The 144,179-nt window shown below is 41.1% G+C and overlaps 5 protein-coding genes across 10 annotated transcripts; 3 read left to right on the top strand and 2 right to left on the bottom strand.

The window, feature by feature from the left end:
• Positions 1 to 1,605: 1,605 nt before the first annotated feature.
• On the top strand, positions 1,606 to 12,971 carry LOC124111701. 2 transcript variants are annotated; one of them, XM_046471474.2, is made up of 4 exons: positions 1,606 to 1,705; positions 2,357 to 2,433; positions 5,789 to 7,104; positions 7,554 to 12,971. In XM_046471474.2, exons 3-4 carry the CDS (start codon positions 5,841 to 5,843, stop codon positions 8,630 to 8,632), a joined length of 2,343 nt encoding a protein of 780 aa, XP_046327430.1. In that variant the 5' UTR covers positions 1,606 to 1,705; positions 2,357 to 2,433; positions 5,789 to 5,840; the 3' UTR covers positions 8,633 to 12,971. The 2 variants fall into 2 exon arrangements, with proteins under 2 accessions (XP_046327430.1, XP_046327431.1); XM_046471475.2 differs by lacking the exon at positions 2,357 to 2,433.
• Positions 12,972 to 23,981: 11,010 nt separating this feature from the next.
• On the bottom strand, positions 23,982 to 28,411 carry LOC124111702. Of its 2 annotated transcripts, none has more exons than XM_046471477.2 (4): positions 28,260 to 28,411; positions 27,299 to 27,456; positions 26,144 to 26,329; positions 23,982 to 24,724 (listed from the first exon to the last, which is right to left on the bottom strand). In XM_046471477.2, exons 1-4 carry the CDS (start codon positions 28,273 to 28,275, stop codon positions 24,704 to 24,706), a joined length of 381 nt encoding a protein of 126 aa, XP_046327433.2. In that variant the 5' UTR covers positions 28,276 to 28,411; the 3' UTR covers positions 23,982 to 24,703. The 2 variants fall into 2 exon arrangements, with proteins under 2 accessions (XP_046327433.2, XP_046327434.2); XM_046471478.2 differs by lacking the exon at positions 28,260 to 28,411 and adding an exon at positions 27,951 to 28,193.
• A 4,266-nt stretch (positions 28,412 to 32,677) lies between these two features.
• LOC124111704 lies at positions 32,678 to 48,749 on the top strand. Its single transcript, XM_046471479.2, has 3 exons — positions 32,678 to 32,833; positions 33,935 to 34,852; positions 41,232 to 48,749. The coding sequence occupies exons 2-3, from the start codon at positions 33,985 to 33,987 to the stop codon at positions 42,599 to 42,601; spliced, it is 2,238 nt and encodes a 745-aa protein (XP_046327435.1). The 5' UTR covers positions 32,678 to 32,833; positions 33,935 to 33,984; the 3' UTR covers positions 42,602 to 48,749.
• Positions 48,750 to 59,801: 11,052 nt separating this feature from the next.
• On the top strand, positions 59,802 to 91,663 carry LOC124111705 (phospholipase DDHD2-like). 4 transcript variants are annotated; one of them, XM_046471480.2, is made up of 21 exons: positions 59,802 to 59,969; positions 63,000 to 63,299; positions 66,024 to 66,404; positions 67,653 to 67,849; positions 68,493 to 68,636; positions 69,823 to 69,831; positions 71,255 to 71,272; positions 73,184 to 73,247; positions 73,392 to 73,481; positions 74,103 to 74,244; positions 75,564 to 75,666; positions 78,545 to 78,650; positions 79,770 to 79,891; positions 81,097 to 81,225; positions 82,838 to 82,933; positions 83,409 to 83,521; positions 83,955 to 84,174; positions 86,862 to 86,967; positions 88,366 to 88,578; positions 88,962 to 89,100; positions 89,732 to 91,663. In XM_046471480.2, exons 1-21 carry the CDS (start codon positions 59,828 to 59,830, stop codon positions 90,135 to 90,137), a joined length of 3,240 nt encoding a protein of 1,079 aa, XP_046327436.2. In that variant the 5' UTR covers positions 59,802 to 59,827; the 3' UTR covers positions 90,138 to 91,663. The 4 variants fall into 4 exon arrangements, with proteins under 4 accessions (XP_046327436.2, XP_046327437.2, XP_046327438.2 ...); XM_046471481.2 differs by lacking the exon at positions 69,823 to 69,831; XM_046471482.2 differs by lacking the exon at positions 71,255 to 71,272.
• A 7,164-nt stretch (positions 91,664 to 98,827) lies between these two features.
• Positions 98,828 to 137,033, bottom strand: LOC124111706 (casein kinase I). The gene is made up of 8 exons (XM_046471485.2): positions 136,758 to 137,033; positions 130,997 to 131,103; positions 117,040 to 117,166; positions 104,111 to 104,209; positions 103,473 to 103,691; positions 102,464 to 102,538; positions 101,811 to 102,012; positions 98,828 to 101,300 (listed from the first exon to the last, which is right to left on the bottom strand). Exons 1-8 carry the CDS (start codon positions 136,869 to 136,871, stop codon positions 101,293 to 101,295), a joined length of 951 nt encoding a protein of 316 aa, XP_046327441.1. The 5' UTR covers positions 136,872 to 137,033; the 3' UTR covers positions 98,828 to 101,292.
• Positions 137,034 to 144,179: the final 7,146 nt, after the last annotated feature.

The following is a 144,179-nucleotide window of genomic DNA, read 5'->3' as shown; positions in this document are numbered from 1 at the left end:
TCGGAAGTGAAGTCACGTCTATGTTGGCTGTTTTGTTACACGCCTGTGCCCTTAAACCTACAATGGTCTCTCCCCCTGAAGGGGCACGGGTGGCCCAGTCGTCAGAGGCGCCGCGATTAGCTGTGCAGAGTTGCTTCCCTTGGGCACGCCAGAAACCTTTGATTGTGGGTTCGAATCCCGGTTCGAGACCTGCATCACTTCGGGCTTTCTTCCAATATTAGGCAGACACGCCGTGATATAGCTGGAATAATGTGGAGTTTATGTGACCACGTCACCACACGCCAACGGTAAAGATCCCATCCTGTCCACCCCAGCCCCGGAGGATGTGTGTATGAGATATCATGCAACTGTGGACACAAGTACATCGGAGCTAGAGTCTTCACCACCAGAATAAAAAAATAGAAGAAAGATCTGACATGCTCTTTCGGAACATCTCTTAAATAATCCTGACCTCATTTCCTTGCCACAAACCAAGATATTCAATATCAATCATGTGAAAAGAGGAAACTTCAAGAAAACATCGAAATCCAAAGGAAGAAGCCAGCCAGTAACAGAGACCAGGGTATCTACCTGTACCCAGTGTGTACTCCACTGTGCTATGACCACATCATCTACCACAATGAACATCGTGATTACCTTATTCCTTGTGTCACAATAGCCAGATCCTTGTCACCACTACACCTCCAGTGTACTTAATTAATACTCTAATGTTAATCTCAATGGCTTCGTCATTATATTGTTATCTTTGTACATTTATCCCACCTTGTGTTGTGTAAATATATATATATATATATATATATATATATATATATATATATATATATATATATATATATATATATATATATATATAGTTTCTCCTGCATTTACTAAGCATTCACCTGATAAAGATACAAGAAGTAGCTCCGATCGAAACATTGTATAAAGAATATAAGAATATAAGAAGTTGCTACCATGAAAAAGTGTCATGAATTCATGTTCTCCCAACTTCCAAATGCCTATCAAAGTCTTCATACTGTGTGTGTGTGTGTGTGTGTGTGCGTGCGCGCGCGCATGTGTTGTCTTGTGTTGTGTGCCGCCATTATGTTGAATTTCCTGCATTGAACAAACCTCAGATAATGTATAAATGTGAACATGTTTCTAGAATCTATAGCTTATCTGAACTGTGCTAATAAGTTTTGACTCAACGAAATTAAAGTTAAAAAACAAAAACGCCTATTGTTTATATTTTACTGCAACCCCAAACAAACCTGTTCAAAATATCGGATCATCCCCGGAATACACATACTGGTTCTAGACTCCCTGATATAGCCTACTTGAAAAAATGAAAGCTGTCATACACGGTGTTGTCGGTTTTGTAATAAAAAAAACCCAACCCAAAACAAACAAATCTTCAAAAACGCATTTGTGTAAGAAATCTAAAAAAATAACTGATATATCTACCTTTCTATCTTTCATAACACTTGTTTAAGTTTTCATATACTTCATATCAAAATTGATCATTATCTTGAGCGCCATCGAAGTCATACAAGTTAATGGTGCTCATCTTATTTGTTTGGTTCTACCCGGGCACTGTGTCCGCATGCTTTTGTTATTTCCGGGTCACGCGGAGGTCACGAATATGCTAATGAGCATTCCGAGGTTGTCAGTTTCACGTGCGGCGACAACCAAGGGAATATGCTGATAAAAGATGGTTGTACTGCAGGTATTTGCATATACTGTTGCACAATATATTTCGAATTAACTTGCACATCGTAAAATAGTTGCTTGTAAATGTCACCAGTACGGTAACAGTAAATTTCGGCAGTTTACGTGCGCTTCTAACACTTTCGTGTACAATGAGATTATAGCTGTCAAAGCCACTACCACAAATACTTTTGAATCAGGTAATCAATTATCTCGAAGAAATACTTATACATGTCATTCGTTGATATTACAATATTCAATTTTACTGAATAGGTTTCTTTACAAAATATATATGCAGGTTTTGAACACTTGTTAGAATTTAATATTATTGAATTTGATTAGGGCTAGATCTATGGGATTGATCTAGACAAGTAAGATAGTAGTCTAAGTGGCCATTTAATACACTACTGTGATGCATGAGGTCCGGTTGAGAAGTAAGTTCACATTGGGATCTTTCTTTGTGCCTGAGACATGTTTTGCTGTTTATGATGATATGCAATGGTATGGATGACAGCTTCTTTTGGGACATGATCACAGTGTTTAAGACAGCACCTGTTTGACATTTTTCGTCTTATACTGCAGTGATGATGAATGGTGGTGCTAGCACATGCAGTTCACAAGTTTAGTTTAGATATGGAAGTCGTCATACATATCTCTGCATTTCTTACAGGATCGGAACTAAAATAATTTCTTGGGCAGTCAGGAGGACTGATTTGACAAAATGGAACTAAAATACAAACCATCTGAGTAAGTTTCAGCATTGTTAGGCCTATATGGTCACTATTCTGCCAGTTTGTACCCATTGTTAAAACTATGGTGACAATCGATGTGAGGTTTGTAACTGAACCAACTTACAGAAACAATCATTTGTAATACACTGTAATTTCTTGCTGAGAAACGACAGTATTGTCGACAGGTTGATGGGAAGGACGGGTAGCCTACTACATGGGGGGTATCCTAGGTATGTGTCGTGTATAGAGGCTGGTACCCAGCTGGTATGTGAAGGCATCCATATTTCCAATGGGGGGAGGGACTAAATGGAGTTTTTGTGAGGTTGTGTGGCTGTGTGTTTATTGACAGCTTGTTTCTTGTAGTGTTTTAGATGTGGCCGGGTAGGCCTGTTTTGATTAGATAGATGCTGAGTGCTTTATAAGTTTGTAAGTCATTTAGGGGGTTTAGTAGCGTTGCTATTGTCATTTGATTGTTGTCGTTTAGTGTGGATTGGAGTGTTGTTCTGTGTTGCTGGTAATGTGTGCAATATAGTATAACGTGTCCAGGAGTTTCTTTTTAGTTGCACTGGGGGCATTTACCGGTTTTGTGTTTTTTAATTTGGTCTAGGTGGGAGTTTAACTCAGTGTGGCCTGTTTGTAGTTTGGTTATTACTCTGTCAATTTTTTTTGTTTTATGATGGATTTTTGTTTTTTTTGACTGGCTTTTGTAGCAGGTGTTTTAGTTTGCAGTCCAATTTCTGATAGTTATTTTGTCACTTTTGGAAGATTTTCTCCTTTGTGATACTTTTAATTTCGTTTTTTGATATTGGTAGGTTCATGCTTACTTCTTCTAATTTTAGTGCTGATTTGGCTGCTTTGTCTCTGTGTTCATTGCCAAACACTCCAACATGAGCGGGCATCCAAACTATTTCTATGTCTTTACCTAGTTTACGTAGATTGTTTGAGCTTTTAAGTACCTGTAGTATTAGTTTTGGGCGTGTTTTTGTGTTTATCGCCTGGAGCCCACTTAATGAGTCTGAAAGGATTAGGGTTTTTTGGTGTCTTTTTATTTGAGCGCTGTGCAGGGCTGTTACTATCCCAATTAATTCGGCTGTGACTATTGTTTGATTATTTGGGAGCCTATAGGATTTTGTTTCTTTTTGGGGTTTGTTGATATGGATGCTGATTCCTGTGCGTTTTGAACCCGGGTCAGAGGATCCACAATATGACTGCTGACCCCTAGCCATAAATGCGACTCAATAACAATGCGACTCCCCCCACCCCATCCCCAGTGGAATGATACATATCCTTACCTTAATTCAATCAAACAGCAACTAGCACTGCCTATTAGCACTGAGTAGAGCACTTACATAAAAACAACACACAGTTTATATGTTTACTCTGAAGTTCAGATGGGGGCACGGGTGGCCCAGTCATCTAAGGCGCCGCAATTCGCTGTGCAGAGTTGCGTCCCTTGGCCACGCCAGAAACCTATGATTGTGGGTTCGAATCCCGGTTCGCCCCGATTATGTTTCTAGGTTTGTCAGCACCATACCCGTGCTCGTGGGTTTCACCGAAGACCTGCATCACTTCAGGCTTTCCTCCCACATTAAGCTGACAGGCCGCGATATAACTGGAATACTGTTAAAAGTGGCGTTAAACCCAACTCACTCACTGAAGTTCAGAGGCAATATAATAATTGAACAAACAACAGTTCACTGATTGGTATGCAGAGAAGGTGTCAACAGAATTTCATTATTGTGTCAGAATTTATGTTTTCAATGATGCATTAATGCTTAATTATCCCCCGCCACGAAGTGGAATGGGGATATAGGAATGGGTGCCGTCCGTCCGTCCGTCCTTCCGTCACATTTCGTTTCCGGAGCAGATCTTGAAAACCGTACCATATTTCTTCACCAAACTTGGCACATAGATAGATCTAGTGGTGAACTGGTTCCTTTTGATAGTTTGGGATTTAAAAAAAGTTATTTTTCGAGTTTCCATGGCAACGACTTTGATTTAGACTGAAAATGGAGGTAGTCCTCGTTTCCGGAGCAGGTCTTGAAAACCGTACCATATTTCTTCACCAAACGTGGCACATAGATAGATCTAGTGGTGAACTGGTGCCTTTTGATAGTTTGGGATTTAAAAAAAAGTTATTTTTCGAGTTTCCATGGCAACGACTTTGATTTAGACTGAAAATGGCAGTAGTCCTCGTTTCTGGAGCAGATCTTGAAAACCGTACCATATTTCTTCACCAAACTTGGCACATAGATAGATCCAGTGGTGAACTGGTGCCTTTTGATAATTTGGGATTTTTAAAAAAGTTATTTTTCCAGTTTCCATGGCACCGACTTTGATTTAGACTGAAAATGGCGGTAGTCCTCGTTTCCCGAGCAGATCTTGAAAACCGTACAATATTTCTTCACCAAACTTGGCACATAGATAGATCTAGTGGTGAACTGGTGCCTTTTGATAGTTTGGGATTTAAAAAAAAGTTTTTTTTCGAGTTTCCATGGCACTGACTTTGATTTAGACTGAAAATGGCAGTAGTCCTCGTTTCCCGAGCAGATCTTGAAAAATGTACCATATTTCTTCACCAAACTTGGCACATAGATAGATCTAGTGATAAACTGGTGCCTTTGGATAGTTTGGGATTTTAAAAAAAGTTATTTTTCGAGTTTCCATGGCAACAACTTTGATTTAGACTGAAAATGGCAGTAGTCCTCGTTTCCGGAGCAGATCTTGAAAAATGTACCATATTTCTTAACCATACTTGGCACATAGATAGGTCTAGTGGTGAACTGGTGCCTTTTGATAGTTTGGGATTTTTAAAAAAGTTATTTTTCGAGTTTCCATGGCAACAACTTTGATTTAGACTGAAAATGGCGGTAGTCCTCGTTTCTGGAGCAGATCTTGAAAACCGTACCATATTTCTTAACCATACTTGGCACATAGATAGGTCTAGTGGTGAACTGGTGCCTTTTGATAGTTTGGGTATTTAAAAAAAAAATATTTTTCGAGTTTCCATGGCAACGACTTTGATTTAGACTGAAAATGGCGGTAGTCCTCGTTTCCGGAGCAGATCTTGAAAACCGTACCATATTTCTTCACCAAACTTGGCACATAGATAGATCTAGTGGTGAACTGGTTCCTTTGATAGTTTGGCATGTTTAAAAACAATATTTTTTTAGTTTCCATGGCACTGACTTTGATTTAGACTGAAAATGGAGGTAGTCCTTGTTTCCGGAGCAGATCTTGAAAAATGTACTATATTTCTTTACAAAAAGGCCCAGTGAACATAGTTCACAGGAGCTGATGCATTGCGCACACCCGACATGTCATATTGGCGGGGGATGTGAGTATTTCATGCTTGTTGTTATTCTTTTCAGATGATATATCTGACATAGCAAACCATAGTAGCCATAGTAACCGCAAGACAGCATGGAGAAGCATTACTCAGTTAAATTCTTTTCCTCCTTCCTGGAAAGTCTGCAGAATTTGTGCCAAGAACACTTAAACTTTGACCAGATTGTGGAAGTAAGTGGCTATGTGTGTGTGGAGATTGACAATGCCAAGAAGGAACGTTATGTTCTCAGTGAACTGCTGCAGCAATGTGGTAATGTCATTAGCGAGAGCTACTGTACAAAAGCTTACAAGAACTTGCCCATATCTGTGAGAGGAAAGGAAAAGGTCAGCTCTTCTGAAAAAACTAAGTCAGATATAATAGAGGATAAGGAGAACAGGACACAATGTCAACCAATGAGAGACTCGGACGACGAAGTTATTATAGCGCTAGATACCCCACCCCAGCCAAAAAGAAGGAAGTCAAATTCAACCACTGTACCAAAATCAGCCAAAACCTCTATTGCAGTTACTAATACTGGAAAAAGTCCAGCTAAAAGTATCAATAAAAAAATAGAAGATTCAGCCAATAGGTGCATTCTTGGAAGGGTTGCAACGATGACAGAAGACTATACACAAAGAGACTCTGGTGGTATAGGAATTGAGTCCAGAAGTAGCTCATTCCTTGAGTCGGCAGCCAAGTTACATTCATCCAGCACACCACATTCTCCAGACAAGGAGTCCTTTCATGACTTCGTCAGCAGTGTAGTGGAGTCACTTGGTACACCCACCAAGAGTCCGCCATCTGGTAGTTCAAATGAGAACAGCTATGGCGGGGAAGACAGCGAGGACACATTTCCGGATCTTTCTCTTGTCCCAAAGAAAATCTCAAGATCTGCCTCATCGAAGTCTTCTTCTGTGACAGGTCAGCCTGTTGTAGATATTCAGTCAAGTCTTGCCTCAACTTTGTCTCCATCAACTCCGGAGCCATCTTTGTCTCTAACAGGCCTCTACATGAAGTCAAAGACATTGGGCCTGTCTTCTAAGAAATCACCAAAGACATCATCAGATTCTTCTTCTCCACCATCCTTGGAACAGCCAGAGAGGATGAACGTCTCCAGCCTGCGTCATCTTGTTTCCAAGTCAAATGAAGACCAGGCCCTACTGCAGCACCGCAGGGCGGGGACGGAGATGGACATCCCTCCTGGGCAGCCCTACATAGAGCTGCTGGATGAAGCCAAGGAGGAGGAGGATGGAGATGGAGGAACAGCTGGCCTACAGATTCACACGAACGACCATGGCAACACAGGAATCCAACACTCCACCAGCACAGACCACAGTGAACCCTCCACCTCCTACTCAGGTGAGGTCTTGCAATGGTCAGTCTGGCAGTCAGTCTGGACAAAACATATGTTTCTTTTACCGATCAGCCTGTCTCATGTTTTACAAAGTAAAATGAAATATTAACAGTATTGTGTTTCATTGAAAATATCTTTATTTTGAGCAATGTTCTGTTTGTATTTTTGTCAGAACTCTGATTTCCAGAGTTATATTTTAGGAAGTTAACCTTATTCAACACTGTAAACATTTCTTTTGCTGCATGCACCTTAACAGCAGTTCCATGAAACATTTGATATTTTTTATATATGTAACATGCTCGGTATAGATGGTTAAAAAATATTAACTGTCTTCATAGTGAATAGATTATTGATAATCTTGGAAAAAACAGTTTCTATGTAAGTAGTGGTGGTACTTATAGTATCAGATTAGAGTCTGTGCAGGAGTAGTAGTTTTTAGCGTTATTTGTTTCAGGTGTTGAAGTACCCTGCACAGTTTCCTCCTCCCTGATGCTGGAGGTCGGCAGCATCTCCGCAGTGACGTCAATAGACGATGTGGACTCTGCTAATTCCCAAGTCTCGGATGACACCAACAATCAGGAGGACAACATTGATGATAACATGGACAGTCCGATCATCATCGACCTTGATTCTGAGGACGAAGACGAAGAGGACTTTGTGCCTGGCGGGGATGCTGACCCTTTCTCAAGCACAGAGATAAGGAAGCTGGACTCATTCAAAGATTATGTCAGATTTGCAGTAAAACGATTTCAGAGTTTCATCAAGGAGAAGGGTGTTAATGATCCAATGTTTAGGATTCCTCCTGACAAGTTAGATCCACTCCTGGCTGAATTTTATGTTACTGTTCGTAATCTTCGTGGACAAGAGTTTGGTGTAAGTACACTGAAAAGTATCCAGTCATATCTAGAATTGTATTTGAGGGAAAATGGCTATCCTGTGTCCATCACAAGGGATACAGAGTTCCTAAACTGTCGTTCGCTGCTGCAGACCAAAATTCAACAACTTCGTCAGCTTCAACAGCCTGACCCTGACCCTGCACTGACCATAAGCCCACTGACGAGACGAGATGTTGATAAGTTGTTCCGGACAGGGCAGTTAGGCGGTAGTTCGGCTGAGTCACTGAGCAACTCGGTGTGGTTCATGAACTCTGTGATGTTCAAACTGAACCAGACCAGCTCTCATACCTCCCTCAAGTGGGGAGACATTGTTATAAAAGTGGATGAATATAAGAACGAATATTTACAACTGGTGTCTTCCAATAGCTCCAGTTGGGAAAATGTGAATGACAAAGTGTATCCCAATAATGCGAATCCAGATCGTTGCTTTGTTTCGATGTTTATGAAGTACCAAAGAATGCGACCACCGTCTATGCTGGCAAAGAAATCCCCATTCTATTTGATGGTGGACAGAGAAATGGACTGCTTAAAGAAAGAAAAGATGAGTTTCCAGATGTTGAGCAGTATCCTGAGAACCATGCTCATTCAGGCTTTCATAAAGTCCGACAAGAAGATACTGACCTATGACATCCTGTGATGAAAATATGTCCGAGTTGGTTTATCTTATGATAAAATGGTCATCCGATAGGAAATGGCAATCTCATCTAAATTGGCATCTAATTGTTAATAATATCAACACATCATCCATCCTTCAGTACGATATATGTATATTCATTGAGTCTGAACAGTTACCATGGCAACAATGATTTCATTTTTGTACTTAAACTAAATGTTGTACTTGATCACCTACAAAAAGTGCAATGGCCACTGCCACTGGTGAAATGGGAAGAATGGTTGTATGGTGTAGCAGAGGCCATGCTTCATTATAAACTGCCCCGGGATGCAATGTTCCAAATATGTTGGCTCGTGGCAGGTAGATATCATATAGGGCCCATTGTATCCTTTTTGTAGTGCTCCTAATAGCCTGCAGTAAATGTATGTTTCAATTTATGTGTCACAATAAGCTGCATTTTTGTAAGTGAAGGCCTGAATTGTTTAGTGAGGACCTGCAGTTTGTGTGGGTCTGTGGGTCCTGATGGCATGAGCTCCCTCTGACACCCGAGTGGAAGGTTGTCATGGGTGCGGTGTTATTATCAACAGATTGTAACTCTTCCAATACTAAAGTTGTGGAGAAACTTGACATCCAGCATCCATTCTAATGGATGTACATGTATCTTCTCAATTAGTGGCAAACACTCATGGGCTATCTGTATTATTTTTGTGTTTCCCATTTTTTCTTCAGAGTGAGAGGTTGGTAGGAAGAAAAACCAAAAACAGAGAAAAAGACCTGCCTTTGGTTTACAATACAATTGATGTATTGCCTATTTTGTAAGAAATGTGAGAAATAGTATCCCAATTTGAAGTATTGACCACAAGAGATACAACTGGCTGTGAAGTTTGAATATTTTCTAAATGCACATGTACTCACTAACTCACAGCACCAGTTTTGGGGTACCACTATTTATGTGTTGTGTAATGGTTTCCGCACAGTGTTGACAGCTGAAAGGAACAGAGTATAGGCAGAGTTACTTCCCTTCTTTATTTTTCCTTCCGACATCAACAATATTACAGATGGCCTTAGTTTGAATACCACATTCAACCCAATAACAATCCCATACAATTAGGTTAGTTACAAGTCAAATCAGGCATTAATATGGATACCACTGGTGAGGTTAGTTACAAAACAAATCAGGCATTAATATGGATACCACTGGCAAGGTTAGTTACAAGTCAAATCAGGCATTAATATGGATACCACTGGTGAGGTTAGTTACAAGTCAAATCAGGCATTAATATGGATACCACTGGTGAGGTTAGTTACAAAACAAATCAGGCATTAATATGGATACCACTGGCAAGGTTAGTTACAAGTCAAATCAGGCATTAATATGGATACCACTGGTGAGGTTAGTTACAAGTCAAATCAGGCATTAATATGGATACCACTGGCGAGGTTAGTTACAAAACAAATCAGGCATTAATATGGATACCACTGGCGAGGTTAGTTCTGATATTGTTACCATCAGTTCTTTGTCTATGCATTCTTTCCATTCTTTTGTTTTAAGTGCAGCAATAGCATATTTTGGCAGTATGTATGTATGTAAAATGACCTTGGCCAGACCACGTGTACAGTATTGTGTACAGGTCAGACTACATGTTGTACATCCATCCTCACTGATTGATTGATCCAGGCATTTGAATATGTTAAAGGAAACAGTAAATAAATCCTACTTTTCATAGTTATTTAATAAGATAAGAGTTAAACGTAGAACATTCATTTTTATAATGTTTTCAGTTACTCCCTATCTCAGGTGTTAATGTCCAGGAGAGACCGCCTCTGTGGTCTAGTTGTAGAGCGTCCGCCCCAAGAGAAGAAGGTCCGAGGTTTGATTCCTGGCTGCGTCATACCAAAAGACTCGTCATTAAGGGGCTAAAACAAGGATTGATCAGCTCGGACTCAGTATACTGTTTCTGAGTGGGGTACTCATCTTAAACTGCGGCATGGTATCCCAGTGTGCTACCAATAAAAATCATCATCACTCCAGACTAGTACAAGCAGACGTTAAACCCCATTGCACCTCACCTAATGTCCTGGATGCTTTGTAACACTACACAGAATGCAGAATGGTTTAGTTCCTGGTTGTGGCGGACCAGAGAAGTCTTAAAATCATTAAATTTGGGCAAATTAATTTTATTGTGGGCAAGTGAAGAGTCAATATATACTTGCACTGTGTAAAATATGTTTTGGGGCAATTGTTTAACTCTATCGAGCCAGGGTGGGGTGCCTGTCACTACACTTGAGATTGGGATTTCTTATACAGAGAAGGGGGCTTATTAGGTAGAATACAGTATGATGATGTTTACACATTGTTTAATATATATCTCGTAATATATATGTCTGCATGGAGGCTGATCGTGCAGTGAAAGAACGTGTCCAGATGATCCACATTGTTACCCTCACATCATTATGTGTAATGTGTCATGCCCAGTGACTTTCATCATTGTTACCTTGGGGTGGGAAACAGCACAGCCAGTCTCTGTGTGGGCTTTATGCCTAGTTGCATTTATCTTATAGTACCAATGATTTTCTTCTGAAACACCAACACATGGGGAAACCCCTGTCACAACATTCTGGGAACGTCAATCAAACACACTTTACATCAAGTTATGGAACTTAAAAGTTGTTCCTAATAGGTGACCTCATTTGCATATTTACCGGATCATGATATCAAGTTTTGATATCGGTTAATTAAGTCGATATTACTATCCATTATAGGACAGAAATAGGATTCTGGTGACAACAGAGGGCATGTTGTTGCCCTGTACGTTTCAAGTAAGTATTCATGTGGACAGTACTTGTTAATGTTGTGTCAATTATATATGAGAGTGTGATTGAAGTTGTCATAGCATAAGCTGATGGCTTTTTTATCTGAAGGTACAATACCTCATATGGACTATCATAACTTTGTAGTGAGCTTTGAAATCAAAATCTCTATCTTATTTATTTCAACTAAAAATCTGGTTTGTACTTTTTACTGTAAGATTTTTTTTGTTCCCTTGATGTTTTCGTGGTTTCTCAGTGTAATGATGTTTTTTAAGTCAACACAATATGCCAAGTATCTTCACAGAATCTTCCATTAAAAAGTGTTTTTTCCTGAATTTGTTTCTGTATTTTTACAAAAAATTCAAGTATACAGATTGTTTCATATATGAATTAAATCTACTGGGTAATAACTTTTTAATATATTACCATAATGTAATCTTTGTTTTGATTGGTCAGTTGAACATTCTTATTGTTCATGATGTCATATTGCTGCTGTGTGTAGAACAATGTGGAACTAGAAACTTATGGTAATAGCTTATCTGTCTCTCTTGAGGGAATGTTGAACAGAATCTCGCCAAATGCTTGTGAAATACTTCCCTTAATTTATGGCTGAGAACTAACACCATTCAAAAAGGAGCATGGGGGCCAGCAGTCATCTTAGGTGCAACAATTCACTGTGCAGAGTTGCTTCCCTTGGGCATGCCTGAAACCTATGATCCTGTGTTCAAATCCTGTGTCTTGGTTTGTCACCACCATACCAATGCTCGTGGGTTTCACCAAAGTGATAAACGTCTCAGACCTGCATCACTTTTTGGGCTTTTCTCACACATTAAGCTGATGCAGTGATATAACTGGAATACTGTTTAAGGCGGCATTAAACTCACTCACTCACTGTCTCACTCATTCAACAACCAGGAAAGTTAATCCATAATCCCTTTAATCAGGTATGTGTATATGTGGTGACACCCAATTTTGTGGTTGTGAAGAACTAGGCTGAGTATTGGTGCAGCTGTTGAAAGACATGGAGCCAGTTCTAAACTACTTTCTGACATTCACAGATCTCCATAGACTGCTATCTAGTGGCTCTTTTAGACTGGTTTATCGATTGTGAACTTCAAGATGAATCTGTCATTGCGTCATATCAGAAATAAATGTTTGCGTAAAGCTGAATCATTTACATCACTGACAGCTATATAAACAGATGCATTTTGAGAAAATTTACAATTGTTTGAAGTGATTTCATGTGATTTATATCGAACATGGAATATTTAATCTATTTTAGATAACTTTTAACACGAAGAAAGTTTTTTTGTTTTTTAAATATGTTTCTACGTGTCTTTAGTGCTGGCTTCATTTTGAATGAACTTGTAAACTGTAATTACAGTTTTCAATGTTTGAAGTAAATGTTTATTTATAATACTCAAAACATTGTCTTGTCATAACCAGTATGCTTGGTGGGTTTGTGTGCTAATATGAACAGTTTATTGTTCATGACGCTCGTCTTCCTGTGATTCTCTTGTTTTGACATACATGTATGTCTGAATATAATAAATAATTAAAGAAACCAAAGAAAGAATGATTGCCATAGATTTTTTCATTTATTTGTTATTAATATTTGATAGAGATGAATGCATGATAATTGTTTTGTGAGCTTATTGTCCGACTTGAACTGTAGAATTGTTTATTCAAATAATAAAATTTGAAATGAATCCATGCTTTGTTAATATATCAATTTTATTGTCCTTGCCAAGTCATTTAATTAATTTTGCTCTAACGTATCCCAGTTGTGTGGAACTAATCAAGTCTTCAGTACAAACCATTGACTGATATTGTGAGCAACGTCTCACGCTGGATTAAGATGCCACCCAACTAACAAGCTCAACAACCCTGATCAATTTAGCCCCTAGCGACAAGCATACCTTATTTGGAACCAATCGTAATCTGGAATCACCCCACAGGCTTTATTAGTATTTATATGTCATTATCATTTATATACTCACCGCCAAGAGAACCAGAGAAACAGAGAAGTACATACATTAAGAAGACATGTTTCCAATGTGTACCACTTAAAGGACAATCAGTCAAGTGTTACCACAGAGTGTCTTTAATCTTATCACAATATGCTGCACATGATGTCAAAACTTGACACACTAATCCTGCACGAGACAAATGGCGCATCTCAAGTCATGGGTCTATGATGTCACATGTGATGCGTTCATGAGCATGGGTTCACACAAGACACGAATTTGTTGGTTTGTGCATCAAACCAATCTAATATCTCTCAAATATGAGTAATTCTTCGTACATAAACCAACATTTATGGTATTCGCATTTCTTTTGTCGGTGAACACATATGTGAGGTGGATGTAAAAACCCTCTAACGCCCATAGGCAGCATGGGTTGTATACTCCCCAGGGAGATGAGAATGATAACGAATGCAAACGGATTCACTGGTCGGGTAAAAAATAAAACCCTGCATTTGAGCAGAAATAAGTACCTGGATACCTGATTTAATAATAATAATAATCATAATAATCATAATAATAATAATACTAAATACATGTACGTAAAACATATGCTGACACTCTGAAAGGTCTCTGATGTATTAAATCACCTTTCACCTCATCTTGACACCATCATTTGTAACTGATAGACAAGGCTAAATAATGTGCCCTCACAGCTACGGTATGTAATTGAACTACTACACAGTACACTTGGTTGCTCAAAGCCTTCTATCCTTTGTTCTAAATGTGTTTTGGCCCCCTTATTTAGTACAAATAACCTTGGGACCCTGAAGATGGAAGGTTAACACAACAATAACTCCGCAATAACAATATAATGAACACCAAACAGCTAATATCATTCTTTTGTTGTTCCTGGTAAAACTAAGACAAATACAATCCATTTTCTTTCAGACCCAGCCTCATCTCTTTATGTTTTGTCCAAAATGCAAACTCTTGACAGGATCGCAAAACCCATATACATATATACTTGTCCCTTAGAGGGTATTGTACAGGATGGCATTACAGACACAGCCACCCATTGCTGAAGGCTGCGTGTCCAGATTACGCTGTCATCTTGGCTGCCTGCAATAAAACATGCATGTGATGTACAATGTTTATATTAGAAACATTACCCTTTAACCCTTTAGATTGGTTGAAAACCTGTACACTTGGCTATACTTCAAACTAAGACCTTTCCAGATACCCAGTCATAAATGCCCAATACACTAACAGTTATGCAATGTATACAGTAAACTACGTTTATAATGAACACGATTATAATGAATTGGCGGATATAATGAACTGTGTTTTGGTCCTGTCTGTATGCTGTATATGTGCTTATAATGAACTATGGTTATAATAAATCAAATTTAGTGTTATAACCGTAGATTACTGTATGTTGAAAATATTAACATTCTCTACACAAACGTAAGCTATCACTTTAAACATTAATATTCCATATTCATGTGTCTCACACTCATGTAACATATCCACATGTATAGCACCACATAGACCACACTGTTGAACCAGTCACTTATCCACAAGTATTGCACCACACAGACAACACTGTTGAACTGGTCACTTACCCACAAGTATTGTACCACACAGACCACACTGTTGAACCAGTCACTTACCCACAAGTATTGCACCACACAGACCACACTGTTGAACCAGTCACTTATCCACAAGTATTGCACCACCCTTACCACACTGTTGAACCAGTCACTTATCCACAAGTATTGCACCATTCAGACAACACTGTTGAACAGGTCACTTACCCACAAGTATTGCACCACACAGACCACACTGTTGAACAGGTCACCCACAAGTATTGCACCACACAGACCACACTGTTGAACAGGTCACCCACAAGTATTGCACCACACAGACCACACTGTTGAACCAGTCACTTATCCACAAGTATTGCACCACACAGACAACACTGTTGAACCAGTCACTTATCCACAAGTATAGCACCACCCTGACCAAACTGTTAAACCAGTCACTTATCCAAAAGTATTGCACCACACAGACAACACTATTGAACCAGTCACTTATCCACAAGTATAGCACCACGAAGACCACACTGTTAAACCAGTCACTTATCCACAAGTATTGCACCACAAAGACCACACTGTTGAACCAGTCACTTACCCACAAGTATTGCACCACACAGACAACAGACCACACTGTTGAACCAGTCACTTACCCACAAGTATTGCACCACACAGACCACACTGTTGAACCAGTCACTTACCCACAAGTATTGCACCACACAGACAACAGACCACACTGTTGAACCAGTCACTTACCCACAAGTATTGCACCACCCTGACCACACTGTTGAACCAGTCACTTATCCACAAGTATTGCACCACACAGACAACACTGTTGAACCAGTCACTTATCCACAAGTATTGCACCACACAGACCACACTGTTGAACCAGTCACTTATCCACAAGTATTGCACCACACAGACAACACTGTTGAACCAGTCACTTATCCACAAGTATTGCACCACACAGACAACACTGTTGAACCAGTCACTTATCCACAAGTATAACACCACCCTTACCACACTGTTCAACCAGTCACTTACCCACAAGTATTGCACCACACAGACAACAGACCACACTGTTGAACCAGTCACTTACCCACAAGTATTGCACCACACAGACCACACTGTTCAACCGGTTACTTACCCACGTGTATAAGCCAACTAGTCACTTACCCACGTGTATAGCCAACTGGTCACTTACCCACGTGTATAGTCAACTGGTCACTTACCCACGTGTATAGTCAACTGGTCACTTAACCACGTGTATAGCCAACTAGTCACTTACCCACGTGTATAGCCGACTGGTCACTTACCCATGTGTATAGCCGACTGGTCACTTACCCACGTGTATAGCCGACTGGTCACTTACCCACGTGTATAGCCGACTGGTCACTTACCCACGTGTATAGCCGACTGGTCACTTACCCACGTGTATAGCCAACTGGTCACTTACCCACGTGTATAGCCGACTGGTCACTTACCCACGTGTACAGCCGACTGGTCACTTACTCACGTGTACAGCCGACTGGTCACTTACCCACGTGTATAGCCGACTGGTCACTTACCCACGTGTATAGCCGACTGGTCACTTACCCACGTGTATAGCCGACTGGTCACTTACCCACGTGTATAGTCGACTGGTCACTTACCCACGTGTATAGCCAACTAGTCACTTACCCACGTGTATAGCCGACTGGTCACTTACCCACGTGTATAGCCGACTGGTCACTTACCCACGTGTATAGCCGACTGGTCACTTACCCACGTGTATAGCCGACTGGTCACTTACCCACGTGTATAGCCGACTGGTCACTTACCCACGTGTATAGCCGACTGGTCACTTACCCACGTGTATAGTCAACTGGTCACTTACCCACGTGTATAGCCAACTAGTCTCTTACCCACGTGTATAGCCGACTGGTCACTTACCCATGTGTATAGCCAAATGGTCACTTACCCACGTGTATAGCCGACTGGTCACTTACCCACGTGTATAGCCGACTGGTCACTTACCCACATGTATAGCCGACTGGTCACTTACCCACGTGTATAGCCGACTGGTCACTTACCCACGTGTATAGCCAACTAGTCACTTACCCACGTGTATAGCCGACTGGTCACTTACCCACGTGTATAGCCGACTGGTCACTTACTCACGTGTATAGCCGACTAGTCACTTACCCACGTGTATAGCCGACTGGTCACTTACCCACGTATTAGCCGACTGGTCACTTACCCACGTGTATAGTCAACTGGTCACTTACCCACGTGTATAGCCAACTAGTCACTTACTCACGTGTATAGCCGACTGGTCACTTACCAACGTGTATAGCCGACTGGTCACTTACCCACGTGTATAGCCGACTGGTCACTTACCCACGTGTATAGCCGACTGGTCACTTACCCACGTGTATAGTCAACTGGTCACTTACCCACGTGTATAGCCGACTGGTCACTTACCCACGTGTATAGCCGACTGGTCACTTACCCACGTGTATAGTCAACTGGTCACTTACCCACGTGTATAGCCGACTGGTCACTTACCCACGTGTATAGTCAACTGGTCACTTACCCACGTGTATAGCCAACTGGTCACTTACCCACGTGTATAGCCGACTGGTCACTTACCCACGTGTATAGCCGACTGGTCACTTACCCACGTGTATAGCCGACTGATCACTTACCAACGTGTATAGCCGACTGGTCACTTACCCACGTGTATAGCCGACTGGTCACTTACCCATGTGTATAGCCGACTGGTCACTTACCCACGTGTATAGCCGACTGGTCACTTACCCACATGTATAGCCGACTGGTCACTTACCCACGTGTATAGCCAACTAGTCACTTACCCACGTGTATAGCCAACTAGTCACTTACCCATGTGTATAGCCGACTGGTCACTTACCCATGTGTATAGTCAACTAGTCACTTACCCACGTGTATAGTCAACTAGTCACTTACCCATGTGTATAGTCAACTAGTCACTTACCCACGTGTATAGCCAACTAGTCACTTACCCACGTGTATAGCCAACTAGTCACTTACCCACGTGTATAGTCAACTAGTCACTTACCCATGTGTATAGTCAACTAGTCACCTACCCACGTGTATAGCCAACTAGTCACTTACCCACGTGTATAGCCAACTAGTCACTTACCCACGTGTATAGCCAACTAGTCACTTTCCCACGTGTATAGCCAACTAGTCACTTACCCACGTGTATAGCCGACTGGTCACTTACCCATGTGTATAGCCAACTAGTCACTTACCCACGTGTATAGCCAACTAGTCACTTACCCACGTGTATAGTCAACTAGTCACTTACCCATGTGTATAGCCAACTAGTCACTTACCCACGTGTATAGCCGACTGGTCACTTACCCACGTGTATAGCGAACTAGTCACTTACCCACGTGTATAGCCGACTGGTCACTTACCCACGTGTATAGCCGACTGGTCACTTACCCATGTGTATAGCCAACTAGTCACTTACCGACGTGTATAGCCAACTAGTCACTTACCCACGTGTATAGCCAACTAGTCACTTACCCATGTGTATAGTCAACTAGTCACTTACCCACGTGTATAGCCAGCTGGTCACTTACCCATGTGTATAGCCAGCTGGTCACTTACCCACGTGTATAGTCAACTAGTCACTTACCCATGTGTATAGCCAGCTGGTCACTTACCCACGTGTATAGCCAGCTGGTCACTTACCCACGTGTATAGTCAACTAGTCACTTACCCATGTGTATAGTCCGGCTGAAGCTAAGGACACTTTCTTAGTCCTCTCCACGGAGTACTCTTGCAGCTTAGCCCTGACTTTAGCCACTGTGTCAGGAGGGATGGAGCTGGCGTCCTTGTTCATCATCTGCTGTTGCAGACCATCCTTCCCCGGGGCAGCCAAGACACGACGGCATGTGTTATAGTTCTGGTGTAAAACCAATAACACATAAATCATAATTATAATGACATGGGCAACGGTAAATCATGGGGAGTCGCCACGAAGATAAATATGTGCAGTTTCCTGCAGCCTGCATTATGACATCTTTTACAATTCTTCTCCTGAAAATATTGCCTGTGTGGTGTACCCCTTATTCTGTTTAGAAAGGATACACTCTAGTATCCATCGTGTTTGGGTAAATGCACTTGCATCAGTATTCACATCAGCCATTATCAATGGTGTTTATCTGTACTAACTTGAATCTTTAATATGTACTATTTCAAGAAAGTCCAATCTACCAGTCTTCCTGAATGCAGGGATCTACCATCATTGCTTTGCGCCCAACCCTTCATCATTTCCGAATGTAGATGTCTTCAAATAATGTGACGTCCATTTTCCCATTTGCAGAGTCGTATAATCTGTTCGTTCACTGATACCCATCTCTGGGGCGGTTGATGTGATATTTAGGCGATATATAAGTAGGTGGTTTTATAACAGAACATTTAAAATAGCAGCATACTAAAGCATTTTGAAATAATAAAAGACATATTGTATGGCAAGCACCCAGTGTTCAGTCTTCTTCAGAATGACAGAAAACTGGTCAACGTGACATGATATGTATTCACAACTGATCGAGGAATGAACTTTTCAATTACTAAGATTGTGGATAATGGACATAAATAGCATGACTTTTGATGCAAACTGATGAAGAAACGTTACCAAACTGAAATTTGGACACGTTGGATCCAAAGCCAGAATAGTGATACAAAATGGTAAGAATCAATGGCCCAAACAATTTACTGAGTAATGCACGTGCTACGGTATCCAGATCAAGGGAACGTGAGTTTTTAGTGAAACTTGGCTGCACTAACAGCATGCCAACGTACATAGATATGGATATAAAAATAAAGATGTACTGTTCATTTACAATCAAACTGTTGGACAGGGGCATGGGAAGATTACGCTTTAACAGCAAGAACAAGCTGTTGCTCTGATATAGACATCAAGGAGCAACGCATGACCAGGGAGGTTTGGCTGTTGACGAACGATAGTCACCAGGCCATATTGCTGTCGATACTTTTTTAGATGATGAGATTTATTTTCAAGCAGTTATCAGAAAATTCTACCCCCTACCCCCTACCCCCTACCCCCTCCTCTCCCAAATACACACACATACTTCGCCAGCCGCCAGAAATCCAACTGTCCACCCCCTATAATCAATGTGATTGTCATCTGCAGTGACCCACCATTAGTCGGCCGACCCGCATCTCTGCCTCGCGTATGACCGACCTCACTACCTCACTACAACCGCCCCCCCCCCCCCCCCCCACCTCACTACTACCGCCCCCCCCCCCCCCCCCCCCCCCCCCCGTGATATCATTCTTGTCGATAACTGTATCTCCGCCCTTTGACATGGTGTTGCCTTCTGTATGATCTACAACAAATAGTCGGTCCGTGGTGTACATGTCTCCTTGGTTACAACCAGAAAATCTGCTGCTGGCGATTGCACGGTGCCAACTCAGTGGATAAATTGTTATCATGTAAGACAACGTGAACGTTCCATAATACCAAACGCGATACACAAAGTAGCATTCCGATTGCAACATGTCTATTCAGTCCTTTAAAAAACGAGATAGAATGGCAGAACTAATTTATTTAGTATCGTTTCTTTCCAAGTATATTTCTTCAACCACTGTAGATAATAATGATAGGTTCGGATTATACAAATAGTTGAGACAATGAGACACATGTACATGTATCGGGAAATTGATTGCATCTCACCAGGACTGAAACATTGTCTGTCATACTGCTACAATCCCGAGTCATGTGTCAACTATCTTCAAAACCAGCTAGCTCAACAGTCAATACTCTTAAAGGTAAATTAAACACCTCCACTCAATAAAATCAGAAGAGAGCTATTGAAGCATTACAGCATCGTTAAAGAGAATGTACATGTTAGCGTACTCACCGGTCCTGGTGATGTAAATGTATTTGTTTAGGTCGACGCTGTCCTGCTTTATATACTGACCGAACACTCGAGAACATTCAACACTTATTTAGGTTTGGGCTAGGAGGTAACTCCATGTTATATTATAGGATCCGTAATCCAACTGTGTTGCCTGTGTGTAGTCAAGCACGAACAATGTCATTTACCACGTAGAGCACCATATCGAGTTTAAATAATAATGCAGTGTGCCCTACCCTAACAAGTTGTGACCTCCAGCAAGGCTGCTGATTACAGTATCGTTAAAGAGAATGTACATGTTAGCGTTCTCACCTGTCCTGCCATGCATTCAGTCTTAGTCAAGGCATTCTAGAACAATCAACACTGCTATAGGTACGAGTAAGACGATGACGTCATGTTATATTGCAGGAGCACGTCGCAGTTCTGGAAACCATACAAATTAATCCGAGATTGGCAGCCAGGTGTAGTCAGGCACGAACAATGTCATTTACCACGTACACTTCTAATTATAGAGATTCGTAAACAAAGTTGTGTGCTCGACACGCACACGCTGTGGACCTTCAGTGGGACTGTTAATCTGTTTAGATATTGTTATAGTTCAATACTTCTTTATGGGCGACAAGTCCCTGTCCCCCGTTCACCTGTTCCCCCATTCTCAAGTTGCGTTTGCTTTTGACAAATCATTCGTTTTACCCATTTGTCGGATGTAGACACGTGCTTCGTTTGAGTTGTCTTAAAAGTTACAAGTTGTTTACATGAACCGTTTTGTGCACAAGTTATCACTACTTAGACCGCCCTCAACAACAGACTTACTCTCCTCGTTTGAACCTGTTCTAAATAATCTTGTTTTAATTCTCGATCACCATGTCCTAATGTTGTACGTATCAGTTTATGGGTTTTGAGACATGAGAAATGGGGTTACAAGTTGTCTGAACTCTTAATGTAGCTGCTATTTTTTAAATTAAGTTACTGCATTTACACATGTATGCCTCTTTTGTTACTTTCATCACTGATTTTCAGTGCCCCATTCATATTATTTTGCCGCTATTTCCACTCTCACGTATAAGTCATGAGTTGAAGACATGACTGTTACCAAGATGATCTTGATGTTGCCACACTGTATTTATCTCTTTCAGGAACCCCTTGCTCAGTAACAGACAATGTTCAACACAACATTGTTTGCAAGATGTATAATATTATTTGAAGTGAAGTATGCAATATGACAGACTGACATGTGTAACAATGTAACTGAATACTGTTACCTTGTGTCAAAGCTGTTACTACCAAGATATATGCATATACTTATACACTATATTTTTTATATTTTATTTGTATGATATTGTTTATACGAAACAGCATAATAATGTAAGTTACTTTCATTGTTGAAATAACCAAACATAATGTATTGGTAGTTTTTGTAATGACATTATTTAACTTACTGTTATGTATGTTAAGTGTACAAACAATTTCAGCATAAAATGTTGCATTAGCTAACATTGCGTGCGTCAGATATTGCTACATGTTTGTGAACATGTCATGTTGTCAAAGAACGATCTGCATGTCTCTGGTTGAAACCAAAACCACAGCAGTACCTGCACGTGAAGCATTCAAACTTCAGACAAAACCACAGCAGTACCTGTACGTGAAGAATACAGACTTCACGACAAAACCACAGCAGTAGCTGTTCATGAAGAATAAAAACTTCACAACAAAACCACAGCAGTACCTGTACGTTAAGCATACAGACTTCATGACAAAACCACAGCAGTACCTGTACGTGAGGCATACAAACTTCAAAACAAAACCACAGCAGTACCTCTACGTGAAGCATACAGACTCATCAATGAAACCACAGCAGTACATATACGGGAAGCATACAGACATCACAACAAAACCACAGCAGTACCTCTACGTGAAGCATACAAACTTCAAAACAAAACCACAGCAGTACCTGTACGTGAAGCATACAGACTTCACGACATAACCACAGCAGTACCTGTACGTGAAGCATACAGACTTCACGACAAAACCACAGCAGTACCTGTACGTGAAGCATACAGACTTCATGACAAAACCACAGCAGTACCTGTACATGACGCATACAGACTTCACAACAAAACCACAGCAGTAGCTCTACGTGAAGCATGCAGACTTATCGACGGAACCACAGCAGTACTTCTACATGAAGCATACAGACTTCACGACAAAACCACAGCAGTACCTGTACGTGAAGCATACAAACTTCAAAAACAAAACCACAGCAGTACCTCTATATGAAGCATACAAACTTCACGACAAAACCACAGCAGTACCTGTACGTGAAGCATACAAACTTCAAAACAAAACCACAGCAGTACCTCTTTATGAAGCTTAGAAACTTCAAGACAAAACCACAGCAGTACCTCTACGTGAAGCATACAAACTTCAAGACAAAACCACAGCAGTACCTGTACGTGAAGCATACAAACTTCAAGACAAAACCACAGCAGTACCTCTACGTGAAGCATACAAACTTCAAGACAAAACCACAGCAGTACTTCTACATGAAGCATACAGACTTCACGACAAAACCACAGCAATACCTCTACGTGAAGCATACAGACTTTACGACAAAACCACAGCAGTACCTGTACGTGAAGCATACAGACTTCACGACAAAACCACAGCAGTACCTCTATATGAAGGATACAGACTTCACGACAAAACCACAGCAGTACCTCTACGTGAAGCATACAAACTTCTATCTAGAGTGTAGATATCGCTTGATCTAATCCAAGCGATATCTCCTCTGGGAGCCAGTTTTGGATGATAAATTATATTTTTATATTTAAAAAATGCAAACGATGATTTATATGAGAACTGGGGTGTTCAAAATCATCAACATCAAGGTTTTTATACTAAATGCTCAATGAACGTTTTCACAAGGGTTTCCTCCCCTGAATACTCATTACGTACGTTTAGGCTACCTTGATGACATAAGAACATTGTTTGTCAAGAACACCCCTTCCGTGACTGTCTTCTAAACAATTCAGCATATGATATCCACCTGTCCAGGCATGCACGACTTCATAGACAACCCCAAATTAAATAGGTCAAATTTTATTTATTATATCCGATGGTGGTATCAGATGGTGGTAGGCTGATTGGTTCTGTGTATCAGATGGTGGTCGGCTTATTGGAGCTGTGTATCAGATGGTGGTCGGCTGATTGGTTCTGTGTATCGGATGGTGGTCGTCTGACTGATTCCGTGTATCAGATGGTGGTAGGCTTATTGGTTCTGTGTATCAGATGGTGGTCGGCTGATTGATTCTGTGTATGAGATGGTGGTAGGCTTATTGGAGCTGTGTATCAGATGGTGGTAGGCTGATTGGTTCTGTGTATCAGATGGCGGTCGGTTGCTTTGTTCTGTGTATCAGATGGTGGTAGGCTGATTGGTTCTGTGGATCAGATGGTGGTAGGCCAATTGGTTCTGTGTATCAGATGGTGGTAGACTTATTGGAGCTGTGTATCAGATGGTGGTAGACTTATTGGAGCTGTGTATCAGATGGTGGTAGGCTTATTGGAGCTGTGTATCAGATGGTGGTAGGCTGATTGGTTCTGTGTATAAGATGGTGGTAGGCTGATTGGTTCTGTGTATCAGATGACGGTAGGCTGATTGGTGCTGTGTATCAGATGGTGGTAGACTTATTGGAGCTGTGTATCAGATGGTGGTCGGCTGCTTGGTTCTGTGTATCCGATGCTCGTAAGCTGTTTGGTCTATGCTTCAGGTTCTGGTAGAATTCCGTGTGCTAATGTCCAGTCATTTATAACTTAGGCTGTCATTTTGCTTGCCTGCAATAAAAAGTATAAACATGATGCAAAACACCTCATCATCATGTGAACAGATAATAACAAATGTTATATATGGATTGTCATGATTACAATTGTCAGAGTGTCGTACGCAAACCTCATAAGCTTTGCCATTACTGTGAAATATTGCTTTTGTGACTTGTTGGACGCCTAAAACACCAATGGTCTCCAATGGTCAACTTTTCCTTTATTTCGAGGAATATTCCAGCAGCTCCAGGCTTTTGTGTTTACATTTCATACCTTTGAGGTACAATTGAGCTTGCTCCTGCTATGATGATTTCAAAGAGCGTCATACGACTCTTACGCTAACGTTGTTTGATGGAGGTTACAACATTAAAGGCCTCAGTAAAGCTTTGTGAAGTGAAGTTTTATGGTAGACATGTTGAGATCATTTCGATATTTGACGCATCTGTGACAAAAAACGATGACCGATGCAATTTCCTATTTTAACATGTACCATATGTTCTTGTGTTTTTAGGTGAACAATTGACTTGCCTTTGCATGTGTTTGTGACGGACGCCACCGGTGAGGCATGATACACTCAACCTTTCACGGACACCTGCTATCATCACTATTTGATAAGTGCTTCATAAATACATGCTTATGATATAGTCAGAATCGCACAATCTACCCTGCTTTTAGCCGATATTTCTTATAATTATCAAAAGTGTTTTTTGTAGCTTTTATTTATTTTCAATACTTATGTGAACTTCAGCCTATACATTGTTTGCCAACACAGCTTCAACTGGTCACTTACCCACGTGTACAACCAACTCGTCACTTACCCACGTGTATAGCCAGCTGGTCACTTACTAACGTGTATGGCCAAATGGTCACTTACCCACGTGTATAGCGAGCTGGTCACTTACTAACGTGTATGGCCAGCTGGTCACTTACCCATGTGTATAGCCAACTAGTCACTTACCCACGTGTATAGCCGACTGGTCACTTACTAACGTGTATGGCCAGCTGGTCACTTACCCACGTGTATAGCCAGCTGGTCACTTACCCACGTGTATAGCCAACTAGTCACTTACCCACGTGTATAGCCAGCTGGTCACTTACTAACGTGTATGGCCAGCTGGTCACTTACCCACGTGTATAGCCAACTAGTCACTTACCCACGTGTATAGCCAGCTGGTCACTTACCCACGTGTATGTCCAAATGGTCACTTACCCACGTGTATAGCCAGCTGGTCACTTACTAACGTGTATAGCCAGCTGGTCACTTACCCACGTGTATAGCCAGCTGGTCACTTACTAACGTGTATAGCCAGCTGGTCACTTACCCACGTGTATAGCCAGCTGGTCACTTACTACCGTGTATAGCCAGCTGGTCACTTACCCACGTGTATAGCCAGCTGGTCACTTACCCACGTGTATAGCCAGCCGGTCACTTACCCACGTGTATAGTCCGGCTGAAGCTGAGCACACGCACATTGCCCTCTCCACTGAGTACTCTTGCAGCTTAGCCCTGACTTTAGCCACTGTGTCAGGAGGGATGGAGCTGGCGTCCTTGTTCATCATCTGCTGTTGCAGACCATCCTTCCCCGGGGCAGCCAAGACACGACGGCATGTGTTATAGTTCTGGTGTAAAACCAATAATACATAAATCATAATTATAATGACATGGACAACGGCCAAATATGGGGAGTCGCCACGAAGATAAATATGTGCAGTTTCCTGCAGCCTGCATGATGACAATTCTTCTCTCCGTGTGTCTGTGTGGTGTACCATCATAATTTGTTCAGAAAGGATACTATCCTCTAAAACACTCTAGTATAGTAGGGGGGGGGGGGGGGGGGGAGAGATGGTATAGTCATGTTTTTTCCTTGATTTTCAATTAATTAATTAATTAAAATTATGGCGTGGAGATTAACATTTACTCAATGTACAGAAGTACAACAGTAGATATGTGGGTGATTTTAAAACAGTACATTGAAAACAGCAGCATCAAAGCATTTTAACATAATAAAAGACCATTGTTACATCGCAAGCACCCAGTGTGACAGAAAACTGGTCAACTTGACATGATATGTATTCAACAATGATCGAGGAATGAACTTTTCAATTACTAAGATTGTGGATAATTGACATAAATAGCATAACTTTTGATGTAAACTGATGAAGAAACGTTACCAAACTGAAATTTGGACACGTTGGATCCAAAGCCAGAATAGTGATACAAATGGTTGAGAGTCAATCTCCCAAACACAACCAAAACAATTTGCTGAGTAATGCACGTGCTACGATACCCAGATCAAGGGAACCTGGGTTGTAAGTGAAACTCTGGCTGCACTAACAGCATGCCAAAATAACAAAGATATGGATATACAAAGAACGATGTACCGTTCATTCACACTCAATCTGTTGGACAGGAGCATGGGAAGATTAACGCTTCAACAGCAAGAACAAGCTGTTGGTCTGATACACAAAGGAGCAACGCATGACCACGTCGCAAGGAGGTTTGGCTGTAGACGAATTGTAGTCAACAGGCCATATTGCTGTCGAGACTTTTTTGGGGATGACGAGACACCCCGATGAGACGGAAATTACCTCAGCCTCCTTCTCCGGATAGCCCAGCAGCAGGAGTGTCACTGTCAGGAGCTCTTTAACCAGCTGAGGCGGGTTACTTAGGGATTTTATTTCCGTGATATCACTCTTGTCGATAACTGTATCTCCGCCCTTTGACATGGTGTTGCCTTCTGTATGATCTACAACAAATAGTCGGTCAGTTGTGTACATGTCTCCTTGGTTACAACCAGAAAGTCTGCTGCTGGTGATTGCACGGTGCCAACTCAGTGGATAAATTGTTATCATGTAAGACAACGTGAACGTTCCATAATACCAAACGCGATACACAAAGTAGCATTCCGATTGCAACATGTCTATTCAGTCCATTAAAAAACGAGATATAATGGCAGAACTATTTCATTTAGTATCGTTTCTTTCCAAGTATATTTCTCCAATCACTGTAGATAATAATGATATGTTCGGATTATACAAATAGTTGAGACAATGAGACACGTGAGCTATACACATGTACATGTATCGGGAAACTGATTGCATCTCACCAGGACTGAAACATTGTCTGTCATACTGCTACAATCCCGAGTCATGTGTCAACTATCTACAAAACCAGCTAGCTCAACAGTCAATACTCTGAAAGGTAAATTAAACACCTCCACTCAATAAAGTGCGTACTCACCGGTCCTGGTGATGTAAATGTATTTGTTTAGGTCGCCGCTGTCCTGCTTTATATACTGACCGAACACTCGAGAACATTCAACACTTATTTAGGTTTGGGCTAGGAGGTAACTCCATGTTATATTATAGGATCCGTAATCCAACTGTGTTGCCTGTGTGTAGTCAAGCACGAACAATGTCATTTACCACGTAGAGCACCATATCGAGTTTAAATAATAATGCCGTGTGCCCGACCCTAACAAGTTGTGACCTCCAGCAAGGCTGCTGATTACAGTATCGTTAAAGAGAATGTACATGTTAGCGTTCTCACCTGTCCTGCCTTGCATTCAGTCTTAGTCAAGGCATTCTAGAACAATCAACACTGCTATAGGTACGAGTAAGACGATGACGTCATGTTATATTGCAGGAGCACGTCGCAGTTCTGGAAACCATACAAATTAATCCGAGATTGGCGGCCAGGTGTAGTCAGGCACGAACAATGTCATTTACCACGTACACTTCTAATTATAGAGATTCGTAAACAAAGTTGTGTGCTCGACACGCACACGCTGTGGACCTTCAGTGGGACTGTTAATCTGTTTAGATATTGTTATAGTTCAATACTTCTTTATGGGCGACAAGTCCCTGTCCCCCCTTCACCTGTTCCCCCATTCTCAAGTTGCGTTTGCTTTTGACAAATCATTCGTTTTACCCATTTGTCGGATGTAGACACGTGCTTCGTTTGAGTTGTCTTAAAAGTTACAAGTTGTTTACATGAACCGTTTTGTGCACAAGTTATCACTACTTAGACCGCCCTCAACAACAGACTTACTCTCCTCGTTTGAACCTGTTCTAAATAATCTTGTTTTAATTCTCGATCACCATGTCCTAATGTTGTACGTATCAGTTTATGGGTTTTGAGACATGAGAAATGGGGTTACAAGTTGTCTGAACTCTTAATGTAGCTGCTATTTTTTAAATTAAGTTACTGCATTTACACATGTATGCCTCTTTTGTTACTTTCATCACTGATTTTCAGTGCCCCATTCATATTATTTTGCCGCTATTTCCACTCTCACGTATAAGTCATGAGTTGAAGACATGACTGTTACCAAGATGATCTTGATGTTGCCACACTGTATTTATCTCTTTCAGGAACCCCTTGCTCAGTAACAGACAATGTTCAACACAACATTGTTTGCAAGATGTATAATATTATTTGAAGTGAAGTATGCAATATGACAGACTGACATGTGTAACAATGTAACTGAATACTGTTACCTTGTGTCAAAGCTGTTACTACCAAGATATGTGCATACACTTATACACTATATTTTTTATATTTTATTTGTATGATATTGTTTATACGAAACAGCATAATAATGTAAGTTACGTTCATTGTCGAAACAACCAAACATAATGTATTGGTAGTTTTTGTTATGACAATATTTAACTAATTGTTGAATAAATAAATAAGATAATACGTATGTCAACTATTCAATTAATTTGAGGAGCAAATGTTGCTTAGCTCAAATGGTGTGCGTCAGATATTGCTACATGTTTGTGAACATGTCATGTTGTCAAAGAACGATCTGCATGTCTCTGGTTGAAACTAAAACAACAGCAGTACCTGCACGTGAAGCATACAAACTTCAGACAAAACCACAGCAGTTGCTGTTCATGAAGCATACAGACTTCACGACAAAACCACAGCAGTACCTGTACGTGAAGCATAGACTTCACGACAAAACCACAGCAGTACCTGTACGTGAAGCATACGGACTTTACGACAAAACCGAAACAGTACCTGTACGTGAAACATACGGACTTTACGACAAAACCGAAACAGTACGTGAAGCATCTCGACAAAACCACAGCAGTACCTTTGCGTGAGGCATACAGACCTCAAGACAAAACCACATCAATACTTCTACGTGAAGCATAGAGACTTCACGACAAAACCACAGCAGTACCTCTACGTGAAGCATACATACTTTAAAACAAAACCTTCTCCTGGGAAACTATTTGACATATTGTTTTGAATGTTCAAAATGAGTTACTGTATCATTCTTTCAATGAAATTATATTTCTATTTTCAAAAAACGAAAACGATGATTAATGTGAGAACTAGGATGTTCAAATCATTGGAACATCAAGGTTTGTCTACTAAATGCTCAATGGACGTTTTCACAAGGGTTTCATCACATGAAAACCCATTACATACGTTAAGGCTTGCTTTATGACATAAGAACTTTGTTTGTCAAGAACACCCCTTCCGTGACTGTCTTCTAAACAATTCAGCATATGATATCCACCTGTCCAGGCATGCACGACTTCATAGACAACCCCCATTTAAATAGGTCAAATTTTATTTATTTTATCCGAAGCATGGTGTCTTTTACGGCGGTAGTTTTACTAGAATGTTGTTGTTTCTTCCTTTTTGAAGGGTTTAATTGTCCTTGTTATCCTTGTTGTCACATTCTTATTTAATTATTATTTTTAGTTGATGTAGACGAATGCACGATAATTCTTTTAACTAAGCTATCGCCGTATGTTTGGAAATGTAGAAATGTTTTTTTAATAAACTGAGATCCTTCCATATTTGATCATTTTCTGAAATAGACAGTGAACAAACTTAACAGGTGGACCGTGCTTACTTCATTGAACCCTTGATTGAACACGTGATTGGCAAACTTGTTCCTTGTTGTAGAAGCATTAGGCCGCGCTCTGTATGACCCGTATCACGGACCTTTTTCATACGGGGGCCTTCAGCTGAAGGGGAAACATACGAACAAATGGACACAAGCACGAGTTGTTTTATTTAATTTGGTCTTCCTTATGTTGTAAACAAACAGAAACATTCAGAGCATTCGTTCCTACTTTGTCAAACCAGTAAACTGTTGGCAAACCCAGTACTAGGGCTTACATTAATGTATTACAATCCCTTTGGTTAGAAGGCTGACTCTGTGTATCAGATGGTGGTAGGCTGCTTGGTTCTGTGTATCAGATGGTGGTAGGCTGATTGGTGCTGTGTATCAGATGGTGGTAGGCTTATTGGTTCTGTGTATCAGATGGCGGTAGGCTGCTTGGAGCTGTTTATCAGATGGCGGTAGGTTGATTGGTTTTGTGTATCAGATGGTGGTAGGTTGATTGGTTCTGTGTATCAGATGGTGGTAGGCTGAATGGTTCTGTGTATAAGATGGTGGTAGGCTGATTGGTTCTGTGTATCAGATGACGGTAGGCTTATTGGTGCTGTGTATCAGATGGTGGTAGACTTATTGGAGCTGTGTATCAGATGGTGGTCGGCTGCTTGGTTCTGTGTATCCAGCGTTCGAAATACCTGCCTGCCCGACCGTCCGAGACGGGTTGATTTCAACTCGGGCTGTCAGATTTTCAAATCCCCCTGCCCGACGGTCGGGTTATATTTCATAGGTGAAAATATTCTAAATATTTCCCGATGATAAGCATTAATTCACATGTAAAAATGAATGATAAGATGTTACCAAAAAGAAACCCCGTTAGCTTTTAGACAACCTAACATTTAGCGATGCGCTTATGCTACAAGCAAACTTTTATATTTTAAATTAAATTATCCTGAGAAACATATGATTATACTGGGCAGGCAGGTATTGGTCAGGACTGGCAAGTATTTCAGCTAGCCAGTCCTGTGGTCTGGCTGAATTTTTGGGAGTTTCATACCCTGCCTCCACTCAATAAAATCAGAAGAGAGCTATTGAAGCATTACAGCATCGTTAAAGAGAATGTGCATGTTAGCGTACTCACCGGCCCTGGTGATGTAAATGTATTTGTTTAGGTCGCCGCTGTCCTGCTTTATATACTGACCGAACACTCGAGAACATTCAACACTTATTTAGGTTTGGGCTAGGAAGTAACTCCATGTTATATTATAGGATCCGTAATCCAACTGTGTTGCATGTGTGTAGTCAAGCACGAACAATGTCATTTACCACGTAGAGCACCATATCGAGTTTAAATAATGAATGCCGTGTGCACGACACACACAAGGTGTCACCTCCAGTAAGGCTGCTGATAGGTTCACGGTTTGTTATTGTCAAGTATTTCCTCATAAACACAGATACTGTAAATCTGAAACACAACTACCCAAAGACAAACATTACTTATCGTTCTGTTCCAAATCCTATTTAGTGCCGTTACTTCTTCAGCTACCAAGCCAGCTCTAACTGGAAACCCCTTTGTCTCCAAAAGCTGACACATAATTTACGACAGGTTAAAATATAACTTGCCAAGAAGAGTTCATCGAAGATTCTGATGAATTTTTAAAATATAACAATGTGGTTATGTTTGAGGTAATTATTAAGTTATATATACTAGGCCATATACAGAGAGAAAAAGCACAGCACAAACCCTCAGCCACAATATAACAAACGTCCGTTCATCAGTTATGGCTTGATGAGTCTCGTACGTGGTTCGAGTTGAAAGCGATAGCCAATTAAAACTGCACTTCAGAAACATTTGTCTTGGCGTGAAAGTTACAGTGATGCTGACAGGCACGTTATGATTATTACAGTCCATTTTGACATTCAGTCTTCCCAGTCTTATTAAAATTCTTCGTGAATAAGCTAAGGTGCAGACCTTTACGGCCAGTCAAGTTCAGTCTTGCATAATATTAAAAGTACACAATGACAAATGTAACAACAGACGCCTTTTCAGCTAAATAAACACAATAAGTTTTTCCGGGAATACTTTGTCATTGGGAGTTATGTCCCTTGAAACAGGGGGCTGTTTCCGGTACATAAAGAAGGCTTATGATTGCAGTTATAATTTAGATTAATGCATTCTTTTAGTACATTATTGGCCTAAATGACCATGCCTACAGGGGTCACTGTGTACCATACAACAAATCACTTTGCATAAGAAAAGCATGTAAGTATAAACAGTATGATTTTATTTGGACAAGCACCATCACCCCTACACGATATAGTCGACCGTTCTGCCTGACACTGACAGCAACTCTGACATAATTTCAGTGCTTATTATGCCAGACCTCTTTGTGTAGGTTGAGGATGCAGTGATATTAGAAGTATAGCGAAACTCGAAAGCCTAATTTCAATAGAGAATTATGTATTCAATCAAATCCGCATTTAACTTTAATGACAAAATCAGTGGCAACATATAGTCGTGATCCATGGATCATCAACATCTCTGAATATATCTGAGAAAGTTACATTGATGCTGACTGGCAAGTTACGATTAAACAACCCAAATAATGACAAGCTCTATCCTCAAAATATTTGTTATATCCCTATTACTAGTATTAGTCTACATATTAATCAGTACATTAAGACGACTAACAAATTGTTCATCAACAAATTTGATAATAGCAAACGAGTTCTTTGATTTTGTCAATGAAATTACTGTATATATTGTATTTGTTAAACAACTAGAATTTGGGAACACGACTGGTTAGATAAATTTTACTGATCACAATGAAACTTATTTACAATTTGAACACACTTTTCCATCACAACATCACTTACATGACATATGGGTTTATATGAGCTATTATTGCAAAAAATTTAAATTCATCCATAGAATCTAAACACAATATGCACATATTGCTCCTTGTGTACCTTCTGAAAGAACCAACACAAATAACGTAACCAATGTTGATGGTCTAGCCCGATTATGTGACAATGTTTTAATGAATATATTTCATAATGTTTATCACTCAACACTGAAACAACCAATTAGTCTAAATCCCCACACTGTGTAATAAAATACACATCAGCTTAGATATAAGTAACTTAGTTTTCTAAAGTCATCTTTATAATGCCCTTTACCATGTTTACTCTTAGTGAGGGGAACACAGACCCAACTGTTGTATCAGAAGTAAACTGTTTGTATCAGATCAATACAGTTTTGAGTTTGGTAAGATGCAATGACAAAGTTATCTACCAGTACATATTGATATGAATTAGTATCATTTAGTTGTACATCATTCTAATTGTGATTCTTTTTTTCCAGAAAATGTGCTTCAGCCATTGAGATAATAAGTTTTACGTATCTTCTGAGGAATGTTGAACACTCAAGCAATGGAGAAAGATTATTCTGTTCAGTTCTTCTCAACTTTTATTGCAAATCTTCAGAAACTTTGCCAAGCCTATATTAAGTTTGATAGAAATATTGAAGTTAGTGGCTATGTTTGTGTTGAAATAGACAATTCTAAGAAAGAGCGTTATGTGCTAAGTGAACTTGTCCAAAACTGTGGCAGTGTTGTAAGTGAGAGTTACTGCACAAAGGTTTTCCGCACTTTGCCACCATTAGCACCAACAAGTCAGAAATCAGCATCACAGATTGATCAGGATTCCTGGTCAGTGAATACACCTGCAGACAAACCCAGGCACAAGGTATCTCAGGAACGAAGAGGCAGCATCTCTAGCAATAAATCCATTGAAAGTTTAACAGACATCCGAGAATCAGAAAATGGTTCTGTTTCCAACTATAGCTCAGATGGAGCAGAAAATCTACGAGTCAGTTCAGGGCAGAGATCAAAACGAACATCTTTTGACCAGGACAAAGAAAACAGCATTCGGATGTCCTGGGATGCTGCTCAGAGGCTGTCTCAGGAGATCCAGTCAAGGACATGTTCAGAGTCAAGTCGTAGTTGGCATCAGGTACAGAGACGAGACAGCCTCCCTAGTTTTGCTCACATATCCAACCGAGGCCGGAGCAGCAGCAGTACCAGCCTGGCAAGTCCCTCAGAGACTGTTCTAGATCTAGAGTCCGTCAAGGTGGAGGGCTCCGGCACCAGACAGTCCTGCGTTCAGGCCAAACACCAGCCCTCCAGCCCCATAGAACATGGGGAGGGATTTGGTGGAGTGGTGCCAGTTGGCATCCATGCTAATCTCTCCAATCTCGGTCATATTGTGGAGGCATTTGCAGGTATGAATTTCTCAGAAAATATGTTTATTTATAGACATTTTAAAGTCAGAGTTCGAAGTTAAATGTAGCCTGCTAGCCTTGGGCTAGTACAAATTCCTGTGGGCTAGTACAAATGTCCTAATTCCCCCTTTGTTTTAACATAACAATAGTATTTTATTTTTACCCTGGCTGGTAAAATTTGGAGTTTAGTTCTAACCCTATTATATTTTAGAGTTTGCAATATTGTGGAAACATATTAATCATATGAGTTGTTCAATTAATAGTATTTGTTACAAATTAGTACTTTAGTCATCATGATCATATGGGTTTTGTCTCATCATTGAGCATGTTAAGCTCATATTCAGTACATTTTCAAAATATTTCTTATTTCATGTGTTATCAAGTTTTCAAATTTTTAAACTTTTCCTATCTCACACTTTGCATTTCTCCCTTCTTCTTCGATCCTATGTGGGAACATGCTTGAATCATGTTTCCAGCTTCTGAAAATAAAAATAGCCACCCAAGTCCCCCTGCATCTCCATGGTTACGTCCAAAAGTATGTCAATTATGTGCCTCTCATGCACGCAGTGCCTGCTTGAACTGACAACTTTTGCGCCTCTACCAATTCATTCTCTTTCTTATTGCCACTGTGTGGCGACATGTTTGAAACATCACAAAATTGTTGTCCCTCAATAAGTTGTTGAAGTATCCTAAATAATATGGGAAAGAAGGACAATCAACGTCCTGCTTGTAAAGAATGCAGACGTACCTATTCTCCACTCATTATGTTGCGCCTGTCAGTTACAGTGCATCCTTGGTTCCCGATGTACGGAATGACATTCCCCAACCAACTTGGCTTTTACAGTTCACCTGCAACATTGTCGTCGTCGTATTGCCGATCACTGTTCCAAAGCAGGGGATTCCGAAGCTAGTACCAGCTCATCACGCCTTAAAGACAATCCTGTCGAACCTGTAGTTTCTGTCACAGACGAAACCCTCTCAGACTGCTTCCTTACAGACGATTTGCCCACTCACGACCTGTCTACCACTCACAGTTCACAGGATCGGCCTTCGTTATCATATAAAGAACATGATCATCGAAGTCATTCTCGGAGTCGTTCCAGTTTGGCGCACAGATTGCCCGATCGTTGTCCTTCTAGGTCAGCTCCTCCCAACCCTTTTCCACCTATCCTACCCACGAGTTGGGATCACAGGGATCAATTGTGAAAGCAATATTCACTGTCCTCCTTTACTGTTCGGATCCTTCATTGACTCCTCAACCTACTGATCCTGTTTCGGTTGCCTCCCGCTCGACCCCTCCCGGATCGGGTGGTTCAGCTTCTACTTCGGGCGATCATGGTATCCAGGCTCAACCAACTGACAGTTCACATCCGTCAGGTGTTCTTGACGATCCCTCATCAACGCCTTCCTCGGTTGGGAGTTTTGAACCGGCGGACCCAGAATCGTTCATGCATTGGATAGCTGACGACTTCAGCTGCGGAGAGGTTCTCCGGATTCGCAGTTCCATCGGCTAGTTCGTCCAAGATCACGCTCCCTCCCAGACTGGTCTTACTGGACATTAACTTTAACCTAGATACGGCCTTTTGCGTCCTTTCGTCAATTACGGGATCGTCTCCATATCCCCCGCTTCACTTCATCCTTGAAGACACAGGCACTCATGGCATGTCTACTACGGTCACCTCCCCCGAGATTGACAGTGACGTTTCTACTCTACAACTTGGATACCACAGTCCGCCGTACCCTCCCACTTGTGTCTACTATTTTGTCAGCCATGGACGCACTCTCCGTCTCTCTCTCCGCTCATTCCCAAGAAGATGCCATTACTCGGGGCTTAATCAAAAGACATTTGGAGGATCAACAGAAAAAAGGATTGCCAATATCCCCAGTCTGTTCCTGCCCAGTCGATTTACGTGAGCTTATTTCTTCCCAGCCTAATCCCTTTCGGGGGGGCAGCAGAGGTCGAAGAGGTCAAAGGGGCTCGAAGCCCTCCTCGGGTCGATTTGGCTCCTTTACCGGACCCAAGGGCGCTGGCGAACCTTCCCAAGGGGGAGGTTCGGCAGGAACTTGACTCCTTTTCAAATCGGCACTGGGCACTTCCTCCCCCAGCCGTTCCCTTTACAGCCATACCCGTAGGCGGAAGACTCAAGATCTTTGCAAGCAATTGGACCTTGCTTGCAGACCCCTTCGTGACACAGCCGCTTCAACAAGGGTATCGATTACCGATGATCGCACCGCCACCTACGACGTTCCATCCCCATCAGAGGATATACCCGGCCAGGCAGCTACCAACATTGATCCACACTGTAGGTACGTTACTAGCAAAGAACGCTATCGAATGTCACGGCGCACTTCCCGCGACTCCTGGGTTTTATTATCCCATTTTTCCTGTCCCCCAAAAGGGCAGTTTAAAACTACGGCTCATTTTCAGCATGACGACTTTCAACGCTATGTATGTCGAAACCCCACATCCTTTGTACGCTTATTCGTCCCGGCGATTATATGGTCAGTCTCGATCTCCAAGACGCTTATCTGCACGTTCCCATCCATCGGGAGCACCATCACTTCCTCCGGTTCGTTTTAAAGACCACCATTACCAATGGAAGGTGCTCCTGGTTGGAATTTCTTCGGCCCCGTGGCTTTTTACCCGCCTCACCCGACCCATCACGAAGTTCCTACATCTTCCCGGGATCGTGTTCGATTCTTGTCTAGACGACTGCATTCAAGTTCACGCAGATGCCGTTTTTCCCCGTCTACAACTCGCCTTCGCAATGCGTCTTCTCAGACAACTCAGCTGGCTTATCAACAAACGTCGGAACTCATTCCTACCCAACGTTTCCAATTCATAGGAGTCCTGTTCGACACTCGGCAAGGTCTGATGTTCGTTCCCCACGAGTGGTAGGTGAAGATTCAACGTCTCATACCGTTAGCACTCAAACATCCGCTTCAACTGCGCCAGTGGCAACAACTCCTGGGCCTCCTAACATCGGCGCAGGCGATTGTCACACGTCAATCTCTCTTTCGCTCAATCTCCACCCTCATCTTCAATGGTGGCTGTTCGCGTTGAACATTTGCGACAGGGTCTCCTTGACGCCATTCGTCCCATCCCTCCATCTGTTCATCGACGCTTCAACCATCAGTTGGGGAGCACATTTTCAAGATGTGGCGGTGGTCTGACGTAGAACATTGCCTTCACATCAACAATCTCGAGTTCAAGGCAGAAATTCTCGTGATTTCACATTTGTATAACCTCCTCCGGTCCTCCTCCCTCATGATCCAGTCCGACAACACGGCAGTAGTGTGGTCCATTAATAGGATGGGATCCACGAAGTCGATGTCCCTACTCTCACTTGCTCTCAAGTTCTTTCATCTCATCAACTCCACAATGAACATGTCTGCCCTCGGCACATTCCGGGGATATCCAACGTCATAGCAGACTCCATGTCCCGACCAGACAGACCATCACCAACCGAGTGGTCTCTTCATCCACAATCGTTCCAATGGATTTGCCAACTTTATAGGGCCCCGGAAGTAGACCTCTTCGCCACCCACTTCAATGCTCAACAATCCCAATTCGTATCTCCCATCCCCGACCCTCTGGCTTGGGAGGATGACCATTTGGCAATCTTGTGGGAAGGTCTCAATGCCTACGCCTTTCCCACGACAGGGCTCCTTCCCCGGGTCCTACAGAAGGTAGCAGCCACAAATCACCTGTCTCTGATTTTCGTCGCACCCAATTGGCCAACGCGCAACTGGTTCCCCACCTTGCTACGGCTCACGGACGAATGATTTCATCCTCTTCCGCTCTGCGACGACCTCCTCATTCAACTGCACTTTCGATGGCTCCATCAGTCTCTTACAATGCTCCATCTTTGCGTTTGGCGCATCTGCAGAAGTCCCTCATAGCAAAAGGTTACTCCCAGCAGGTAGCGAACCCCATCTCTGCTGCCCACCGTGCTTCCACCAGGCGCCTTTATGACCACAAGTGGACGGCTTTTGAGACTTATTGTCGCGCTCATGATATTTCCACTCCTACCTCGGTTTCAGCTTAACAAATTGCCGAATACTTACATCACCTGCGTTGGACTCGGAAACTTCAGGGGTCCACGTTGGGAACCTACCTCGCGGCTATTAACTCCGTCATCGCCACCACTTCCGGTGCGAAGGTTTCCACGGTTACAGAGCTACAATCTCTCTTCCGTTCCTACAAATTAGCCGACCAAGCTGCTCATTTTCGGCCTCCTTCGTGGGACCTAAGCGTTATTCTTCAACACCTGGTTTCCGGTGATTACAAACCACCGACGGAGTAGGATTTCGAGACAGTTATGCCGAAGACCGTTTTTTTGTTGACTTTTTCCACCACTGCACGGGTTAGCGAAATTCATGCTTTGGATGTCACAAGGGTCCAATTTGAAGTGGCAGGCGTTCCAGGGGCTTCGTGGCAAAGAACCAACATCCCGGACAACCGGACAGGCTATTTACGATTCCCCCTCTCTCGGTTATTTTGGGATCTAACAACCACGAAGACATGTCTTTGTGCCCAGTTCGGGTGCTTCGAATATACCTCGATGCATTTCGCCAACATAGACGTTCCCAGAAAAGACTTTTCTTCCCATTGTCAACCGCCTCTACATTGGATCACGTTCGACGCTATCCTTCTGGCTCTGCCCCATCATTCTGCAAGCATATACTTTCGCCGGGCTGCCTCCAACTACAACGTCCAATCCTCACGAGACTCATGCGGTTGTTTCTACCATGGCCCTCCACAGTAACTGGGCCCTTTCAACCATCATGGAAGGGTGCTTTTGGAAGTCCGACACTGTTTTCGTGCCTCACTACCTTTGCGACATTTCAGTCACAGATGTACAACATCTTCCCAAAGCAAGGGAGTTAACTGACTATAAAGTTCCAGTTTCCACCCTTGCCGATCTAGGCTGGGATTATGGAGTTAGATTTTGGCTAGACTAATGAGTCTATGCATAGTCCAATCAAAATCGCGAACCGAAATCGAAATCCGAAGTGACCAATCGGTGCGGCCGATCATATACATTCAGTCACAATCGTACAAGGGCTCAACAAGTTTGGTTCGTTGGTGTTGGCACAACAACTGTCTCGCTCCAGTTCACACAGAACATAAACTGTTAATACTACGTAATCCTTGCAGGTTACAATTGTATATACAGAATAAATCGTTAAACATTTACGTGGTGTTACATGTTTTTTATTTTTCGAGTTCCCAGATTGAGTCCCTTTTGGAGGGTGGATTAGCTCATCTGTAGAGACATTTTAGTCATAATTTACGAAGTCACCATTCGGTGCGGCCAATCAAAAACAAAACAAAAACAAAAACAACAACTACAAAAGATCGGTGTCCCGAACCTTTATTCCGCTCACCTCTGCCTCAGGTATCTGTGATGTAGGGTTTTGGTTTGAAGGTCCATTGCTATGGAATATTGTCGATCGTTCCTCTTCTCGTTTTGGTTTGCTTCATACACTTGTATGTGTTTTATAACCATGACAAAGCGTTAAAAGAGTTACCAAACCTTGCACACTCTATGGTCCGTGGGAGAAAGTTGCTGTGTTTTGTTTGAAGAATCGATGCCCATCCAGGATCGATTTTAAGTCGTCTGCTGTTTTACAGCTACGCGGTCGTTCTATATGTATGATGACATACTGGAAAAAATGTTCGGCATGTATACCCGATCTCATGCTCTTTTGTTTGAGTAACGTATCGGGATCGTTAACACCGGTTGATCGTGGGTTTTTTTCCCGCTCACAAGTTCATGTCTTTTAGATGCCAGACAGTTTTCAAAATTCTAAAACAAATTCAAAATTACACTGTCTAGGCCCAGCTTCCTCGTGCATATCTCACGGTTGGAGTCTTGGCTTGGGTATCTGCGGCCCACCATCCAACCATGGGATAAAATGCAAAGTGTGATATAATTTTTGTATAAATTGTATATTTATATACTTATCTACCTGATATAATTTTTGTATAAATTGTATATTTATATACTTACCTACCTTTTGGACGTAACCATGGAGATGCAGGGGGGGCTTGGGTGTCTATTTTTATTTTCAGAAGCTGGAAACATGATTCAAGCATGTTCCCACATAGGATCGAAGAAGAAGGGAGAAATACAAAGTGTGAGATAGGATAAGTATATAAATATACAATTTATACTAAAATTTCCAATATTTCTTTATTGCATTGTTACCTTTAGCATCATCATTTTTCTCTCCTGCAAATTGCTTTTTTAGACTTTGTAAATATGATGAAGAAGACAGAACTTGGTCTGGCCTTACCATTTGTATATTGTCTGTCACAATGTCTCATCATCTTTTATGTATTTGCTTAATTGGTAATATTTCTAATTTCAAGCATCAAGATCAGCAATAGCTCAACCCGCCCACAGTTCTGAAGACAGATTCTCGCGCCCCAGTGTCTCAGTCTCTCAAGCAAGCCACTCTCCTGCTGTTCACTCCCAAGTCCCAACAGACATCTCGTCGGGGAGGAGTCGCGGGCCGTCTCTCGCCGCCAGTCGTAGTCAGCAGGAGGTGTTCATGCAGATGTTGCCTCAAGGCTATGGTCAGTCCAGCAGCAGACACTCGGTACAGATGGTGCAGGCAGCAGACAGGCAGCACAAACTAGAGGCCTCACTTGGGGACTGTCCCGAAGATGTCATAGACCTGGACATCGATGATATGGACACTGACCATACTGATAGCTCTATTGCTGATGTCAATGCAAGTCTCACATTGTCGGGGATTGACCAGAGTGTTTTGTCTGAGTATATGACATCTTCAGTTCAGGTGACAGATATTCAAAGAAAGAGGAACGCTCAGCTGAACTGCCAGAGATACGCTTTGAGGCTGTTCTGTGAATTTCACCAAAGTAAATCAGGTTCTATGTCTTCCTTGGACACCATCCCTCAGGAACAACTCGACGTTATGCTTAGTGACTTCTATGCAACATCTAAGAAAGGAAATGGAGAGGACTTCACTGTCAGTTCCCTTAGAAGTATCCAATACTACCTGGAGTCTCATCTGTTTGAGAACTTCATCTTGTCAGGGTCAAGGGCGGTGGTATTCAAGAACTCACGTCAAGCATTACGGAAAAGATGCGAAGAGTTGCGAGTCAAACAGAAGTCTTCACCTATCAACAAACGTAATATGACTTCTTCGGACATAGACCTCCTGTTTGAAAAAGGGCAGCTAGGAGCAGCCACTCCTGATGTTCTGCTCAACACTCTGTGGTTGATGAATGTCATGTGTTTCGGAATCAAAGGCAGCGAACATTTCTCTCTTCGATGGGGAGACATCATTCTTAACACTGACAAAGAAGGAAGACAGTTCCTGGAATATGCAGGATCTGGAACTTCCGGGCAGCCAATCCATTGTCTCCGAGTGTATTCACTCCCTCATAATCAGTCCCGATGCTGTGTTCACTTTTTCAAGCAATACCTAAGCCATCGTCCTGCAATAGCCCTTCAGCCAGATGACCCATTCTACCTCGCCATCAACAACCAGTATGAGAGGGTCGGGTCTTGGTATGTGAAGGAGAAACTGTCCATGAGCAGACTGTCCTCCACATGGAGGAATATACTGTTTGCAGCAGGACTACCTTCAGAGAGGAAGCCACCGGTTGGCTACCAGACAGGACTCTTCCTCCAGGCAGCACAGATCCCTGTGCCACTCAGTCGGCACATGGACAGAACAGCACCAGAGGGGGCTGCTGCTGCCTCCAAGTAATGATTGCATACTGCTGAACACCTATACGTCTTAGATCAAACGGAGATACAGATACTGAAATAGTGGGGGGTAGAAAGATAACTATTTTTGTAACATGCATCATCAAGACCCAGGGATGACATCCAGCTGCTTCCATGGCAAGTCATGTGAAAAATTGTTTGAAAATGTATTTTGGGCAATATATCATGTTTTTAGTTCACCTGACTGAACATGCTGAAAGTCAAGTGAGCTTATGTCGTGGCATATTGTTCATTCATCTCTCCTTCACTTGGCTATTTCAACATCACCTTGGAAACTGCAAGGCTGAAACTTCACATTGATCAGTAGTTTGTCTGGTCTGGACTGCATTTGGCATCATACTGTAGCTAAGGTCGGTGTTGAACAACAAGCATAAATTTCATATCTGACTTTCAAACATGGCCACCATAGCAGCCATATTGAGAATTTTACTTTTTGCCAATTTCTACGAGTGTTATTGTCTAGATTATAAAATTTGATACATGATTAGCTATGGGTATTTTGATATTTGATTCAGCTACAGGTCATAACAGCCATATTGAACATTTCCTTTTAGTCCATTTCTGAGCCTTTTCTGCATGAAACATTATAACATTTGCAATGGATTAAGTAAGTACTATCCACACTAACATGTTACGTGCATGTGTTAATGTGTAAATTGATTCAGAGAAGATGCTTTTAGGATGTCTGTTGTGAAGAAATATTTATTTCTTTAACTTATTCTTCTTCACCCCTGAAGACTTTTCTGCTTTAATATAATATTCCAGAAGATTACAGGTGAGCTTCAGAGCCTTATGGCTCTAATTTCAATTTTTTATAACATTTTCATGAAAATTGTAGTTCGTCTTCTTCATGTTAATATTTGTATCACTGTTTGCAGTGTTGTAACCAAATGGTTCATATTGCTGTGTTGGCATTTCTACTATCTTATTTGTGTGTAATTGTCATCATGATATGCACAATGATCATATCAAATGTTGTGTTTTCTTTGTTTTGTAACAAGCTCCATCATCATGAATATCATCATCCACATTATCATCAATCATCAACATCATCATCAACATCAACATCAACATCATCAATCGTCATAGGCAACAAGAACATTACACTACCCCTTACTTAGAAATTGGGACATTTTGAGACTGACAATTCACTTACATCTCATATATATATTGTATATTGAAGCACAGGGCTACACTGCAGACATTGTCAGGTTTATAGTTGGTTGAAATGGCCAGCACATGTTGAGATGAGTTGTTTCTCCAGAGTTGTGACTGGACACATCTCTACATGTTGAGTACATGTGTGTAAGTATAACTCACTGTGTACGGGAAATTTGTAAGAGTTTAAGAGTTTGTAGTAATATTGAAAGTGTGCTTCAGGTGACACCGTGAGAGCACAACAAATTCAATCCTTTAGGATTGACTCCACTAAGTGGGAATATTGTTTGATTCGTCTTCGAATAAAATTAAAAAGAAATGTTTCTTTTCAGCTTTTCGTTATGAAGCAATATACTTTTCACTGTAGCAGGTGACTGTATGAGAGTCAAATCCCTTTTATAAAACACAAATTAATAATTCAAAAGGCCTGCAGGATAAATTGTTAAATGTTAATTTTATGTTATTAATGACATGTATGATGTTAGTGATTTCTGTAATGCAACTGTTGTGGTAGTGTGTATTCATGTCCTGTCAAGGGCAGCATCCAGATGGTACAGTTGTAATCATGTGAACACATTCGATGGTATGGGTGTGAAATGTATCCACAAGTTTTGAACACGTTTGGAGGTATTTGTCTTTTTTAACAGCTCACTTTTTTCGATTTGACTAATGTTTTGATGTATTAAGTGCAGTTCGCATAGAATGTTCTGGACAATATGTTTCTTATACGTACAAAAAACAATAGTCAAAAAGATCTTATCTAAATTACAAAAGACTGGTGTAAGTCCTATAATTGAATCAGTCATGATAAGAGTGGTGTCGGTGTTGACAAAGAGGGCCTGACTGATACAGCCACTACAATATGAACTGATGTCCTGGGGCCCAGCTTCCATCTGGCTGCTGTGTGTTGAATGACTGTGAATCTTGTGTCAGCTGAATCAAACCTCACCTGTACTGAATAATGCCTGAGAACCAAGCAGGCTTTCACCTATCTGTAAGATTTGTTGTTCTTTTCACTTAGTACTTTCCACAACAGAATGGACGGCAATCTGTGTAAGAGCCTTTGACACTCCAGATAATTGTTCCTCATATGAAGGTAAAATTTCTTCTTCTTTTGGAGTATATTGTTACTTCAGAGGTGGATCCAGGACGTTAAAACGGAGATGTTCCACTTGGGCTGTTTGTAACTTCTGTGGGGTGTGCGTGTGTGCCACCCACTTTATGTAAACCAATAATAATTATGTTTTAACAACCAAATCAACATGTTATCATGGTAGGCAATGGGCATAGAAAATGTCATCAGATGTTAAAAAAGGGAATGTGCCACTGTACTTCTTAATGCCATGACAGTATATGAGCACATGGAACAGGAGTATACTGGTGTATGAAGTTCAGAAGGTGTTTGGTTTTTCTGAGTTTATGGATCCACCAACATAAACATAAAGGTCTGTTAAAATGGTTAATGATATACAACCAAATGTAAGTGCAGACTGATAGAATGCGACACTCTATACAGCAAGCTTCCTTCACTAGAATTCTTTGATTTGTCATTTTGACCATACTTCAAAAATTATTTTTTACAGTTATGTTTTTATTATATGACCATGCTAATCAAATGATTTTGAAATGTAATTAAGTCTTTATATCTTATTCTTTGGTAAATTCTCCTAATACTTTGCAGAAATGTTCCTATGTACCTCTTGAGCCAGTGACGATTAGACAAAGGTTCTTGTTGGCGCTTAGTTGTATGTAATGCTGATCTGTGATCAATGGAATGCAGATTCAAAGATGTGCAACTGATCATGTACTCTGAACATAGAAATGATGTGTGTATAATCATGCTTCTTGGTCATGATGTAATTCCTTATTTATTCTTTATATCATATATATTATATATTTTTTGTGCTTTATAGATGGGGTCAATCAATTCCCCACGATATGATGTAGAATAAGACATTCTGTATACATGGGTTTCAGACACAAGTTGTATATTGGTAATGCTCAGAGTGTAGGAGCATACACAGATTTTGAATTAAATGATTGGATGGCATGTCTTCATAAGGAAAGACAACTGAATAATTTGGGGCTAAGAAACAAAGATTGTTTGAATATATTGATATATTGTGTTTTGTTATTTCAAGTGCACCCCACTTTAGAAACAGCTGTGTCTGTGTTTGCAGGATAGTGTAAGTGGCCAAGTTGCCTTGGTCACTGAAAGCAAATGTACAGAGTTACATCCCTTAGCTGCCAGGATCTGCTGGTCCAATCCCAGATTCAGCCTGAGGGTCATCCTTGGTCATACTCTCATACTCATTCTACGCAATTCCACTGTGGTAAACATGTGCAGGCTGCATGACACAACAGGCTTTCCTCCCACATGTCTCTCAGTGGTATTAATGCTGGAATATTGCTAAAAGCGGCGTAAAACCATACTCACTCACTCACTCACTAATGCACTGTGACCAAATGCAATAAGAAAAACTCATGTCTGATTTGAAATCCTGAGAAAAACATGTTTTAGATCAATAACTTTGATAACTCTTAAGTTGGGGTTTTAAATATTTTATACAATTTCCAATCTTTCATCAGAAAGTTTTATGCTGATTTGTTACATGCTTTTTTCCTATTCATATAATTTATATGTGTATTAAATGTGTTATACAGTTTGTTAGTTATATCATATCTGTTGCATTTATTATCCTGTACAAGTAGCAAACATTTATATAGTGTCACAGGGAGACATTTACTCCACAATGACAGAGGAAAAAGTTCATAACAAATATATATTGAATATTGAAGAGTTCGTATCCAAATTTGCTGTTTTTGTTTTGCCCATCTTTAATGTTGGTTATTGCACTGTGATGAATTTGTTATGTGTTGCCTTGTGTGCGTTACTTAATACAATGTTGGCCTCTATGTAGAGACATCTGGGGGATCTTCATAAGGCACATATGTATAGAAACATCATTGCAGTGGAGTCCGTCCAAATTGGACTTTTCTCCGGTTCCCTCAGTTCTTAAATAAATTATCATTACTGAAACTGACCTACAACTCTCTAATTCAGACTTTTTATACTTTGGACTAGAATTAAGCCCCCAATAACCAATTTACTATTGAAAAGAAGCTGTCTAAATCAGACTGGACCAGACCAGACTGCATATTCTCTCACTTTGAAGTAAGCTCAATCATTGTCAGCTGAAACAACATTGCTAATTAGCCAAGTCATCCTACTGATCTGAACACTTTGTTGTCCGCTTGGTTAATTAGAATTTACTCACTTGTTAATGAGAAACTCAGTTTAATTAGAGTATCTCAGTGTCATGAGTGTGACAATAAATAACGTTAAACACAGCTTGACATTTTGCTTGCAAGTCTGGCATCAGTAGGCAGATTGTCTCTTCAGTCCAACTTTTGTTCTCTGTGTAATCTGGACCTTGCCTTAAACCGGACTTTTTTACCGGTCCCAGCTGAGTCAAAATTGGACAGATTCCAATGTACTGAAGAAAATAGCGTTCACATAAGAACATGCTCCAAATCCTATTAATCGTACTGATCTCAAGGATAGCAGAGGGTTCTGTAGCTTCAGACAGTGAATGTATCCAATAGTTCTCATAGTAAAGGATTCTATTGGTTCAGATAGTAAAGGATTCTATTTGTTCAGATATTAAAGGATTTTATTGGATCAGATATTAAAGGGTTCAATGTGTTCAGATATACATTTACATTTCTGCCGTGATGTAGACAATCTGTGAGTGATTAGAGACCTGTCATTGAACGAGGTCCTACATATCTTGCATATATTTCTTTTTTCTTGTTTCTTCATGTATGGAGACCAATTTCAGTTGTTTGTGATAAGTGCATGTCTGTTTAAACAATCTGCCTGTAAAAGATGATGAGGATAACGCACAAGCTATTGGACATTCGATACAAATAATGTACGCGCCAGCAAAGCCTTTCTAAGGACACACCATGCTTTGACCTAACAGTGAAAACAACATGGAAATAATCTAGTTGTTTAGGATCCTTAAGAGCAATTCACTTATTACACTAAACTGCCAGGCAAAAGAAAGTGTCCGTGGTTGATCCAGGGGTTCTTGGGAGGGCCACCTCCCCTGTTCACATCTGATGACATTAGTGTGCGCATTGCCCACCATGATAACATGTGGTTGTTAAAGTAAAACTAATAATGGTTTACATACAGTGTGTGTGATGTTTTGGGTAGGCTTCTGGGTGGACTCACACCCCACCCACCCCAAGTTACAAATGGCCCAAGTGGAACAACCCCTATTTTAGAATCCTGGACCCGTTCCTGAAAATAAACCCATCTTTGATGGTGGGTAAAAATAAAACTAAGAAAAAATGTTTTTGATGGTGGTGTATTTGAAACAGCTGTCATAGTTGTGTTTTGGACTGTTTTCAGCCCAGTTATGTTTTGATAATGTTTGTAATTGTTTGGTCAAATTCTGTTTTCAAGGATATACTAACTTCCTTTTGGCCGGCAGCATATGTTTGTCTAGTCCTTCAGCCCAATATTTGTACATTGTACAGTTAACTCTAAACACATTTCATTGCACTTTTATTAAGCTTTACTTATGTTATTAACTAAAATAATTAGTAATATCTATAAGATGCTATCTTGTTCCTTCGTTGAATTCTCTTCTACCTCTGACTCTCATTCATGTCCTATTCTCTGAACAACTATTGATGTATTGTGTGGTTATCACCATGTTTGATCATTATTAGTGTGAACTGTCCCATTGAATGTTGATTCTTTTCATTTCACAAATGTAATTTATTCACCGAAAACATATATCCATTTTCTGCCAGTATACCCTATATTTTAACTAGTCATAGCATTTTCTATGGTAGTTTAATCTGATGAGTTTATTCTCCAACATAATTTACAACCGTGTGAACTGTTAACATCAGTGAATTTGTTTACTTTGATGTAAATAAAAAGAGAGATCAAATTACTTGTAGTTGTGTTGGTTTTAAGATCAGATCAATGACCTAACACATGGGAACATGACACAATCAGCACTCAGTAGCGATTCCAGGACAGACTCGACATCAGTTCATATGTGCCATCACCTGTCTTGGCTTTCCAAAACTACATTCAGTGTAGTATCCCTTCTGATGGTATACCAAGAGATTCACAATGCATCAAAGTGATTAGTAATCACCTATTTCAACACAAATTATTGAATTACCTGTAACATCGCACCAAACCCATGACCTGACTGTCTTAGTTTAGCATCGAGCCTGACCCATAACCTGATAGTCTCAGTGTAACTAAGGTTGACTGTGTTCGTGTTGCATCATACCTGAGCTTTGACCAGGAAGTCCTAATCTAGAGAAGCATCATTCCAGAACCTTGCCCTGTCCTTGAACATCGTACCTAACCTGGCTGTCTTAGTGTAGCATCGTACCTGGACTTTGACCAAGCTCTCCTAATCTAGAGAAGCATCATTCCAGAACCTTGCCAAGTCCCTGAACATCGTACCCGAACCTGACTGTCTTAGTGTAGCGCTGTACTTAAACCATGTCCTGAATGGAATTGTGTGGCATCGTATAGGAAGCATGGGCTGGTTATGTTATTTAAGCATTGTCCTGAACCATGCCTGTCTGTCTTAGTGTATCTCCGTACCCAAACCGTTGTCAAGCTGTCTAAATGCAGCATTGTACCGGAAGCTTTGCCTGAGTGTGCCCATGTACTCAAACCATGTCCTAACTGCACAGGTATCACATTGTACTGGGAAATAATGTGGCTGTCTTAGTGTAGCATCTTACCCGAAGTAGGACCTGTCTGTCTCATTGCAGCATCGTACCTGAAGTAGGACCTGTCTGTCATAGTGTAGCATCTTACCCGAAGTAGGACCTGTCTGTCTCATTGCAGCATCGTACCTGAAGTAGGACCTGTCTGTCATAGTGTAGCATCTTACTCGAAGTAGGACCTGTCTGTCTTAGTGTAGCTGTGTTAGTGCAGCATCGTAATCAGACCATGACCTGGCCGTGCTAGTGCAGCATCACACCTGAAGAGGGGACCTGTCTGTCTTATTGAAGCATCGTACCCGAAGTAGGACCTGTCTGTCTTAGTGTAGCTGTGTTAGTGCAGCATCGTACTCAGACCATGACCTGGCCGTGCTAGTGCAGCATCACACCTGAAGAGGGGACCTGTGTGTCTTAGTGAAGCATCGTACCCAAAGTAGGACCTGTCTGTCTTAGTGCAGCATTGTACCCGAAGTAGGACTTGTCTGTCTTAGTGCAGCATTGTACCCGAAGTAGGACCTGTCTGTCTTAGTGTAGCTGTGTTCGTGCAACATCGTACTCAGACTATGACCTGGCTGTCTAGGTGCAGCATCACACCCAAAGTAGGACCTGTCTGTCTTAGTGCAGCATCGTACCCGAAGTAGGACCTGTCTGTCTTAGTGTAGCTGTGTTCGTGCAACATCGTACTCAGACTATGACCTGGCTGTCTAGGTGCAGCATCACACCCAAAGTAGGACCTGTCTGTCTTAGTGCAGCATCGTACCCGAAGTAGGACCTGTCTGTCTTAGTGTAGCTGTGTTAGTGCAGCATCGTACTCAGACTGTGACCTGTCTGTCTAAGTGCAGCATCGTACCCGAAGTAGGACCTGTCTGTCTTAGTGTAGCTGTTAGTGCAACATCGTACCCGAAGTAGGACCTGTCTGTCTTAGTGTAGCTGTGTTGGTGCAGCATCGTTCTCGGACTATGACCTGGCAATGCTTGTCCAGCAATCGGACCTGACTTTGACAAGAATGTCTAAGTACAGCATCGTACCGCCTTTCCTATTGTGTAATGTATATAATATATCCGACATACATACTCCCTCACCTTCCAATTTAAGTGATGTATATAACATGTCCGAAATATATATTCCCTGGCCTTTCATTCTGAGTGATGTATATAATATATCTGATATATATACTCCCCTCGCCTTTCAATTTAAGTATTTTGTTTCATACAGAGACAACTGTCCTCGGTGACAAAAATTAAATATTTAGGTAACACTTTACTTTACGTCCTGCCAGCAGGGAATTTCAGCTTATTGGAGGCACTGTAGGTGATGCATCATAGTTCAGGCATCTCGAACTAGGCTCGACCATCCACTGTTGATCATTTCTTGTCTAACTCTCTGCATGATTAGCATCACGTGTGAAATTGAGACATTGCCTTTGTGTAATTAGAGCATGGACACTTAATACACCTGGGGTCCATGACTAGAGCAGTCCTTGTGGAAATCATTGAAGCCAGTGAATCCAAGGACTCGTTTGAGTGACACCTATAACACAAGGGTTCCCTCTCATGCATTGCGTCACAGTGCCTTCTGAAACAAGGCGTTATGGTATGACTGCTTCCTGATGGCAAAGATGACCTCACGATTTCATTATCCAAGTCTTTCAATACACCAAAGATGAATATAGATCTATATACGTCTTTGATTACACTGACCAGTGTGAACTGTCTTCATCGTATACTCCTATACCTACTACAAATGGTACGGGAATCATTAAGGGTCGTGATTGCACGGGAAATGTAAGACTGATATGCTGATATGATGGGGTAGATATATGAATAGGAACGCGCTTCTAAAATGATTTATCCTCCAAAACGTAAACCTTCTATATTGTCCATAGCCACATCACAGACAGATCTCTGCACAAACGAATCCTTTGTAGAAACCACTGTTGGGAGATCATCCTGGTGAGGAAAAGGCAAGGAAACAAGGACAATCCCAGAATTAACAGCCAATTGTAAAAAAGCGGTTTCAACCCGGTTGCACAAGTTATAACCTTACTACAGCCTAATGAATGATGAGATCATGGATAACAGTGTCGGTGTCCCTACGTCATAGACACACATTTCTTACACAATTCTCATGAAGCCATTTACTGTGGTATACAAACCATCCTCCCCGTGAACATCCAGGTTAGAAAAGGTCTTCAGCAACCCACTCCTGCTGTAAGAGGCGATTAACGGGATCGGGTGGTCAGGATGGCCGACTTGGTTGATGCATGTCATCGTGTCCCAATTGTGTTGATCGATGCTCATGATGTCAGTTACATGATTGTCTGGTCCATACTATGACCTGGCAATGCTTGTCCAGCATCGTATATGTCGTCATAAAACTGTAATATTGATGGGAGCATATGTCATGCAATCAACCACAAAAACGTATAAATAAAGTAATTTTTTTAGCGCAATCTTCGATCTATTAACTTATTGGAAAGTCAGTTGAAGTCCTGGTTACTATGGAAACACCTCCCAAACTCATTTTGTCCGACACTTGTCATCTTGGTAACATTGGATTTGATAACGTTCTGAACACATCTGTTTGTTGATACACCACAATAAATGAGAACATATTAAACCTTAGTCCAGATTAGCTACAAAATCGATGAATATGACCTTGACCTTGGACCTTGAATATATTTATCCACACAGATTGATGACGTAGAGTGCAGGATAACATGAATACTCCTAATCATCTTTGAAAAACAATGATTAGTTAAAGAATGAGAAGATATACTGCATTTCTTTGCTGCAATTGAAAGTGCATGGTAACCATGGGAACGCCAAAAATGTCACGAGTCCTAATTATCATTTACCCTTAAAAAGATTCCAAGGTTGCCAAGAATACCAAATTCATCTTGCTGTACCTCAGCTGTACCTGTAGACCAGTTCCAAAGTTTGACACCAGAAAGCACGGTCTGCTGGTCGCGTCATGCGAAAAGACGATAACAGATGGAAGTTATCGGCTCGCAGAGAACCCTGGGTAACTAACTCTATAGAGAGATGTGTTATATAAATATGGCTTTGGATACATGTGGATACATGCAAACTCCTACACAACCCTCCACATTACATGCCTCCCCTATGGAAACTCAAACAGGTAAACCTAATCTAACCGATGACGAAGATTTCTCCACTACTTAGGAAACAATAGACACTACTCCAACTAAAACAAACCAAACTTCCCTCTCAGCTCCAAAAAGGAAAAAAAAACTAAACCGCAAAACTCCCCAAAGAGCCAACACCCAAAACCTAAATAACCTCACCTTACTCCTAGCATACATGCATAGTCAAAACTCACCAAAAGCTAGCATGAAATCCTTCCACAAAGTAGCTTTCAATCTAAAATTAACCAATCTTCCCTTCTTCCTCTTTAACCTCCACCTAAAAGAAGTCACCAAATAAAATAAAAACTTAAAACTAAATCACAATGTGACAAACCACCCAAACCCAATAATGGAAGGACTAAATATTTTTCAGCGGAACGCCAACGGACTCACCTCCCACGGCCATGAACTAAAAACTTAATTTAAACTAAATAAAGGCCCTCGCATTGCTTGTATTCAGGAAACCAAATTCTCAAAAAAATCCAAATTCACACTACCTAACTACAACTCAGTTAGAACTGACAGTGAGTGAGTGAGTGAGTGAGTGAGTTTGGTTTTACGCCGCTTTTAGCAATATTCCAGAAATATCACGGCGGGGGACACCAGAAATGGGCTTCACACATTGTACCCATGTCGGGAATCGAACCCGGGTCTTCGGCGTGACGAGCGACCGCTTTAACCACTAGGCTACCCGACCGCCCCTAGAACTGACAGAGCTAAACCAAAAACAAGAAGAGCCGCAGGAGGACCAATCATATTTATCAGGGAAGATATAAATTACGAAGAAATAAAAATAGACACGCCAAACCTAGAAGCCAACGGCATTAAAATCACATTAAATAACCGGAAAAAAACCATCATAAATATATACCACTGGGCGGAACAAAAAGTCCAACCTGAGGATCTAAACAAACTACTCCAAATAAGCGATAAATCTACTATATTCATAGGTGACATTAACGCCCACCATCCTACATGGAGCATAGATGATAAAAATAGATAATCATGGCAAATTAATTTCCGAATGGATAGAAACAAACGACCTAGTACTCCTAAATAACAACCAACCCACGAGGTACGATAAGATAAACCAAAAATGTCGGCTATCGACCTAACCATATGCACCGCAGATCTAGCTCAAAGTACTCAATGGGAAGTGCACGATGTCCCGCTAGGTAGTGACCACTTCCCCATAAACATAACCATAGGAAATACAAACGTACCAATCCAAACAGAAAACCAAGAACCAAAATTCCATTACAATAAAACTAACTGGGGCCAATTCCAAGATATCTGCAACGAAGCTAACTTAAACGAAATAGAAAATAATGATCAAGAAACCTATTTTAAAACCTAACAGACTATATAATAAACGCAGCCAAAACCTCCATCCGTTTCAAAACATCTAAAACAGGCAAACCGACTGTACCATGGTGGAATGAGGAAATAGAACAGACTAGACGAAAACGTAAATCAACCTTCAATAAAGCAAAACGCGACTACAAACATCTAAACATAGCCCACGAACTAAACCACAAGGTTCAAAAACTAGTTTAAATAGCAAAAAGTAGATTCTGCGAAGGTAATATTAACCGTACAGATGCCAGAACGGTCTGGCGCAAAATCCACGCCATTAGAGGCTTAAAACGACATACCCCCCCCCCCCCCCCTACATTAACAACTCAACCAACCCCGCCCAAAAAGCAAATAATCTCGCCAACCACTTTTCGGCCGTTAGCAGTAACAACAACTTCAGCCAAAAATTTCAAGATAAATTTAAAACAGAAAACAAACCCACAAAAGAACCAAACAATAACAATCTAGAAATATACCAACCCTACACAATATAGGAGCTCCTCTACGTAATCCAAAACAGGAAAAGGGCACAGCCCCAGGATTAGACCTAACTTCTTACCAAATAATTAAAAAACTCCCCCCAAAACTACTCCAGGCACTACTCAAACCATTCAATCTCATCTACCTAAACGGACAGGTTCCTACTCCCTGGAAACAGGCCCTAGTCATACCAATCCCTAAACCTAATAAACCAGCTAATCAAGCTAACTCATATAGACCAATATCCCTAACTTCAAACTTATGCAAAGTAATGGAATCAATGGCTAAAAATAGATTACAACATTACCTAACCCAAAATAACATCATAAACCCAGATCAAAGCGGTTTCACTCCTGGCCGCTCAACCCTAGATAACCTCGCCCGACTAGAGCAAGATATTAAGACAGGACAACTAAATAAACAATATACCGCAGGCATCTTCTTAGTCTTCTCTTAAGCTTTCGACATGGTATGGCACGACGAGCTAATACAAAAACTTTAAAAAATAGTACTCAAAGGTCTGATAATAAACTACATCCAGAACTTCCTAAACAATCGTAAAATAACCGTGGGTATAGACCAAACGCTATCGGACCAATGTCCCCTAGAAAATGGCACTCCCCAGGGCAGTATCCTCAGCCCCACCCTCTTCAATAATTATAATGATAAATGATCTATTCGAGGGCCTATCCTCAAACTAAACACATCAAAATTCGCGGATGATGGAGCCCTCTGGATCCGCATTAAGAGCATTAAAATGGCCCAAAATTTACTCCAAAAATCTCTAAATAAAATACAACAATGGGCTCGCTAAATACAATGTTTCTTCCTAATGCAGGATATTTACCATCCCCAAACACACTCGCGTGATAACCTCTATTGATCGCGCTCTCGAATCATGTGTTCAGGTTGTTTTAAAAGCAGCCGAAGGTATGAGAAAGCGTAAATGTACAGGAGCTTCTAGTGGCTTTTTTGATGGAACTGTAAGCGAGCAAAGTATCGAACTCGCGAGACTTTAAGACATTTTCGGAAAAGCAAATCTGTTCAAAATAGGCGACTTTATTGTGTTTAAATAAATATAAGCGCATTTGTAGGCAGATATGTTCAAATAAATAACAAATAACCCTGCTAGATTTTGGAGGGTACTTAGGAGTATATCCACAGTGCCCAGTCATTTTAACACTATAATTCAGAATATCTGGTTTACATATTTCAGTGAGATTCTTCAGTCCGACAGTTTAAACCTCAAGGATAATCAGATTAATTTTGAGGACTCGCCTTTAGATGAAATTGATTATATTATCCTAGAATCGCCTATTACAGAGGAAGAAATTGGTGAGTCTCTTTATTATATACAAAATGGAAATTCTGCGGGTATAGATCAGAGTTTGATTGAAATGTTAAAGAGTACATCAGACAGTTTTATGCAATTTTTTTTGCCTATTTAATAAGATCTACGACTCTGATATATTTCCTTCAGCTTGGACCTAGTCTATTATTTTATCACTACATAAGAAGGGAGATAAGAAGATTCCAGACAACTACAGGGGCATTTCATTATTAAGTGTTATAAGCAAGATATATACGGGTGTTCTAAATAACAGACTTTCCGCTTGGGCAGAACTAAAGGACAAAATACCAAAGTCGCAGGCAGGTTTCCGATCTGGGTATTACACCACCGATCATATTTTTATATTTTTATATTATAGAACAGTGTTATGTTGCATTTATAGACTTTAAGAAAGGCTTCGACTATGTAAAAAGAAATAACCTATGGTACTGTTTGCAATGTAATGGCCTGGGTGGAAAAATGTTATCAGCCATTACTCTTCTGTTAAATCTTTTGTTAGACAAACTTCCTCATATAACGATTTCTTTGACTGTCCAAATGGTGTGCGCCAAAGTTGCATACTTAGCCCTTTGCTAATTTCTCTATTTATAGGAGAACTATCAAAAGTTGATGGTAAACATGGCATACAATCATTTCCAGATATTTATGAAATTTGGTTACTTTTAATTGCAGATGACGTCATCCTTGTCTCTGAATCTATTGCGGGTTTACAGACCCAGCTTAACATCCTTGGTTTTTTTCAGATACATGGGGACTAACTATTAACATACAAAAAACAAACGTAGTTGCTTTCAGAAGGGGAGGCACCCTATCTGCCAAGGAGAAATGGACATACAAAGACATCCCCCTGCCCACAGTTAACAGTTATAAGTACTTGGGTGTAATATTTTCTTCAACTTGATGTAATGTTTTACCTTTACGACAGAACAAGGGAAGATGGCAATCTATTGAATCATGTTTACGTATGTGTCCTGTTTGCAACATGTCTGTTGAAGATGAATATCATTTCGTGATCATCTGAAAACATCATATTGAACTACGTAAAGTTTATTTGCCAGAATTGTATTGGAAATTTCCAACTATATATAAATTCAAAAGTTTGTTGAACTTGTGTACAACTCAGGATGATTTATTAAAACGTCTGCAATATTATGTATATTATGCATACAAAAAAGACATGACGTCGTAAAATCCATGTGGTGGGTTGGTTTCACGTTGTACTATTGGCATTCCATTTCTTGTATATGGGCGAGGGCCTACACACAAATAAACTAATTTTGACTTTGACTTTTGAATCGCATTGACACGTTCTCGTTTAATTTGCCACGTGTCCATGATTGGAAGGGTAGGTGGCCTAGACCCAAATTACCGCTAGACCAAAGACGAATACCACGTTCTCATTGTTTGTCCTCAATTGTTTATCCGATTACGATATTTACCTTTACATGTTAATCCAAATCCCACCATGTTAAAGTCTGTGTATGTATTAAGAAGTGACGAAGTTTGAGACTTTCTGGGACTTTCCCAAATAATGTGTATATTATATCATGGAGGAGCGAAACAGATGACTTTAACAATTAATTACTCGATCTTGGGCAACTTGGATTGGGTGTGGTTTTGGTTTGGGTGAGGCTGGGGGTAGAGGATGAGCTCTACCGGAATAGCACTTTCTGCGCGCAATATTGTTTTACGTGTATATGGTGTTTGAACAGTGGCCTATGATTTATACCTTGTCTTGCCTTGCCTTGCCAGTTACTAAACTGACGTCCAAAAGAAACTTTACCAACTGAAAATATAAATTTCAGACAAAGTATAATTTTTTTTCCGATGAAGTCTATCTAAAACACATAACCTAAATACAACAATAGTGTATGCAGAAAATGTTAATCGTCTGTTACATGTTTGCGAGACACCGTGCGAAAAACACGTGCACCACGAACAACTGAAAATGCACGTGCGGGTAAGGGTATAAAACGATTGCAACGGCAAGTCAGACATCCACAGTGATAAAAAAACACACAAAAGAAATGCCACGACTCACAGTCGAACAACGTGAACGAGCCTTGGGTATGGTACAGATGAGAGCCACCCACGCCCATTTTGCACGAACCTTCGGTTGCTCCCGTGTTGCCGTTGCCAACTTGATGCAACGTTACAGACAGACAGGGCGGACCGCTGACAGGCCAAGAACAGGCAGACCCAGGGTGACCACGCCCAATGATGACCGGTACTTGCGTACCTTGCACCTCCGATATCGCTTCCTGACAGTGACGTCATCGGCGACAAATGCCTTAGGTCACAGGGTTAGTCGACAGACAGTGGCCAGGAGAATCAGGGCTCATGGAATCAGGGCTTTTAGACCATACAGAGCACGGCTAATGACAGCGCAACATCGTCGTCTGCGATTGAGATGGGCCCGGACTGTACGACGTTGGCAACGACGTGACTGGCAGAGGGTTGTCTTCACTGACGAAAGTCGATTCTGTATGTTTAGGGCTGATGGAAGACAACGTGTTTACCGCCGAAGGGGTGAACAAACGGCGGCGTGTTGCGTGCAGGAGGTCGTACCATATGGTGGAGGGAGTGTAATGGTGTTGGGAGGGATCTGTGGGCAGGAGAGGTCACCGCTGGTCATCGTTGACGGAAACTTGACAGCTCAGCGTTACATGGATAACATTCTTCGTCCAGTTGTCCTACCATTTCTCCAAAAGCAGCCACGTTGTGTCATTTATCAGCATGACAACACTAGAGCCCATACGGCCAGAATTGTCACTAACTTCCTCGCAGCCAACAACGTCAACGTCCTGTCGTGGCCTGCACGCTCACCCGACATGTCCCCAATAGAACACCTCTGGGACTTGATCATGGATCGTCGTGTTCGACAACGACAACACTCTCCAGCCAACCGGCAAGAACTGATCTTGGCCCTCCAAGAAGAATGGCGTCAAATCCCCCGTGACCTCATCAGACGACAAACTTTTTCTGTGCGTCGAAGAGATTTTGCGTGTATTGAGGCATTTGGTGGTCACACACGCTACTAATGACTTGTTATTGAACGTGAGCGATTGTTTATGTACTCTGCCTATTGTCCATGATTCTGAAAGCTCGAGTTTTGTACCACCTCCAACTTTGGGGGGCTCTGACGTCATTCTCGGTCGCGGTATGATTGTCATTTTCAGTGTTGATTATGTTGATATAGTGATCTTCTCAATACACTTTACTTCATGCATGTATGTTTTGTTGTTTTTGAGCAAGAGTGATTTCAAACTCTGGTAAAGTTTCTTTTGGACGTAAGTTTATAAAGAAAAGGTCCGGTCTTGTCGGTGCATGGCAAGAATACTCTTGGTAATATGAATACACATGAATGACACGAAGTTTATATATATTCATGATGTGTGTCAGCTTGTCCTGTTTTCGGAATTTTATTGACTCTTTCTCTGCCTTAGTTTCCCTATGTTAAGCCTCGTCTCTGAACATATTAATGATATTATCTTTTTGTAAAATACGTTTTTTCTACTCTTTAATAATGTATCACCGATTAAACGTTATAGCGGAAATAAAGTGTGTGCTGTTGTTTCTCGAAAGTCTGATCTTACACTTGGGAAATGTTGTAGACCTAACATGGCACTAATTAGGTGTTATGTGACACTCTTATGTGAAAACGCCTCTCGTGGGAGTATCTGGAATCTACCATTTCCATAATTTAGCGTCCGTCTATCAATACAAGGCACATATTGCATTAATACAAAACTTATAACTATTTTGCAGTATGGTCTCATCGCTTAACCGCATCAGAAATCATATAGAGTAAAACCACAGGAAAATAAAGTTTATTATAATTTACGTTCACTATTTCAATCTTACAGCAGTTATTCCCCTTGTGATTGACATGTGATCGGCACCTCACTTCCGTTTCCTGTGTAGTAAGCCGACGTGTTGATATGGCTGACAGAGGCAAGAAAGACTCGACTCCTCCGCCGTTACTGTTGATGCCGGCTGGTGGTGGACTTACTCTTAATCCTCCTGATCAACCGAATGTCCTGATGCCCATTATTCAATCAGAACCTTCACTTTTAGGACCAGGTATGCTGAATAAATATAGCAGATGTAAATGTCAGCTGTGACGATTTTGACTTTTCTGTGTTTATGAGACGCAGTGTTGTAATATTTACTTTGAGATCACATCCCAAAAAATGTGTACTGTTGAAATTTATTCTGTTATTTTGGTAGTTTTAAGGAAACACTGCATTCATATTTTCCGGTAAACAACTTCTGCTGAAATGTTCGTGGTCTCACCGTAACAATTTCAACATGGTTAATGTCAGGAACTGTATTTATAATATCGCAATGGCAGGGTCCTTGAATTTTGGAACAATATCTCGTCTAAAGCAAATTTAAGTAAATTGATAGTTAAACCATGGCCATGGGCTTTTTTGATAGTATTGGTCTCTAGTTACCTATTCTTGTCGTAAGAGATAGTTGACTTATGTGATATTGGTGGTCAGGTTTGTTGACTTGGTTGATCCCATGATGTTATGGGAAAGACGACGTTACATACATACCAAGTCATTGTACACCAACGGCATATGGGTCTTTGCTCTTATTATTGACCACTGGTTTGTCTGGCTTGATTATCTGCAGGCTGCTATGTTACTGGTTAACAAAACAAACATTCATATCACCTAGTAGTAGAATGGTATACAATATCGTCACAACAATGTGAAGAACCTTTCTTGTATGACTTTTTGTTGTTGAAACAAGATGAACCTACTGAAAAACTGAAGAACTAAGGGTATGATTGATTCATTAGAACACCACTGGGGCTAAAGGGACACTGATCTGCACAATTTGTAATTGTCACTTTTATTGATAGTATAAAGGCGTATGGTCACATTGATCATTGTTGATCAACAAAATGAAATACATTTTTGGAAATAATAAGGAAATTTAGGTATCTTTGTGGGTAGCATCGGTAATGGTGATGAAGTTTTGATAAGTCACTTGCTAACACACTTGTTAACTGTGCGATTTTCCGTTACACTATTTTGACTTGCAACACAAAGTAAATATTGCACCTTAGCATTGCTTATTTTATCATGTTTATATTTTTACAGTCAAAATGTGCAAAACTTTCATGTAGGAAATTTATTAAACGCCAAAATATTCAGTTATTTTACAAACTGACCACTGACTGACAAATATGTCCATCTGTATTATTATGATAACGAATTCCAAACATTTTTATGTTTAATATCATCACCAAGTGCCTGAAAATGTTAGGATTAAAGGTACATTTGTATATTGTTTGGCTTCTAATCCTAGCATAATTAATCTATTTTAATCTGTTTTTGTCCGTCTTGATAATTTTTAGTCAATCTGTTAAACATGTTAAATAAATTGACAGATTTTTCTGTCAATTTGTTAAATGACTGAAATATTTAGACATTTTATAAATTGCCTGAGTGGATTACATGTTACACATTGACTATAACGTCTATCGCGCATCGAAGAACTTCCCTACCAAGACGTAGAGGAACAAGAATATTCTGCTCAATCCTACATCAAATGAATGAAAGCAAAATGCAAATATCATAATTACAACCTACCAAAGTTATATGTATAATTTTAGGCAGCTTCCTTGTTCGAGGAATGTATCCGTGAATATCCACATAAAGGATCAAAATCCCAAACGTCTACAGCTGTACAAAGAAACTTTTTTGATGTCAGGTATCTATGTAACAATCAAATTTTGTAAAATATATATATCGTTGCGGGATATTATAACCCATGTTCAATTCTTAACTGATCACTTACTTTGTTTCACTTGTTTCACATAGGTGTCAAGTCTCAATGGTCAGCTGAGAAAGCCCACGTGACAACTATTTTCATAATATCCACAGTTCTTTAAAATATATCCATTGAGTTAGATAACAACGATCAATCAACATATTATCGGTTAACCCTTTGAAAAAAGTATGTTGTTTTTACATCGGCACTTCATGCCATGATATGAGTGTATTCCCTTTGCTTTAGTAAACCTACACATGTAAATACTTACTTTTGACATATCCACTGTGCAAGATAACAGTCATTAATTAATCAACATATTTTCTGGCGATCCTTTGATGGCTAAGAATGATCCGTTGATTTACAAAAAAGTAAATCAACTGATCATTCATCTCTTTCTGGGCTGCCACGTGCATATTACATAACACACATTTCACCTCACTTCAAACCTGGATTAAGATTGAATAATTACTCCAGACACAAGAAACGCCAAATGGGAACCTTCATCAGGTAATCTGAGTGGTGCCACCACTAATTATACCTGTAATAAATTCATTAACTGAGCATCAAGTGAATGACGACAAATACACAAGTGTAGGGTTATACTAGAAAACATGGATGACAACAAGGGAGTAGTAATCGTATTATCCACGCAATCCGAAATCCGAAAATGCTTTCACTGCAGGGATACTTTTTTTATTATACCCCTCTCTTAAACTATTCAGTGGATTCATCTCAAACTTAGTACATATAATCTGTGTCATATGTAGGGGTGCAGTCAAAAGAAAAATAAATGTTTTTATTAATTTTCCAATTTTTTTTATGAATTTTTTTTTCATATTTTGAACTAAGAAATATGTTGGAATTGAAGTCGGGGGTATTAGTGAGCCCTGCTCACTTTTTGTCTTGTTATCAAACTATAACCATCAGGGGTATTTCCAAATAACGACATCCAATGAGCTTCCGTCGTTCGTTTTGTCTGTTTACAGGTTTAGGCTGAAGAAATTAATTAACATGTGCCCTTTGTCGAAATCTTCATAGATCACAGGTAACCAATCAGTGTTCAAAAATGCGTAAAAAAAAAATTGTCTTCACGTTTATTTAGCTGTCCTTGCAGATGGTAGCCCAGTCTCTTGTCACACTCAGTTGCGTTAGCGAGCAAATCGACTCACGGCAGCTTGTGAGTCCTAGCGGCCAGTGTCAGACAGCCGAGAAGAAGCCAGAGATTAGTGCCCCTTTAATACTGTTCAGCATATTGAGTGCATTGTTCAAGATGTTTTTGAAAATGTTTTTGTACATATTATTTTCTTTTATTCATTTATTCAGATGAAGAAGGGGAAGCGGACAGTTTTGTTGGCCAGGGTCCAGCCCCACCCATGGGGCAACCAGGTCCTCCTCAACCAAATTCTTTCAACTACTTCCAAGGTTCACAATCTTCAGGGATGCCAGGAAGTAGTGATCCTTTTGCAAACATTGGTCAGCAGGCGCCTCTAGCCCCACCCCAAAGCAACACACCACCAATGCCCCCAGTGTCTGGGATGCCAGGGGTGTCCAACTTTCAGTCTGTCCCTCAACACTCTCAGTCTGGTCTGCCTACAATGCTCGGTGGTGGTCCTCCACCTAAAGGTAGAATAGACATGTTTGAATTTGTGCCTTTCACAATGTGCTCCAGTGGCCCAATTTAATATTGGTGGAAACAGAAATAGGGTTGACATGGTTTGCTTTTAAGGCTTCGGGGCATCTTCAGAGTTCAGTGTAAGATAGCTGGATATTTTATAAAGAAACATGTTTAGAAGGTGGCATTTGTTTTCTGGTCGCTGTTAGTAGAACCAACACATTTACTGGTTAAAGTATCCGTATGTCTTGTGGAATTACTAAACTTTGGAATGCGTATACATGTGGCTGATCATGAGACAAGTAACTCAAATCAGTTAATTTCTAATGCTTCTAGTCCTATAACTAACTCAGCAGTGGACTATATACAAATAATAGTCATGTATGATGTTCCTGATGAAGTCATCCTGCTGATGAGTGCCACATTCAGGTTTGTTTATTTGCCCACACTATCCCAGGTTGTTATATTGACTGTGAGTGTGACATCCGGGGTAGAATAGATTTTCAGCAACCCATGCATGCCATAAAAGGCAACTAACGGGATTGGGTGGTCAGACTTGCTGACTTGGTTGATGCATATCATGGTATCCCAATTGCGTAGATTGATGCTCATGATGTCAATCACTAGATTGTCTGTTCCATACTCGATTATTTACAGACTGCTGTCATATAGCTGGAATATTGCTGAGTGTGGCGTTAAACAAACAAATTTAACCTCATCTGAATTCTAAATCATGTACTGGTAAGGTCACAAGAAGATGCTGAGTTTCCTATTTCTCAACTATCCTAATTATCAGATGCCAGTCTTAACACCCTCGTGGACATTCCATTTAATACATGCCCTTTTTATACAGTGTGTATAGTGAACAAATCATACTGAACCTACTCAGCAAAGTTTTGTTAAATACAAGAAGTGATGGTAATTCAGTTGGAACCACAATATTTGATTGTTTATCCTAACTTTGTCATGAATGTGAAAGGCACATATACAACATGCACAAACTGGGGAAAAATGTGTGGTGAACTGTATCCCTTCAGATAGCACTGAAGCTATAGTTGAATGTTTGCAGGGCTCCAGATACAAGCTTTGTTGTCATTCACTGTGCATGCTGTGGGTAGTCACAGTTGTTTGGGACATTCAGTATTGTTTAACTCTCGTGCAATCTCATTAAAATCAGATCTTAGTTCTTGCTGCTGCTAAACAAAGATCTGAGAACATCCCATTGCGGGTCACGTCAGATCGAACTTGCGCGAACTTTGACCGACCAATGGAATGACCAATCAGAAGGCACCTTTCTCGTGCTTTACGGCACAAATTTCAAATTGGCGACTCCGCCTCAAAACATATTTTGACAAATTCTCGATTACAAATTTAAAACCTGAACAAAAAAACATTCTTGAATGGCTAATAGATGGTCTAGATTGTAAGGATTCGGTCGTTAAACCCGTAACTATCGTTCGGAATACCCCATGTTAAAGTTTTCGAGATTGCATGATTAGAAATCACATTCCGACTGTCACTTTCATAATCTGGTAAGCGACGCACTGATTGGTCGGATGAAAGGTCGTTCTGACGTGACCCCTAATGGGATGTCTTCAGATCTTTGTTTAGCGGTAGCGAGAACTAAGATCTGATTTTAATGAGATTGACTCTCGTGGGCCCAACCTATTGGGTGTTTGTATACATAAAGGGAACCTTTTTCATACATAATTCTTAAGACACTATTTCGGGTAACTTGTTATATCCATAAGCTCACAACAGTGATAGAAGTCTAAATTACAATGAATAAGCAAGGTGCAGCACCTTGTTGCATTATTTCACTGCAGTAGATATGTTGTACCTGCATTCAATCAGTAAATAAAGATCTCTAAAGACATACCGGTACACAAACTGAAAAGGCTACATTGGGTAATTACGCACAGTGTCATTATACCACATGTCTTGGTTTTCTTAGTTATTTCATGGTTATTTGTATGCAACAACTCCAATTGGATTGGGTTTTGGTGATATATTGTGCATTTTACACAACTACGCAGTTTATCTGAGGTCTGTATTTGAATACAGCTTGTACATATTGTAGTGTTAAAGGCCAACCTTGTTTCATTATGTTTTTACCATGTATATAGTATTAATCGAGAGTTTAAGTAACACGTTTTATGAGGCCTTGCATTTGGATGCTAAAATAGTGACAACTCAAAAGAGAATCAGTGGACAAAAACTAATGTGTACAAATACTAAGCAGAACTCCAGGTACAGACCTGCTCCTCCTGTTGTTTGTGTCCTGCATCAGTTTGTACTGGACCCAGCAGTGTCATACATGGCCCATGAATTAACAAAGAAATATACTCAGAGGAGAAAAATATATGATTAATTCTTCTTTTCTACTTTGACCATGTGAATATTTGTTTTATGTAATACACATGATAAAATAAGGTTTGCCTCAAGTGTATGGTTTGTGAAGAAGGTATTTGTTGTGATATTTTTTCGTCTCCGATCATAGTGTATATCTTATGATTTCTTTTATAATGTTATTTATCTTGTTAATTTTATTAATGATTTTGAGAAGATTTCCATAATAATAAGCATGGCAAGGAGTTCTAATCTGTAACAGGCTTGGTAATTGCATCTTATCTATCAATTTGGTCATTTTACACCCCGTTCAAATGTACCAAGGAGCATACGTGTTACTACAGTTATTGGGCGGTTGTATAGTGCCATGTTTCACCTATTTTCAGGTCCAGCCACTGGCAACATGTTCCGCAACACTGGTCCCCTGCGTTACGCCCAGCCACCCCAGGGGACATATGCAACAACAGGCATCCCCCCGCCTGGACCCCAGACGACCCCCTTCTCACAACCCTCCCCTTTCCAGCCACCACCCACAGCCATGTCCACTCCTCCCCACCCACCCACAGCCATGATCCCTCCCATGTCCTCCGACCCACAGGCTTCTCAACCTCCCCCACAGGTTGGGGCGGGGCCTCTGAGTGGTGCGGCCCTGGTGTACCAGCCTGTGCAGGCTCACTGGTGCTTCTGTAAGAATGTGGAAAACAAGGATGTGTGGTTCCCTTTCTCTCTCCTCGACTCACTCAGGATAGAGGAGTGTTATAAGACAGGTAGCCTCATCTCATATATATAAGACCATCATGAACATCATGCTCTGTATCTCCAAGGCTCGCATTTCGGTAAACCTACACTAACCCCTGGACCAATCCCTGTGGTTCTCACAATGTTAAATTTGCCCTTGATTTCCATTTGCCAATTTGATTGGCTACACTACTAGGTCTAACGTACTAATCAGAATATCAGTTACAAACCAGCCTCGGTGAGGGGTAGGCTAGTCCCATTGATTATGATGCAGTTTGCGAGAAATTCCACATTGAAAAACTGACTTGACACGCAAAAGAAAACCCTAAAAAATCTGTTGATGGAAAGGATGTCTTCATTTCCATTAAAGTTGGCAGTGGCTTCGATGTCTAGGTAATACGAGTTACCCTGCTTTCCCTCTCCCTTATGTCAGCGTTTGATTGGTTGGTAAAGTGGTCATGAATATCCAGGACAGGTAAATTGCTATCAAATTGGCAAGTGGAAATAATGGCAAATTTCACATTGTGAGAACCACAAGGATGGGTCTGAGCTTGGTGTCGGTTCACCGAAATGCTAGCCCTGGGGATACAGAGGATGCATAAACCTGTGAACATCTACTTTATGTCCTGCATTCCAAGTTGTAAGAGCCCAGTTGCTCCTTGTTTGTGCAGCCCTTGACAACTATTGCTCTCCTGCTGGTCCAGGGTTTGTCAGCATCATGGCCATGCTTGAGGGTGCTGAGGTCTAGGATCTTCATCACTTTGGGTTTCTTTTCACAATAAACAGGAATAAACTGACAATGTCAGCCTGCCACTTTAGCCACTAGTCTGAAGCCGTGTCTTGTAAAATTCTGTTAGTCTAGTAAGATCAGCTAATGAGTGCCAAATGATGTCACTAAAATTTACTGAAAACAGGGTTAGAAATTGGCACTAGTCCTATGGTCCTTGCCAAACTGACCAATAGTTAAGGTATAAGGACTAGTGGATATTTGCCATTTTTAAGGGTTTTGCTATGTGTTATTATAAGGACTAGTGGACCAAAAATGTTAGTTTCTACTGCTGGAAAATGATGCTGAAAGCCAAGTTGGGGCTCGTGGACTGCTCTGTGGTATATACGGCTCACTTGTTGACCATTACAGATATTATGTACCTGCACAAAGTCTACATAAAATATGAGGAAGTTTGGGATAGTGCTTGTAGACACGCCATGATATACTGCAATACCGTGGCAACTCATACCATGCACTTGTGCCAGTATCCCCATTGTATGTTTAACAGCTGCACGACATGACCCTGAGAACACCGTGATCCCAGCTATCGGTGGGCGCTACGACGTCAATGTGGGCAAGCGGCTGCGCAGCGCGGTGTACTGGGAGGAGGAGCCCACGAGCATCCGCAGGTGCACCTGGTTCTACAAGAGAGAGGGGGACAACAGATACGTCCCCTATGGGGAGGACTTTGCTCAGAAACTAGAGGTACGTGTTTGTATGCTGAATCCGGGACACAAGAACTTGATTCTGTAAGAATATGTTTCAACATCATTAAACGGGAACAAAAGAACATGATTTATTTGTCCAGTTCTGATAAAAATAGGCAAGTGGTTGAAAGTGGTGCAGTTCTCTTAGATTTGAACACCAGACTATGGTCTTTGTTCACTTTCATTGCTGCCTATAGTCACGATATGGCTGAAATACTGCCGATGTGACTTTAAATCTTAACTCACTCATTGGTGCCACTCCAGTATTTGTGAGCTGCTTCCCATGTCCTGGCAATGATGTGCTTGTTATGGACCCTTTGTCAGCACCCTGCTCATGTGGGTTTTGTCAATGGTCAACTGCAGTGACTTTCATCCCTTAGGAAACCTGTGAATGTCGGGGTTAGAAAAGGTCTTCAACAACCCATACTTGTCATAAAGGCGACTATGCTTGTCGTAAGAGGCGACTGATGGAATCGGGTGGTCAGGCTCGCTGACTTGGTTGATGCATGTCATCGATCCCAATTGGATGTTCCTGCTGCTTTAACTCGACCAAGCTTAAAGGAGATACTGTTCAACCAAGCTCACTCCCTCTTATCACAATGTGACTGATAACCACATCCTTGTCTGTGCCCGTTTTGTAGGAGGAGTACCGTAATGCAATCCAGTTCAACAGCTGGCACAAGAGGCTTGAGTTTCCAGGAGGGGAAACCATCGTCATGCACAACCCCAATGTCATCGTGCACTTCCAGGCCTCATCTCAGCCTGATGAGTGGGGCAATGTACAGGTGTGTATTTCATACCATTCAGTGTCACCGCATCTTCCTGTTCATCCTGCCCAGGCAACCCCCAAGCCCCCTTCCCGGTACAACTTGCCCTAACGTTGCTGTAACGGTATATCCCTTCACTTGAAGTCAATGCACGGCAGCTGGTTTGGGACATTGTTTTCTCCATTGGAAATAATGATTTATCTGGTTTTACCTTTGACATATTTTTGAGAACTACCAGCATGTGATCAGTTCCTATTTGTCTATATGTAATGTGTGTAACAACACAATTCAATGAAATTTGGTACCTAATTTGACTTGCTTGGTTGACTGATATAATGACAGATGTCACTACAAACAGGAGATTGATTGTCATGTCACTCGTATGTCATGAGATATTCTGTATCTTAAACTTCTGCTAAATCTTTTTTATTTGTGATTTTGACTTCCATGTGTCAGACTGCCTAATTGACCAATTTAGTGTACATTTGCTTTCTTTGAAAGAAATAATGAAAAAACGTGCCTCCAGTTCTCATTGATTGCCATGTTTCATGAGCATGATGCAAATTTGAATAAAAATTTAGAATGTGGAAACAATGGGGTACACCATGAAACATAATAGCAGCATGTCACTCCTGAGAGCATGACAAGAAAACTGGAGGGATGATGTCACTTGCTCTCTCCCACATTCTGGGACTTGTAATACTGTCATACATGTTGTGGCTGTAGTACACTGGCAGAGCTAACTGTTTTCATGTTAGTTGAGTAGCACATTGACAAACCCAGTTGTTCACCTGAATGCTGAAATCTCAGATCACTTGCATGATAACTGATCTGCAATTGATAGTATTTAACCTAGTATGTGCATGTTCCTAATTTTAGTTGATGTTACTGGTAGATTTAATGATTTTAATGGAAACTGAATAAATAATGATACATGAGAAATGGACATGACAGATTCTTTGATTTAATATTGTCATAACTGAATATACATTATTAACTTCAATGTTGAGAAACCATGATTAATTTAATTATATATTATGACATGTTAGCAGTGAAATTAATTCTTACATAATATTTATCCACTTTCCGATTTTTCCTTTGAGATGTTTATTTGTAGATATGGATCATGTAGATATTGTACTAGAAGTGGGCTAGTTTTAACGTCTTTTGTTTTTCTTTCTCTTTCATTTCCTTTGGCAAACAGGCAGTCCAAGTAAGCTATGTTTCATTTTGCTTAATAAAAAGGTCCTGTGTTAAGTATATGTTAGAAAAGATATGATCAGTGTGACTTAAACATAGTTACTGGTAAAAACAAACACTGGCATGCTAGCAACTGATCTGTGTTAGTCCATCTGTCGGGTGAGGACATAACCTGGGCTTGGATGCAGGAAACACCGGGAGACACATCACAATTTGATGTTGTTATTTATCCAAAAGCTTACAGAACACACTTTTGTCTCTGTTATCTCTGGTTCTTTGAGACTGTCTCTGAGACTGTCATGCTTTTTCTCTTTTTTCCTTAGACCGCCTCCGGGGTCTAGTGGTAGAGCGTCCGCCCGGAGAGCGGAAGGTCCGGGGTTTGATCCCCGGCTGCGTCATACCAAAAGACGATAAAAGATGGTACTTGTTGTTACCCTGTCTGGCGCTCGGCATTAAGGGGCTAAAACAAGGACTGGTTCGGCTCGGAGTCAGTATACTGTGTCTGAGTGGGGTATTCATGTTTAACTGCGGCATGGTATCTCAGTGAGCTAGCATAAATAGGCATCAGTCCGGACTAGTACAAGCAGCCACACAAACATAACACATACATGCACGTCGCTATATAAGTGCAATAATCTTGGACGCGACGTTAAACCCAATTTCACCTCACCTCACATTTTTTCTTTGATCTTTTTTTGTTCATCGACGGTTATACTTTATTTCATTTCACTATTCATGTTTACTTCAATGTAACCGATAACCAAACCTTATTGAAGCATGTTTATGTATATTTACAGTAACTCATGTAAGGCAAACTACAAGGTGTTTTCTTTGTTTGGGCCAGGCCAAGTGCTTGTTTTACAGAAGACATTTTCATGGTTTTTACACACCCGTGAAGATCCGGGTTAGAATAGGTCTTCAGCAACCCATGCTTGCTGTAAAATGTGACTATGCTTGTTTTAAGAGACGACTAACTCATGATGTCAGTCACTGAATTGTCTGGTCCAGACTTGATTATTTGCAGACTGCCGTCATATTGCTGGAATATGGTTGAATGCTTCTTTAAACAACAAACAAACAAATCATGGCTTCAACTACATGTAGCTGAAGGCTGGTTTATCATATGCTATTGGAGCATATATTCTGTATATAACTTGCATAAACAAGATACTAATGCTTCCTATAACTGTATATCACTCTCAGTAACTGTGTTCCAGCAAACCAGGACCTTTTTATTAGGACAGAACTTTGTGTAGCGTTCCTTAGATTCACCAGCTTCCCTCATATAGCTGTGCCACGTTCATGTACCAGACAGCTGTCGGCAGTAGACAAGTCAATACATTTCTGTTGTTTGTCCAAACCTACTCTTTCATATCTCGCATATATTCTCTGATCAAGTCTGGAATATAATCTTCATTCTTCCATTTTTCTGTCAGAGTGTGTATTCACTGCCGGTGAGTGTGCCCCATCTGCATGACACTGCTTCATCATAACATATAACAAGCTGCTATGTTCGTTCACTCCTCTCAGGAACTTCTTTTCCTAAACAATAGTTAATCTGTAATTGAAATTCATTACAAGGCTTTCTTGAACATTGCCTGTGGATCCTGTCATGTGTTTCATTTGGCATTAGAAGCTTTTGTGTTTAGCTGATGTATTTTCATGTAGAATGTTTCTAGGTTATGGCATCTAATGCGTTCTTTGACAACAGTGTGTTCAGTGGTATCACCCACACAGCTCAAGGTTGTGTTTATCAAATGTTTTGTCAATTTTTCATAACTATTTTTGATACTCTCTTTTCAACAACTCTGTCTACATCATAACATTAAGATGAACACGGTCAAACTGTCCTTGTCATAACCATAACCATATGTACCACAGGACATTTTGAATCCTACAAAATATTAATGTTCTTCTCATGCTTGATGCCATTAAGTGATCTTAGTACCTTTCATTGTTTGTTGTGTGACTAGAAGTAGTTGCTATGATGAAGATGATTCATTCCTTATCTTCCCTGCTCAGCCCCTCGTCAATGGCTGCTCCTAGTCTATATATTATATATGTGTGTGTGGTCATCTCCTCACTCTCCAGGCTTTTCTTTTTTTATGTCATCCTAAAATCGGTTTCTCCTGTAGATGATTGGTTAGTGTTTCCATTGTTCTGTGGTCAGCAATGGTCAGTGTTTATGCTGTGTCCAGTGCATGGTTTGTTGTGTGCAAGCATGTACAATGGAGTTGCCTTGTCCAGTAAGGGTCACTACTAATAGCACAGGAAATGTGAAAGCACACAATGTTGTGTGGATTCAGGCAATTAACTTGCTTACACATGCAGTTCACTCTTTGGACTCCACTGGGAAAAGTCACATCTGTTCTTCTTTGACAATTATCATGTGGTAGTATCTAAGATGCTATATTATGTTTCTGTATGTGAGCCCCCTCCATATCTAACCACGTTAACAGAGACACTTTCATATGTAATACCTGGTGGAACATCTCGTGGCTCATGGGTTTACCATTTTGCCCTTGTTATTATCATTTAACACTTTCAATACTTTAATAGTTAAATGTTTTCATCCTTCTGCACCACTGCACGATAAGATAATGCTGTCACTATGACCCCTTGTACCAAGTTCCCCTTGCTTGTCAAACAGGCAAATATGTGGATCTGGTGGCCACAATGTCTGCTGAGAATGAATGGTTCTTTATGAGTGACCACCAGGGAAAAAAGTGTCATAGTGGTTGCTTTGTCTTGGCCTACCTCAACATATCCACACTGCCATCATGTATCTACAACATTGCGACTACTGTGTGTAACGTCATTTACTCGCTCTGAAATTGTCTTGAACTAATATATGCCTTAAAAGTAGAAGGCTAAAGTCTATCATTGAATTTGTCTCCAGACTCGTGATTTATATATGTGGAGTAAGTTTGTCATTTGAATGTATTGATCAGACAATGTCGCAGGCAACTTGATTATTGGATAAGTCTTCAATTTCACTACACTGACAATATATCTTTTACTTGAAACCTGTGAAGATCCTGGGTTAGAATAGGTCTTCAGCAACCCATGCTTGCCGTCAGTGGCGACTATGCTTGTCATAAGAGGCTACTAACTGGACCAGGTGGTCAGGCTCGTGGACTTGGTTGATGCATGTCATGGTATCCCAATTGTGTGGATTGATGCTCATGATGTCAATCACTGGATTGTCAGGTCCAGACTCCATTATGTACAGGCCACCACCATTCAGCTGGAATATTGCTGAGTGTGGCGTTAAACAACAAACCAACAAGCAAACCTTGTGAAGAATTGTATGATGTTGTGCATTATGAAAGTCTGGGATCTAACTGAGATCTGTTTCTGTTTAGGGAGACCAGATGAGACCCCGAGTGGTGAAAAGAGGTGTCGATGATTTTGAAAACATCGCAGATGGTAAGAATTTGTTCTAAGACAGTTTTGAACTGAAAACCTGGCTGTAGGTATAATCAAACCTGTCATTCAGTCAAAAGCTTGTTTCATGTCTGAGGTGTGTTGAACAATGGCATTCTGTGAACATGGCACTCTTTATACTTGTAGGAGAAACTCCCAATGTAGATCATCTAGTCTTTGTCGTCCATGGTATCGGCGCCAACTGTGATGTCAAGTTTCGCAGTCTGGTGGAGTGTGGTGAGTTGGAATATGAACGTTTACCATTGTTGCAAAAAATGTACAAAAATATGCTTTTTATGTTTGTGAATAGTTTATATTGAATACGTATGTCACAGGTTAAATAATGACATTGTTTATGTTAAGTATATCTACATGTATTATGTACTAAAGTTGACTTTAAATGCGGGTAGTATTGAGACAGATGGAACATATTTATTACTTAAAGTGTTTTGGCTTTGAGAAATGACAGATTACCTGTCCAGAGTGAATTAATGGTTCTTTCACGCTGTGTTGACAATCAGTCAAGAGTACAGAGTAGATATTCATGGTGTTAACAACCAAAAAGGAGTTTGAGATAACAAGGTTTGACTACATTTTGAACACACATACATCATAATTCTGTATTCTGTTGTATTCATAATGATGTAGCAGATCTGGAATAGGACGTGACAAAGGGGAGACAAATCTTTGTATCAAAGCATAAAGTACAATGTCAAGATTTTATGTCAGCATCAGATCAACATGTTAAAGCTCTGTTGGTCGGGAGGACTTGGATCGTAGGTTGACTTGAGTACACTGATGCTTGATGTGCACCATGTGTGAGTTTGTTTTTGAATCCATTCTACTGCCTGTTTTCAGTGGACGACTTCCGCTCGATATCTCATGGTCTGATGGACTCCCACTTCCACCGCTACAAGTCTGAGGGGCGAGTACATCGTGTGGAATTCCTTCCAGTACATTGGCATAGTTCTCTTCACTCGGATGCCACCGGAATAGACAGGTAACAACACACCTGGCCACATCGCATGTGAGGCTTAAGAAAATAAAAGAATTGGTTCTCAGGCAATGGCTTTTGAAAATATAGTGTGGGTGGGCGGCTTTGGTTTTTGTTGTTGTTGTTTTTGTTTAAACTATTTTGTAACCAAATAAACAGTTATGTACAATCAACCTGGGAAGGGGCCTCCCCACATTAATGTAATCCTTGATGAGTAAAACACTGGAATACAATATTTGACTACCGTTGGACTACCAGTAAATGCATAATGCATGCATACAATGAGCTTTGATTCTATTTCACAATGTGAAAACGTTCTCGTGAGCACATAACACCAGAAGAAGAATGTCAACAAATCTGTACTGAAGTATGCAAGTTACTCCTATCGTTACACTATCTGGATTTACAGTGTTCACTGTGTTCATTCATTTCAGCAAAATCGACAAATCACATCAACTAACCGTGAACTTGCCTTTAAACGAACATTAGTTGTAAGAGATACAAAGTCTTCTGTCTTCCCACAATTTTCTTTTCAGTTATGATACAGTCATGACATGAAGTGTTTTTTAAACAAAATCACCCATAGATTGAGGAGAAAATGTGCAAACCGCTGATCGCTATTTCCGGCTTATTTCATGAGACAAATACACATGTTATCTTATTCCCAGCATATGAAACCATACAGTACACAAATACCATTGAATTTGTAAATCATCATATCCAGTGATGTTTTATCAAAAAGTCCATTCATAACACTAGATGCGCAGTACATAAGTGCGCTTGTGAAGGGAAGTAAGTGCACGCTATATTGGATTGTGTTGTTTTTAAGTATTGTAGCATTTCACTGCTGGGGTCGTGTGTGTTTAACACATGGAATATATAAGGATTTGTTTTTGTTTTGAAAATCGAAATAAAAACCAAACATGCGGCGTACTTTATAATGATGCGGCGGTGCCTAGAAACCAAGAATTTTTATTTTTTAGCCTTATTGTAACACAACATAATTGTGCTTGTAGGTATCCTGTTGGTCAAAAGCAATTTGTTGAGCAGAGTTTGTCTCTACCATACCAGAATAAGTTGGCTGTGGTTTTAGAATCCCAATTAACAATGATTAAGTGCTTCCCCTGCTGTACATGTGAATGCTCTGTGACATGTCATGCTGGCTTAACATATAGCATTACTGTAATAGTTCAAGGCAGTATTAGATCCATCACTTATCACATGCAAGCCCCCCCCTCACACACACTCTCTCCAGTGGGTGAGGATAATGTCATAGAAATCAACCCAGACTACATAATAACATAAACATGATGCCCTTTTTTCAGACGTCTGAAAGGAATCACTCTACCAAGTACCCCCAAACTCCGCTACTTCGTCAACGACACACTGATGGACATCCTCTTCTACACTAGTCCCTCCTACTGTCAGGTCAGTACACCCTCGGCTGTGTTGTAACACCTTGGTGTGATGCTGGTGTGATGTAATTGACATTGATATTCTAATGTCAGGTCAGTACACCCTCGGCTGTGTTGTAACACCTTGGTGTGATGTAATTGACATTGATATTCTAATGTCAGGTGAGTACACCCTCGGCTGTGTTGTAACACCTCAGTGTGATGCTGGTGTGATGTAATTGACATTGATATTCTAATGTCAGGTCAGTACACCCTCGGCTGTGTTGTAACACCTCGGTGTGATGCTGGTGTGATGTAATTGACATTGATATTCTAATGTCAGGTCAGTACACCCTCGGCTGTGTTGTAACACCTCAGTGTGATGCTGGTGTGATGTAATTGACATTGATATTCTAATGTCAGGTCAGTACACCCTCGGCTGTGCTGTAACACCTTGGTGTGATGCTGGTGTGATGTAATTGACACTGATATTCTAATGTCAGGTCAGTACACCCTTGGCTTTGTTGTAACACCTTGGTGTGATGCTGGTGTGATGTAATTGACATTGATATTCTAATGTCAGGTCAGTACACCCTCGGCTGTGTTTTTACACCTTGGTGTGATGCTGGTGTGATGTAATTGACATTGATATTCTAATGTCAGGTCAGTACACCCTCAGCTGTGTTGTAACACCTCAGTGTGATGCTGGTGTGATGTAATTGACATTGATATTCTAATGTCAGGTCAGTACACCCTCGGCTGTGTTGTAACACCTCGGTGTGATGCTGGTGTGATGTTATTGACACTGATATTCTAATGTCAGGTGAGTACACCCTCAGCTGTGTTGTAACACCTCAGTGTGATGCTGGTGTGATGTAATTGACATTGATATTCTAATGTCAGGTGAGTACACCCTCAGCTGTGTTGTAACACCTCAGTGTGATGCTGGTGTGATGTAATTGACATTGATATTCTAATGTCAGGTCAGTACACCCTCGGCTGTGTTGTAACACCTCAGTGTGATGCTGGTGTGATGTAATTGACATTGATATTCTAATGTCAGGTCAGTACACCCTCAGCTGTGTTGTAACACCTTGGTGTGATGCTGGTGTGATGTAATTGACATTGATATTCTAATGTCAGGTCAGTACACCCTCAGCTGTGTTGTAACACCTCAGTGTGATGCTGGTGTGATGTAATTGACATTGATATTCTAATGTCAGGTCAGTACACCCTCGGCTGTGTTGTAACACCTCGGTGTGATGCTGGTGTGATGTAATTGACACTGATATTCTAATGTCAGGTGAGTACACCCTCAGCTGTGTTGTAACACCTTGGTGTGATGCTGGTGTGATGTAATTGACATTGATATTCTAATGTCAGGTCAGTACACCCTCGGCTGTGTTGTAACACCTTGGTGTGATGCTGGTGTGATGTAATTGACACTGATATTCTAATGTCAGGTCAGTACACCCTCGGCTGTGTTGTAACACCTCGGTGTGATGCTGGTGTGATGTAATTGACACTGATATTTTAATGTCAGGTCAGTACACCCTCAGCTGTGTTGTAACACCTCATTGTGATGCTGGTGTGATGTAATTGACATTGATATTCTAATGTCAGGTCAGTACACCCTCGGCTGTGTTGTAACACCTTGGTGTGATGCTGGTGTGATGTGATTGACATTGATATTCTAATGTCAGGTCAGTACACCCTCGGCTGTGTTGTAACACCTCGGTTTGATGCTGGTGTGATGTAATTGACATTGATATTCTAATGTCAGGTCAGTACACCCTCGGCTGTGTTGTAACACCTCGGTGTGATGCTGGTGTGATGTAATTGACATTGATATTCTAATGTCAGGTCAGTACACCCTCGGCTGTGTTGTAACACCTTGGTGTGATGCTGGTGTGATGTAATTGACATTGATATTCTAATGTCAGGTCAGTACACCCTCGGCTGTGTTGTAACACCTCGGTTTGATGCTGGTGTAATGTAATTGACACTGATATTTTAATGTCAGGTCAGTACACCCTCGGCTGTGTTGTAACACCTCGGTTTGATGCTGGTGTGATGTAATTGACACTGATATTCTAATGTCAGGTCAGTACACTCTTGGCTGTGTTGTAACACCTTGGTGTGATGCTGGTGTGATGTTATTGAGATTGTACTGACCTGACATTAGAATATCACACTCAGCTGTGTTGTAACACCTTGGTGTGATGCTGGTGTGATGTTATTGAGATTGTACTGACCTGACATTAGAATATCACACTCAGCTGTGTTGTAACACCTTGGTGTGATGCTGGTGTGATGTTATTGAGATTGTACTGACCTGACATTAGAATATCACACTCAGCTGTATTGTAACACCTTGGTGTGATGCGGGTGTGATGTTATTGAGATTGTACTGACCTGACATTAGAATATCACACTCAGCTGTGTTGTAACACCTTGGTGTGATGCGGGTGTGATGTTATTGAGATTGTACTGACCTGACATTAGAATATCACACTCAGCTGTGTTGTAACACCTTGGTGTGATGCGGGTGTGATGTTATTGACATTGTACTGACCTGACATTAGAATATCACACTCGGCTATGTTGTTGGTGTGATGCACTTTCATCAAATAAATCAAGTATTTTCTATATCAAGGGATTTCAAATATTTTTATTCCATATAAAACAAATCATAAGTGATTGATGGACCAATCCCTCCGTGAGAGGTATGGGGAGCTAGGATGTTGGTTTAGAGACAGAATATATTTTTATGTCACTTGCCTTCACTGGAAGCCTAAATGATCTAGTCAGGATGCATTTGGAGTTGGACAACCAGCTGGGATGTTAGAATTGCTTTGTTAGAAACTGATGGACTACTTCTTCGGTGCTTATCAACTGTTACTTTGCTGCAGGTTATATCAAGAACTGTTGGTAACGAGATGAACAGATTGTATCAACTCTTCCTGTCAAGAACACCATCATTCAAGGGCACTGTGTCAGTGGCTGGTCACAGTTTGGGTGAGTTGTGTCCTTGTGTCATTAGACTTGTGTCATCTGTGTCAAAGTGTCTGTCAACTGTGTCCATGTGTGTGTCTTCTGTGTCCATGTGTCTGGCATCTGTGTCCATGTGTCTGTCATCTGTGTCCATGTGTCTGGCATCTGTGTCCATGTGTCTGTCATCTGTGTCCATGTGTCTGTCATCTATGTCCATGTGTCTGTCATCTGTGTCCATGTGTCTGTCATCTGTGTCCATGTGTCTGGCATCTGTGTCCATGTGTCTGTCATCAGTGTCCATGTGTCTGTCATCTGTGTCCATGTGTCTGCCATCTGTGTCCATGTTTCTGTCATCTGTGTCCATGTGTCTGCCATATGTGTCCATGTGTCTGTCATCAGTGTCCATGTGTCTGTCATCTGTGTCCATGTGTCTGTCATCTGTGTCCATGTGTCTGTCATCAGTGTCCATGTGTCTGTCATCTGTGTCCATGTGTCTGCCATCTGTGTCCATCAGTCTGTCATCTGTGTCCATGTGTCTGTCATCTGTGTCTATCAGTATCAACTGTGTTCATGTGTCTGTCAGTGTCCATGTGTCTGTCATCTGTGTCCATGTGTCTGTCATCTGTGTCCATGTGTCTGTCATCTGTGTCCATGTGTCTGTCATCTGTGTCCATGTGTCTGACATCTGTGTCCATCAGTCTGTCATTTGTGTCCATGTGTCTGTCATCAGTGTCCATGTGTCTGTCATCTGTGTCCATGTGTCTGTCATCTGTGTCCATGTGTCTGTCATCTGTGTTCATGTGTCTGTCATCTGTGTCCATGTGTCTGTCATCTGTGTCCATGTGTCTGTCATCTGTGTCCATGTGTCTGCCATCTGTGTCCATGTGTCTGTCATCTGTGTCCAGTATCATCTGTGTCCATCAGTATCATCTGTGTCCATGTGTCTGTCAGTGTCCATGTGTCTGTCATATGCGTCCATGTGTCTGTCATCTGTGTCCATGTGTCTGTCATCTGTGTCCATGTGTCTGTCATCTTTGTCCATGTGTCTGACATCTGTGTCAATGTGTCTGACATCTTTGTCCATGTGTCTGACATCTGCGCCCACATGTGTGGCATGTGTCTACAGGTGTTGCTGTGTTCCAGGTTCATCTATCCTATTTGACCTCCTCCTCCACCAGAGAGTGGATGCTGATGGGGAGACGAGTTTCAGCTCGGAGACCACTTCAGGGGAGCCCCACAACCTGGACTCACCGGTAGCCGAAGAGGTAAGAGTTATGTCATGTGGCTGTCAGTCTTCAATCTTGTACTTGAAAAGGGTGGACACATTGGCACTGTCTCTGACCAATATAAAGTGAGTTTGTTTTTTCAAATGGCACATCATTTGTATGGTGTAGGGGTGTAACTTGTTGGAATTGTTACCGGCAGTTCAAAAACTTAATTCAATATTGTTGATTATCAGACTTTAGGTGTTTTACCCATTATTGCGTAAGACATTTACAACAGTGTTTATCATGTTTATGTGCAAGAGACAACCATACAGCCGCTTCCATCTGCTTGCTACTGCAATTGTCACATGTACACCAAAGCTTAGTAACAATGCTTCTACAGAAATCTGGGCACTAGTGGATGATCAGGTATGAGCGTGCATCAGCAGATGAAGATGACTGATAAAAGTTAGGATTACATGTTGTGTGTACAATATAACGAATCCTATTGTTGCCTGCAGGCACAAGTGTTGTTTCCTAATTGAAAAGGATGCTTAGCCATGAATGCTGGGAACAATTAGAATTTTTTTTGTAAAAAGCGTTTTACAGTTACAGTGTCCTTTTTTTATGTGTCAACTGGATAGCAGAAATGTGATCCAAACTCATTAACATCAGATCTTAGTTGTCACTACCGCTAAACAAAGATCTGAGGACATCCCATGGCACATGTCAGAACGACCTTTCGCAACCTTTGACCAACCAATGAAATGACTAACAAGAAATGTTCATTAGCCAATCAGAAATTTCTCCACCTTTATGCCACAACAAACTGGCGACTGCCTTTTCAGACTACGCTTTGAAAATATGTTGCCAAATTTCTCTATTCTGGACAAAAGAACATTCCGGAATGTCTAATAGATGGTCAAGATTATGTGGCACTACTTCCCACAGGTTATGGAAATTCCTTCCGTTTCAAATGTTTATCAAACTGAAGTGAGAGACTGACGATTTTGATGGAATCAGTTGTACAGCCTGTATCTATCGTGCGGAATCCCCCATGTTAACCTTTTTGCAGTTAAAAAACATATTCCGACTGCCACTTTCCCACTCGGATTGGTCTGAAAAAAGGTCGTTCTGACAGGACCCATAATGGGATGTCCTCTGCTCTTTGTTTAGCCATAGCAAGATCTAAGATCTGATTTTATTGACGTTGGAATGTGATCCTGTAATATCTCCACATTTGCTCAGTTATCGTTTCATTGCAGTTGTCTCCCCCTGATGTGAATGGTGATGAAGGTCAAGGAAGTCTGACCCTGGAGGAACTTCTCTCCAAAGTTGGCCTTGAGGATAAACTGGGATTGTTCCAGCAAGAGCAGATAGACATGGAATCTCTGGTAGGTAGATGTGTCTGTAACAGACAGACATGGAATCTGTGGTAGGTAGGTGTGTCTGTAGCAGATAAACATGGAACCGGTGGTAGGTAGGTGTGTCTGGAGCAGATAGACAAGGTGTCTGTGGTAGGTAGGTGTGTCTGTAGCAGATAGACATGGAATCTGTGGTAGGTAGGTGTGTCTGTAGCCAATAGACATGGAACCGGTGGTAGGTAGGTTTGTCTGGAGCAGATAGACAAGGTGTCTGTGGTAGGTAGGTGTGTCTGTAGCAGATATACATGGAACCGGTGGTAGGTAGGTTTGTCTGGAGCAGATAGACAAGGTGTCTGTGGTAGGTAGGTGTGTCTGTAGCAGATAGACATGGAATCTGTGGTAGGTAGGTGTGTCTGTAGCAGATAGACCTGGAATCTGTGGTAGGTAGGTGTGTCTGTAGCAGATAGACATGGAATCTGTGGTAGGTAGGTGTGTCTGTAGCAGATAGACATGGAATCAATGTTTGGTGGATGTGTCTGTAGCAGACAGACATGGAATCAATGGTAGGTAGGTGTGTCTGTAGCAGATAGACATGGAATCTGTGGTAGGTAGGTGTGTCTGTAGCAGATAGACCTGGAATCTGTGGTAGGTAGGTGTGTCTGTAGCAGATAGACATGGAATCTGTGGTAGGTAGGTGTGTCTGTAGCAGATAGACATGGAATCAATGTTTGGTGGATGTGTCTGTAGCAGACAGACATGGAATCAATGGTAGGTAGGTGTGTCTGTAGCAGATAGACATGGAATCTGTGGTAGGTAGGTGTGTCTGTAGCAGATAGACCTGGAATATGTGGTAGGTAGGTGTGTCTGTAGCAGATAGACATGGAATCTGTGGTAGGTGGGTGTGTCTGTAGCAGATAGACATGGAATCTGTGGTAGGTAGGTGTGTCTGTAGCAGATAGACATGGAATCTGTGGTAGGTGGGTGTGTCTGTAGCAGATAGACATGGAATCTGTGGTAGGTAGGTGTGTCTGGAGCAGATAGACATAGAATCAATAGTAGGTGGATGTGTCTGTAGCAGATAGACATGGAATCTGTGGTAGGTGGATGTGTCTGTAGCAGATAGACATGAATCTGTGGAATGGTGAGCACCAGGCAGAGTAATAATATGTTCCATCTTTTGACATCTTTTGGTATGATGCGGCCAGGGATTGAATCCCCCGACCTTCAGCTACCTGGGCAGAAGCTGTTGCACTAAATCACAGAGGTTGTCCCACTTGTCAGAATTGAGTGGACTGCTTAATTATGTTACCATGGTTAAATGTTGTAAATCCAATACCCAGCAAAAGAAATGAGATTAGAAATATAGATCTACACTGATTATTACATGGTACCAGGGGAGTTGAACTGGTACAAACAATACTGAAAATGAAGGCATTTCAGGTGAATGATGAAAGACGTCCACATTCCATTACTTCCACATTCACCCTCTGTATGCCATAAAGCACATACGTCGTACAGTTTAACATGTTTAAAGATATGATGGTTATCTATATGTTATAAGTGAAATATCTCTACATAGTCCAGTAGAGTCACAGTTGTTGTGGACATGTCTAGTAGTGATCGCTAGCTGCTCTATTTTCAGATAATGTGCAGCGAATCGGATTTGAAGGATCTTGGGCTTCCAATGGGACCACGTAAAAAACTACAGGGTATTTTGAAAGAAGAATCAGAGAAGGAGGTAACTTGTTAAACCTTTCACATGGACTGAATCACAGAGTCATTGAGGAGTTACATAAATCGAGAAGCTCACCCAACTGTCTTTTGCATATGCTGTCAGCACTCGTCGATCAAAGTTTAAAACCCCTTTGCAGAGTTTAAATTTTTTATTATCAAGATTTGCTGTAGGTGCTATCAAAAGACATGAGGGTGTGATTCTAGTTATCATCCAAAATCATTTTTTCAGTTTGTAAGCAGTATTAACCTGTGTCTTGAGTGTAAAAAATATACCTACCCAGCTTCATTGACAGAGATTAGTGATGTGACAATGATCTGCAAAACATTGTGCTCCAATTGTGCTTTCAACTTTATAGAAGATATCGCTTAATGATATCTCCCATGGGGGCCAATTTGGGATGATTAGGTGAAATATGCTGAGATTTTAGATTGTGATGGAACCAGCTTGACTTGGATGATTTATAAACTTGACATTGTAGGAGAAGAAGAAACGACAGGCTGAACATGTTGCCAAGGAAGCAGCAGAGAAGAAGGCAAGAGAAGAACAGAGAGCTCGGGAAGGAGAAGACAGAAATAAGAACTTTGGCAACATGTAAGAGCAACAGAAGTGGGGTGGTTGTAAATACACAATATATGAAAAATTCCACAGTTATTTCACTATTAAAGTATGGGCAGATTTGGGTGATTATCAATTAAATAAACTACAGTAAACTATGGTTATAACGCTAAAAGGGACCACTAATTTAAATTTGTTATAACCAGAGTTCATTATAAGCGTGTTCGTTATAAACATAGTTTACTGTACTTTGAAGATTTCACATGATTCCACAGGACATGATGATGTGTACAAGTATAGTTTGAAATCTCCTTAATTCGTGGGACATGTGTTTTGTGATTTTCTGATATTTTTTTACAGATCCATGAGTTGTGGAAGTACATTAGTATTAAGTACAGATTCCTGCAACAGTTTTTCACCATCTGTTCTGTTGCCATTCCACAACTCTGCATGTACCGTTGTGTTGCAGGAGGCTGGAGAGGACGTCCAGTATATCAGTAGACTACATCTGTGGCCTGGCTGGAACTGGCCAGCCAATCGTGCAGTACCCACAACTGGACTTCCAGCCATGCGGGCTGTTTGCCATGGGCTCCCCGATCGGTGTGTTCCTGTCAGTCCGGGGGGTGGACAATGTGGGGGAGGAGTTCAAGCTACCCACCTGTTCCCGGGTCTTCAACATCTTCCACCCCGTGAGTGTACCGTGATATATACTATTATTTTATATTCATGCAAGTAACAAATTCTGTGTAATGATTTAATGCCTGTAGCAAGCTATATTTCAACAGCAATCCTAATCAATATTTTCTTATGTGAGTAACCAGCGAGTGAGTGCCATGGCAGTGAGTCCCACAATGCACATCCACACATTACACCTGAGTACACCAACGGATAGGGGGAGCATATATAAGACAATTTTACCATTGATATATCTAAATATATTGATTAGTAACAAAGTTATTCTGTTTGGGTGTAGATAACTTGTCATCAAGATCTCCAATTTTTCCTTTGAATACTGAGTGGGAATAAAGCTGAATCATAAACTGTTTAATATTAAATCTCCTGCCATCTTAATGTCCATCTTAACCATGGTAAGTGAGTTTTTAAGTTAGTATCAATATTCATACATTCGTAATGATACAGTATTGATATTAATAATTTATGGAGACATCAATATTGTGATATACAATGAAATCCCTACTACCAAAATGGTGTTACCCACCCACACACTAACATTGTCACAGCTTACTGTTGCAACACCCACACACTAACATTGTTGCAGCTTACTGTTACAACACCCACACACTAACATTGTCACAGCTTATTGTTGAAAACACCCACACACTAACATTGTCGCAGCTTACTGTTGCAACACCCACACACTAACATTGTCGCAGCTTACTGTTGCAACACCCACACACTAACATTGTCACAGCTTACTGTTGCAACACCCACACACTAACATTGTCGCAGCTTACTGTTGCAACACCCACACACTAACATTGTCGAAGCTTACTGTTGCAACACCCACACACTAACATTGTCACAGCTTACTGTTACAACACCCACACACTAACATTGTCACAGCTTACTGTTGCAACACCCACACACTAACATTGTCACAGCTTACTGTTGCAACATCCACACACTAACATTGTCGCAGCTTACTGTTGCAACACCCACACACTAACATTGTCACAGCTTACTGTTGCAACACCCACACACTAACATTGTCACAGCTTACTGTTGCAACACCCACACACTAACATTGTCACAGCTTACTGTTGCAACACCCACACACTAACATTGTCACAGCTTACTGTTGCAACACCCACACACTAACATTGTCACAGCTTACTGTTGCAACACCCACACACTAACATTGTCACAGCTTACTGTTGCAACACCCACACACTAACATTGTCGCAGCTTACTGTTGCAACACCCACACACTAACATTGTCACAGCTTACTGTTGCAACACCCACACACTAACATTGTCACAGCTTACTGTTGCAACACCCACACACTAACATTGTCACAGCTTACTGTTGCAACACCCACACACTAACGTTGTCACAGCTTACTGTTGCAACACCCACACACTAACATTGTCACAGCTTACTGTTGCAACACCCACATAACCAAGTATTACAGGTAAATACTCCTGTTTTTATGGCATCTGTGAAAAGACATATTCTGTAGACAGAATTCTAGCACTGCAGTTGTTGGTTCTCTAGGTTGCCAATATGGCAAATGCAGTTGAATGATAAGATCCACAATATAACCATAAATACAGTCTTCCCTGATTATAATACCCCTGGTTATAATGCCAATGCCAATGTTTGGACAACCGTTTTGATTCCCTGATGACATTTGTTTTACATTTTGACAAGAATTTGGCAATGTAGTTAATCTTTTGGAGAAAATTTCATCTTCTAAATCTACAGACGAATTGCATTGATCTGAGTTGTTTTTGCAGCTGATCCTCACACAGAGAATCATTCACTTTCTTAAAATAACAAACAAATTATGTGTAATTTGATGTTAATGAAAATATCCTTTTCTTTAAGCTTAAATGAATGAGCACCGGTATATAATCTTCTATATGTTATCCGTGTCTGTTAGTCCGTTTTGTTTACCTGTTTATGATGCCACATTTCCCGCTGGACACAAGGTGGCATTAGAACCAGGGGGGACTAGTGTTTGTTTATTGGGTAGTGGGGAGAAATCAGAAATGTGCCCCTGGTTTGGTGAGTGATGAACTACAGACAGGTTGAGCACATGTCCTCATGGAGTTTGTTATACTGTAGTTGTACTTTATATACAATACTACATCTATACTTCCTATACAATAACTACAAGTAAGAGCTGAAGGGAAGGTCAGTGTATCAGGCTGTGTTGCTAATTGTTACCCTTGGTTTCACCTTGATAATGGGATGGTAAGGAAGCCCAGTAGTTGATGTGTTCACCATCATCCCAGTGGCCTCAGTTTGATTCCCCACAAGGGTAAATTATAGGAAACCTGTTTCTGATATCCCCTGTCATGATATTGCTGGAATGTTGCTAAATGCAGCATAAAACCATACTCAATAACTCATCCTGATTGTGATGCTTGGTATGGCAGCATGTATAGAAAGTTAAGTTTATTTTTAATCATAGCATTAATTAACAGTCTTGGGGTTGAAATGTGTTAGCTTTTGCCAAATTTGGCAAAGGTTCTTTGTAAAACAAGAAAATAATTGGGCCAGCTTAGAATCAATTTACATTGTGTTATTTGTAAAAATCGATGGTTGAGACACAGGTGAGGTAATTGTTACATCTCCATGACATAAAGCCTAAAGTTTGAGACAGTGGCAAGAATCCTTCTGTTGTTTCAGTTTGACCCGGTTGCCTACCGACTGGAGCCATTAGTCAACCCAGCTGCCAGCAGCATCAAGCCAGTTCTTATCCCTCACCATAAGGGCCGGAAGAGGCTGCATCTAGGTCAGTGCTGCGTGGAAAACTTATTTGCGTTATGATCAGTAAATGAAGATGGTTTATTGCGACCCTGTGGGGATTGTGGTGTGAAGTAGGTCCTATCACCATATTGCTGGTTGTAAGTGGTCACTATAATGGTTAGGATGGTCCCACTTGACTGATTGATGTCAGCATGATCTGATGCGGTGGATCGTTGACTGATTGATGTCAGCATGATCTGATGCGGTGGATCGTTTACTGATTGATGTCTGCATGATCTGATACGGTGGATCGTTGACTGATTGATGTCAGCATGATCTGATGCGGTGGATCGTTGACTGATTGATGTCAGCATGATCTGATGCGGTGGATCATTGACTCATTGACTGATTGATGTCAGCATGATCTGATGCAGTGGATCGTTGACTGATTGATGTCAGCATGATCTGATGCGGTGGATCATGGACTGATTGATGTCAGCATGATCTGATGCGGTGGATCGTTGACTGATTGATGTCAGCATGATCTGATGCGGTGGATCATTGACTGATTGATGTCAGCATGATCTGATGCGGTGGATTGTTGACTGATTGATGTCAGCATGATCTGATGCGGTGGATCGTTGACTGATTGATGTCAGCATGATCTGATGCGGTGGATCATGGACTGATTGCATGTCATGCTCTGATGCGGTGGATCGGTGACTGATTGATGTCAGCATGATCTGATGTGGTGGATCATTGACTGATTGCATGTCATGCTCTGATGCGGTGGATCGTTGACTGATTGATGTCAGCATGATCTGATGCGGTGGATTATTGACTGATTGCATGTCATGCTCTGATGCGGTGGATCGTTGACTGATTGATGTGAGCATGATCTGATGCGGTGGATTATTGACTGATTGCATGTCATGCTCTGATGCGGTGGATCGTTGACTGATTGCATGTCATGATCTGATGGGATGGATCATTGACTGATTGATGTCAGCATGATCTGATGCGGTGGATCGTTTACTGATTGATGTCAGCATGATCTGATGCGGTGGATCGTTGACTGATTGATGTCAGCATGATCTGATGCGGTGGATCATTGACTGATTGATGTCAGCATGATCTGATGCGGTGGATCGTTGCTCATACTTTCAATATCTGGATCAACTGGTTCAGACTTTCTTAAGTACAGGGCATGGATATATATATATCTTACATATTGATGACAAAGTTGTTTTTGTATACCAAAACTCCTGAAATTTTCATGTATTACGCAGCATTTAGTTGTTTAGTAGAACTTATTATTCCAGAAATAGCTTATCACTGTTCATCATGTTGGTAGTCTGGAGGTATTTCTGATGTTATGACTATTTCCAACATCGACATTGGAAAACAAGATATGTACTGTGAATGAAATGTGTCTGTACTTCAGAGTTGAGAGAGAGTTTAACTCGGGTAGGAAATGACCTGAAAAACAAGTTGATGGACTCCCTTAGGAGTACATGGAACTCTATCCATGATTTTGCGATGGCACACCGCGCGGCAGCGACCCCAGAGAGTCTGCAGCAGGAGATGGACAAGGAGATGACCAGCGTCATCCAGCAGCTGCAGCAGCAGAATGAGGAGGACAAGATCGAGACTGGATGTAAGTCGGGCAGTACATTGATGACAGGTGAAAATAAATCTGATTGGTTTCAATCACAAGTATAACATGAACTAGTCATATTCTAGTCATACATCTCTAGTAAGTACTTTAATACTCCTTGAGAGACAAGTGTCTCCATTCAGAATATATTCACATCACTTTTATCTGACTTTTATCCGATCTTACTCCCTTAGGAGAGACTTTGCTTCATGATCAGTGCTCTGTTTCTCCAAGTGATCGTAGTGCTATGACTACATTAACTCCTACATTTAACACCCTATTGGGGCTGTCATACACAGGTCGATAAGACACCAGGTATTGAGTATTACTGGTACTGAGAGTCCATGGATTGTGTTTCTCCACTGCTGTGTGTTGTGCTCCAGCTGTTGCGTCCAGCCACGATGATGACCTGTGCATGGGGCAGCTGAACGAAGGCCGGCGAGTGGACTTTGTGTTGCAGGAGAAACCTATTGAGAGCTTCAACGACTACCTGTTTGCCCTGGCCAGCCACGGCTGTTACTGGTGAGATCCCTTACTTGTCAGATCAGTATCTCAATCAGAATATCAGGAACGTAAGAGCACTCAGTATTTATCTTAAACAGGAGGATCTTTCAATATATTTCTGAAGAAGACCTACATTTAGGCTGGCATTTGACAGGAGCAGTATAACACCATTTCCTTGAGGGTTTTTACATTTGAATGCAAAGTCACAAACATGGAGTCATGTATTAGTGCTAGAGCAAGGAATGAGATCATTAACTGTTCATTGAACGGGACAGTCAAAATTATTGTTGATTTTTTTATTTCTTGAAAATATGGATTCTGGACCATGAGGAAGTGAATGTTGGTATTGTTTGATCTGTGTATCATGTTAGTAAACTGAGCTCTACACATCTGCCCTGAGTAACAATGAGAGAGTACATAGCTCACCAACCTTCACTTGGGGCCAGACTTCATGATAAGAATTAAAACTGTCAAAATAGGTCTGATGTGGTTGCTTTAATAACCAACATGAAAGTTCAGTTTAACAGCACAGCTCTCTGTTGCTGAAAATACACATTTTGCGCAAGATGATAATTGATATTAAGATGGTTTGTGCACTGAGGCATCCTGTTCAGATCCTATTGTAAACACCTTGCCTTGTTGTCCCCAGGGAGTCGGAAGACACAGTGCTACTGTTCCTCAAGGAGCTGTACTCCCCATTCGGGATTGCACCCCAGATGCCTGGCCCTGAGGGAGCACATCAACGAGCTGCAGCTGGCCCCTCACCGTTAGGGCCTCCCCCTATGAGTGTACCTGCAGGTCCCCCGCCCCTTGGGTCGCCACCGCAGGGGATTCCCAGACAACCACCCCCAGGTTTCTCACCAGGTCCATTTTCCCGTGGACAAAACCCCTCCCCTGGTCCTTCCTTCAGCCCAGGTATGCTCCCTCCCACAGTCCGGCAAGGACCACCCCCAATGGGGATGCCCCCAATGCAGTCCCCACCCCAGGGGCAACAAACGGCGACGGTAGGTCCACCCCCTATGAGTGGATTCTTCCGGTCACCGCCTAAACAATGATGTATCATCTAGTCACTGTACAGATAGTTTTGGAACAAAGTTAATTTTACATGAATTGTACAGACTGATTTTACATGTGTAAATGTCATTGAAGGTTATGTGTGATGAGGCTCAGTGGCAGTCCATCTGTGTGAGTGAAGCGTGGTTTGAGAAGGCACCTCTCATATTTATTTCCACTGTTTGTTAAATGTTCTTTGTTTTTTCAACTGCTCAGTTACTGGTAATTTGTTAATTTATCAAGAAGTGCTTTGACAAATTTCTGTTTGAGTTCACATATGTATGAGTGTGCCATTAAATGTGGTATTTGCATTTATAAAATTGGAAACCAACTTGTCTTGCCTTCTCAATAAAATGGTCCAAAAAGTCTGGTTTTATAAGTCTCAGATTATCATTACATTTGAGATTCAGTTGTGTCAGTTGAGATTTGAAAATGTGAGTGTAAGGATTGTTTATATCAGGGTTTGGGATGAAAGCCAAATGAGAGGTTGAGCTGAGATTATATGACTCTACGATGATCACAGATGTAGAGCCATCAGCTTTCGACTCTCTGTTTACGGCCTCTCTTGTGGCTTTTCAACCCCAGCCTAAAGTCATGAACACATTTGCCAAACTGAAAAACACTATTCTGAAATGGGCATAACCCACTGTTGTATATATTTGTATATTGCCTATCTATTGTTACTACCCAGAAGCAAAAGGGCAGTAGAGGCATGGCACTGATCAGTATCAATTTCATGTCAATTTCAATGTGCCATGTAACCAGACTGTGTATGTCCTTGCATGTGTCTCACCAGTACTGACAATATGTATGTAGCTTACAGTTGAAGAACGTCTTCAGTTAGAAACATCTTGGGATTAGCAGGGAGGCTTAGCATGGTTATTGGTTATCACTTGGCATGGGTATATTTCATGACGCCAGTTCTTGGCAAAATAACTGCAAAATTGATTAGAGCTCTATGAACATTTTCTTTGTACATTGTATTTCTTAGTATTGTGTTCCATGCAATATTGTTTTAACATGAGATAAATTCCTGCACACTTAAAACACTTTAACAATCATATTTTAAGTTCAATTAATTGGGAAGTAAATTGTTTCTGAAAATATCTGCTCACTAAGGTTTGAATTTTCTCATACATTTGTACACAAACATGATTTAAGAATGTGAATTGTAGCAACATATTGACCTGTCATTTCATAGAATCTGGCCGGGAACAAGTCTTGTACCAGGTTCAGCATCATCCTTAACTTCTCAGACCAAAATGTGTAGAAACTGTCGGGGTCTCAAACCTGCTGTTGTGATTTCTTTCCTTTGTCTGATCACTGGTTCTGTATGTGGTATGAGTGCTCCAGTGTGGCTGCAATTATCATGTGGATATCTTTGCATCCTTCCATGCAACATACAAATATTCTTCTCATACACATAATCAGTGTCTCAAAACCAAAAACCTGTTAATCTTCTGAACTGCATGGAAAGAAGGCCTGTTTTCTCCCTGTTTCTCATGACCTTAATAAAACATCAAATGTAGTTTATGTTTATGCATTTCTTTGTTATGTTGCAAGCTGAACCCAAAAAGACAAGATTCAGCTTCAGAGAAAAAGCTAAACAATTTTTATAGGCATGGATGAGACTTTGTTAAAAAACTCACACTATTTTTTTTAAATACTGTAGTTTAAGCTTAAGGCTTCTTTTTCACACGTAAAATGTCATCAAATTATATGCCTAAATAGGCCAAAATGGAAACCAAATTTAATTTTGGAAGAAATTATTTAAGACTTAATTGATTTGGTTTCATAGATGGTTTGTTGCTTATAAAATGCTATTTTTTGTAATCTTATCCTGCATTACTACCTTCATGCTTTTACCGCTGTGTTTCCTGGCTGCAGAAGTTCTCTCTCTCCCCTGATGACTCCACTGAATACCCACACCCAACATGCCCACAGGCATCCCCAGATGGCTGAACACATAGCAGGCATCCCCAGATGGCTGAACACATAGCAGGCATCCCCAGATGGCTGAACACATAGCAGGCATCCCCAGATGGCTGAACACATAGCAGGCATCCCCAGATGGCTGAACACATAGCAGGCATCCCCAGATGGCTGAGCACATAGCAGGCATCCCCATATGGCTGAGCACATAGCAGGCATCCACAGATGGCTGAACACATAGCAGGCATCCCCAGATGGCTGAACACATAGCAGGCATCCCCATATGGCTGAGCACATAGCAGGCATCCCCAGATGGCTGAACACATAGCAGGCATCCCCAGATGGCTGAACACATAGCAGGCATCCCCAGATGGCTGAACACATAGCAGGCATCCCCAGATGGCTGAACACATAGCAGGCATCCCCAGATGGCTGAACACATAGCAGGCATCCCCAGATGGCTGAACACATAGACACTTCTCCGACAACGGAGGTCGCTGATCATGTCGACACTAAGGTGTTATTATCCCCTACCAAGCCTCCGCAGCGCCCTCTGCTACTTTGGCGCCTCTGGGATTTCGACCATTGATCAGCATGCCACTGGATCCCTGCGGCACTGTCAGGTCTTCTCCCTTCCAGACATCTGTCTTGTCGTTGTTCCCCTCTGCCAGCAATACGACTACCCATCCGCGAGCTCATTTGGTTTGTCTTGGACAAACCTGGGACTGAACCAAGTACCGGATTGGATGGCGGACCGGTTGGCTTCGATCCCATCCTCCCTTGGCCCAGATAAAAAGTACACAATTTTGTCCTCTCTTACGTCCATCTCGCAGGATCCCACGCTTACAGACTTGATTTCAGCTTTGAGACGACGATTTTTGTGGAAACTGGATTTCTTCATACATGCGTTAGAAGCCTCAGATAATGAGTACTATCTTGACAATGATTTACATCGTATGACTGGTTCCTCTAGGCTGACTACTATCTGTATGCCAGACACTCGGTCTCCCAAATTTCTGGGGTGCTTAACTTTTTCTTATGTGTATACTTGTTACAACTGCTGCTCAATAAACCGTCTATGTGTATTCAGTATGGTATTTCTGCTATCTAAAGTGTGCAGTGAGGTCGTCTTATTATTGATGGACATTTTGGAGACAAAAATGCAAAGTTTAATTAATGTGAACAAAGACCACTCGCATTTTTTGCATTTAATTCACTCGCACATTAATTTGAAGATTTACAGTATTCCATGTGTCTCGTGATATATCCTGTTTCTGTCACCTTGTGATAGGGGGAAAGGAGATATTTTCACTCGTGAATGACACTTGTGAAATATCTCCTTTGCTACTGTCACTCGATGAGAGAAACGGAATATTTCACTTGACACATGAAATATCGTATATTTGTTCTATTTTATGAAATAAGTTATTACTGATCTTTATGATCTTGCTGTCATCAAGGCACACTGAAAGAAGTCCCAGTATAAAGTGTTATTTCACTGGAAGGAGATAGTGACTTGTGAGATTGTTGAAACTTGTTATATAGATCAGTTTAGTGGTAAACTGGTGCCTTTTGATGATTTGGGATTTTTCTTTCATGACGACATGTTGGACTGGCTAGTGCTCGTTTCCGAGAAGAACTACAAAACTTTTGAATATTTCTTGATGAAACTTGCTATACAGATCAGTCTAGTGGTGAAATGGTGCCTTTTAATGATTTGGGATTTTGAAAAAAACTGAACAGCATTATTGTTTTCTTCACTGAACTGAAGGTATCCAATAGCAGTGAACAAAAAGTGGGGTATAAGTAGCCAAACTCCATTCCTAAAGCACCAGACCAGAGAGATGTCACCTCCTCTTGACTCTTGTTTAACATCATCTGAAATGGCTGAACATAAATTGGAAGTTGAATTCTAATTAGAATGCTTTAGAGATACTGGCCTAACGTGCAAGTGGTTTAAGGCCACATGAGCTTATAAACACACTGTAAAAGATTCTGTCATCATCTTAACACTGTCACCTTGTCTGCTTCTTCACATTTTTTCCCCATTGTTGAGTGCTATCGTGACGTCCAGTGTTGTCTAAAAATGTTGATTTACTTAGGATAAGTTTAAAAACACAATGCATTTCTTCTTTCGATCATATGTGGAAATGTTCTTGAACAAAGTTTACAGCTTCTAAAACAACAACTAGCATTACAATGGTCAGTACCCAAACAAATGGGTCTGAAGTGCAGACAGGTTTTATCTCTGACCCACATGACTTTGGGGTCATTGTAGTTCTTCTGCACAATGTTACGAATGAGCTAATCTACCTGAAGAATCCTTCAGTGTATATCTACATAAATGTCACCGTAGAGAGTCTGATCATCTTTCCAAATCTAAGGACCTGGAATAAACTCCTTAGGGCTCTTCCAATTCACCACAAAGGTCAAGAAGTCATTGAAACATATACCTCTTCTGTGGTCGTCGAACCTTTCGCCTCAACTATATAAGTACGATGATGGCGTGTCCAACAGTTTCCTGACGGAGGACGCGCCTATCGCTCCTGTAACCAGTCCAATGAGAAGAATATGCCGTCCACATCTACCTCAGCTCAACTGGCAGTTTCGGACATGTGAAAGTCCTTGTGGTTGACACAGGTTTGGCCCTTCCCTACATTACCTTCACAGCTGGTCTAAGCCTCTCTCGCACCTAGGATTGCTTGTTTATCTCCTTCATCACCTTCCCGTACTAGTGCTGATATCGCCAAATGTTTCTCTCCCTTGGGCATCTCTTCCACTGTAGTCTCAGTCGAACTGCTCTTTTTTGCATTTGCATCTGCTCTTCAGGTTCGACGAAGTACTGATTGTTCCTTCTCACCATCAACCTTTGTCACTCCATATCCCCAGTGCGTTGTGGGGAAGAACATTCTCCTGGTGTTCATCACTCACAGGATCAATGCTCAGGCTCATCAAGACATTCTTTAGATGAACATTCGTGGGATTCGTGTTCACAAAACACTCTCCCAGGGTTCGACGATCTCCACGAAAAGGTTCGGTGTATGGAGGACTCCAAGGATTAGCCACGCACCTCCAAGGTTCGATGAACCTCTCTGGATCGGCACAAACCTCCTTGTATTGTGGCTCCTCCAAGGAACGGCTTCTCTACTGACACACGTCCAAGGATCAATGAACAATGAACAGTGAATCAGTCTGCCAAATATCATCCAGCGACTTCCAAGTCGCAACAGCGCCTGATCCAGACCGCCAACTTCTGGTTCTCAGATGCCATATTTACGTTGCTTGCATCGTATGCCTCTGTTTGAGAAACCTGTTTGGGCAAGATGTTCGGCCCTCATGTTTGATGGTCGCTAGCACTCAAACAACTGTGCCTGTTACGGCAATGGCAATAGAACCATGATGTTCGGCCCTCATGTTTGATGGTCGCTAGCACTCAAACAACTGTGCCTGTTACGGCAATGGCAATAGAACCATAGCCTTTTGACGTCGGCACAAGCCCTCACCTTTGGTCTGTCCAATGCTTTGTCCAGTCCTTTATTCAGAGCCACGATTGCCAGATACCGATCATACTTCTTCAAATGGTGGCTGGTAACACTAAATGTTTGTGTCTGAGTCCTAGCAGTCAGGGCATCTCTGATCTTCACCCCTCTTTATTCAGTCGGACAATTGCTCAGTCGCCTGGTAGATCTTCCGGTTCATAGACTCCCTTAACATTCAGGTTCAAGCGAGACAAATTCCAGTGGTTTCTGTGATAGCCGAGGGGCGGTCAGGTTCAAGTGTTCGCTCGTCATGCCGAAGACCCGGGTTCGATTCCTGACGTGGGTACAATGTGTGAAACCCATTTCTGGTGTCGCCCGCCATGATATTGCTGGAACATTGCTAAAAGCGGCGTAAAACCATACTCAATCACTCACTCAATCTGTGATAGCCGACTCCTTTTCCTAACTCAACCAACCGTCAACAACGGAATGGCATGTCAATCCGTTGGTTTTTCAGTTGGATCTGCTCAAGTTGATCTGTTCGCTACAAGGTTAAACACTCAGCTGTCCTGATTCTTTTCTTCCATCCCTGATCGGATTAATACCTCGGGTACTTCAGAATCACACTGATTTCGATCCCTCTGTTTAGGACAACTCGAATTGGTTTTCCACATTGGTCTGGCTCTCCGAAAGGTTTCATTGACCTCTATTGCAAGATGATGTTCACCTGCAGCCTCACCTCCCAGCTGCTACACCAGTCGCTTAAGACACTCAATCTTTGCATTTGGCTCATCTACAGTGGTCCCTCCTTGCCAAGGATATTCCAAGCAGGTAACTCAACGTTCCTCAACTAAGACCATAAGTGGTAGGTGTTTGAGGCCTATTGTCGAACATGCAATATCCACTCCCACCACTGTTTCTCTGCAACTGATGGCCGAATACTTTCAGCATTTGAAATCTACACAGAAAAAAGCTTCAGGGATCTACTTTGGCCACTTATCTAGCTGCGATGAACTCTGTCATTGCTACTATAATGGGATTGATCCTCCAACCTGGGATGTTAACGTCATCCTTTGTCATTTCACTTCGGACAATTATGAACCACTGGATGGCAAGGAGTTCGATTTGATCACTTTCAAGACCTGTTTTCTTACTGGCCTATGCTTTGGATGTTGACAGTTTGAACAATCAGAGAACAGGAAGGTTTTTCTTTCTTGGATTTCTTAGTGAGGAACCAGCTTCCAGAACAACCAGATGGATATTGACTATTGACGAATCCGTCATCCATGACTTTGAAGATCTCTCCTGGTCTGGTACGAGCCCTCCGAATCTACTTGGCAAATGAAAGACCTCTTCAGCGCTCCTGGAAGAGTCTTCATCTCGCTCCCAATGAGCTGTCACTTTTACCATGGCCTTACATAACAACTGTTCTCACTCCACCATTATGGAAGGCTGTTTTTGGAAGTCGGACAGTCTTCGCTTCCCACTATCATGTCCTCTCTATGTCACAGACATCCAAGGCCGTTGGTCCTGGCACAGCAGCTCTCTAATGGAGAGCTGAGCAGTTCGTTGTTCTACGCCTTGTGTACATACAGAATAAAATCTTGATGTTTTTCATTCCTGTGTTCTTTGTTAATTATTTTAGTTTTGGGCTCCCAGAATGTTAACCCAGTTGGCGGATAGATTCGCTTGTCTGTAGAGACTTCTGTCTTCGTCTCGAAGCCAAGGCCGTTTTTCAGCGATTCCTGTCTCTTTATGTTATTCTGCTCACTTGCTTGTACTTGCGTTGACAGGTATAGGTTCAAAGATCCACTTTGTGGATATTGACGATTGTTCCTCTTCTCATTTACAGATGGCCCAGTCATCTAAGGCACCGCAAAATTGCTGTGCAGGGTTGCGTCCCTTGGGCACGCCAGAAACCTATGATTGTAGGTTCGAATCCTGGTTCGCCCCGATTATGTTTCTAGGTTTGTCAGCACCATACCCGTGCTCATGGGTTTCACAGAAGTGGTAAACGTATGAGACCTGCATCACTTCTGGCTTTCCTCCCACATTAAGCTGACATGCCGTGATGTAACTGGAATACTGTTAAACTCACTCACCTCTTCTCATCTGGCTATTTTTCAATCCCTCAGGCATGATTGATAGCTCTGACGAAGCGTGAAAAGATATGCTGAGCAGTCTACTATATTGTCTATGGGAGATAGTGTTGCATCCTGTCTTGTAGAATCGATTGGCTGGTGATCCTTTCCGGTTCGATTGTAAGTCATATGCTGTATCGCTCCCTTCTTTACAGCTACACAGTTATCATACTTTCCGCCCAGTACCCAATCACGTTATGCCTAGTCTCATGCTGTTACGTCTGATGAGCATATCGGGATCATATCACAGCCTTTGGTGTGTTTTCCCATTCACGAGTCATTGGCAGTGTCTTAAAAAGTTTTATTTATTTCACATGCACGTCTCACAGTTGTATTGAACATGTATAATAAAGGCTAGGGTATCTGCTCCCCATCTTCCATCTGTGGGATTAAATATACAATTTACTGAAAATTTTCCAAACTTATCGTATCTCACAAGCAATGTACCCTCAGCTCCTCCAGCTCGGACGTTATAGCAGAGGTGAACAAGTGATTAGGTCGTATAAGTTGTTATGCAAAAGGAGCATGTGCGTGACCCAGTTGTATGGTGATGCTAGGTGTTTTCAGGTGAACTGTTTTTAGAAGCTGGAAACTATGCTCAAACAAAGTTTCCACATAGTGTCATTTGTCACCACTACCCTGGGTGCACGGGTGGCCCAGTCGTTGCGTCCCTTGGGCACGCGAGAAACCTATGATTGTGCGTTTAAATCCCGGTTTGCCCCGATTATGTTTCTAGGTTTGTCAGCACCATACCCCTGCATGTGGGTTTCAATCCCGGTTTGCCCCGATTATGTTTCTAGGTTTGTCAGCACCATACCGAAGTGGTAAATGTCTGAAACCTGCATCACTTCTGGCTTTCATCCCACATTAAGCTGACATGCCACGATATAACTGTTAAAAGTGGCGTTAATACCCAACTTCACGTAACCTGCAAGAAGACTCGTTTACTCTGTCGATGAATGTTATGTGCGAAAATAGGACAAATACTTCGGTCAAAGAATTCCTTAGGAATCATTTTTGACTTTACCCAATATACAGTTAAATATGTTCAAACATGCTTTATAATGTGTTTTAAATGCCATCTGGAAAACAGACAACCAATCAGAATAAATAAATTCTGCATTAAACACAATAACAATCTTATATCAATCATTTATTTATCAAATTCAATGATAGCTGCAACCTTAAAATAACAATATTACACTGTTGGTTTTTTTCTGATAAAATAAAGTTCATCAGACTGCTTTAACATTTCAACCTTCAAAATTATGTTATAATGCCAGTTCAATACTTGGGTGGAAGTGATCGTCATTGCAGGTTCAAATCATGTTTTCTCATAACATGAAACATTTGACATGATTACTTTGGATAGTGTTCGAACCATAAAAGGAAATCACAAACTCTCCAACACTGACTGGCTCAATTTGAGGCTGCATCAAATTGTCAGAACAGAAGCAAAATGTAGTATGACATCTCACATGATGTGATACCTGAGGTCATTGAAGAGGAACTGGAGGATATTGACAGAATAAGATATTATTTCAACAACCTTTGAGGTAGTGTAAAGATCATTTTACGCATTTCTTCAAAAGGAAAACAAATGACAAAATGTAGACCTGTTTAATGACCTCAGGTTCAGCTGCGTGGAAGGCAGACATTCACAGCTCCCTGATTCTACAGGCGGTTGTTAGTAACTAAGGAGAATCCAGGGGTTATCTGAACAAGCATTTCACTCTTTGATTTTGTACTTGCAGCTCTATATGTATACTTACAAAAGACACTCAAGAGTATATTACAGCTAGCATTAGAGACATTTAGATACATACATCTTCAAACAGTACTCCAAAATATTTTAGAACACAAATCCATACTATGTATCTTACACATAAATGTCACTCCGCCAAGTGACTCACTTGACAAACCAAGAAATATTTACACACATACAAAAAGATTATTCAGTATCCCTGGTATATCTAATCCACAATAATAGCTCAGCATTGGCAACACAGGAATAACACATACGCATCAGACCTCCTTCCATGGATGCTTCCCAGAGACAAAGTGGTCATTTTTCCACCAGTGCAATTGATGGGCCTTTGTACAACTGTCAAAAGCATGCCAGTAGTATGTCAATACACCTTGCTTGTACAGGAAATGTGAGTAGTCAATAAATGTTGGTTCCATTCCTTGTTTCACAACCATACAGTTCCTGTTTGCTATATGATCAGCATCCATGGCAGATGAGCCTGTGCTAACAGCATAATAATCTTACATACAGGCGTCCTCTACAGATGTGTTGTTCCAGTACATCCCTTTCATCCCAGTGTCAAACTTGCCCAAAAAAAACGTCTGCACCTACTCTAGAAATATTTACAGCAACATCCAACCAAACTCAATATTTAAAATAATATACAAATATATTACACACAAAATACATAACAATGACTGGTAAAATTCAACAAGTTAAATACATAACTGTACATTGTAAAAGGAAAGAGAAAGAGACTTTGTTTTGGTATCAATGACAAAGGACTTGAGTGAATTGCCATATTACTGATAATACCCACCTTATGATGGTGACTTCAAACCCATGTTGATCTGATGGATGGTTCAGGTACATGTAGATGGCTGACATGGGACATTGACTCACAACAGAGATGGGGGTGGGGAAGAAATGTTAAAATATTGAATTTTTAATCCCAACAATCTTCTCATTGTTTTCCAAGTCCTAAGTAACCAAATTCTATTTTCAATCTAAGGAAAAGGTGAAGTCAAATAAGCTTCATTATGATACACTATAAACAAAAAGTACTTGTGACATTTTTAATTATAATTTCTTGCATATGTACAGAACTAAACAATCAAATCACCCACCCTTGTATTTGTGAAGATAAAGGATTTCTTGTTAAAGTGTGTTAATATCGCCAATACACATCTTAAGTTAGTGTAGTTAGTGTGTGTTTCAAACTATGTATGATAAAGAAAAAGTGGACAAAGAATGCCAACTTGATTTACAAGGAATATGACTGATGAGTTTCAGCCCTTCAATCTGACATACCTGTTATTCCAAACACGACAAACACAAATACAAAGAATTTTCAATAAATAGCAAAAATTTGCACTTTCAAATTCACTCATCTTTCAACTTGTGTCTCGTCACAGCATTTTCAAGATACATTTTCTCCTCCAGAATTTGGTCAACAAGCTGCCTCACCAATAAACAAATTTGCTCCTGATAGCAAAATTAAGAAACCTGATTATCTAGCTTTCCTATAGTTAATGTCATGCCTCGGTTTAATAAGACTATGCAGTTTCAACAATCAATTAGCACACTACAAAATAACTCAAATAACAAAAAACAAGAGCTGATACTCTGTGTGAAAACCCCTCTGGTAACGGAAAGATGAATCTATGTGAGAAAACAGGGTTGGTAGATGATAAGTTGATCGGCCGACTATGTTGGTATCGACAGTTTTTCTCTCAGACATCAATATACATCCACTTGTTTATGATGAAACTGTTCAAACCACACACACATGACTTGAGGTGGGTGGTAGTGAGTTAAGCCTCGGGACAATGCTGCCTGGTATATCCGCAACGTCCATTCACTTCGCTGAAAGAACAGGATGATATCAATACACATCACAGGAAAATAAATAACGTACACCAAAAACTTCATTGATGATCGATCATATTTAGTTTCCACCTGATGATTCATTCAGGAAATCTAAGACTGATTTTATTTTCCCTATTATATTTTATCATTTTAATAACAAATTACAGATACAGTTTTAAGGCTTGTTTGTTGTTGCAATGTTTCCTTGTCTTATCATAGATGTTTTTATGTTGCAAACTATAATATTAAATAAGTAAAAATATTTTCCATCATACTGATCGTTTTTTATTTAATTAGATTTTTTCTATTCACATTCATGATTTGATCCTTGAGTGACAATGATTAATCAGTAAATGTTTACAAAACACTTGAGTAAGTGAATCAGTTCTAAGTATTTATTTTGTTTGCCAAATATGTCTTTTCAGATCTGGCAAAACAATTTCACAGGTAAAACGTTCAAGTATCAAATTTGTATTGCGATTGAACAGAGTGCCAAATCCTACACACCAGTAGAAGTAATCTGTTGTTGTGTTGCCTGGTGGGAGGCTTTCTGCTTCAACATTGTCCAGTCAAACACGTAGTCGTACTGATGGTTGAGTGTCCGGAACAGGATCCGAAACAGTTGTCGCAGGTACATGTAGTCAGGAGCCTCTTCAAAACGTAGGCCTCGGCAGTAGTTCAAGTACATGGCAAACTCAGCTGGAAAACCCTGCACAACACAAGACATTTTACATCCGTAACTTTACACGATTGTAACATTATGTGGGTCATATGGTGACAGCTAAGGTGATGCACATAGTGATGTATGATTACCGATACATTCAACTTATTATCCCCCCGGCATATAATACAGGGTATATAGTCATCATCTGGTCTGTCTGTCCGTTCGTCCATATTTCATTTCCGGAGCATAACTTGAAAACATTTTCATCAAAACTTGTGCATGTACATGTATTAACTAGGGGCTAAAGATGTGCCTTTTGCTATTGTGGGGGGCAGGAGATTTGTTATGTTCTGATGACTCTTGTCGCTGTAGATATTTAAAAAAATTCAGTCAGAAATATCACTGACCTGTAACAACACAGCGTGGATCAGACAAACAGCTGAACTACTATCCACTGTTCAGTGCAATTAATTTCCGAAGTTGGATTATCCCTTACCTTACAGAGGACTTCGACTGGCGTTGACATCTTCTTTTCACTAATTTTCTCATATTTCTGCTTCTTTGTGGCAGCCTGTTCAAGTAAGATTATACAAAACATAAGAAAAGTCCACCAACCCTTAAAAACCTGTTCAACAACAGCACAGCAAGCTAATAATTGTTATATGCATATCAGCACTTGTTACGCTGCAGCTGTCTCATCTCAACACTACAGGTGTCACACGAACAGTGAATCATACCCTATGTACAAACACAGATAAAGATTGGCATCAGGAAAGGGTGTCGTTAATACATTTGTTGATCTGATCTATTGTTTTATCTGATATGATTATCAACTGGGGTAGTTGTGTTGAATTGCGTAGCTACTCACTTATTTCATACACCCATGAACAAACGGGTTAAAAAAGGTCTTCAGCAACCCATGCTTGCAACTAATGGGATCTGATGGTCAAGTTCACTGACTTAATTGATGCATGTCATTGTATCCCAATTGCGTAGATCAATTCTCTTGATGTCAATCACTGAATTGTCTGGTCCAGACTCAATTAATTACTGACTGCCTTCATATGGCTGGAATATTGCTGAGTGCGTCATTAAACAACAAATAAACATGCAAAAACTTATTTCATAAATTAAAAAACAAAACAACCCTAGCTGCTCATATTGAATTAAGCATTAACATGGCTACTGAAAGCAGCGATAGAAACTAATAGTTTTAGCCCACTAGTCCTTATAATGATAACATATAGCAAACCTCTTAAAAAGGGCAAATTTCTACTAGCCCTTAGGATCCCTTAACTATTTGTCAGTTTGGCAAGGACTATAGGACTAGTGCCTATTTCTAATGCTGCTGAATGCCATCAATCATTAGACTACTGAGTTAATATCGGCAAGTATTACAACTAGGTTAACAGGCTCGCAGATAAAAGGGCAAAAGATGACCTTTGACCTTTACAAATGAAGATTATTATTAATCATTATTTCAAAATAAACCAAATTGAACTTACTCTCAGCCCTTGCCATGGTAAAGATCCCCTATTGAAGTACATGAGGACATAGCCAAGAGACTCCATGTCATCCCGACGACTCTGTTCTATACCCAGATGGGCATTGATACTGGCATAGCGAGCAGTGCCTGTCAGGTTCTTGTCTTCTCGGTAAGGTATGTGCTGTCTGGAGCGATTGTCTCGGTACTTTTTAGCTAAGCCAAAGTCTATGATAAACACCTGAAACAAGACAAAATTGAATGAAAAGTTACTTGTATCATGCAGATGCTACAGTTATGCTGGGAGGTGCAGACATATGCCAATTACTGCCTTGAAGTAATGTGTCAATACGATACAAAAAGGTATCAGGGGCATTGCCATGGAAGCAACAACTTAACATAGAATACACTCCATAGCAGCCATTTTATCAAGATTATCACAATGTTCATGAATCAGGGATCATATAAGAATTTTGATTTGGACACAATCTATTCTTGCAGAGAAGACACTCTCATTGGTTTTATTTCTCAAATAAACACTCCATTTAAGTACACAAGTACATTTCCATCTAACAGCAGATTGTGGAACATGTAAATTAATATGCATGCATGTTAATTATCATTGACACAGCATGTGACAAGTGTAGCTTTCAGTCTCACCTTGTTACAATGTCTCCCAATACCCATGAGGAAGTTGTCGGGCTTGATGTCTCTGTGAATGAAGTTCTTGTTGTGAACATACTCTACACGGTTGATCATCTGCAATACAAACATTATTGATCAGACACACTTACACAATAACCAAGTAATGTTCCATGTGCATACATAATTCATAGACCATTTTACTTCACTGTCACAGAACTAAAAGATTCAAACTTCCATTAACAGTGCTGAAACATCTTGATATATCGCTCACTCAATATATTTTGTTACTCCATCATTAACTACAATCTTGTCATCAGCATCTCCTCACCACCATCAGCATCTCACGTCATTATGTTAACAAATAATAAGTTTCTATACTCAGACATCACACTCAAATAACCCTGATCATGCTAATTACTGGTTGCCAAGCCAGGCAACATGATTGAAGGTCTCACATGGAGCCTAACACAAAACAGCTGACATGTAATCAATAACGTAACTAGACACCCAACTGACCAGGGGGCAACATTGCCTATCAACATTACCAACTAGGAGTTGTATCTGTCAAGGCTTTAACTGTATGCCATACTATCGGTTAAGTTGTTTACTTTTGTACATAGCCTACTGCTATGATACCAGCCACTTGAAATAACAGCAGATTCACCGAGCCAAATGGATGGGCATTTTCTGTACATTGGACTTGCTTCATCAAATACAGACTTCAACTGCTGTTGGTTTAGAAACCTTGTTTTATGAAATTGTGTTTCTCATACAGTTTCGTACCCACACACTGTTTCAAAATAACACATCACCAAATGCACATTTCTATTTAACAAGAGTCTTTAGATTCATTTTGCATGGTTTCAACATGTCTATGCATACACAACACCTACATAATACCATAATAACACATTCATAGATTATTTGCATGATTAGTGTGTACTTTTTGTTTATTTCTAAACACATGAAAAACAAGAACAATAAGCAAAATAAGTAAGCCATCTATTCTATATTCTAATTACAAAAAATATTTTGTCTATTTGAAAGTTTCATAAGCTGTGATAAGCATAATGAAACCTAATATGGGATCAACAAATAAATATCTTGCATGTTGGATTTGCCATAAAAAGCATATATGTGAAAAAGTCAACTGCAAAACTGACTATTGGGCCAGGTATAGCTTCTACAGTGTTGCATGTACACAAACACTCTTGGTGGTATTGATAATCACATCTAAATATGACACTATCATGACTATAGCAGAAGATATGACATGAACAGAACATCTGGGAATTCGCTCCCAATCAATTGGTTTAACCTAATAAACAAATCTAATACCATTAGTTTATTTAGTAAACTGTACAAGTCCATAATCTACAACAGGCTTACACAATCCACTGACAAAACAAGTCTATTTTGAGAAAATCAATATTGGTTTACAAAGTCTACTCTCAAACATATCTTTCAACTCAGCATACTTTACACTAGATGTATGTTCAAGAAGAAAAAGAAAGTAATATGTCACTTTTCTGATTTCACAAAAACAAATTATCAAAACTTGGTCATTTTGCATAAATTACCTAGTCAGATAATTTATTTGATTGGGGTCTTCAGATCAGTGGCTAAAAACACCTGTGTTGTAGATTAAAGACTATAGTTTCGTTTCAAGTGCCATAAACCATACCCTCCATTATTCAACATGTTCAATATTGAATTAGATCAGAAAATCAGATATTTTGGTTCTTTTTGTAATTACACATATACTTGTAAGATTTCATTAGGCTTTGCATATCGGTACTCAAGCTGATTTGTGTTGTGTTGGCTGGGGTTGGGTGGAGCAGTGCTCTGCCCGGGACAGCCAGCCTTGACTGGCTGACATTTCCAGGTGGCTGGACATAATCATTGCCACTTCACCAGACTCTGCTAGAGTGAAGCAGACAACATCTTCAGATCAATACAATGGGCAGGCATAGCACTGCCGCTGCAGCCATCAGTCTCTTCCAAACTCGCATATCACATAGTATGCTGATGAGAAGAGCTAGCACAGGCACTTCAGAGCTGTAGCATAATACACTGTAGTGTCTATTGATATAGAAAACAAACTGTAAATTTTACATTAAATTGTATATTTATAATGCTTATCCTATCTAACACTATGCATTTCTTCCTTCTTCTTTCTGTCTTTCTGTGGAAACGTGCTTGAACAAAGTTTCCAGCTTCTAAAAACAGTTCATCCGAACACATCCAAGCATCACCACTCAAACAAATGGGTCATGTACCGTAAATCTCCTGCATAGCGACCTATACGATGCGATCACTTAGCTGCCCTTGCAACTCATTGTCTTTCATCGAATGAGTATAGGCTAGGGGAGCTGTGATGCGGGGATAGTTGGGAGGGCACATAGCATGTCAGGAGGGCATAAAATTTAATGTAAAATTCACAAATTTTGAAACTTATCCTATCTCACACTGCTGTGCATGTATCCCACAGACAATGGAGCACAGATACTTTAGCCCGAATAGACTACAAAGCCGGTGCTAAACAGTGACACAAATAAATAAATTTAAAATACTGTCTAGTGTTGTAAAAACAATAACTTGTGAGTGGGAAAACACACAACCCACAATATGATCCCTGTACGTTAGTCGGACGAAACAGCATGAAATCGGGTATTTCATGTGTTTCGGGCTTTCACGTATGCCATTGTTTCAAGAATGACTGTGGAGTTGTGAATAGCCAATCCAGTCAATCGTTCAAACAGAATAAGCCAGCTCGACATCTCTTTTAACGCTTCTTCAAACCTATCAATCACGCCCGAGGGATTGAAACATGCTTAGACACGCAGAAGAATGATTGACAATATCCATAAGAGGGTCTTTGAGCCACTACTGATACATCACACAAACAAGGCAGAGGTGGGCAGGTAAGGGCTTGGGTAACCGCCGAACCGGCTGCTCCTTGCAGCGACTTTGATGTAGAAGAGTCTCTGCAGACGAGATGTCACAACCTCCAATGGGTACTCTTGTCTGGGAACCCGAATAATAAAGACAATAAATACAGGAGTGATAGTTCCAAGTTTTATTCTGTATGTACAGGATACAGAGTACTGATATCAGGAGTATTGATTGCAGTAGTGGGTACACGCATCGTCTATCTGCACTGGTGTGCAGTTATCAGTTGTGGCGCCAGGACCATGGGACCGAACTTGTGGAGGCCCTGAACATAGGTGACGGAGATGTCATAGGGAAATTGGGAAGCCAAGACGGTATCTTACTTCTCAAAACATCCCTCCATATAATGGCCAGGAGAAAAAAAAGTCTTAAAGACAGAAAAAATGTCCGCAGAAGTCAAATGGTGGGGGATGGCGTTAAGATCCCAAATAGGTGGCCAGAATCAAGATGACTGGTCAGCCAACTAGTAGGATCAAATGTGGGACAATAGCTCAGCAACCGTAGAGATCTTCGATCCGGTTGTAGTGGCAATGACAGAGTTGATTGCAGCAAGATAGGAAGCCAAAGTGGACTCTTTAAACCTCCCAGTTGATCACAAATCATTTTGCAACCTGTGAGAACAGTGGTCGGTTTAGTGTTGTTACGAGCATGATAAGAAGCTTTAAATGCTTTCACTTGTGGTCGTAGAGGGTCTTGGTAATGCGCCTCAGTAAAGGTCTTGGCGACTCTCTTCAAATACCCCAAAGCAACAACAGATTTTTCGAGGTGAGCCAGATGCAAAGATTGAGAATTTTGGGCGATGAGTGGAACAGGTAGGAGTGAAGCTGGAGTAAGATATCGTCCATCAGTGGAAGATGGTGGAACTTTCTTTCTGCGAGTTGTACGAGTATTGTGAACCAACCCAGAGTTGGCAAATAGGGCACTACCAAGGTGAAGTCGAAGGTGGTTGGTGGACAGCGCTTTCTAAAGGACCTGAGGAAGAATGTTGGTCGGGGGAAGGCATATGCGTTATGGTCCGAAGCCTGAGGATCTGGGATGGGAAGGAGAAACCAGAGTAGTTGAGCGATGAACCTGGTTGCAAAGAGGTTGACGTCTTGGCTTGGGTAAATTTGGAAAATCCAGCGGAAGATAAGCAGGTTTAGATGTCATTCTGTTGGTGATGGTAGGTCGGGATAGGGAGTCAGCCATGACGTTGTTTGGTCCATCTTGTTTACATACCAGACGTCTGATAGACTGTCCGACTGGTAAACCGCAATATGAAATTGAAACAATTACATATCGTGATGATTTTGTGTTTTTAAATTTAACTTGTTGAACTCTTTCAGCATCAAGTCCCCAGACACTGTAGGCCGGTAGACTGGCCAAGCCATAGTCACGTCAATATAGTTTATAATTTTATAGACCTACCAATCATATCGTTCATTTAACTAAATCTATCACATTTCACAATGTCTGAAATACGTATTCCGTTTCAATTTATCATTTTTTATCGATAGAATAACATATTAATAACTATTTCCTGCAATGTTATTGAAAATAAAATTCTCTGACACACACTTTGACAACATGTCCCCATGGAACATGTCAAACAGCAAAATTAAGACGTTTAAGGCAAATCTTTAAATCTAGTATACAAAGTAATAAATAAAATCAACAAAAAAATATCTTTAACTTACAGCTAAGTTATTATTTCCATCTTTTCGTGCGATCACATGTAATGTAAATCATATGACATCTCAGCATTCGTCGCCTTGAATTCCGGCTAGGACACGAGTTTAATGCCAAAATATATGCATGAAAAATCTTTGTGACAGCTCGTAACCTAGCACGTTACATCCACGACGCTCCATATTTTAAAAATGGATGGTGATTTCCTGCTTAAAATGTTCAGAATAGCACGATTAAACAAAAATCTTTCGTCAAAATCTGAAATTCATCATAGACGAGGACTGTACCATAGCTGTAATTTGATTGGCTGCCTTAGGTCATGTGCTCAAATTTGACCGATCACGAACCTTGTAGCAGATTTCGGCCAGAAAGCATTATAACAAACCAATTTGTATCCAATGAAATCGCTTGTAATAACCATGAAAAGACTCCAGGCTCTGTTATCAGGAAATGGGTGATGACAGATACTATAAATTTATGATTCTTTTTAAAATGCCTTTCTAATTACATAAACAATAAAAATAAAAAAGAAATAGGTAAGTGGATTTTATGAAATCTTAATTTCGCTTAATTTTTGCTTCCTTGGTCCTTAATCCAATCTCATTAAAATCAGATCTTAGTTCTCGCTACCACTAAACAAAGATCTGAGGACATCCAATTACGGGTCACGTCAGACCGACCCCTGGCGAATCTTGACTGACCAATGGAATGACCAATCAGAAGGCAGCTTTCTCGTGATTTACGGCACTATTTTCAAATTGGCGACAACACTTTCGAAACATGTTTTGACAAATTCTCGATTAAAAAATTGAAACCTGAACAAAATAACATTCTGGAATGGCTAATAGATGGTCTAGATTGTATGGATTCAGTCGTTAAACCCGTAACTATCGTTCGGAACACCCCGTGTTAAAGTTTTTGATTAGAAATCACATTCCAACTGACACTTTCATGATCTGGTAAGCGACGCTCTGATTGGTCAGATGAAAGGTCCTTCTGACGTGACCTCTACTGGGATGTCCTCAGATCTTTGTTTAGCGGTAGCGAGAACTAAGGTCTGATTTTAATGAGATTGGTCCTTAATCTGGAAGTTATGAATGTGTAAGCTTACATCTTTTAATTTACAACCAACTTAATTAAGTTGTAAATGCATTTTTTAAATAATGTGATAAACATAACTTTCATATTAATAAACAATAGGATCAGACCTTTCAAATGGTGTATAACATACAGTAGCAAAGATGTTTTACAAGCAGGTATTTTCTTTGATAAAAGTTGGCTTCATCTATCACATATGAATCTCTGGGATCTCGGTGTCACAGCAGTAAACGCTTCTGGTAGACTGGTGTTGAAAGAGTTAGAACAATTGATATTGTCAGTCTTTTTACCTATGATGGCATTGTGATGAAACTGCGCAAACAGATCTTTGATAAACCATTACAAGCTACCGTTACCACAAACACTGGACCCATATACATAAATACCTCCAACATTTCTTCCTGAATCAATGAGCTAAATGCAAGAGTCAAGAGCAGTGATACCACTAGATTTACTGTATGTTGGACTTAACCATTATGGTGCCTTAAACAGCTATTCTTGAGTCGAATAGCACAGCCAGTCAGACACAAATGCAATTGTGAGTTTTGTAGAATTTTCCTATTCGGAATATTCTATAAGTAATACGTTACCACTGTTATACCGAGGCTGTTGTCTCTCACAACTGCTGCTATAGCGAAATCTACCACAGAGATCTCAATTACCTCATGCAGCACGTGCGTAGCCACCCAGCTGCCATGTGACACCCTTCACTCTTGTCTCTTGCGAGAGCAAGTGCTCAGGGGACGGACGGGCGGGCAGCAGCCCAGTGGTAACGTATTACTTATAGAATCTTCCGAATAGGAAAATTCTACAATTTACATTAAGTAATACGTTACCACTGTTATACCGAGGCTGACTACCACAGTAGGCGGTGGGGAGCACCTACAACCCAAACCTGACTGCTCGTGTTCCTTCCGACCAGCGGAAGGAAACAACAAGGCGGAAGCACTCGATGCGCACGCTCCTAGCTAGGCGTTACCCTATAGGAATACCAAAGCACTGTCAAGCGCATCCCGTAAGGCTCAATCGTCATTGCCAAACGATTGGTGACAACGGCCTCACTGGATAGGTATTTCTTTGCTGCAGCGGATGAGAACACAGTATCCATGTGAGCTAAATCTTAGATCAGGTTAAAGAGTCGAAAAGAGGGAAATTAATTTCATTCGGACCGTATATCCCCGAGCAAGCCTACTTAAAGTATGCATTAGGCGTGTGACCTAATTCCAGTATTCGTAAGCATGTATCACAAGGTTGGAATACACGACAGACAATTAAATACATAATTGTCAAAATACAAATATGGACAAAACACACAAAAAGCCGCCTCACCTGTGGTGTGAGTGCGCTGGTTTGCGGGACCCCCACTCCTGTACCCACGGCGGTGGGAACATTGGAGACGACCCAGATTGACCACCGTGCAAGGTCTGACGCCTGTGGAGTTCGGGACTGCGCTGGACACACCCCTTAGATGACCGCTTGTGCCGCGATCAGCGGCCCAAGACAGTGCACACCCTCCACGTCTTCATCAGAAACCTTTCTGAGGTACTGATTGGCAAAAACCTAGTCAGAACGCCAGTAACAACCTCATAATATTCTGTGAACAGAGATATTCGAGTGTAGGGCAAATGTTTCCGCTAGCGCCCTGATCTCGTGCGGGTTTGACCCCGCTACCGGTAACCCCCGACACCGGTATGCCAGATTGATGACAGAACGAAGCCATAACGCAATCGAGTTGCGAGTTATGTCAGTAGTGCGATTAGGGTGACACGATATGAACAGACGGTCACGCACTTGTCTGCGTTCATTCAAAGCCTTAAGATAAAACTTAAGGGCCCTAACCGGACACAGCGATCTGTCCTCAGTATCAGCAGGATGTAAGATTTCCTTGAGTGATCTTACAGTGAATTCTCTCTCCGTTTGACCAAATTTCTGATTCTTGGCGACGAAGCCTATGAGCAGGCCCTATCGAATCGTACTTTAGTGACATCAAGTGCATGAATCTCGGACACTCGTGCCGCCGTGGCAAAGGAGAGGAGAAATGCTGTTTTCCAAGTCACATGCCGAAACAAAGCACTTCTCAAGGGTTCATACGGAGCTTCCGTAAGTGATTTCAACACTAGGGAAAGATCCAAGGCCGGCCCTTTCTGAGGTAATGATTGGCATAAACCTAGTCAGAACGCCAGTAACAACCTCATAATATTCTGTGAACAGAGATATTCGAGTGTAGGGCAAATGTTTCCGCTAGCGCCCTGATCTCGTGCGGGTTTGACCCCGCTACCGGTAACCCCCGACACCGGTACGCCAGATTGATGACAGAACGAAGCCATAACGCAATCGAGTTGCGAGTTATGTCAGCAGTGCGATTAGGGTGACACAATATGAACAGACGATCACGCAATTGTCTGCGTTCATTCAAAGCCTTAAGATAAAACTTAAGGGCCCTAACCAGACACAGCGATCTGTCCTCAGTATCAGCAGGATGTAAGATTTGAGTGATCTTACAGTGAATTCTCTCTCCGTTTGGCCAAATTTCTGATTCTTGGCGATGAAGCCTATGAGCAGGCCCTATCGAATCGTACTTTAGTGACATCAAGTGCATGAATCTCGGACACTCGTGCCGCCGTGGCAAAGGAGAGGAGAAATGCTGTTTTCCAAGTCACATGCCGAAACGAAGCACTTCTCAAGGGTTCATACGGAGCTTCCGTAAGTGATTTCAACACTAGGGAAAGATCCAAGGCCGGCCCTTCATAAGATCGTGCTGTTTGAAACCCTTGATAATACCCCGAATCACCGGCTCTTTTGAGAGACTGGTACCCACAGCAACGTCCCGTACCATTTTAACGGAAGAGACATAGTTGGCAATGGAACCCCCGGAGTGTTTCCGTGTCTCTTGTAATTGAGACATGAAACGAGCAATATCGTGCACAGATACCTTATCTGGCGAATGAATGTGATGTTTACAACACCAATTCGTGAAAATAACCCAACATGCATTATACACCTTCTGGGTAGAATCACGATGCATACTAACGTATGCCCGAGATGCCCGACGAGAAAAACCTTTACTCCTCAAACGCTCGGTGACAACATCCACGCATGCAGATTGAACTGCCCTGCGTTTGGATGAAGCTGACGGGTGTGAGGGAGGATCAGGAGATCCGGTCTCACAGGCAGTGGAAGTGGCGACTGCTTGACCTGGGTCAGCAAGTCGGGGTGCCACAATCTGTTCGGCCACATGGGCGCGATCAGTAACATTCCACAGTGAACTCCTTGGAGCTGGCTTAGAATGAGTGGTATCAACGCCGTCGATGGGTAAGCAGAAGCGTCCATGCCCGTCCAGTTTAACGCGAGAGCATCGTCATTCTTTGGCCCTCTGGTCCGGGACTGGTGATACAAACAACGGGAGTTGATTGTTGAACCTGGATGCCAACAGGTTGACCATCGGACGACCCAAAATTTCGCACAGCCACTGAAACACTACTGGGTTGAGCATCCACTCTGTGGGGCTCGGATCCCGAGGCCTCGATAGAGCGTCGGCCAGTACCTTCCGCACACTTGGGATGTGACGGGCGCGTACCTGGCACGGGACACTGTCCACCAGAGTGTAAAACTCGAACGTAAGATCAAGTAGCGAGTGACTGTGGGTTCCCCCCAGTTTGTTCACATAGGACACTACTGTCGTGTTGTCGGTCGCCAGCATGAGCCGGGCGTTGATGAGACGATGCTTCCAGTGATTGACTGCGTTGATCACTGCCGTGAACTCGAGACAATTGATGTGAAGACCTAGTTCGTCTATGCACCACAGCCCCGAGCTCACCTCCCCCTCTAGATGGGTGCCCTGTATACAGGTTCAACGTGGCCCGGATAGAGACTCCTGTGGCCTTGTAAGAGACCGTCCACCACTCCAGATGCGGTCGGAGCCGATCTTAGAGGGCGACAGTCGCACTGTTCTCCTCCTGTGCCAACAACTGGATTAAAAAACGTTGCAGCGGGCGGAGTTGGAGACGGCCCCGTTCAGTGCAGTCCTGGGCTGACACAAGTAGCCCTAACAACTGTTCCCAAAAGTGAACAGTCTGTTGCACCGCTAAGACTTTGGCAATCATCGCCTGAATCTTGTGCCACCGGTCTGGGGGGGACAAAGAAGCGATGGGTCACCGTGTCAAACCGACCTCCGATGAACATGAAGTTCTGTGAGGGGGTTAACTCGCTTTTGGGGAGATTGAAAATCCACCCCAAATGCTCCAAGAGCCGAAGTGCGAAATCGAGCTGACGAGACAGCATGTCCGTCATTCGATTTGCTACTAGCGAGTCGTCCAGGTAAGCGAAGTACCTGACACCCCTCCTGTAGAGGAACCCTACTATGGGGGTGGTTACCCGGGTGAACAGCCAGGGAGCGGATGAAAGACCGAATGGGAGTACAACCCACTCGTAGTGCCTGCCTTGAAAGACAAACCTGAGATACTTGTGATGGTCCGAGTGAATCGGAACAAGCAGATAAGCATCCTTCAGGTCGATCGAAGCGAGCCAGTCGGCCGGCATGATCAGAGCTTTCAGGTCCGCCAAGGTCAACATTCTGAACTTGCGCGGCTTGTGCAGGTAAAACTTGTTGAACGATTTCAGATTGTGAATCATTCTGAGGTCGGCACTGTCCTTCTTGGGAACGAGAAATATCCTGGAGTAAAACCCAGGTGTTATTTCTGGTAGAGCTAACTCCTGTACTGCCCTCTTCTCCACCAACCTGCCGATGGCATCCGCGAGGATGGGAAGATCGGTTTCTGAATAGAAACCTGCCAACAGGATTCGCTTTGAGAATTAGCCGATAGCCGTACCGGATCGTGTTGACCACCCACGGGTCGTCGAACACTTGTTCCCAATTCTCCCAGTAAGTCTGGAGTCTGGCTCCCACTGGGGAAGGAGAGGGGGGCCTGACAGGATGCGGCAGGCGCAACTGTCCAGGGCCAGGTGACTCGGGTTCGCCTACGGGCCAACCGAAGTTGGCGCTGTCGGCGTATGAACCCCTCCAATGAAAGTCACCTGGAAGGGCCCTTGCTGTCCTTAGATGACTTGGCCTTCCCCCAGTTCCCCTTCTTCCCGCGAAAGGGCTGCTGATTGCCCTTACCGGAGCCTTCAGTGCGGGGCTTCTTCCCGGAGGAAGAAGAACCCGACCCCTTAGACCTAGCAGCCGCAGCATCCTGGGGCGCGCTCCGCTTAGGAGTGGCACCCAGGCGCCTATGCAGGGACCCAACAAGATCAAGTGTGTGCCGAGAGGCCTTGGCAGACACAGCAGCCTGTTGTTCCTTCAGAACCCCAGGGATCTTATTATTGAAAAGGGTCCGCTGGTCGGCAGACCAAGGCTGCGAAAGGAGCACTCCCTGGTTGGCAGCGTCCAACCCCGAGGCGGCAAGATACGACTGGCGCCTGAGAAAATGGCACGTGCCGAAGCCCCGGCAACGTACTCCAGGGAAGCATTTAAACCGAGCAGGCAGTTGTAAATGCGCTGGTCACGGTCCGTGGGAGAACCTTCGACCAGACTGGCCGCTGCAGCCAAGTAAGTGTCTCCGTGAGACATGGCAAGCATGGAGTGCTGAGCGAGGGTGTCCAGCTGCTGCAAGGGAGCTTGCGTTACCGTAGCAGCCGGGGGGGCACAGACACCCAATCGCTCAACATGGGCCTCCGCGGTAGGACCAGCCTCGGGAAAAGCAAGGTCATGTACCGGGAATGAACCCTTTCTCCACAATGGTGGAGGCAACGGGAGACCCTGACCGGAGGCTGCCGCGAAGGCATTCTCCAAGAAAGGCTTGATCCCCCGCAGCAAGGTTGATGCGGGGAAAGCCTTGTTGGAAGACTCATCGTATACCTCGGAGGAACCCACAGAGCCGTGGATTCCCGGGGGTACCGGCAGGGGCTTGGGCATGTCCTCAAATAGGTCATAAACCATGGCCACGCGGTCCTTAACCGATAGCGGGAGCAACAGTTCGGGGGAAGGACCTGTGACCACGGGAGCCGCCGCCGTACCGGTGTACCCCACGGCCACAGAAGAGGCCGGGGACGGAACAGCCAGCGGCCTATCCTGAGATAGGGCCGCGAGCTTGGAGTCCACCAGTTTGGAAAGCAATGCAGCGACTGAATCCCCGGACAGCCCGAGGGCCGCCAAGGGATCCGCCGCAGCCGTGGAGGTGGTACCCGCAAGGGGACCCCGACCTGTTGAGCCGGCAACAACCGGGATGGAAATGGACTGCACATACAGCCGGTAGCGCTCGAACGCCACAGGCCCCAGACCGTCGCACAGGACGCACCGGGTGTCCCCGCAAGGAACTCTGCACCGCGGGCAACGATCGTGGGGATCCTGAGACGATAAGAACTTGTGGCACACCCCGCAACTCCGGGTTGCAGGGGTAGAGGGGGTGGATAACGGCGACACATCCATGTCAGGCATTTTTGTACTATGAACAAAGAGCAAAACATGGTTACAACACACGCACCACAATTATTCACAAACAAGCATTTTCACAAGAAAATAAACGAGCAATGTGAATATAGAACATACACATTTAACATATAGAGAAATAAGTGATGTTAACCCCCAAAACATACTAGAACAGGGGAACGTAAGACACAACCTGCATACCAGAACCCCGCAAGTATATAGAAAAAAGGGCGGGAATTTTTTTTTCGTTTGGCGGGAAAATTATATCCAAGCGTAGCTACCGCAAACGCCCCGTAAAAGCACAGTTTATTATTGAGAATAAACAATAATAAATATCACCGAATGGTCGAGGAAACAGGAACGCTTCAGCAGTCTTGATAACACGTCTTGCTAGAGCAAGCGAAGGAGACAAGAGTGAAGGGTGTCACATGGCAGCTGGGTGGCTACGCACGTGCTGCATGAGGTAATTGAGATCTCTGTGGTAGATTTCGCTATAGCAGCAGTTGTGGGAGACAACAGCCTCGGTATAACTGTGGTAACGTATTTGTGGTAATTTGTCTGAACGTTCTAGTTTTTCCTGTTTTATATTTTGAATAAAGCTAAACATTGTATGATTGTACTGTGGAGGTAAAAGAATCTTAAACAGTCGACAGAACTCAATAAGTTTTCTTCCACAATATATTGCAGTATGTATTGCAGTACAGTACAGAGGAATGTACCACAATAAATCGCAATATGAAATTTGTGGCAATACACAGCCCTAAAAATAAATATGCTTTGTATTGTCTAAGGATTTTACCTGATCTGCTAGCATTAGAACTGTTTTCATCGTGAATTTCCGTGAGCAAAAGTTGAACAGATCTTCCAGACTTGGCCCCAGCAAGTCCATCACTAAAACATTGTAGTCCTTCTCCTGTCCAAACCATCTGCAACAACAAAATAAATGTATGTTTCTCTTTTGTTTTCACAGAAATGTGATCAAATGCTACTGAAGGATAGGACACCATCCACTCAATGCATCCACATGGGTGGATCACTCTAAGATTCATCACATAAAACCTGGAGATGAGTTTAATTCAACAAGTGGACTCCTTCAAAATACCATTTACTGAACTAGAGCTTGTAAGACACACCAGTATTGGGAAAGTCCATACTGTCAATGGCTATGTCTACAGTGAAGGCTTCACACATCAAGGTGAGTGTGGACGAATGTTTGAAAAGTGTACCCAAGTTTGACCAATCACTATCTGACATTTCATTGTGTTACTAAAATACCTCAGTATTCACATATACTGTATACAATCAAATTTTGAAACTTATTTTCAGTTTTGTTCTTTCAAACATAGGTATGTGGTATCAAAAGTCATTTGGTGAATATTAGCTGGGTCAAGAACTCATGCCTTGTCATATCAGATTATATTTTAATGTGCAAAGAGTGATTGAGTTGGGTTTTTTTCACGCTGTTAAAAATATTATTCCAGCCATATCAGGTCAGACCAAGACGTGTACCCATGTGGTACCCTAATGCTTAGTCTCTGAAAATATACAATTCTGATAGAAACAAGCAACGTCATTTAAATTGATAAAAGACCCCAGTGAGATGGGAAACAGAACCTGTGAAAATCTAAACTTCATATTCAGACCAACCAATGACATCAGACAGATTGCAATGAGAAAACTGATATGTCCACCATACACAAGGAATCAGAAATATAAAACATAACCTAAACCAAAAACTAAGAAACAGCTTTATAAATCTTGAGCACACTACCTATCTTTGGTGCCAGAGAAGTGGAATGGTGCCATTTCATGGATTGACGTTTAGACTCATTTTGACTCATAGTGGTATGTTTTATACCCGTTACTAATCTCTTTTTGAATTTGACGAAATGCTACTCAATTAGCTCTACATTTTCTCTGGCCATGTCAGTTCTTTTATCCTTAAGATAAGGATTTAGAAACTTTGGCACCCAGCAAGCAGCTATCTTATTCATCTGTAAATGTTCATGAATAATAGTTTCAATACATCCATGGCTTAGATCTGTGTTCAGCAATGGTAATACGTCTATCTGACAGTATACATGGTATAAGTTTTTCTATCTCCTTGATTGAATCTTCAGTGATGAAAGTTAAGGTACGTCCAGACCTAGGGTCATCATCAAGGCTTGTTTTCCCAGCATTAAACATAGCTGCCCAACGCTTAACTGTGGAATACCGAGGGCACCATGTTGGGGAGTACTTTTCTCTAAAGTAAAAAACTTGATGACTGCTCAGTACACATTCTTTTCCATTTCTGTGTCCATTTGGACCCTTATGTTCAAATGGCTCTCACTAAAATAGAAACGGCCTCAACAGACCAAATACACTTGCAATAAACTACTCAAACAATGTACTACATTGTATAGTTCACTGGCCCACTGTCATGGCCCATAGTTGAAAGTTAGTCAGGCTCAAAACTTTTTACCAACCCTCGTAGTTACCCTCGTAGTCGCCTTTTACTACAAGCATGGGTTGCTGAAGACCTATTCTAACCCGGATGTTCACAGGTCACCCTTTAGGCACTATCTTAACTGTGCCATTTGCACTCTACTAGAAAGAACTTTGAATCCTGATAGGCATAAAAATATATAATGCTTGAGGGGAAAATTACAGACTCACTGATGGTTCTATCACTAAATATTTATCATTTAAAATCTCAGTATGCAACACCATGAATATGCCCCCCTGATGATCTGTCACTAAAAAAGAATCCAACCTGGGATGGAGGAGACGAGTGATCAATTTAGCCATCACCAAATAAACAAACCTCGATACATCAGGTACATTCTTCCTATCTTTTTATTGAAAGTATTACATCTCAGTTTGCTTATCAATACACTAATCAGAATCAATGTTTTTTTCAAACCTCCTTGGAAGATTCCAAGCCATGGGAGAAGCTATCTGATCTAGTCTAATGCTTTCTAGCGCAAGTGTCCACTATTCATCATTCTAATCCTACATCCATGACAGATGTAATTGAATCAGCCTGAGCCACATCCTGCAGTGTGTTACATATTGTACATAATATCCTCATGCTACCTTCAACACAGTAAAGCTTACTTCCAATCGCATAACAGTCTAAAAATAGACATGTAATTTAAGTCCCTGGCAACAATCAGATCTGAGAGGAGGTCACACTACACTGTGTTTTCCCTAATGAGTTCACAAAGGGCAGTTCAATGGATTTACACAGTTGCTTGTCAAATTAAAGCCTTTTTTCTACACTTCTTTGTCATATTTACCTGATTGGGGGTCTAAAATTCTTCATTTTCAAACTTATTCACTGATGCCATATCACACACAAATAACTATTGCTGGTCATGCTAATGTATATAAGTATATTGTCAGTCAACTAATAATTATCTTATGATTAAAAGAAGCACTTGCTTTGATCAACAAGAACATATTTTTGATGAAATTCTATTGAGTAATATAACACTTGTAAGTTTTGTTCTGTAAGTTTTGGTACAAGCAAACGTGTTTAGATCGTTCTGTAAGTGTTGGTACAAGCAAACGTAAACAGAGCCTTCTTGAGTGTGACACGGAAATCAGCTGTCTGAAGCCTTTACGTCAGCAATCTCTCTACCTAAACACAGATGGAGTTGGGAGTTGACAGACTTGAGGAGGGTTGTGATGTCAACAGAGCTGACGTACATCCTTGTAGACAACAGCCCCTGATGAAAAGTGCATTTCAAACAATCCCACCACATATTGTTTCCCAACAATACCAGGTCAATATGCCCCTTCACTGGGGGTGTTTTTTGCTGTTAAGCACAGAAGTAGACAGGACCTGTGGTATTGTAGGAGTGCAGACTATGAGTGCAGCACAACAAGCCCAGGCAGCTTAACATGGGTGACAGACAGGTCAGGAAGTCCGCTGGGCAGGTAACATCACCTGTCAATTTTACATCAATGCACAAGACTAGCTCTCCATTTTTATCACAGTCATAATCTATTTCTGCTTCACACTGTAGTAATCAAGGAAAATCACAGCAGAAGGATCAAACCAAACACATGACACAAGACAGGCAAGCATACCAGCTATAGGGCGGCTCCCACAGTAATCTCACAGCCAAAGATGGAAACTGATGCTATTTTTTACCTGCTCCAATTATTGTGACTGGTAGTTTATCATAACCAGGTTAAGAAATGGGTGAGGTTGCCATTCCTGGGATCACAATAGGTCCTGGTCAGAAAGTGAAACTGGATTTATAGATACTGATAAACTATACACAAATAAGCAGCAATAGAAATTGGCACTAGTCCCATAGTCCTTGCCAAATGCCCAATAGTTAAGGTATCATAAGGACGAGTAGAATTTTGCTATTTTTAAGGGGCTTGCTATATGTTATGATTATAAGGACTAGTGGACGAAAACTGTTAGTTTCTATCGCTGATAAGTGAAAGAAAAGCACTTGTACAAGTTTGATATCCATAAGTAATCAACATGGTGTAAATCAGAGTTGTTTCAAAACATGCCACTCCTTGTCTTTCAACAAGAAGGATGAAAACTGAATTGAATCATAGTGAAACATGAACACCATTACTGACTTCATAGATATTTTAGAAAAATGAATAGAAATTTCCAATGTGCGTCAGTTTTATTAAGAATTAACTTATCTATGGGATCAGAGCAAATCAAAGTAACCTTGACAAGGAAGTTGTAATGACTTAACTTAGCCAAGGTGACCTGGTTTTTCAATTTCCCATACCATGAGTAAACACTGTGTTGTGTAACAAGGAGGTGAGTGTTAGCATTTGGTGGGTGCAGGTGGATACATGTAAAGGAAAGTGGAAAATAGGAGAGAATAGTTCCCCTGTCTCATGCTAGTCAGGATTCAAGAAAAAGACATGAAACAGGTCTCTTATTCAAAAGGACATGACACAGACTTGCTAGTTTCAGTTATTACTGCATTTGCTCTTTTGTGAGTGTTGTTTCACATACTAAGATTCTTTCATGCAAATGAAACTTTAGTGATGACATCTTAAGAAAATAAAATCATGCAAAGTTGTGTCATACAAATCTTATAATACCATCCGGAGACAAGTAAAGTGTCAGACAAAGTGAAACTGCAACAGATAATAGACTTAATGCTAGATAAGATTATAAACTTTACTGTCAGCTGAAATGGTTCTCATCAATTCAAGGACTATAAATTAAAATTCCAGTTTGATACAGCGAAAGTGCAGTAGGATTTAACTCTTGAGTAACAAGTCCCTTTGTCTTTGCTGAATCACTCTACCTAGCCTGGGGCTAAAATGGGTCTTGATGTCAACATGATATGATGTAGCACATGCGAAATGGTCCATAAAACAATACACCAGGCAGTTAGAACATTCAGATCCACGCAATTGTTTGTTTGTTGTTTAACGCCCCACTCACCAATATTCCAGCTATATGACAGCGGTCTGTAAATAATCGAATCTGTACCAGACAATCCAGTGATTGACATCATGAGCATTGATCCACGCAATTGAGATCGATGACATGCATCAGCCAAGTCAGAGAGCCTGACCACCCGATCCCGTTAGTCGCCTCTTACGTCATGATATGTATCATCTCGAATGGGAAAATGGGTTTAACCTTATACCTTTGCAGGGCTCCATTTGGCTATATACAATATGCACCAGCCTATTATGTTGCATGCACCATCCGTCACCACTTGCCCCTTTCCGTAACCTGGAAAAACCTTTCCCCCAATCGATAAATGTAATGTGCAAAAATACGACAAACCGATCAGAATGCGGGTATGACTTCCAAGTACAGTCAAACAACTTTTTTTTGAATTTACACGTCTTGCATTTAAAATTATAAAATATAACCATGATACAGTGTTCTTGATGTGTTCAGTAATAGCATCTTGACATGGGAAAACTACACGAAGCATTACGCAACGAGTTGGCAATTCTTTAATTCAACAGCTCAGCCCGTTTGTGCTTAGAAGGAACCCAGTCGCGAAATTGGCCATGATTCGGCGTTTCCTGGAATCACACGAGTTCGTCACGAATGGAACATGCAAACGTCAAAATCTCTATAGAACATACCATATACCCTACTCTCAGAGTTGTATAACGTATGTCCTCAAACTATGGTACTTCATGGATCCTGCATTTCACTTTTCACTCGAGGAGGCTTTGCCCGGAGCTTTATATATATTCTGAATATATTACATGCAAACCTGTAAATAACATAGATTTCAACTTACCACTAGCGCAACTATACCAACTACACTAAAGTTTACCTGCATAACATTTGCGATTTTTTTACCAGGTTACTTCAGGTGGCCCACTTCAAGTGAAATACCTCCAACCAAATAAAGCCAAGGGTCACTGCGGTTCCCGGAGCAAGATGATAGGGACGTCATCAACCCTGAATATATTTCAGGTTTTGGCAGCGCCAAAAACTAGGATTTCTGGTTCCCACTCAGGATTCAGCTACTTGTAGATTTCAGGGATGTAAATATGTTTCACCGTTAACTTAAACCCTGTATTCGACATAAAATGCTCCCGGTCTATTTAAACGCCGACTGGCTCACACTGGCTAATCCCCTTTAGATTGATCAATATACAACTGTATCATGTTAAAATATGCACTCGTCTATATTTATATTATTTCAGACATTGTCATACGGTATTAAATACGAAATAATATACATTATCATGTATCATGTACATTATCAAAACACAAATATAATTCATTTGGTCTGTTGTCAATACACCACCAGTTAAAGAAATATATAGGGGTGGGGGGCATCAATTGGTGCGGGAATCGTATATAGGTCACTTTCGGGTCTCTCGAGGGGAGACGTAAATAGTGCCACCAGAATTTTACAAATGAAATATATTTTATATTGTTAGCACCTTCGTTTAACGAGCCTACTATCGAAGTTCTGGCAGCAAGTACTGTGCTATAGTTAATCACTGTTCCTGTGTATTTGAGGGTGTAATTTGGTGTAAGCACCAGTTGCCTTCAATTGTTTATTGTCGTTTAACAGCTGCACTTTTTGATAGGTAGATTGTTGACACGTGAGCAGCCAAGCTCAGGTATTAACCGTTCGTTATCATAAACATTGTCATTGACAGTGCACATGCGTTTTCGCTATACCCGTTATTTCGTTATAAGCGTGTTCATCATTGTAGTATTCTATTGTGTCCAGCTAAAAGCTGAAAAAATTAACATGAAGTGTTATTCACTTAAGAATCAATACTGTTATCCCATCGACAATGTGATTTTATGATTTGCAGTGAACAATACTTTCTTCACTTACATAACATGCCGATCCGATACCTCGAAACTAGTCCACTCTATAAAGTATACTGTCCCTCTTGTACACACTTTTTATGAGGACAACAAAACTTGGGTCAGCCGCCTCGCCGACACGACTTCAATTAGATCGTGTAATCACTAGATGCAAATTAGCATAACACCGTCTTGTAACACCGGAAATCCTGTTATTACACTATTCAATATTCCATTCAATACGTTTCAGATATACATTGTGTCGAAATCGTGCATCAATGAACAGATTTATTTACAGAAACACGGTCAAGTTACAGCAAACGAACAGGTAGATGTGAGCTGATTGCTATTTTCGGCCTATAATTTATGAGAAAATACATGCGGTAATTTTAATATCTGCATATAAAACAATGCCAAGCAGAACAGAAAAAAAGGGATACTGCCCATAATATGATCATGATCATGTATACACTAATCGACAACAAAAACACTTAAATCTTGCTGTTGCTCAGATAGGTGTTGTTTGGCGCAGCAAGAAAAGAGCGGAACGGCAATCAGGCGCATTTATCATTATGACTAAGCATTTCTCCACCGCCACAAAAGGCTAAATTGTATATCACGTGATCGAACATTTTTTTCTTGTTATATCGCAGAGGAACAATTATCGCCAACCATTATAGCGCGCGTGGTTGCATCTCATTTTAGTCTTGAGAGTCTTAGTTTTCATAAGAAGAGAGAAATATATATCTGACAATGATGAAAAGGACTCTTGTGATGAAATATTTTAAAAACCCACCATAATCACCTTGCTCAATACAACTTTAGAAAAGACACGTCGGTGGTGTCGCGTGACTAATTCACGCGAAGGTATCTATGATTCCCTTTCAGTTCTGTTATTGCTTCCTATCTGTCTTCCTCAAAATACAATTCTGAAACCTATCTGAGCTATATATAGGGACAAGCATGATCGAATTTGGGGAATATTGGTTTACGCCAGTTTGCAGAGAACAATTTGATAATAGCATTTTTTAATTTTGGTGAATTAAAAAAAACCCATTGAGCGCGATACCGGAGATCCCCCCAAAATGTAAATATCAAACTGGAACTGTGGGTGTGATCACCTGCTGTAAGGCGAAGGTGATAATTGGTACAATAAGGCACCGGGAACGTTCCACTGTTACCTTGCACAGACAGACATCGTAACGGTATAACAAAAATCAACTGAATCTTATTCAATGGACAGAAATAAGTGTATATGCTCATAGTTTCACAAAAATTAAAGTTATTGGTACAGTCAACTTTGTAGCCTGCAGCCTCGGGTTTCGCGGTACTTGTCATGTACGCAAAACGGAACATAATTCATGCACTAACATTGATGATAATTCGTGTTTTAACTATGGTGATGTCAGGCTTTAGTGATTTGTTCAAAGACAACACAAGTAAAGTTCTGAATGTGTTATCATTAATAGGTATTCAATGCATATTTACTGAAAAGTAAGAACAAAATATTTAAAAACAACAAAATATCAGAAATGATATTTTAAGATTATTGTTGGATAAAAAATTGGATGAACATAAATTGTAAAAAAATGGAAACATGTTAAAAATATATATAAAGCACTCCTGGTATGCCAAAAGTATGCATTTATGATTTGGCTACTAGTGAAGAACGTATTGCTAAGTATGACATTTTGGCCCTAATTATCTCTATCCTGGGCCCCGTTCCACAAGGCGATCGCAGTACTAAGACAATCTTAACTCCCATACTTTAACATAGGCTTACGATAGTCGTAGCGCTAAGATCGCTTTGTGGAACTGGCCCCTGGCCACAGGGCGGGAAAAATGTGCTGACTACGTAACTTCCGTTACCTTATTAGTCGCCATGAATATGTAGATGATCTAGTAATGATGTAGATGATGAGTAAATTGATTTTGTTTACGAAGCGAGCACTTCCTGGTTACAGATTTTCAGACAGCCGCTAAAGGGCGTGTCCCGCGTGAACGACCAAAATTCACAAATGCCGCGATACGGAGAATGCCGCGGTACCACGAGGTCCGAGTATACACGGAATATGTCAGAAATAACATGGAAAAATGGAGATAACTGGTCTCTAGCTTCAATGTGTACACTTTCAAGTGTATCAAGTCCAAAATGACATGTTGACATGTCTTAATTGTTCAAAAATAAGTGATGTGAAAATAGGAAGGCGGATGCCTCGATGCACACGCGACCTGCCAGTCACGACCTTGGGTGGTTTGTGGGCCCTCTCGCCAGTGGATGATTTTACATAGCGCTTTAATTACTTTTGCGGAGGTCGCGGGTGACAGCACAGCCACAGTGATTGAATTAATTAGTATCAAGTGCTTCACTGAGTACTGCAGACCGCACCCGTCTTGTGTACAAGAGACAGCAGAGCCATCTCGCGTACACGTTACGTCTGTGACTGGTGATGCTCTGCTACTGCTATTACAGGAGGTAGCTCTATTAGTTCCTGTTCTATTTATAGGATATCGCGATCTCACAAACTGACGATTCAAGTATCATGAACATAAGTATCGATGATATTGTAGGTATCGGTTAATATCGTTACAACCCTAGTGACCACACATAATTAATTTGTCTTTAAAACAATTTAGTTGCCCCTTACACATTGTTTAAACTTTTAGACTTAACATAAAATACCTTCAATGGGAAGGTCAGGTTGGATGATTTTCAAATAAGCAAGGGATACAAATCTTGAGAGTCTGTTATGTTGCAGCAATTATCAAATGATATTGGTTTTGATTCACTTACAAACATTTACTTCTAGATCTGAATGACAAGTAGGGTTCTGATGACATGGAAATTATCTGTTTTCAGTTAGCCCATAATCATGATATTGATAATCTTGATTGTGACTTTCAAATTCATATATTTCACCTTTTTTTACATCTTCAGGTTGTCAAGTTAGAGTGAGTGAGTTTGGTTGTATGCAGCTTTTAGCAATACTCCAGCAATATCGTGGCGGGGACACCAAAAATGGGCTTCACACATTGTACCCATGTCAGGATTTGAACCCGGGTCTTCAGCGTGACAAGCAAACGCTTTAACCACAAGGCTACCCGACCGCCCCTGTCAAGTTAGAAGGAAGGAATGTTTCTTACTATAAATATCTAATTTTTCACTACAAATTTGTCATTAAAAACAAGTTGGTAAGTTGACAAAAACGAATACTGATTTTTTGTTAGGTCAGTTGCTTGAAGTAGGGTTCAAGTAAATATTTTTTGACAAGCAGATAATTCATGACCATTTTGTAATAACTTACCAGATAACAATTTGATACTCTTATATTATCTGAACTGAAATATAAGAGCTAGATATAAAACCAATAATCCCAGGTATCTATGCCATCAATCACTGTCAAATACATTTGTACCAAAACAATGTCACTTCCAATAGTTGTTTTTGAAAACAAACTTGAAAAGTTACTTCTTGTCTTTTTAGCGATTGTCTTTTAAGCAATTGTCTTGAAAATGTTGAAATGCATTAAAGCTCCACACCTCAAAAAGTTGCACAGACATTTTATGCATATTCTGCTATAGCAACAAAGACATCAGCAGGGTTTTACACAACCCAAAAATGTGCATCCATTACACATAATTCATGTATAGAATGGATGCAGTGAATAATAATGTTGCGGCCCAAGGGACACACAAAAATATTCATTATACCAAATTCTTGACAAGAATTATGCAGGTCCTGTGAGTAAAATAATTACCAAATATTGAAGTACAGCGGTAGAAACAGGACCCTCATATTTCCTCTGAGGACCCCCCAGTTTCATTAGTCAAGGTGAAACCCTTCATCAGATACAGACAAGGTACAGCTATTACACCTTAGCTCAAAGATAATCTTGTCACATTGCATGTCTACCTGTATGTAACATAATGACCTAACAATACCAACTGGTTTATCAAGTGATAACAGTATCAGATAATCAAATTTCTGCATTTTATCAACGCTTGTTCAAGATGGCATATTCTTTACTTTCGATCATAACCAGAAGCTTTTATTCAGCCAATCAGGATCCTATGAAAAATAGAAACATATTACATAGACACATGGTACATTTGCACCAAAGATGTACATATTGTCTGTCAAGACTTGGTTTGGTTCCTAATTTTAAGGACCTTTTTTCGTGTCCACTTATTCTGCAAGTTAAAGCAATCACTGGTGTTTGAAATTCAATTCATTAATTTTCATAAATCATGGTACAACATGGTGTGAATATAAAGCAGACACCCTGGTAGTGACTGTCTAAAACTAGTTCTACATGAGGTCAGACAAAAGCGAGTGACTATCAGTATTTCACCTATTCTTGGACTTGTGTGACATCAAAGTAAGACATCCATCATCTTTCTGAGGATCAGTCCTGGGATCCTTGTTTGCTACAATGATATTCTAATCTAGGTAACAGGGTTTTACCTTGCCTTATAAAACTGGGGTCCTGGATACCCCCAATAATTAATTTCATGGGTCCTTAGAGAAAATATGAGGAGCCAGTACAGAAGTAAAATGGTATAGCGTGGAGTGCCATACTGTACTGTACTGTACAGTAGGATTTGATAAGTACTGGTCCATTATATTTCTTGTCAAGAGTTTAGTACTGTGATGAATGTCTTGAGGGAAGCATTCTATCATGTCTATACGCTTGTGCATACTGGATCACAATTCTATATCATGTAAAACCCTAAGGCAACACTCTAAATTTTTCAGTTTTGGACTGTTCTCACAAGCTTGGAGATGCAAAACATATTATATTTCTGCCAATTCTGGAAGTTACCCTCTCCTTTCCAAATATATCAAGGGACAAAAATAACCTGGAATCATAGTAGATCCAAAAGTGACTAAGATATCCATGATGTACTCCCCTCCCACACACAAACCCCCCACCCCAGCATAACATGAGTGGGTTCTCCATGTTCAATGAAATCTTCCATATCATTTAGCTAACTCTTTCAACACGGTAGCCCGGTAAACCGGCCAAGCCGCAGTCATGTCAAAATAGTATATAATATTTTAAACCTACCAGTCATATCACTCATTTATTCACATTTCACAATGTCTGAAATAAGTATTCCATTTCAATTTAGATTTTTTTATCGATAGATTAAAAAATTATTCACTATTCCCCGCAAAATGTTATTTAAAACAAAAATCTCGGACATACACTTCGACAACGGGTCCACTTCGAACATGTCAAACAGCAAAATAAGGTGTTTCAAACAAATATTTAAATATATTATTCAAAGTAATAAGTAAAATCAACAAATTAGAGCTAAGTTATTATTTCCATCTTTTCGCGTGATTGTGATCGAATTCTCGGCTCGGACACAATGTTTGATGCCAAAATATATGCATGAAAAATCTTTGTCATAGTTCATAACCTAGCACGATACATCCATGAAGCTCCATATCTTAGATATAGATCGTGATTTCCTGCTTAAAGCGCTCAGAATAGCACAATTTAACAAAAATCTCTTGTCAAAATCTGAAATTCATCGTACACAAGGATATTACCATAGCTGTAATTTAATTGGCTGCCTTAGGTCACATGCTCAAATTAGACCAATCATGAACCTTATAGCAGATTTTGACAAGAAAGCGCCATGAGAAACCAATTTATAAGCAATGAAATGGCGTGTTATAACTACGAAAAGACTCCAGGCAATGTACTCCAGGGTATTTCTTCATGTTACTGAGCAGACAGCTGCTATTATCGGGAAATGGGTGATGACAGTTACTATTCATAATTCTTTCCAAAATGCTTTTCCAATTACGTAAACAATGAAAATAAAAAAGAAATAGGTAAGTGGATTTTATGAAATCTTATATTTGCTGAAAATCATCAAATTTTTGCTTCCTTGGGCTTTTTACCTTGATGTTATCAATGTGTTAGCTTACATTTTTTATTTACAACGCACTTAATTAAGCTGTAAATGCATTATTTAAATAATGTGATAAACATGACTTTCATACAATAGGATCAGACCTTTCAAATGGTGTATAACATATAGTAGCAAAGATGTTTTAGAAGCAGATATTTTCTTTGATAAATGTTGGCTTCATCTATCACAAAAGAGTCTCTGGGAACTCGGTGTTACAGCAGTAAACACTTCTGGCTGACTCGTGTTGAAAGAGTTAAAGAGATAAAACAAGGACTAGTTCTGCTCTGAGTCAGCATAACGTGGATTAGTGTGGTATCCATGTTAAACAAAATATTGCAATATCAATCAGGTAGCACTATAAAACTGGCAGACATTCAGATCCATACACATGTCATGATATAAGTGCAATATTCTTGAACAAGAAGTTAAACCCCATTTCATCGCACTTCACAAATACTAGGCGCACTAATACTAGTACCGTATATCGCTGTGTATAAGGCGACCCCACGTATAAGACGACCCCCCTGTACACGCCTTAAAAATCAACCCAAAATCCTATACTCCGTGTATAAGGCGACCGGGAATGAAACACATCACAAGTCTGACTGATATAGAAGATTTAACATGCGCTTTCCGACTGTAGCATATTTCGCACACGGACATCACAAGTTAGTTAGTTACTTTGGAGATTTAACATGTGCTTTCCGACTGATGCGTATTTCGCACACAAACCTTATATATGCAATAAAAATATGTTTATCTTGTGTTGTTTTTTTTCTACAATGATAGGTCGTGTGTGTAACTCCAGCACACGTCGCCATTTTGTGTTTACACGGTACGACACCAAATTGGTGCCCGTAAAATAAAATTCATTTATGAAGTAATAACATATAAGAGACAACGGTGAGTAATTTAATCGCCAATTAACTATGTTGTAACTAACTAGGCTTATGTTTGCTTCACATTCACTTGTACACACCGTCTCCAACACTTGTTAATACAACTGTAAAAACAGCGGGAATTGATTTCAGCTTCACCGGTTATCACATGTTAGGTCACATGTGCAATATGCAAATGCTTACCGGTACTTCCGGCTCTCTGCTCACGGATGTTGATAGTTTTACCGTGTCAGGTGGTTTGACAATCTGCATCGAGGCGAGGGTCATTTCAACTTTATTTGCAGAAATTATTAAACTTTATTCAATGAAAAGAGATACAAATCATGTTTATGTATGGAAATAGTTATTGGAACAGTTATTTAGGACGAAATGCGAAGTTTTATTGTCAAATGCTGGGCTGGCTATCGGACGCCGGTTGACATCGCCAGTGGAAAAAAATGTGAGATCTTCGACTCCGTGTATAAGACGACCCCCCTTCTTACCCCCCTCATTTTAGGTACGAAAAACTCGCCTTATACACAGCGATATACGGTAATAGAAATTACGGGGTGGTCCCAGATATCCCAGATGAAATACCAGTTACTGATCATTTGGGGAACATCATGACATCAGTGTTAAGTTGGAAGAGCAAAGAATACATTGACACTTACCTTACATGTGGTATACCAGCGCCACCTTGTAATATTTTATATAGCTTACTTTCATACAACAACTGTGGATGTCTGGCTTTATTTGCTTCCAATTTAGCAGCCACTTCCTGGAAACAAGAAGAATTTCATGACAACTGTTGGATATGAACCCTTAGTTCTTACTTTAAACATGCATCATGTATGAAAAAAACACCAGTTTTATATGGTCTCCATTACTTAGGCTGATATGCTAAATAAGGGACAGGCAAGTGAAGAGCCTCTGCATCTTTATTAGAGATATAATTATTTTAAATATAAGTGAGCTACAGAGCTTCCTTTAAGCATGTTAAGTGCATGGTTCTTATTTAGTTTATCAAATGTAAATAATGTCCAATGTCTACAGGATAAACTCACTGGATTAGCCAGCAGTAACTCTCTCTTTAGTTTACAGGAGGCAGTTGTGATAGTATTATTCCCTAAAGCTCCACAACACAGTTTAATCTAAATAAGTAGGAGTATTTTACCTTGGTCATGGTGTCATACCTAATGCAGTGTTCAAAATTAGGCATGAAAGTCAAGAGGTCCTTGTTAGAACCCTTATGTTAAAAGATAAATATTTAGGGGTCCCTAGATACAAATATTACAGGAGAATTCAAGAACACCAGAACCACACTGTAATTAGTCACTGTTTAAGTATTTTGCTGCAAAAACAAAATGGGATTCAATCTGGGCCTAACTAACCATGCCTGTGTCAAAGGCTTCAACTGGGATCATGAGCTAAAAAACAAACAATCCACCATGACATCATCTAACTGCAAGATGTTAGCAGTGGGTGTCTATTTAGCTATTCTGCATAAACCTGTCAGACAGCAGATCACAGTCTAGATTATTCATAGAGGAAGATGTTGCCTTGAAGGGGAGACCATGGAGACAGCCAAGAACCTACATCCTTCAGAATTATTCAAAAAAGGTTGTTTACTTTCCATTCAGCAAGGTAACAACACAAAGATGTTCTGTCTGCTTATCAGCATCAATTTCCCCTGTAGCAAACAGAATACAAATGACACAAAAGCTCCTTACTGGCAGTGGGACTGACCAATCATGTCGACAGTGACATATTATCTGTCTCACCCATTCAGAACTGGGGAGAAATGAGGGGTTCTGACTGAAATACTGACAACCCTCTCCTATATACATCACGTCTACACAAACAGCTGGACATCACTACAGGTCTTAGATGTTTAGTAATTTCAGGAAATGCCCTAGAGTTGTCACAATTTTAAAACCTTTTCACTAGGCTATTTCATCTTAGTATTAATGAAAACAGGGCTGACATTTTGATTTCTTTTTCCTTATTATTTCATAGTGATGTTTCAGTAGAGGTGCTAGCACCTTCATAATGTTATCATGCAAGTGATCAACTGGACAGGAAATGGTTAATTGGTCATATACCTAATATTACATTACACAAAGATCAACAGTAACCAAAAAAAAGGTACCAAAAAACATCACACTGAAAACATAACAAAGAAGTTCAAATCACTAAATCATGCATTCATTGATACAACAGCCTCAAAACCCTCTTAAAGATATCAATCTCTGTAAAATCAGATCTTAGACGTGACTCATAATAGGATCTCTTCAGATCTTTGTTTAGCAGTAGCAAGAACTTAGATCTGATTTTAATGAGATCTTTATAAATTTCAATGTGCAGATTGGTCCATTTACATTTAGAGATTAGTTACCTGATGTGAAACCAGTTGGAAGTGATTTATTTTACCAAGTGTATATCGTCTTGTATCAATACAGAAAAAAATGTATCTTGTATCATGTAAACTCATGATGCACTGATGTATCCTGTCACCGTTAATATAAACTAGACAGCCTAGCTCTAACTTGACTCTCATGATTGATCAATTTCAGTACAGTTTGGACACAAGCTCTTTTCAGCAATGTTTACGGAATACGCATTATGCAAGCATAATTGTTAATGAACCTTATTGTGTATATATATCTTTTGGATCTTAACAAAAACTTTACGAATTTAAACATCTGAATGTTTATTGAGTTTGAAAGAAATACATACTTGATTAATATACCTGGAAAGTGCTTGCTAAACAAACTTGATAGAAATATGCATGTGTTTGTTTTTGCCTGTAGCAAGCTCTGATGTTCATACAGTTTGGCCCTCACTCTATGAACATGCTCCAATGAACTCACAAAGTGAAAGTCAATTCTTAAGTATTTACATCTTACAGTGCTAGTATAACATGTATAATAATACACATGTAGAATATTCTATATTACCACTGTATAGATGCAAATTTACTCACTGCTTGTTGATCCCCACAACATTGCACTGTCAGTTTTCATTGGTAAGCTTGATATAGAGTTATAACACTGCAGTAAGGGCTGGGTCGAAGGTAAAATAATGTGGTCCAGGGACTGTGAGACAGACTTGTGAGACTACCCATGTGTGGTAGTCAATGCTCTAACCACCAGATTACTTCACCTCCAATTAATAGAGAACGTATTAGTAAATGGAAATTGAGTCTCATTGCATAGACGAGAGAACTCTATTAATGAAGCAATCTACAGATAACAATAACATGTTCATATGCACATTTGACGTTACTGTTCATTCTTAATCAAAAATAAGAAAGAGTACTGATAGAAACACAATGTAACACTATGGTACTGTGATATGAAGTTGTTGATATACAATATTAGTTTGCAAAAACTGTAGTGCACCAGGAACAATATTAACAGATTTCGATGTAGACAACATCATCACTGATCAAATCACATCAAGTTGTATGTGACAGGTTGCCTCACATCATCCAAACAAAAGAAAACAAAAGCTACATCATGAAACCTGTATGCATAGATACAGAGATTGAGATAATTCAGTGACTTGTTACAATTCCCAATGAAACATGTATGGGAGGGGTATGTCGAAACTCAGTCAGACAGTAACAAATGGCTGTCCATATATACTGAACTGCAAAAGAAACATCACCATGGGTAGATATATAGGAAACCTTATTTGTCCAAACACTGTAAACATACTTTGAGACATATTAAAAAGATGAAACTTGGCAAAACTGATTATCAAGGTTGAAATTAAAGTGTCAAATGTTCTTAAAGTGAAACACGACACTTGTCTCTGAGAAAATGGCGTCAGAAGTCAGTATCTTGTGTGTCCGCCATGTGCAGTGATGACTGCTGTGCAACGTTGATACATGGAATGGATGAGGCAGTTGATAAAGGCCATAGGCACTTGAGCCCATACTCTGAGGAACGCCCGACGGTTGTCGGCTTTGGTCAGACGTCATTTGGCCATCTTTGAATCTAGTCCCACAGGTGCTCTATGGGATTTAAATCGGGACTGAGGGCAGGCTACTGCATGGTTCTGATGCCATTCTGCTGGAGGAAGTCTCTTGTTGCTCTTGCAGTGTGAGCATGGGCGTTATCATGCTGAAACGTCTTTGTGGCGACATGCCAAATGAGGTATGGCATGTGGTCTCAAGACACCATTGCCTCTCCTTGGACCCATGTTCTGGAAGATCACAGGACCGTACCTCTGTGCAAGACCAATTCCACCCCACACTATGATGCTCGGACCACCCCGAATCCAAATAACGTTCCTCAAGGCGTCACTAGACTCTCGCTCTGCCATCTCCTGTTGAGATACAGTAACGGCTCATCTGAGAAGAGAACTCCTTCCACTGCTGGTGGCACCAATGCTGGTGCTGTGTTGCCCACTGTTGCCCCGGTGTCGTGTCAGAACGGGTCCTTGGTGTGGCCTGTCACAGTGGAGGTGTCTGCTCTAATGTGTCGCTGGTGTGTCCCCATGGTCTGTCGAGCAGTTTCCGCAGCAGTAACAAAGCGATCTTGAACATGCAGTCGCACAATCTGACGATCCTGACGTCGGGGGAGGGGGGACCCTTGGTCTTCCATCACGTGGTCGGTCATCTGTAGTGTTGGTGGTCTGGTACCGTTGCTGGAGCCTGTATATGAATGATCCTTACAAGGACTTGAAATGCATTGGCCACTTGCAGGGCGGTTTGTCCAGCTTGCAATCGTCCAAGGGCTTGGTGTCGCTGATTTCTTGTCAATCTTGGCATGTGGTAGCAATTCAATAACGAATGAATGTTATCCGATCTGGGTGGATTTTTATAGGGCAAGAAATGGGGGAACGCATGTGCATTTCAATTTGCACGGAACTCACTTGCATTGGGTTACCATGGCCGTTGCCGTGATGCGTTTGGGCGATCGATTTTATTATCATCTGCTGAGAGTTATGACAAGGACGCATTCATTTTCTTTCTTAATTTTGAACACTGATTAGGTTATACATGTATATTGGTGTTATAGATATAGTAATACAAGGGCCTTTTTGTAGTTTTCTGGTAATGTATTAAATTATATATAAGGACCACAAAATTCTTATCTAATGCTTGGGATCATGACAAACATGATAAGAACTTTACCTAAAATGTTAACTATGCAGAATACATTGGAATAGTGATAACTAAAAGGACAAGAGCCTGAAATTCTATTAGGGATACCACCAAAGTCAGACAAAATGACCGATGTTAATGGGCTAGTGCCAGTCAGCAACTCCGTAGCTTTCATCCTTAAATTAGAACATAACCTTGGTATTTCAAGTTACTGTTGTGCATTTTAGTATTTCACTAAAATGATAATAATGATAATAACAGCTATGGAAAATTAACCAAAAATGTCAACTATACCGAAAAGTGATCACATATAGCAAGTCTACATGCCCTTAGAATACTTATAACATCACCAAAATGGTCCGGGCTAGTGCTTATTTCCATCCCCGAACAGCAATAAATCAAATTGAAAATCTACTAAACAGGCCAAAATGCACAGGGTACAACTGAAAATGAAACCAGACATATTTTCACTCAAATGTTAAAAATAAGCTTTCTGTAATACTTATCAAACCAGATGGGAAAATTGCTCCCCCTCCCTCACATCATCTTCATTAACAAGTTATGCATGCTAACCCTCTGAAGCTTGAAAGGATAACTGGCCAACACAATTGATGAGCAAGGTCTTATTTCTAATGATGTCTTATTATTTTAGTTTGATACAATCACTTGTTAATTACCTGAAAACTTGCCATAAATTAGAAATATATGAGACCTGAAATGTATTTTCTACTACATTTTCAACCTATAACCTAAAGACTAAGTGTAAGTAAATTGATTCATAACTCCTTGCCAACAGAATTTAAACATGGCATGATCACCCCCCCCCCCCCCCCCAATATTGTCATGATTGTATATACATTAATCCATATAACATTCTACCAATTCAGACAACTAGCCTATAAGAACCACCATGCATATGTGAAAAGCCTATTGGGCCTTTGACAGCTAGAAGTAGAACCAGATTTATTCAACATATGGGTCTCAGTCTATTGGTAGTAGTGTCATAGGTTACCTTTCAGTTGAGATCATTTGAAAATGACAATGACATGTGTGTTCATTCTACATATTTCGAATTCACCTATTTTCACCACTTTGTGTGGGCACATTCTGTGACGTTTGTATGAAATCAGCTGTCAACAACATATGAATGAATTTTCACATGATGGTGGTTCTCAAATCATCGACTATATGACACACAAATACCTTTTTCTCGTATACCATACGTTCGATATCTATATTCATACTTTTGTGGTTTTATCCATGTTAATATGGTCAAAGGTAGATGTGAAACTGTAATCCAACAGCGCCCATAAACTCACCTCTCCACTTGAAATGTTGATGGCAAGATAGATGTCACCGAAAGATCCACTACCGATTTTTCTAACAAGTCGGTATTTCCCGGCGACATGAAACTCTGTTTTAGCGCTAGACATATTGTACTTTGAGTATAAAGTGACTGATAAAGAGAACTACAATCGTCTAGTGTGGTAAACCCTCACGATTTTCCATTTTTCATCGTTTGTGTATTCGTCGTCTGTCAGATATGGTGGAACACCAACACAAAGACTTCGCGGTGCATTGTGGGAACAAGGTAGGATCATATAGTAGCTTCCTAACAACACTCTTCAACCGGAAAATTGCAGTGACGTCACGGTTGTTATGTGTCATATTGCACTATTGACTTAGTCATTTTGACCTGGGGAAAACGTTGCGAAAAGACTTTTTTGTATGTCAGGTATGTCCTTAAATAAATGTTGTTGATAGTTAGTTTTATTTTGGTTATCTTATCAATAAAAAAACAGTCAATATTTTGTATTTTACAATATATGTATTTACAAAAAATACTACAATTAATACTGATACTACAGTTAATGCGGAGACATATATTGCAAGCACATTTCAAACTTGATTTTGAAGTTAATCTATATCATAACAGAGAGTAGCTCCGATGAATAATAATCAATGTCAAGTGTATGTATGAATGTGAGTATTTCTTATAAATCAAGTCAGAATTTTGCAAATAAGATTTTAAAGTCGTGACTACTGTTTTGTTATAAAAAAACCAACAAGAAATAGAGGAAAGATATTTATACACTTCACCTTTATAGAAAAAAAGTGATGACATGCAGGTACAAATTACGGGACAAAACGTTATTTATTATAATGAATCACATAATTTACAGTTTAGTTGTAGTTTTACATTGAATACATATTCTTTCCATATAACGTAGTGTGCTGCATTGTGTGAAAGCATTATTGGTGCCAACCAATATTAGTCAAAATTGGTGCCTAAATTGATTATCTTTGTGTTTGTATTTTATTTAGTACCTTTCTTTATATCGAAGTACTCTTTATTTTTTGTATGATTACAATGACTCATTGATATCACTTTTCAAATTTTCGGTTCTTCGTATGAAGGTCTATCATATTTCACAAGCAATAACTTGCCGTAAGGAGAGTAGTATCTAAAATGCACACTAACTTACTGCATAGGGTCGCTACGGGTTACGAACCCAGTAAGTTGTTTAACTTGACTGGTAAATTTGAGATGGGCGAGGCTCGGTTGCGCTAAGTTACACAACACAGCGTTCAAGCGTATATCACGTTCAATCGACCCAAATAGAAGCACATGTTTTTCAAAGCGAGACGAGATTGAGCGTCACAGTTTAATGCTTTTCAGTGAGAAAAAGTATCCAGTATACGTTTCTTTCTTCATTTACAATTACTATTCGATTCAGTGACTTGGCATTGTATCTACGTTCAGTAATAATGATCAGGTACATCAATAAACGGGGATAACACTTCGACATGATACATATAAGTATTTGTACATAGTTAAAATGGAGTAAAAAAATAGAACACACTCTCCCATAGCATCCATTAATCCATGCACATGCTAAACACTTTCCCCAAAGTCCATATTTAGAAAATAATGATAAAAAAAAGATAATAAACTGTTGAAAAATAAATAGCCTACATGGCTGGATGAAGTTACATGCTTAGACAGTGGCGTATTCGGAGGCTATTTGCTGTCTTTAATATTATATATAAGTGCACTTGTAAACCTACTGCAGTGTTTTTTCCTAATCTGTGGCTAAACAGGCAGCATTATCAACCACAAACAGGGCAAACTGATTACTACTATTGATAGTGTATTTGGGGAGTTTGTTTGCGTTGAACACCGGCTACGGATAACCTTAATTGACTTATCGAAAGGTACCTAATTACTCGTTCATGCGGAAACATTAATATACCCCGCTCCCTCTTTGATACTTAATTGTCGAACAACAAACGGTCATCCAACAAACACCCCCACCACCTGCATGTGTGGTTAATATATATATATATGTGTGTGTGTGTGTGTGTGTGTGTGTGTGTGTGTGTGTGTGTGTGTGTGTGTGTGTGTGTGTACAATCCCACGGAAGTAATGCTTATATATGTACCTGCTTATGGTCTGTATAATATACTGCAATTAAGCCTATATATCATGCACATTGCAGCCAAACACTCGGGTACACATTACTCATTTCGTGTTAGACAATCTATACGTACGTACCCAATGGAGGAGTTTAGATTGGCTTGCCTGGAGTGACAGCTGCCCCTATAATATTATATATATACATTTCAGATCACTTCAGCACAGTTCAATTGTGTGTCTGTATGTTTTAAAGTACAATTCTAATTCTTTATACGTATATTTGGCGATGTAGTTTCTGTCTATACCGCTGTTCGACCTAGTGACCTGTATTTGGATCAGCTGTTATCATTGTTCACAGGCTGTCCTATCGACCTATGTGTGTCGCTGTATATGTACAAGACAGGTTATGTCACAGTAACACGGCAGCGCCTCGCGCCCCTAACACACGTCGTTGATTGTCAGTCTACCATTGCAAACACGGTGCCCTCGCCTCAAGTTGGAATTACACGATCTCAAATGTACGGTCGAGGGCGTGCCACTTATATTTAGACTGTCGCGAGCCCGCACTACGGGTACGGGGTATAGCTGGTGGGCGTCTGTACCATCCCACCACAGTATCTTACTTACTACTGTTATTCGCTATGTATATAATATAAGCATTTATTTTGTAGTTCAGGTAGCTTGTGGGTTTTGGTCTATACAATCCCACCATAGTATATGTTGTCTGCTATTCACTGCGTATACAGGCGTTAACTTTGTGATTCGGTTAGCTGGTGTTAATCTTATTTCAAAATCTATTATGTACACAAGAATGATTATAACCAGGTTATTTCAAGGTCATGCGAAGTATATCGCCGTAGTTCGGGACAAGCAGGGTGTATATGTATTAATAACAAGTTCAGCCATGACCACGCAGTTCTATCGCCTTAAAGGCTAGTCATCGAAGCTCGAGCTAACGAGGTTTCAATGCTGTCTGGGTGTAAGTTTAACCGGTTGCATGTGACTAAGCAAAAGGATTAATTTTGGACTGCTGGGCCGTGTCATATACATCTATAGCAGGACTAAGTAATGTTAAACATATACTTGAAACAAAGCGCTTGGATGACCCGATCGCGACTTTATTCGTACAAACTCTCATCTTTGTATAGTCTGTGTAACGTATACTGGTCATGCCGTTAATAGCGCAATCAATGTTTTATGCACATTATCATATAATCAGTTGTCTGAGGAACGGATTGGTAAATGACAGAGGTGCAGTGTGTGAAAGGATTCGATCCTGACACACTCCAAGTTTGAACCCAAAGTCAACTCTCGTTCATGACCATGAATGCTTACAACACAACATGGGTCACCTCTCGCGAACGCACCATGATATATGGATGTTGTGCGCGTGCGCTACCTGTAGCCAGGCCCGTGACATGCACACCCATCCCATCATCTCATTCAGAGCACAACAATGTCACAACTGACGAACTCCGATAGGAACTAGGCTACAGGAATGTTTTATACCGGAAGTGCCCAGCTGTGCGTGGCACGACATTTTAAGGTGCATCCAGCCATTATCAGTCGACTAACACGCGGATTCAACGTGACTGGAAAAGTTACCGGTCGTCCTCGACCAGGTGCAACTTCTGTAACGAACGGCCACAAACACTGCACAGATCATCGGGGCAAGACGGCGCCACATCAGTCTTCAAACTGGTCGAAGACGTCTCATTGCCCATGGGATACGATGTTGTCTACCCCACCACGGTCAGATCATGTTGCAGCGTCACAGACTTGCCGAACGACAATGGGCAACACCCGGAACACACCGTGGCGTGACGTCAGTTTTTCAGATGAATTCCGTCTCAACTCGATATATGGTCGTTGTCGGAATTACAAATGTCTGTATTCCCGAGAGAGATCGTTGTGGAGGAGGTGAAATTGTGGTTTTGGGTGCAATTAATGCCAACTTCCGGTCTGTTATAGTGGTTATCATTGGAAGCCTCAACGCTCAGCGATACAACGACAACGTTCTGCGACCAGATCTCTGTCGCTACTTACAAGTGGCACCAAATGACAACTTGTTTTTCAGCAGGACAATGCAAGCCATCACACAGCAAGGTTGACACAGGACTTCATGTGTCGCAACAACATCCGTGTCATGGATTGGCCAGCCATGTCTCCAGACATGAACCCCATTGAACATCCGTGGGAGGAATTCCGACGTGTGCGACTGACCAACCCACGCAGCAAACTGCTGCCCTGCAGACGCAGGCCCTACAGGATCACTGGCGAGCCACCCCATGAAGTCTTGTGAAACGTCTGTGCCTTTCCATGCCTCGCAGACTGCAAGCGTGCCTTAGAGCACAAGGACACACTCGATACCGACAACAGTTGACCCCTGCTTCCGACAGAGTACCCGTGACGTCACTGACGTGTGCTATTGATATGTACGTTGTCCTGAAAATATTCACTGATTGTTTTAGTGAATGTTAATTTTTAAACTTATCCTATCTCACACTGTGCATTTCTCTTTCTTCTTTCGATTCTGAGTGGAAACGTATCTGAAATAAAAGTTTCCAGCTTCTAAAGTTAATTAACCCTGTCATACTTCACATCGTCACGGTTACCTCCCAGATCTGGGTCATGTGCGCTATGCATGCTGGTTGACCTTCTTGCACTGATCACGTGTCTATCCCAGTCAACTCATTCTCTTTCAAATCGCCACGCAGTGGTGACGTGTTGTTATTACAGGAATCCATTTTGGGTTTTTCTTTTGGCTTGCAAGCGATCTTCATATTTTTGTCTTCTAATTGCCTGCAAATTTACTTATATCACTGTTTTGGATAGTTATTCATCATAATGGATCATAATTGTGCCGACGTGTTTTCTCTCCGTCTGACCCTCATGCCCAATGTTCGGATTGTCGTGGATTATGCAGTTTTTTAGAGCGTTGCGAGCTCTGCTCCGATCTACCAGATGAATCCTTCAAACTGTACCTGCATAAATGTCGGCGTCGGGTGTCAGATCGTCTCTCTAAGACTGCAGAAAAATCCACGAAAGCCAAGAAAACACCGGTCAAGAAAGCTAGATTGGCCTGATCACCCTCACAGGCGTGCCAGAATACTAGGGATCAAACTGGTCCCATGATCTCGTTAGACGATGACGGTGTCTCTGACTCTTTTCTCACAGACGACATGTCTAAGGTATCCACGAATCCACCTTCAAAGCCGAACCTACCCTCCACATCCCGAGACTCGGACATTCGACGAGTCCTCTCGTTAGACACGAGTGTGGATGACCGGCTTACGTCAGCCAACGTATCCAACCCGACCGAGGTTCGTACTTTCGACTCGTCGTGTTCTACGACTAACATGGAGCTCGCTCCTGTTTTACCTTCGGAGGGTACACATGGTACTGGTACCTCGGTCGACCCTATAAGTTCGGTCCGCCGTTCAAAATCTCCCATACGACGATCTTCGCAGGATCGATCCTCTCAAGACCAGGAGTCGTATGACGACTCATCGGATCAAGGTTCACTAACCTCTGATTCCCGAGAGGATTCACAAGACGATAGACATTCGTCCCAGGACCGACTAGCATCGACAGTCAGTGCACTTTATTCAGTGCAATCATCGGGGGATCGGCATTCAGACTGGGACCAACAGACTTTTCACTCTCGACACTGAGATGATTCACCGAACATCCCACCATCGAAGGTTCCTCGTACTTCCGAACCTTGAACCTCCGAACACCGAACCTCCGAACACCGAACCTCCGAACTTGGACCCCCGAACCTCCGAACCTCGAACCTACGAACATTGGGCCTCCGAACCTCGATCCTCCGAACTTCGAACCTCCGAACCTCGAACCTCCGAACCTCATCGAACCTCCGAACCTCATCGCACCTCCGAACATAACCGACCCTCCGAACCTCGTCAAACATCCGAACCTTGTCGAACATTCGAACATCGTCGAACCTCCGAATGTCGCTGTACTCCCGAGGTGCGACAGTCACGTTCGAATCATACATCTTCGGACAAACAAAAGAGATTCGAGCCTCGTCGAACCTCTGAGGTTCAACGAACATCATCGAACCGAACTTCGAAGGACATACGGACTCCTAAGTATTGACACACTTCAAAGGAGGTTAAACGGGACACGAGAGTTCATAAAACCTCCAAGGAACGGAGACATTCGAGAGACTCCCCTAATATGCGACGTTCACCTACAGATCGTTACTCGTCTTATGACAGGCGAGCAGATTATCGCTCATCCCCTTATCATGTCTCACGAAGAGACTGTTCAGACCCATCACGTCTAGGCTCGGAGGATGAACGCTACAACGAGTCTATTAGCCATTCATCCTACATGTCTCGATCTTCTCCTTCACTCACCCATCCGGAGTTTCGACTAAGAGATTACCCTCACACTTTTGATTTTCATCAACGTGGTGATTACCCATGGAACACTACTTCATATAGTGCCTATGCACATGAGTTGGAACGACACCCACACTACAGGGATCCCCACCCTCCATGGCATGGGTATCCTCATGATCCAGATTACAGACCTTATCGGTCAAGCCCCATTTCCTCTTCTCGTCATGAGGATTCTCCTCGGCGACATAGGGATAGACCACTCAGATCAGCTACCGCTAGTAGACGTCCTTCACCTAAAGATAGGCAGAGTTCTACTTCACCTACTCGTCATACCGGCTCCCCATCGCCACCTTCGGTTCGACGCCCTCCTGTTTCCTCTGAATCACAGACTCCTGCAACATCACAAGCTCCATCTCAAGCTATCCCTACATCATGGATCCCTAGCGAACTTTCTGCTATTCCAGCAGAACAGATTCGTTCTCTGTTACAGGCTGTAACAGCACCATGTCTTCCCCAACCGGCACCTGTTGTACCAACTACGGTACCTCTATCTGCATCGACACCCACTACATCCCTTTCAGTGGATCAACCACCAGAATCAGAGTCATCAGACCACTATACCTCCCCAGCTTCGTGTTCTGGGAGCTTCGACATAGCGGATCCGATCACTGTACTTATCTGGATAGCAGATAAGTTACAATTGTTAAAAAGCACTTCAACGGAGGACACTTTATCATCATTTGTTGTGCCTTCAGCCTCGTCGCCGAACATCACACTCCCTCCAAGACCAGTCCTACAGGATATGGCCACCAATTTAGACAAAGCATTTGGATCCTTTCGCCGTCTTCGTGATCGGCTTCAATCTCCACGCTTTGTATTGGCGGATGCAGGGACTCATGGCTTGTCTACGATTTCTCCCGAACTAGATGGTGACATCGCAACATTAGCTCCTAAGC

This window comes from Haliotis rufescens, unplaced genomic scaffold, assembly GCF_023055435.1.
Source record: "Haliotis rufescens isolate VD_foot unplaced genomic scaffold, xgHalRufe1.0.p SCAF_12, whole genome shotgun sequence".
NCBI lineage: Eukaryota > Metazoa > Mollusca > Gastropoda > Lepetellida > Haliotidae > Haliotis > Haliotis rufescens.
The sequence above is the reverse complement of the archived record's forward strand: the minus strand, read 5'-3'. Positions and strand labels throughout refer to the sequence as shown.

Coding starts and splice junctions, on each gene's coding strand:
- LOC124111705 (XM_046471480.2), top strand. CDS start 59,828: ATGGCTGACAGAGGCAAGAAAGACTCGACTCCTCCGCCGTTACTGTTG. Junction 66,405..67,652: donor AGAGGAGTGTTATAAGACAG/GTAGCCTCATCT, acceptor TATGTTTAACAG/CTGCACGACATGACCCTGAG. Junction 75,667..78,544: donor CTAGTCCCTCCTACTGTCAG/GTCAGTACACCC, acceptor ACTTTGCTGCAG/GTTATATCAAGAACTGTTGG.
- LOC124111701 (XM_046471475.2), top strand. CDS start 5,841: ATGGAGAAGCATTACTCAGTTAAATTCTTTTCCTCCTTCCTGGAAAGT. Junction 7,105..7,553: donor ACCCTCCACCTCCTACTCAG/GTGAGGTCTTGC, acceptor TATTTGTTTCAG/GTGTTGAAGTACCCTGCACA.
- LOC124111706 (XM_046471485.2), bottom strand. CDS start 136,871: ATGTCTAGCGCTAAAACAGAGTTTCATGTCGCCGGGAAATACCGACTT. Junction 104,210..117,039: donor TTCTAATGCTAGCAGATCAG/GTAAAATCCTTA, acceptor TTTGTATTGCAG/ATGATCAACCGTGTAGAGTA. Junction 102,539..103,472: donor TACCATGGCAAGGGCTGAGA/GTAAGTTCAATT, acceptor TTACTTGAACAG/GCTGCCACAAAGAAGCAGAA.
- LOC124111704 (XM_046471479.2), top strand. CDS start 33,985: ATGTTGAACACTCAAGCAATGGAGAAAGATTATTCTGTTCAGTTCTTC. Junction 34,853..41,231: donor TATTGTGGAGGCATTTGCAG/GTATGAATTTCT, acceptor TCTAATTTCAAG/CATCAAGATCAGCAATAGCT.
- LOC124111702 (XM_046471477.2), bottom strand. Junction 26,330..27,298: donor ATCCGGAGAAGGAGGCTGAG/GTAATTTCCGTC, acceptor GTTTTACACCAG/AACTATAACACATGCCGTCG. Junction 24,725..26,143: donor CAGCCGGACTATACACGTGG/GTAAGTGACCGG, acceptor TTTTTATTGCAG/GCAAGCAAAATGACAGCCTA.